The sequence below is a fragment of the Anastrepha ludens genome, chromosome 5 (assembly GCF_028408465.1).
Source record: "Anastrepha ludens isolate Willacy chromosome 5, idAnaLude1.1, whole genome shotgun sequence".
NCBI classification, from domain to species: domain Eukaryota; kingdom Metazoa; phylum Arthropoda; class Insecta; order Diptera; family Tephritidae; genus Anastrepha; species Anastrepha ludens.
In genome coordinates this window covers 127064293-127180517 of record NC_071501.1, presented here as the reverse complement: position 1 = coordinate 127180517, position 116225 = coordinate 127064293, and the positions used below count along the sequence as shown (strand labels likewise).

The 116225-nt window shown below is 36.1% G+C and overlaps 6 protein-coding genes across 8 annotated transcripts; 2 read left to right on the top strand and 4 right to left on the bottom strand.

The window, feature by feature from the left end:
- Positions 1 to 6582: 6582 nt before the first annotated feature.
- Positions 6583 to 27152, bottom strand: LOC128865341 (uncharacterized). Its single transcript, XM_054105562.1, has 5 exons — positions 25744 to 27152; positions 16434 to 17096; positions 15611 to 15815; positions 9136 to 9491; positions 6583 to 9066 (listed from the first exon to the last, which is right to left on the bottom strand). Exons 1-5 carry the CDS (start codon positions 25904 to 25906, stop codon positions 8948 to 8950), a joined length of 1506 nt encoding a protein of 501 aa, XP_053961537.1. The 5' UTR covers positions 25907 to 27152; the 3' UTR covers positions 6583 to 8947.
- A 99-nt stretch (positions 27153 to 27251) lies between these two features.
- LOC128865340 (TBC1 domain family member 23) lies at positions 27252 to 31046 on the bottom strand. Its single transcript, XM_054105561.1, has 5 exons — positions 30961 to 31046; positions 30734 to 30875; positions 29527 to 30418; positions 28844 to 29344; positions 27252 to 28763 (listed from the first exon to the last, which is right to left on the bottom strand). The coding sequence occupies exons 2-5, from the start codon at positions 30748 to 30750 to the stop codon at positions 28056 to 28058; spliced, it is 2118 nt and encodes a 705-aa protein (XP_053961536.1). The 5' UTR covers positions 30751 to 30875; positions 30961 to 31046; the 3' UTR covers positions 27252 to 28055.
- Positions 31047 to 34633: 3587 nt separating this feature from the next.
- Positions 34634 to 96035, top strand: LOC128864577 (protein pinocchio). 2 transcript variants are annotated; one of them, XM_054104319.1, is made up of 6 exons: positions 34634 to 34712; positions 34823 to 35032; positions 36516 to 36738; positions 94246 to 94303; positions 94818 to 95067; positions 95229 to 96035. In XM_054104319.1, exons 3-6 carry the CDS (start codon positions 36516 to 36518, stop codon positions 95430 to 95432), a joined length of 735 nt encoding a protein of 244 aa, XP_053960294.1. In that variant the 5' UTR covers positions 34634 to 34712; positions 34823 to 35032; the 3' UTR covers positions 95433 to 96035. The 2 variants fall into 2 exon arrangements, with proteins under 2 accessions (XP_053960294.1, XP_053960295.1); XM_054104320.1 differs by lacking the exons at positions 34634 to 34712; positions 34823 to 35032; positions 36516 to 36738 and adding an exon at positions 90204 to 90666.
- Positions 72231 to 89104, bottom strand: LOC128864579 (uncharacterized). Of its 2 annotated transcripts, none has more exons than XM_054104322.1 (2): positions 88206 to 89104; positions 72231 to 72443 (listed from the first exon to the last, which is right to left on the bottom strand). In XM_054104322.1, exons 1-2 carry the CDS (start codon positions 88441 to 88443, stop codon positions 72361 to 72363), a joined length of 321 nt encoding a protein of 106 aa, XP_053960297.1. In that variant the 5' UTR covers positions 88444 to 89104; the 3' UTR covers positions 72231 to 72360. The 2 variants fall into 2 exon arrangements, 1 of the variants encoding a protein (XP_053960297.1); XR_008454714.1 differs by lacking the exon at positions 72231 to 72443 and adding an exon at positions 87195 to 87475.
- A 3299-nt stretch (positions 96036 to 99334) lies between the features above and the next one.
- On the top strand, positions 99335 to 101203 carry LOC128864578 (antigen 5 like allergen Cul n 1-like). The gene is made up of 3 exons (XM_054104321.1): positions 99335 to 99879; positions 100050 to 100456; positions 100521 to 101203. The coding sequence occupies exons 1-3, from the start codon at positions 99721 to 99723 to the stop codon at positions 100687 to 100689; spliced, it is 735 nt and encodes a 244-aa protein (XP_053960296.1). The 5' UTR covers positions 99335 to 99720; the 3' UTR covers positions 100690 to 101203.
- LOC128864576 (uncharacterized) lies at positions 100971 to 115824 on the bottom strand. The gene is made up of 6 exons (XM_054104318.1): positions 115574 to 115824; positions 113297 to 113463; positions 112109 to 112245; positions 111530 to 111706; positions 101138 to 101300; positions 100971 to 101058 (listed from the first exon to the last, which is right to left on the bottom strand). Exons 1-5 carry the CDS (start codon positions 115721 to 115723, stop codon positions 101188 to 101190), a joined length of 744 nt encoding a protein of 247 aa, XP_053960293.1. The 5' UTR covers positions 115724 to 115824; the 3' UTR covers positions 100971 to 101058; positions 101138 to 101187.
- Positions 115825 to 116225: the final 401 nt, after the last annotated feature.

Genomic DNA, 116225 nt, shown 5'->3' with positions numbered 1-116225 from the left:
AAATGCATTCGTGAACAAATATTTTTAACAAAAATAGTTTACCAAATAACTAAATAAATAAACATTTACAATAATAATAAATATTAATTGAATTATTAATTCAAAAAGAGTATATCACTTAAACATTGCATTACAATACTTTGTTCAACAGAATTTTTCATATTCAATGTAAACAAATAGTGACATTTGATATGGGGGCTTCTGCTGACTATTCGGAAATTTACATATTTTTAATACAATTTGTTAATAAACAATGACCGTAAATTTCACCAACCCAATCGGCTATGGCGGCCGCCGTTGTTAATGTTTAATGATGTTAATTATTGTTGCAACGACAAACAAAAAATTATAAAGCAAACACGAAGGCGTCAGTCACCAGGATTAACGAGATTGTCGTCCTTAATACTTAAGGGCATTACTATATTATTTAAATATTTTCTGATTGATTTGGTTATATGACATGATGTCCACAACTTAACCGCTAACGAGATATATTCGATTTTAAGGATTATTTAAAAAAAAAATTTGGTTTGCTTGTACGTTCACTACTTTATAAATGCAGGCTCAAGTGTCTGATTTTTTTCTGATTTTACTTAAAGGGTGTATACCATACACATATACAACTGATTGGACCTTATCAGTGTGGCTTCAGACCTGGAAAGTCTACCATAGACCAAATATTCACAATACGCCAAATCTTGGAAAAGACCCATGAAAGGAGAATCGACACACACCATCTTTTCGTCGACTTCAAAGCTGCATTCGACAGTACGGAAAGGAGTTACCTGTATGCCGCGATGTCTGAATTTGGTATCCCCGCAAAACTAATACGGCTATGTAAGATGACGTTGCTCAACACCAGCAGCGCCGTCAGAATTGGGAAGAACCTCTCCGAGCCGTTTGATACCAAACGAGGTTTCAGACAGGGTGACTCGCTGTCGTGTGACTTCTTTAACCTGATGTTGGAGAGCATCGTACGAGCCGCAGAACTTAATCGCTCAGGCACAATTTTTTATAAGAGCGTACAATTGCTGGCGTACGCCGATGATATTGACATCATCGGCCTTAACAACCGCGCTGTTAGTTCTGCCTTCTCCAAACTGGATAAAGAGGCAAAGCGAATGGGTTTGGTGGTGAACGAGGACAAAACGAAGTACCTCCTGTCTTCAAACAAACAGTCGGCGCACTCGCGTATCGGCACCCACGTCACTGTTGACAGTTATAATTTTGAGGTTGTAAAAGACTTCGTGTATTTAGGAACCAGCATTAACACCGATAACAATGTCAGCCTTGAAATCCAACGTAGAATCTCTCTTGCCAACAAGTGCTACTTTGGACTAAGTAGGCAATTGAGCAGTAAAGTCCTCTCTCGTCGAACAAAACTAACACTCTACAAGACTCTCATCATGCCCGTCCTAACGTATGGCGCAGAAGCTTGGACGATGACAACATCCGATGAAGCGACGCTTGGAGTATTCGAGAGAAAGATTCTGCGTAAGATTTTTGGATCTTTGCACGTTGGCAACGGCGAATATCGTAGACGATGGAACGATGAGCTGTATGAGCTTTACGACGACATAGGCATAGCGCAGCGAATAAAGATCCAGCGGCTTCGTTGGCTGGGTCATGTCGTCCGAATGGATACAAACGCTCCGGCTTTGAAAGTATTCGATGCGGTACCAGCTGGTGGTAGCAGAGGAAGAGGAAGGCCTCCTCTGCGTTGGAAAGATCAGGTGGAGAAGGACTTGGCTTCACTTGGTGTGTCCAATTGGCGCCGGTTAGCACGAGAGAGAAACGACTGGCGCGCTTTGTTAATCTCGGCCAAAATCGCGTAAGGGGTTATCGCGCCAATTAAGAAGAAGAAGAAGCTAAGAAAACATACATAAAAATATTAGCACAAATATTTTCAAACAAACGGATTGGGTTAACACAGTTTTAAAGCGTTAACTTAGACAGCTCAGAAATCACTTCTCTTCCACCGCGATGCGGTGACTTGCTTTTGACCCACAATTGGAGGAAGATTAAACCTCGACCTGGTCGACGAATCCATATAACAGTCAATGGAGTCATTGAAAAATTGTGATAACCGTAAAACAATATTTGAAAATGAGTTGAGTCCAAAAGAAAATTCGATGTGTATGTGCCACGCCATTCAGCAATTTATTATTATTTATTAATTAAGTGGGCCGAATCAAAAAAAGTATGAAACCAGGAATCTACAGTCGCTGTGCGTTTGGCTGGAAACAAATAATTATTTGACTCACAAACATATTTAGTACATATATCTACATATTATATACGAAAATGGTAGAAAATCCAGGATTGAAGCCGAGAAGTGTAATGCTTTGAATGGCAATTTAATTGAACCGATCAAAATAGATCAACAGAAAGGGTGTCGATGTATTTGGGGCTTTCGCGTTTGCTTCGTTTTGGCGCAAGGTAAATGCTTGCTTGACTGAACGCTTTGGCAGTGAACGTTTTAAACTGAGAAATGGGTCAATCGAAATTTATTAAATTTACGCTTGCGTTCACAATTTTTGTGTCTGCTAATTGTCAACGGACACAAAAAGAAAAAGATTGCCCAAATTTACGCTTTGTTTTAGCTTTGGCGCTCCTCAGCTTTAACTGCATATGCGAGCGTCTTAATACGTGTACATGCATAACATATAGTTCAATGTCAGATGCCAAAGCGAAATCAACGCGAAAGTTACGCACATATAGACAAGCCTTTAATAGAGTAGATGTATCACTTAATTATTAAAAACGCACTTAGACACAACTTATCCCCCTACACTTTTCAAAATACACATTTGTAATGAAGCTTTCTTACCACAAGGGTCAGTCATTGCATAAAAAAGTGGTACAGAAGATGTAAAAATTAACTTCAGTTGATAAGGAAGAAATAAGCTTCTAATTCGCCTTTTGCGCTCCTTAAAAGTAAAACAATAAAAATAAATTCATAATTTATTTCTCGGCTAAAATTTTGGAAAAAAATTTAATCATTTGATTACCAGCGTTAAAGGCTTTAACAACATTTCCTCGAACACTGTTACATCGTTCATCCTCCTTACAATTTTTTATAGCTTCGCAAATAAATCCTGAAATGATATTTTCCCCAAATAATTGTATTATGATGTTATATTAAAATAACATAAATAAATAAAAGGCGCGTACACTTTTTAAGGTGTTGGCCGAGCTCCTGCTCCTATTTGGGGCGTTTTAAGCCGAATAGCCGGACGATTATTCAGAAATACACTCGCAGGTTTTTCGTTGCCTTCCGAAGGGCCGCTAGGACACTTTATCTTTAATTTTGCTTCTTCATGCACGGAGATTCAAACCTCCGCACCCCCGAATGGTAGTCACGCAATAACCCATTCAGCTACAGCTGTTATATTATATATAAGTATATATAATTTGCCCTTACATTCTTTGTCGGCTGTTTGGCCGAGCTCCTCCTCTCACTTTTGGTGCGCATCTTTATGTTTTTCTTTAGTTTTAAACCGCCTCAACAGCAGATGGAGCTTTTTCATGGTAGAAGCTTACTCGAAATTTTGCCATTGCCAGCCGGAGTGGTAGTCAAGCGCATCAACCCATTCGCCTCTGATGGCCGCCGAATTTTTATATCTCAATTTCAAAACTTTTAATTCCAATTAAGGCTTGCTTACTGGCTTTGCGCGCTTTACTTAACTTTTTACGTTCTACATATGTCAACACGTAACACTAACACTAATCTTGAAGCTGCCGAAGTAATAGGAAAAAACGGAGCGATGCTTGAAATGGAAATGACAAAGGCGAGTGGTGTAGCAAGAGGAGCTTTTTCCTTTACTTTGGTTTTAAAAATGAAACAATGCAATTTATATTTTATATTAGCTTTATTTATATATATATGCATAGTTAAGTGCGGAAGGTAACTCAAATAAAAAAAAAATACAAAGCGACGGATATGCTACGTACAGATGTCTTAGATCGACTGACTGTGTTTTTCTTAAATTGCTCCCATTGCAGCGACGATGACTAAAACGGTGCAGGTGGTGTCGTTGGTGAGTTGAGCTTTTCTAGTGTGAGCGTAGAATGTAATGCGTAAAGGCCTTTGTTTTTGCTTCGATAGTGAAATGACTAGTGGCGAAGACAACGGCTAATGGGGGAGATGTTGTTAAGAGATGGGTTGGTAGACAGTTGCTTTTCGAAAAGAGCTCCAAGCGCGTGAAGCAAAGCTGCCAGCTTTCATACCGGGTGTTTTTTTAACTGCATGAGAACTATCGATATCGGTAACTTTGGTTTGGCAGCTGAGAATGGCAAACTATGTTGGCATTTCTGTTCAGTAAGCTTTGGCAAGGCGTCATGAATCGTTTAACGCCAGAACAATGTTTCAAAATTGCAGAAATTTACATTGAAAAGAATAAATCTATTCGCGAGGTTCATAGAGCGAAGTGTTGAAGACGACGCTGAAATATCGATTCGTCCTCATTCTCAACTTTTTGGTCTTTGCCTTTCGACTACCTGGAAAATTTTACGCACCATCGTTTGCGTCACATTTTTGCTGATCGGGCTCATTTATATTTAGTATTCAGATTTATTAGAAATGGTAGTCAATAATTGGACTGATCGAATGGACCATGTAACTCGTAGCCATTGTGGACATGTTCCATCACGTTTCATTATTTAAAAAATTAATGTCATTAAATTATCTACCAGATTTTAATGCAAACAAAATTCATTCCAACAATATATTTGTTTTGTATTATAATTTTCAGTCCTTAGAAAAATACCCTTTACAACACCAGTACACATCTATTATTTTTTGACAGTTATCGAAGCAAGCATGCATGGGCCAGCACCTTAAGATGTGAATACTTTTTAAGGGCAACTTAACTTGTATGGAATCATGTTGTGACTTTGGCTTTCAAAGCACAATAATAAGTAAAATATCAACAAATTTTAAGATCATGTCGTACTTTATAAAACTAAACCAAAAAAACGCACAAATTGAATACTTTTTAATACTTTTAAATAATGGGTGATTCTTTAGCTATTATCTTTTTAAACAGTTGGTTTAAACAGCTGACGCACGTTTCTTGTTTTTTTTTCACTGTCAAACATCTTCAGTTTGGTCTATAATTCAACCATGAATCGTCTTATATACGAACAACGCTTGCAAATCTTTGAATTTTATTATAAAAATCCGTGCTCTGTTAAGAAAGTTTATCGCGCGCTTCTTCCATTTTATGGCCAGTTTAATCGACCAACTGAAGCGGCTATTCGAGCTTTGTGACTAAATTTAGAACCAAATTTACATTATTGGACATCAAACCACAAACACGCTTACGTAGAGTGCGAACTGAAGAAATTATTGCAGCTGTATCGGCCAGTGTTAATGATGACCATCAATTATCGATTCGTCGCCGTTCGCAGCAATTGGGCCTCTGTTACTCAACGACGTGGAAAATTTTGCGAAAGGATTTAGGAGTGAAGCCTTTCAAAATACAGCTGGTGCAAGAATTGAAGCCGAACGACCTACCGCAACGCAGAATTTTTGGTGAATTTGCTCTTGGAAAGTTGGCCGAAGATCCACTTTTTTATCGAAAAATTGTGTTCAGCGACGAAGCTCATTTTTGGATCAATGGGTACGTAAATAAGCAGAATTGTCGATTTTGGAGTGAAGATCAGCCAGAAGAATTGCAAGAGCTACCAATATATCCAGAAAAGGTCACGGTTTGGTGCGGCTTATGGGATAGAGGTATCATTGGACCGTACTTCTTCGAAGATGCTGCGAATCGTAACGTAACTGTGAATGTTGAGCGCTACCGTGAAATGATATCCAACTTTTTTTGCCCAAAATGCAATAGCTTGACTTGCATGACATGTGGTTTCAGCAAGACGGTGCCATATGCCACGCAACACGCGTAACAATGGACTTGTTAAGAGGTGGGTTGGTGAACATTTTATCTCACGTTCAGGACTTGTCAATTGGCCACCCACAACGTGCGATATAACGCGCATATATAAATGCTTTAATGTTGTCTTCCAATGCGTTAATTGAAGCAGGCTTGTTTGAATAGGCATGAGCTTGTGAGGCTATGTTAAAGCTCACAGCCTGCTCCAATTAACGCATTGGAAGACAACATTAAAGCATTTATATGTGAGATACCGGCCGAAACATTTGAAAGAGTATGCCAAAATTGGACTAAGCGGATGGACCATTTGAAGCGCAAACGCGGTCAACATTTGCATGAAATAATCTTCAAACATTAAATTATATGGGCTGTACTATCGATTTAAATAAAAATGTCATGCATGTTTCTGAATTTACCGTGTGCTTTTTAAAAAGTTTGCTATATCTCTTTAAAAATCACCCTTTACTTGGCCGTAACAGATCTGCCCAAAAAATGAGATTAACTTACTGGCATCACCCTATCATTACACCGCTCTAATAACTAACTACATAAATAGATAAAAACAGAGCGAGAGAACGCTCGGAGCGGAATACCGGAGAAGATGATACGGTAAATGCGCTGGCTCTTCAGTGAAATGAACGAGAAAAACAGTTTTAATAGACATTTGAACTTAAGATAGTTTATTTAAAAAAAAATTTGAAGTAAAGCTTAAAAGTCGCTATAGTTTGGATACATATTTTACAAAAGTACAAATAGTCAAGATATGGAAGTACAGTATATCTTTACCAAACAATACTTTTTAAAACAGCCATACAACAAATAATTTTTTTGTAATTAATGGATTGGAAAAGACTTAAGGAATTTTGTTCTTAAATTATGTATATATGTACATATAATAATATTATTAAAGAGTGTACTTAAGTATTGTTAGACAAAATTTCAATTGATTGCACTGATGCCATATTTTTATACAGAATATTATTACATTCATAGTAAGGGAATTTTACATAAATTGGTCAATTATATACGCTTTCTTTTAAGCACCATATGCAAACACTTTCCTTTGCATATATTTTCTCTAGATTTATGCTACTAGTATGTTTATTTACTTTTTTATTTAATTTTAAATTCATTTATGTTTCAAATGTGCTCTGAGCCATTTACTGCCTGCTGATTATTTAATGTCTACAAATTTAATGATTTTACATATATTTTCATATGCATACATATACATATATATAATTTTTATATATTTACATTAACACAATTAGGTTTTTAAACAAATATATTACGTTTAATATTTGGGATAATGTAAATACCGTCCATGATTTCGGTACATAGGTATGTTAGTAAATTCGTACTTGTATTTTGTATGTACATGCATATGCAAGTACATGTACACCAACACGCATGTGCATGAAGGAATTGAATTATCATTGAAGTAAAATAACTTGGCGGCGTGGGCTTTCATCTGTTATTTGTATTTATATTTGCAAATGTGCGCTTGTATTTATTTGCAGCATTTTTAATAACAATTGGACCGAATTTCATGGATTAAAGATTTAGAGAAGTTGCAGTTTTACCAAGTGGTTTAAAAGGGAAACCATGTAACTCGGACAAATGCACCCCGCAAATGATTCCTTATTTTACCCGAAGGTAAACATCTGGAATATTTCCCATGTGTATGTAATTATTTATGTATACGTACCTCATTTCAAATAACTACAATATTATTTTTCAACATTAAATTATTTATGTATAAGTATGTGTGTAGTTCATAATTGATAATTTTGTGGTTTCTAAAATAGATCCTGCTTTGAGAGTAGTAGTTAAATGCTTATAAAACATATGTATACACTCGTATGTGCACGCACCGCATTCTGTCTCAAAGTTTATTGGATTAAACAAAACTTCTCATTTAGAAATTAGAATCCGTATTAAATACTTCAGATTAGTTTTGCTCAATATTTATAGGGTTCAATATTTCTGTAATGAAAAGGAAAAAGTGCTCGTATCTGAATTTATAGAAAAATATTTTCAAGTTTAAAATATATTTTTATAAATTAGAAACGAAAAATATTGACTTCCATAAAATCTTCGTGTAATAAAAAATAGTATTTCATAATTCAAATTTCATGAGCTATAGCCGAAAATAAAACTCTAACCGATTCCCCTAACAGGAGAGAAAATCTTCCTTGAAAATATTTTTAGATTTTTCATATCTAGCAGCTTGTTGCTCCAGACTACTGTATGACCTAGAAGAAGTGATTATATCGACATATTAATTTGTTTCCATTTAGAAAGCAGTTAATGCAATCATGCTAAGTTATTACTCCAACTGAGATTCATGTTTTGCTTCGGTACACTTTTCAATAAGCAGATCATCGTAGCGTTCTTATACCAATTTAAGCTAATGTTACGATTTAAGCACTTTTTCATTTTCATTATAAGTTTATCGTACGCGTATTAAACAAAGTGAAGTAAGTATATGCCATTTAATTTGGCTTAACGTTTTTTTACTTCTCTCAATCAAAAAATGCAATCTTCATTGAAACATAGTTAAATTTGAAAACGAAAAATGCAATTATTTGAAATAACTATAACTTTGAGTGTCAATGGATTGTTCGACTCTATTTTACAGCACTAATACATACACACGTATGTAAAGCAAGTGGGTTTTGATATGAACGTCTTTAACAGAAAAAACAAACTTGTTAATTTACATAAAAAAATTAAGTTTCATGTTGTCAAATAAGCGTACGCCAAATACTTATTCCACTTTGCTTAAAACATTGTGATGTCAAGTATAAATTAATTTTTTTGTTGGAAGTGATTTTGATAAATTTAAAAACCATTTTGATTTCAGCAGTTTTTCATTATTTACTTATTTCGTATTTAATGTGATATTTGTTGGTTTTCTTGTACATATGTAAATATTATATTTTTCGCTCCAGTAACCTCTTCATAATTTGACATATTTTTGAGCTTTAATTAGTCTATTTCATAATGATGAGCTCTGCCAACGAGGGAAAAGCAAGAGTTGCACAAACATTTTAATAGAACTTTTCGCCATTGACCTTGTAGCTGATGCTTGGCTTGAAAACCGGTTCATTAAGGAAGGTGCCCATCGAACGCTTCTTCTTGGCCACCATAAAACGTTTGAGGTCATAACCTGCGTCACAAAAGCAAATAATTTGGGGTCAAATTTATAAGAGATATTCTTGCGTGTCGATAAACTTACGATTTCCATTGCCACCACCAATGCGTTCTGGTGGGAGCTCATATTTGGGTATTGTTGCCATATTCATTGGTACACCGTAGTAGTCCACCATGTTTGGTTCTATCCACGTACCGGCATTGTCGTCCAATTCGTCCACATTTCCGGGATAGTCGTACATATTTGCCGCAGTTGGATAGTAGGTTTTTATGCCGTTGTAGTTGCTATAGGTTTCCGGAGCATCCCCCATTCCAGGCGACGGGTACATGTAACTGTTACTGGTCTCGGTGTCGGTGTCTTTCCGTGAACGTTCCCCTGCCTCTACCAGCGCAACCAGAGCTAGCATATCAGCTGGAGTTAGTTTAGTATCGCGTTTCAGTCTAAAACCAAAGAGGATGTATTTATATTATTATTGGTAAGGTGTATTGTTTATTCTTGTGTCAAACAAGAAAAAAATCATTTGTCCGAAGTGTAAAAATACTGCGCTAGCAATCAATTCCTAGGCTTTCAAATCGATTGTGACGCCAAATTAGGCGCATAAAAACTTATTTGTACTAGTCTACTAACAGCATTCGAAAAAAAGGATATTTGCTTTTCCTTATGTGTACATATGTATGTATGTATGTATTTTCGTAACAACCTGTCAGCTCGTATGCATATTTACATATAAAATTATTATATATTCGCTTATTTGTATGCACGTGAGTGAGATGAATATAGAGCATAGACCAGCAGCAGACTTTACATTGTAAACAAAAGTGTTTCATTTCAGTCTATTAAGTGTTTGATTATTTAATTTTTTTAAATCAGCGTAAAATTTCCGGTCATATGGCAAACACTAGAATCAAAATAATCAGCATAGTTAAGCTAGATGGCCAAGGCTATCGAAATGAAACTGATACAATATTTTTTTGCACTTGTAGCAAAGATCGCACAGGTATAGAAATTGGCAGCTAGGTTTTAAATGAATCAAACGCTAGCTCTCAAACGCCGAGTATGTATATAAATGTGAAAGTTTGCTTTGTTTGATGACCATGTAAAGCAATGCTTAAGAGTTTGGTTGCATCTGTTAAGTGGCGCAGGGATGGTGTGTCTGGTCTGACTTAGTTCATACTCGGAATAACATAAATACATACATATAGAGACTACCGTAAAAAATGGGTCCACTAGATGTCCCTGTGGCAGAAATATTCCGGAAAATAGTATTTTTCGTCCCGTTATCTATTTGAAAAGAAATGCTTGGAAAATAGATCCGCTAGATGGTGCTTGGGTATGATTGTAAAAAAGAAAAATGTTTAAGTATTTATCGCCCATATTTAGGAAAATAAATATTTTAGCTGGTTTTTAGCTGAAAGTGGGACCCCAATTTAGTCTTAGATACCGATCGATATGTTTCAAAAAGTCGCATTTATGGCTCGATTGGGTGTATATTTATTAGGAAGTGATGACTTCAGTCATATTCGAGATTTATATTAATTACGTACGAATACATATTTTTGCTTAACTGGCTCTGTGTTTGAGATATTACATAGAAATCCTAAAATATGGATTGATTTCAAGTATTGAGGCATAGGGTATCGGCTTGTAAAGTCCCCACAGACTTGAAAGAAATAATGATAGTTGGACACGACATATGATTTAAGAAGAGAGAGGGCATGAAATCTCCTATAATAGGGCGTTATAAGTTCATAAAATTACTCTTGGAACTATTTCATCACGCTTAGAGACGTAAAATTACGAATCTTTGATCCACAAGTTAAAGTGATAATTCGATATTACCCCAAGAGAAATTTTAATAAACTAAATTTCAAAGCGTATTTCAAGAGGATTGCGGGGGTCATTGTTATTGAAACTGTTCAGTCTACATAGTTTCAAGACAAACAAATTTTCAAAGGTTTTACGCCTTATATAAGTATGTAAGATCTATAAAACAAGAGAAATCCAAACGCGTTGGCAGAGAATAACAATTCTAAAATCTTATTTTGTTCATAAGTTCGACCCCAACATTACTAAAACTTTATTTATTTACAAGGAAATTATACAAGGTCAAGTCCAAAATAAACAAGACTGGAACAATAAAAATGTTTTGGATGGCGCCATTTTTTTAATGAGTTAGTGCGTTGGAATTTCCATATCTAGCTGACTTCCAGTGAAGCTTGGTGACATTCGGTTTAGTGAAAGCGAAGTTATTGCGTCTAAAGTATCAGTCATCGGTACAAAAATGAGTTTCGAAAAAATACCTAATGTCAAATTTTGGTTTAAAACCGGTAAAACGTTTACCGAAACATTTGAATTGATGAAAAAAGCTTATGGCGATGATTGTCTCCCTCGTGCCAGAGTTCATGAGTGGTTTACTCGTTTCAGAGATGGTTGTGAGGACATAAATGACAATGAACATTCGGGCCGCCCAAAATCAGTAATCACCGAAAGCTCCATCGAAATTGTTGGTAAATTTATCAAAAATGAACCAAAATCATCTTTGAAATTCATAGAATCGGAGTTGCATATCCTCAGAACATCGATTTATCGCATTTTAACTCATCACTTGATCTTACGAAAGGTCTGTGCACGCGTCAACCCGCACAAGTTAACTGAGAACCAAAAATTGCGCAGAATTCAACATTCGAAAGACCTCATTAAAGGGGCGAGAAAAGACGAAAACTTCCTTTACAACATTGTAACTGGTGATGAAACGTTGGAAACACCACGTGAATGAATCTAAGCGTCAAAGTGCCGAAACTAAGCGTCAAAGTGCCGAATAGAAGGCCCCAGACGAACCACCATCCAAAAAATCGCGTTTGGAGAAGTCAAAATCAAGTCGATGCTCATTTGTTTTTACGATTCCTAGAGAATTATCCACAAGGAGTTTGTGCGAACGAACCAAACCGTCAATGCAATTTTCTATCTTGGCGTTTTTGAAGCGTTTGTTGCATCGCATTCGTCGAATTCGCCCTGAATACCGCGAAGGAGGAAACTGGCGCTTATTACATGATAATGCACCATCTCATCGACCCACTCTTGTGACTGATTTTTTGACTAGAAATCGCATTTTAATCATCAATCACTCACCGCATTCGCCTGATAAGGCTCCCTGTGACTTCTACCTATTCGGAAAATTGCATTTGGCCATGAAAGGAAAACGTTTGCGTCCGAAAAGATCATCCAAAAGGCTTGTACCGACATCCTGAAGGACATTCCGGTCAATGACCTGAAACACTCTTTCGAAAGCTTTTAAATCGTGCAAAATAGTATATCGAGGCCAGAACTCGAAGTTAATAGAACAAGGCTCCTGTCGTTTTTGTTTTAGCTCAGTCTTGTTTATTTGGACTTCATCTTGTATTTAAACCATATACATATATTATGCGTAAATATAATATTAATAATATAAAAAAGGATTGAATTCGTGTTGTTTAGGAGGTAAGGAACATTTTTCTTAGGTAAAATTTTTTTTAACTTGCGTTGCGTATTGCTATATCTACATATGTATATCTCATATATCTTTTTGCAAGATGTGCAGACACACGCGTATTTACGTTTATTCGTTCGAAAATATTATTTCTAGCATACAAAAGCCATTGGCTTTGGTCGTTACAAAATATTTCAACATAAGAACAAAAATTTAGTTCATTATTAATTACTTAGCAGCACCCTTCAAAATTGACTTTTCTGAATGTGTGTACGAATGTATTACAAAGATCTCGAAAATAAGTTGTGTGCCAACATTTTTATTAACATTAATTTCGTATCCTTTGCGTGCTCCAAATAGTTCAATAAGCTAATTTGACCTTCCATTTAATAAGCGCCTTCATGAGAATATAACAGTTTTATTGCAGGATAAATGACCATCCTTTACTCTGTTTTTGTAAGTATACATTTATTTTGGCATGGGATATAGCTCATGGAATTAAGCACTTGAGCTCTGAAACAGCCATCCCATTTTGGCCAATGAAGTATATATACTACAGAATGATAAAAAAAATGTCATTTCGTATACATATATAAAAACAGCGGTTATAAATGATTCCACCCTCCAAGTTTGGGCTCAACCGGCGCACTGTGATACCATTTTGAGATTCACATTAGTTTAATAAAGCCATTGGTGCGTGACTACCATTCGGAATTCACAGAGAGAACGTAGGTTCGAGTCTCGGTGAAAGACCAAAATAAAGAAAAAGGTTTTTCTAATATCGGTCGGCCCTCGGCAGGCAATGGCAAACCTCCGAGTGTATTTCTGCCATGAAAATGCTCCTCATAAAAAATGTCTGCCGTTCGGAGTCGGCTTGAAACTGAAGGTCCCTCCATTTGTGGAACAACATCAAGACGCACGCCACAAATAAGTGTACGCGCCAATTGTATATATTTATATATATATAAATTTATGGACATCTATTGAATTAGGATCCAAAGAAATGTTGTGAAAGATCCTTATGCTAAAATAAATAAAATACTGTTTCAAACCGCTTCTTATGAAAAGAACTGATCACGATCTGGAGGTGCATTTGAAGAGGGACTTGTTTAAAGGTTTGCAATACCGCATGATTTCCTTGTGGTTATCAAAGCCCAAACTGTCATACCAAAATACTATTGGTGGATACACTGATTCTGTAGCAGATCTGTATTTCGTAGACCGCAAAAACTTCATCTTTTCGCTTTTGTATTTCGGCGTGCGATTTGCTGTTAAATCATTTCGCCTCTATGATGCGCCCCTCATATTCCACTACAATTCGTGAGAGCGATATATGTATGTATGCAGCTCTATTCATTTAATGAATCGTATTTTATTTATCTTCATTTCCACGTTTGTAGTAATTTTTTACTTATTTTTCATTTTCGTTGACATTTTTGAAATTTACTTTCTGCATCTGCCAAATGTACTGCAATTGGAATTTCATTGTCAGCAGCCCTACAAGTAGTTTTGCAAGTTCGAAAGTATGAGTGTTGGTAGGGAGATATGTGTGGCTAGGGAGATAGACAAAAGTGGTGCGTATGGATAGGCAGCTCCGCCTACGCTGTGCATCACGTTTGTAATCAAGGATACTCCGCCCTTTTCGCTATGAAATCATGTTTAGCTTTATGTATGTAAATGAAAACTGCAATACGAAGAAGTAAACACATACAAACGTACAAATCATTTTATTGACGACATTATCACATCAAAGGCGAAGAATAAATTAAACGGTCCGCTCGGTATTCATAGAGAGGACAAAATGTCTCAATGGGAAATTTTCGGCGCTCATGCCACCAGGCGAATACGTTGGTAGTAATACAACAAATGCCTTTTGCGTAGCAGGTTCCTTTTAATGGTGTAGTTCTTTCCCTCTATTTTGTATTGGTGCAATTTTTTGCTTGTCATGTTCGAATTTATTTTTACGTTGGCGTTACATCCATTAGCCTGCGAAGTTGCACGTGTGTGTGTCCAGTTCGGGTCGAGCACCTACACAATGTAAAAGAAGAGAGAAGAAATGCGCGACTCCATAACGCGTATGTACCTAGACTATAATTTTTTCTGTTCTGCTAGTGTCTTCTGTTCACGTTCAGATAAGTCGATGACAGTCTAAAGCCATCTGGAAACTATGGTTCTACTTAAGCAGTACTAAAGTATAGGAAAACATGTTTGTTTTGGCAGGCAATATCGTGAAGCTTCGTTAATAAAGGTTATAAAGAACAAAGCGTCGATAGAGCAAAAGCATCGATTTTAAAACGTTTTGTTTTCATCGCTTTGCTCGAACTTCTGTCTCACTTGTTAATGTCATTTTGAAGTGTAAATGGTGTATAATAAATGCATAGTTGTTCAAATTGGCCCATTTTTTATGGCTTTGTGTTTGATTTTTCTAAAATATAATAAAAAGTTAAAATTTTCATTGGAAAATAATTTTGGAATGGTTGCGGTGTTTGTAAAGTTTTCCGTTTAAAATTTGTTTAAAGAATAAATTCGATTGATATCAAATCCATTTTTAACAAAACAAAATACAGCAGCACTCGGCAATCGCAAAATCTTTAATTAAATTATGCTCGCTTGATGCTATACTCGATGCCTTACTATGTTTCGAGTGAATCGCTGCTTTTCTAGACGTAACTCGATGCTTTGCCTGTCGCTTCACTATTTGCCTTGTTTTGTATATTGCAAGTATTTTTCTACATATGAGAGATATATGTATGTATGTACGTACATTAGGAAACAAAAGGGGCGAATCAAAGTTGGTGTTGGTAGAAAATGTAACTCCATTGAAACGTTTCTGATCAAAAAGCTTAACTTCTAAGTGTATTTGTAGAAAAAGCTCTTAACCGTATCACAATTTTTCTATTAGAGTTTTCATTCCAATATAACGTTGCCACTAGAGTTCAAAAATAATTGGAGCCCTCAGTTAATGAAAACTTTCAATGTTTTTCTTTATATGCACATATATTTGCATACATATGTTTGTAATTTACATCTTTAATCTTTCAGGGATGTTAGCTGAAAAATATTTACCTAGACGACATTCACACAATCACTTACCGCATATCGGCGAAACGGCTGCTGCCGCTACTGCCACCATAATTGTTGTTGTCGTATCTGTTCGAACGCTTATTACCATTGAAGGCGCCATAATAGTGGCTCGTGTGTTGAGTTTGCGGCAGTGGCAATGCCATTGATTCTGGATACGCCTCAGCATTGAGAATGTTTTGTAAATTATCGTAAGCCTTGCTGCGATAGGAAGATACTGCGCTCGGTGAACGATTTTCGAGGAAGGGAGCGATGAATATTGCATAATAATAAAGAAATTAGTGTGGGCAAAAAGAAATAATGGAAGGAGAATAATTTTATTTATTGTATAATTTATTCAAATACTGGTTCAGAAGAAGGAGCAAAAATGATGGTGTGTGGCACAAACTGACTCAAGCCAAACAAAATAGTATAAAATTCTTATGAATTGAACAGCTGTGAAAAAGTGATTATGTATGTGCATACATATGTATGTATGTGTGTATATGAATATATAACAAGTAATTGTCGGGAATATGTTTTTTTATGCCTTCGGACATCCTTCTTTTCCGATTTGTTGTTCGTCTGTTGTTATTACACAAATAGAGATGCCTATCGTTTTATGCCGCCTTTGAACGACAGATGGTTTTTTCATGTCAAATCGCCTTTCATCGCCATTTGAAAAAAACGTTTGGTGTTTAATGTCCTAGTGGGTTTCGAACCCTGGATCTACCTCACTAACCCATTCGAATAACATGATACTGTAAAGGATTTCGTTATGTATACATCTGTGTACATGTACGCACACGCATATATAAAATACATAAATTTGTACAAGTATGCATTTATGTCTCACCTCGTGGTGCGGGCAAGAAGTCGTCATCCTTAATATCGGTGTAGACAACTGATGGATCCGTTTCATCGGTCCAAACGCTAGCTGGCACCGCAGCCAAGTGCTCACCACCAACTGCCAACGGATTACTCAGGTATGGATTATTGTAGTATTCACCACCGCCATAGATACTGTTACCATTACCGCTTCCGGTGCCATAACTATTGTCATTCACATTGCCATATCCATAAGCCCCTCCCACACCCATTCCACCGTAGAGGTACTGCGGAGTCGAAATTCCGCGCTTATGCAAGAGTGTGGGTGCTTCTTCATCAGCCTGTGGATTTAAATGCTGTTGAGGTTCCGACTCGCGTTGGCTTGCCGTAGCGGCCGCTTCTACTGCCGCAGCGGTAAGACCAGCAGCAATAGCCGAATTAATAATGTCTTCGTTCGATGGCATAGACAGAACACCAGTTGCCTGAGCATCCGAAATGTAGTTAGAGTTGCTATCGCCACTCACTTTGTTACCATTTGCCAAATTATTGCCGGCTGATTGCTGTGTGGCAGGCATATTAAAGGCTGGCGGAAGAACTTCAGGGCTGGATTTTTTATTGCCAGATGTAGCAGATGCCTCGATCGAAGCTTTTTTGGGCATCATTTCATTTGCGTTATTAGAAGAACGTTTCACTGGTAAATTGAATAAGAAACTCTCTAATTAGAAAATATTGAACTGTTAAAGCTGTTAATTAGGGCAAATATATTTATTCTTTATTATATAAATTCTTTATTACACAAACACAAAAAACTAAGATCAGAGTTGAAGTGCTTGACTCAAACAACATTAAATTTATTGCGTCAAAGTTCATGTGTTAGGTCCTTCAAAAGGAAAGGTACTTGAAAAAGGATACTTTACAGCGAATAATTGGCGAATTCACTTAAACAAAACGATAATCTTATTAACTTCATTGTGGTTTAGCTTGTCTCCTGCGAAAGTGCTATAAATCACTCCCGCAGTTTTTGACTGCGCATTCCATAAATGGCGAAAAGTTTATGACCGCAAGACGCTGCGTGTAGCATTCTAGAACAGGCCACTTTGTGACTACTTATTTTCTATTAATTATGCATATATATATGTAAGTGTATCCGTTTGTATCATATAAGGCCAAGGCCAAACGACCGTTCGAAGTTGTCCATGCGTTTCAATAAAGCAACAACTACACGAATTGGCACCATTCAACAAACCGAACAATGGACACCCATTGAAATCATCAGCACATCAGCATTAATGGCATCTCCACTCTCTTGCAATATTGATGGCCACACGCGGAAAGCGAAAAATAAAAGGAAATTACTTAAAATAGGTACAAACAATATGGAAGCATATGCTCAGTAAATACAAGTTTATATACAAAACAAGTTGTCTGGCAGGAAATAGTGTTCAAAGCATGCGGAAATTGACTTCCTGCCACGGAAGCTGGCTGCTATCTGCTTGTAGATGCTAGTGCTTCATAGAGTTGGAGGCTTTAGACAGCGAAAGGCAAGCTTTGTAAATACAACTGCATTGAATTTAAAAAATTAAAAAGTCTCTTTAGAAGATAGCATATGGATTGAGGTTATCTTACCCAATTTGTGGAAAAAATCGAAATAACTTTAGTGAAAAATTCGTTTAAAATGAAATAAATTTAGCTGTCTGGAACTAAAATTGCAAAAGGGTTTTGGCTTACACAGACTTGTTCTTCACTTGATCTTCGAAACAGATAAAATGTAGGGAAGAATTGTCTAATTTTTCTATCGAATTTCGAGTCACGCATCTTGAATATACAAACTTCTTTAAATGAGTGAAAATTCAGATTATAAAGATATGGTAATCAGGTAATGTAACGTCGGTAATGGGAAGTGGTCACTTCGCAACATATTCGTAAACGAGTTGTTCTTATGTCCTTTATTTTATTTTTATATATATAATGAGCACTTATAACTAGTAGACCGTACGACTATGACATTGATATGCTGTCAGTAGGAATAATTCAAAATAAGTATATGATGTCACATTTTTCTTCATTTTTAATTCAAAGGATTCAGGCTCAAAAGTTTTATTATAAAATGCAGAAATAACTAAAACTTCAGTACGCATAAAATATAATTATTTAAACTCACTTAATATCATTTCCCTATATTTGAGACAACAGGATAACTGTTTATACAAAGCTCTACAATCACAGCCATTTATTCACAGATATTTATAATATTACATAAATCTATAGCCAGTTCGCCAAAGTGCTTTAAACGCAAATTTTCATAAATTGGGCAGATGTGTATGACGTGTTGATGCTGTAATACTCGTAGATGCAGCGTAAACAAGTATTTAAGCAACAGTTAAGATATTCTTGGATTAGGCTTAGGAATAATGTTCACCGCTCCCTTGTCCTCCCTCGTGCAGTCTTCTTCCCACTATAAATCTAACGGCAATTTCAGCTCTTTCAAAGAACGGTTGCACAAGGGCACTTTTTTAAAAAAATTCAGAACGCCCACAAACGTATTTTAACAAGTTATAATTCTTCCTTTTTTTATATTTTGTTTTTAAACAAGTTATAATTTTTGGTAAAATATGAGGATTTAAGTTATACATCAGAAATCAACAACGATACTTTAATGTAACAATTCAGTATAACCATATTCACCTATGAATTTGTTTTTCTTTTCCAGGTTTCTTTAATTGACATATGAAGAAATAATTTCTTTGTTTTCCTCATTACGCCCACGCTTATCTATCAACTGCCAATTAACGGGAAGACGGTTGCAAATTTTACGCATTAGTGGCTTTACCAGTTATTAATTAGAGGAGAATGCTTTATAGATTTTTTTATTTGCACTTATTTTTCCTAAGTTTAAGTTATAGCCATACCTTGCAGGAATAATCTGAAAAGCTGACGAGTTTGGTGACGACTACATCTTCACTAATTGAGAGTGAAGAAAATTGAATTTCACTAAATGGAATAGTTTGTGTATTTGGCAGTTGTATATTTTCTGACAGATAATGGAATACCCTTTAACGAAACAATTTTCAACCGTTCGAATAGAGCTGGATACAAATATAAGCTCGATGATTGGGTGCCCATTGAAATATTCCTGAAAAATGTGCATCTATAAAACTCTGTTGAAGCAGAACGAAATCGAACCACTTTTGAAGCGATTGAAAACAGAGCACATGCGACTTTAATGTAAAAAAAATGCATAAACCAAGCGGGCTGGAGCCCCTCAGGTATTACCAATGATCCATTGAATCTGACTGCATACACTTTTTGGCCACTCTAGGACTTTATTGATGGAATAAAGTCGAGTTCATAAGAATTGTGCAAAATGCGCTTGAACCAGTTTTTCACTTAGAAAATTTAAAGGTTCGGTACACTGATGGAAAGGTTGTTCTGCCTGAATAATGACAAAAGCTCTACAATATAAAGCGAATATGTGCATGTATTTGGCTTGATACTAATTAATGGACATAAACTGTGCTGTTTTTAAGCTTAAGGAAAATCACAGACAGCCAATAAACGAGATTATTGGCTCATTCTGTGATAATCTTTGTGCAAGTCTGATACCTAGGCAACCGAACTTATGCATTTTTACGCATGTGTGTACGTTTGTATATACTTATATTATAAATACATATTTGAACGTGTATGTAGAAACAGGTATGCAGGTAGACAATTGGTGGTAGTACCAGAACTTCTAAGGTCGACAAAAATTGTTCTTCTATGGAAAAATATGAATGAATACGCCACCTATTAAATATACTTATACGCTGTTGAAAATGGCTTAAGTATGAGTGATATGAAATTTGTTCAAAATAATAAATTTTTTTCTAATAATACAATACCTTTGAAGTGCATTTACCACTTTACGAATGAAAGGAATTCAAATTATTGGAGTTTACCATATTCGTCCACCTGGCAATTGGTGTTTCCCTGCTTAATGATTAGTGTAGCAATTCTCTAGGTGATGTAGCTGTGGTTTTTAATCTAAATAATATAACATACATACACAGAAAGGCTCTAAAAGTACGTTCACATATGGCAGATTAGCAGAAAAATTGATCAGCTGTCAAGACTGCTTTGAAAGGTAGAATTCGGTTTGGTGGAATATTTTATTATTTTTGGTTTGTTCAATTATTATTAACGGTACGAAGAAAAGGCAAATAGAAGCAATCGTTAATTTAATTGCGCAATTTGCTGCTAGTGCAAGAAAGTTGGAGGAAATCCGTAAACGATGACTACTGAGGTTGCAAAAAATTATGGCTTCAAACGCATGCGAAATGCGATATAGTATTTCAAAATAAGCACTAACAAGCCGAAGCGTCCATGTAAACACGCTTTTTTGTAGTATGAATGCATAATTAATAAAATAAAATCTAACAAAAAATTTACTAGAATTATGTCTAATACATCTTTTCTTTTCTGGGGTCCATTTAATTTAGTTCTTACTTTGACGTTTCTCCTCACGTTCATAATAATAATTATCGATAACACAGAAAATACGGGGTTGTACAGCAAAAAGTTTATTTATAATCTGAGATTATTTTGTAATTTCGAATTTCGGTTGACAAACTTTGTATGGGAAATCTGGCCTTTTAATTACGTATTGGAAGTTAATCTAGAAAAAGTAGATAATCTACTTATGTATCTGTGAACTTATTATAAGTCATATTTTAACAAAATCGAGTTTTTAGCAGATTTTGCTGCATAATGGAAACTAACAGTAATCAAAAAATGAGAGAAAGTTAAAAAGAGAAAACTTATCTACGTATTTTTATTTTGCAGTTTTTTATACTTTCTATGTAGGTGGGTTACTCGAGTATACGCATGTTTTCTTTAGATACATCTGGCACTGGTAACAATGTCTATCTAATTTAGTTTAACAATTAACGCCGTTGTTAATGTTTTGATGGTTTGCCTCACGTAACTTGTCGCACCTCCGCAGGCAGCAGCGGTATTAAGTGCGTGCGCGCATCCTTGTGGCGGCATCAGTAGGCAGCGCTTAGACGTAATACTGAAGGAAATGCATATGTGTGTATGTACATATACATACACACAAATATAGCTAAATATGATTTTCTTTGCCGCTTCCTACGAATTACGCGTTATGCAAAATTTATTAGATTAGTTTTCCATCCGGCCATTTTAAGAGGGAATTGTTTTTATTTCCTTATTGACGCACTGTATTTTTTCATACTGCCTGGGGTATTAGTGCGCGAAGGTCTGGCATTTCCAATCTCAGTAACTCAATTAGATCATTTAGCGCGTTATGTCTATAACTCACTTAACGCCTGTTGATATTATGTTCCAGCAGCTTCTGTCGCTTTAATGTGCATATGTATGTATGTGTGTATCAGTAAGAATACACAGCGACGAACACGGCAGTCGAGCGGCGTCAATATACAGTAATGCTTATCATTCTGAATAGCGGCAAACTTTCAATCTATGCACATCTCTTTCATACAAACCGTTTTCCAGAGTTAGCACATTCTTCTCTTGAAAAACAATTTGAAAAAGGCTTTACGATAAACTATTTATAATCTCTAACCTCTGGGGCCATTAAAATTAATTCTTTGAAACACATACATACAAACACATACATATCATACAAACACATACATACATCGAAGAAATTATTCCATAGGAGAATTTATTGTAGTTGGGGAGTTAGAACATAGTCGTGTAGTAATTTTTATATTTTCTTCAGCATGGAGCGAAAGAACTTCATACATAAACGTTTTTTTTTGTTTTGTATTATTTTATCAGTGACACAAAACCATGTACATATAGATACACATTTTGCACATACGAGCATTGCACCCAAAAAAGTCATACAATAGATTGCTATTGATTATCTCTATTTGTGACCCTTTTTCATTTCATAGGTAATAAAGCAATGGTTATAAAACAGTAATCACACGCTTTGTTGAAATTCATGTATGTATGTAATTTGGAAAATCAGCACTAGTTCGAATAGGTCATTCGGAGAGCTGGACGATAAGATATTAACTTCATAATTTAATATTTTTTGTTTGACGGATTGTTGAGAAAACGTAAAGAGTCAAAAGGCACTCTAAAGTGAGGAACAATTCGTCGTCTCGGTTAGTAAATCCTACTCTATTGGTAAGATGAGAAAATGGTCACGGTGGACACCGAACTGTATTTATGAAAAATTAAAAAAACGGAATGTGAATATAAAAGATTATTATGTTTTTGTTTTTATTAACCCAATTGAAGATAGAAGAAGTCTAACTTGTTGGCCTCGCTACTCCTTCGAGCAATTTTTATACATAGCTGGTTGAGCCAGCAACCAAAAACTACGCCTAACGAAACTATAATTTCGCCAAAGTAATAACTACAGAGTGAAAATAACAGTTATTATGATAATTCAGACAGCAACAGCCATGAGCCATAAAACGCCATATGTTGTTGATTTCGCAAAACATTTTGACACATTTCCACGTACTTGCATGGGTTTTTACATACGTACTTATCAATAATGCGTATACACAATTAGACATCTCAAAGGATTACTTTGTGGCTTTAGCGTAATATTGTCACGACAATGCGAAAATTCTGAAATGTAATTTATGCGTGTGTGTGTTTGTGTGTAGGAGATATATGTACATACATATGTATGAAGAATTAAATGTGTTACTGGTCTATCATACAACACAAAAAAGCGGTGCAGATAAGGCAAATATGCTTAAACACGTTCATACATGTATGCGTGTGTGCAGTTCAAGTGGGAATATTCTATGCGAGCATGCAAGTCTTTTCCATTGAAACTTGACGTGTTTACTTGTGAAAATAAAATTATTTCGTAAAAAAAGTCCAGCTTTCGTTTAAGAGTTCAACGCATGTTTGAAAACTTTTTATTCACATACATACATATGCGTATACAAGTAGAGCGGATGCCGAGATGCTTAAGCTCTTGCACGCGTTCGATGCCTACCCTGAACATGAGACATCAAAGATTGAAAAATGATTTTCGAATAGCGATCGCTCCTCTGCTGGCTATGGCAGCACCGATTGTATTTCCGGCGGCATAACGCTGTACGTCCTCTGTTTGTATGCAATCCCAAGATTCACCCACAAGCTGGGCCAAGTACCTGAAAAAGGATAATATAATATATACGTATGTGTGTATGCGAATAGAGCGGCTGAGTCTTGAAGGGTGCGTACTTTGCGATGTTCTTGCGCATATTCCCTTATTAGCTCGCCCACGCAGATACTCTGTGGTAACTTTAATGCGACTTTAATGCGACTAGCTGGGAGAATTGTGATATATTTAGGCGTATAATATGTGGAGTGAGCGCAGTTGTCAGAAAAAATTCAAAGATGCAAAGTTATTCACTCGTCCAACCCAAAGCGTGAAAAACAAAATTGCTCGGAATTACATAAGCAGCAACAGGTTCTCCTTTTCTTTGCAAGCCATTTAGACAACAACACTCAGCAAATAGGTCAGGTCGAAAACACCAACACTAATACGTGCTTGCTTGTGTGCTTATGAAATATTATTTCCGGAAAGTTATGTGCATGTCCAATACTGAATGAGTAAATACCTACTTATTTTATGCGCAACTAGGATTTTAAGATAAAATGTTTATATCGCATAAAAGCAAACATACCCACATTTGAGTTGTTCTAAAAATATAATTCCTTTCAATACATATGCAACAGTTCGAAATTGGAAATCCTTTCGTTTTTAATTATGCGTCGTTGCCATTTAAATAGCTTTAAAAATATGTACACTTCTACCTACATAGCCATACAGACAAGGGCAATTAAGCCATGCAAGCGATATGCAACGAATGGGTCAACAGTGCGTATGAGCAACACAAATATTGCATCCATCTATCCACAATCATACATACATACATCTCATTGGAAAAAGAGCAACCATTGAGACCGCGAAGCTTACTTTTGTGTCTATTTTGGGAAATGCCACTCTGGCTAGAAGAAAACGATATAAATGGATATAAAGATGCATAGTCACACAGGCACAGACATATGCACATATGTATGTGTATTTAATCATGTGCACATGTTTAAAACTTGAGGAGTAGGTAAATAATGAGTTTGTAGAAAGAAAAATCAACGAATAAACGAGCAAAGTTGGCTGCCACTGCTCGTTTTCTAATTTGCAAGAGTGCTGTTGTTGTTTTGTTGTTTACTCGCTTCAGAATTTGTAAATAAAGAAAATCTGCAGGAATTGTGTACTGTTCTAAAAATAGAAACTCTCACACACACATACTCGGCAATCTAAGCCGGAATAGGAGTATGAAAAGTAAGAGGAGAATCAGTAAGAGTGTCAACGTCATCACCACCGCCAACGCCAACGCAAAAACTGCTTCCACTATCAACATCAACAACAAAAATCCATAAACGGCAGCCATTAACCAACAGAAGCAATATTGAATGACCTTACCATTATCCGCTTCCACGGCATATATATATATTTATTCCAACAAAGGATAATCATATTTAAATAATGCAGTTATGAAGAAGAAAACCTTTTTTGCAATTTAAAAGCACCTTGGTGTTCAACTAAAGCATTAACTGGGCGAGAAGAATTCTTGTTAAGTCTTTGTTAAGCCCAAAACCCATGAATATTTTTTTCATATGTATTACAAAAACAAAAAAAACTACCCTGATTGCACTGAGATTTTAACCCGTAAAGATTTTATTTTTCTAACAACCCTAACTGGATTTCTGGGTTTTTAGCACTGAGATTCGTATAAACCTTTTTAATGTAAGCAGCATTATTTTTGACCTAAAATGTTTTTCCAATAAAACCAAAACCTTTGAAGCCAATTTCTATTGCCTTTTTTTCATAGACTTTATTTCATTATTTTTGTTGGGTTTGATTTGAGTATACATTTTATTATAATATAACAATTCCCTTAGCACCGAAGGTCCTGGTAGCCAATGCAAATAATAATCTAACGATTTCCCAAAAAATTGTGTTCGATTCTTTCAACTCTATTTCGGATTTCTTTAGTGCACGAACCATTTAAAGTCTTGTTTGTTATGTTTTATGATTATGTAGAAAATTTCCATTGTATTGCTAAATTACCGCATAATGCACAGAAATAAATGTTAGAAATTGAAATAAAGGCATTTTTGAAATATTAGGCATTTTCCTATAAGCACTTCTCTCGAACTCTCCCGTTAGGTATTGAATTTGTTTATTAATTATTTTTATGTCATAAAAAACACCTGTTGTCCGCCGTACGATGGGACTATTGTCTAACATGCAAACTCAGTGTAAGCTGTTAACAAAATTTATTTCGACATACCTTTCGTCATCAGATTGTGATTATTATTGGCTGCATTGATATTGGATGTAACTTCGGAGTTCTGGACCAGCACAGATGTTGGCACAGCCGCAGCGGTGGTCACCAAAACTCCAAGTACGCATACCAAAACTAAATAACGGTTCGAACACTTAGCGCAGCTCATGTTAATTTGCTTGCTAATCGTTCTTTTATTGTTGTTGCGCAAAACCACTATTTTTTAATAAAATAATAGCAAACTTATATTGGCTTCGAGTGTAACAATCACAAGTTTATCAAATTTTGCACTTGTTTTTGATGTGATTATATGAAGGCGTTTGCTGTAGCGGTTTCGATCACTGGTCTCCTTGAATAGGCGTTGTTGACTGCTCTAGAGCTCTCAATGAACTGCTGCCGTTGCTGATGGCGCAACAATTTTTATTGAATTGGCCTCGTTTTGTGCCAATGCGGGCGTAAAAATCCTTTTCGTCGTTGTGCGTTTGTGCATATGCTCGCATTTATCTTTTCGGCGTAGCCAACGAAGGCGTTCAGAACGCTTGCAATGGTGTGCGAGCTTAGCTTTTTCCAAATATCCCTCCACCAGCTGTTTGTTCACCCAAAACTTGGCTACGTACGTCATTGATAAGAATTAATTCATAACATGTCGCAAGTAAATTCATGCAAGTCCCACCTTGCACTTGCTCTAGTGCCCAACCGCACAGTGGTTCACAGTTCTTGCAATTCGCTTTTTTCATACGCTTTTACGTACACAGAAACTAAAAACATATTCCATATTTAGTATTTAATAAATGAAAAAAAAACAGCCTACAAAACAGTTTGTCATATCATAACAGAATCAGCCAGAACTTATTTGTAAAAGCAAAACTTGGTTTCTATGAAATTAAAATTATTTTAGGAAAAAGTATTTATTTTCTAAGGTTTTGAAAATTTATTCGGGTTTAATTTGATTTATGAACCACCGTGACTATGTAGCTATGCAGGCTTATTGATGTGCATATGTTGTTGTTTCATATGCTGGCATTTTCGGGTCAATGCGCATGCACTTAACTTAAGCCCTCTCAGAGCTTTCAACTTCTTCGTGCTTCGTGCCATTAACATTGTCTGGTGCTAGGGTGCCTCCAAGCTTTTTTGCTTATTCGATTTCAGAACCACGCAGCAGAGTGGCGATTGCTTTTTGTTAGCATCCGTATTTCTGTGCGACTTTTTACTGTGGTGAATTTTAAAGTAAGTGTGAGATTGGACACTTAAATCAGAATCATCGATTAAGATTCTCTGCTTAAATTTTTGTTCATTTGGCAAGCAGAGTCAAATTTGCACTGAGACGTCCAGCTTCATCTATCTCCTGGAGTAGTCCTTTCGTTAAAAATTCATAAAATCTGTTACGAGAGCATTGCCTTATGTTCCTTTGTGCGCGAAACAGGCCCTGGTCCTAGAGTTTTGTTCTCGTTACTTGTGAAAAAAAGTACACAACTAAATAACTGACCAAATCTTAGCAAATAACGAACATGCAATAAAAATCTAACATAGTTTTCTTTATTTGGCTACATCTTTTCTACTGTTGTTTGTGAAGCATATTTTAGCTTTCATGTATACATACATAATATTTTTTATCTCACTGGGAATTGGTTAGCTGTTACGTATGGGATTTTTTTATAAAAAGTGTGTATTCAATAGTTTTACCACTTTATTCCATCATCGTGAAGAAACTCAATTGAAAAATATACCTCGTCGAATATCTATTTTTCATTAACGTATTTTTGCATGACAAACTGAAGGCTTGAATTCGTGTGACTCTTTAAGAGATTCGGTTACAGCGTAAAAGAAAATTTAGTTAACGTACATTTCAAACATTAAACACATACAAACGTAAGACATACTTTTAGACAATGCACATTTGAGACGTTTATAACATAATTCTTAAAGAGACAAGTGACGGTCACTTGATGTGTTCCTCTTACTAGAAGAGCATAATAATTCCACAAAAGTTGTATATGTACATATATTAGGAAATGCTGTTAAACAACAACAAGACAGGAAGGATAAGAGAAATTGTCTCTAATATATCAAAAAAGTGGCTTTCTCCCTAGTTCTAAAAAACATAGAACACCCAATTATTCGTCAAATTTTCCGTTTTCCACAAAATATTTTTGCACAAACCATACACATATTGACTTGAATTTCGAATTTAAAATGTACATAAGTAGGTATATCGATTATTATTAAAATCTTTTTTTATCAAATAAAGTTACCAACCCACGCCTCACCGCTCAATACAATTAGTTTTTAACGGTAAAATCAAAGTCACAAGAATTACATTACGTTAATTTAGAGCCGTCTAACGTTTGGACGATGTGCTTCGACACGATTGCAGTCGCTTCACTGGCATTTGGAATAAGGAATCGATCCATGTCAGTAATAAGAAGACCATCTCCATTCGGAAATCCGTACTTGAATGTAATTAAATCGCGGTGTCGTTTTTTAGCAGTTATTTTTACTATACTAGAGAGGGGGCGTCGAACAATTATCTGAGCTTGCCCACGTCCAAGTTCGCGCAACACAATCAAGTGTGTCGCTGTAATAATCAAATGACTGTCGTACATGTACCCATTCATATGCACTTCCTGGCAGCGGAATGCATTTATGATATCCGGCGACTTTAAGTACTGAGTCAAAATGACAATCTCTTTGGCGTCACCGGGCAACTTGGAACCAGCCATATCAGGAGAATCATTTACTTCATGATCGTTGTAATGGTCATCGTTTTCATCGTCAATGCTAAAAACAGGCGCTACATTTCGATATCGCTTTCCATTGCGTTCAGTAGCCGAAACATGGTGATCCTGAACGGCCGATTGGCCACTTGCACTAGCAGCGTGATGATTGCCACCGGTGGTACCAGCACCATTTGATGGGTTCGTAATAATGTCGAAGAGTTTGTCCTTCACTTCGACTGATTTCATTTTCATTGCTGCAGAAAATCTACTAAATATATCGGAGGTTGGTCGATGGGAGTCTCGTCGCGACTGAAAATTTCAGTATAACCCATATCATTTGTTTAATAATATGAAATAATAATTTGCAAATATATATCTAAGGAGGTTACCTGTTGGGTTTGTCCCGCATGCCTTGGATTCCTTAGTTCAACGTTATTTTTCGAACAAACAATGCACTTTTTGACGTCGTGGTCTTCTAGACAATCGGCCATATGGTCTCCAAAATAATCATGTATGGCCATATAGCCTCCAGTTAGCAATGACACATATTGTGTGTTCTTTTGTAAAAATGAAGCCACTACCATATGCGTATACTGATCCTCCTCCATTCGGCCACTTCCCATAAAACAAAGATGTTCGCCACCGGCATTCGAGTTTGCTTCAATAGCCTGACGTTGCGCATTCAGCAAGCCTTGCACAGCTGTAGAGAAAGCAATTGGCTCTAGAAGCATTAAATTGCAATCAAGATGAAATGCTGTCGACAGATGGCCGGCATTGTATTGATCTGCAGGACGACAATCAACCAAAAAGAATCGAACGGCATCGGGGGTTGTTAATTCTATTGATGAATTATCTACTAATTCATAGACCGATACTGGAAGACACAACGCCTATAAAAGTTATGGTTTTACATATGTAAGTACTCATAATTAGTGTGAAATTAAAATATTTAAATATTGTAATAATTAAATATTTATGTATTTGGATTTATAGAAAGTGTTAATGTTTACGAAGATCTGTTTTTCTTATTTTTTTATTTGTATGCATGTTTTAATAAACTATTTCTACTAACCTGCGATACGGTACAGGGTTCATTACTGCGATCTTTCTCACTTTGAGAACCGTAAAGAGCTTTTAAGAAGTCTGTTTTGAACGAGCTTGGTGTCTTCAGCGCGTAATACTGAGCAAGTGAGCAAAAATCGACTACATCATCCGGCTCAAGAGCACAAGGCATATTCGAGAGGAATTTAACCAATTCTTCCTTCGGCGAATCCTTCATTGCTAATATTTTTTCGCGCCCATTAATAAGTATAATTAAGGCCAAGAAAAACACCATAAAAGGGTCTGCATGCTGAAAGTACAAGTCCCACATCGAAAGAATAACCGATAGACCACAGCTCGAAGCGAATAAGCACTGGAACCATTGCATAGAGTACAAGTCTGGTATAACTTTCTTCGTATCCAGCATAGTACACAATTCTGGATCATGATACAGTATAAGTAGACGAAACACGTGAAAAACATTGCCTTTGGGTTTGCAGCCCTTGGGGATGTATGCATCTCGTATGGCTTCAAACAGGTTGTATGTGTCCGATCTATTTAATTTCAATGCCAACAATGGCAATAACAACTCAATCCAGCCATTGTTCCTTTCATACTGAAGATTTCGATTCTTACAATAGAATGTGAGAATCGACTCCAAATCAGAAATCACTGAAACCTTGTCTTCGTCATCGTTGCCAATGCGATCTACTACCACTTGACAGTCCTCACGTAATGTGTTTTGAAAAGGTAGATCGAAAATTTCATTGAAGAGTGACATTTGATCGCTTTTGTGACGCACATCGAGACACACTTGCCAAACATCGGGGCGCAGAGCCTCCGGAATGGATTTACCACGGCAAATTGCATAAATGTCGTTAACATTGCAGTCATCTAAGAGCGCTGACTCTAATTCAATAAGCCTAAAATTGTAATCTTTAATAAGACATTTAAAATATACATACTTATATATTTGTAAGTACAGAGATAAAATTTAGAACAAATAAATAATGATACGATTTTGGATACCTGAATCAACATTTGAGATAAGACAAGGTGATAACGAAATTACATACATATAAAGCGGAAAAACGGTAACTTCTGTGTTTGCTGCAACAATAACAATAAACTACGGAAGCGACACGTAGGTTCATATCGCCATATTGGCTTTGAAACTATTGGTCCGGATTTTCATGACTAACCCATGCAAATTTGAACAAATTTCAGTAAGATCTTACCATAAATTATCATCCATTTCGACAATAATGTTCGCGCAGTGTAAACTGGAAATATTTCTCCTTTGTTTTGTTACTAGTAATAACTTTGTTACAACTGTCTAGTAGCGCATTATAATTCCTTGTGCCACTAACATCGTAAGACCTTTAGAATAAATCTTAACTGTAAATTTTTTTCTTGTATATTTGCTTATGAATTTATATTTTATATTTTTTTTTTCAATGCTTACGAATATGAAAAAGGTTTTATTTATTTTTTCATAACTTGTTTCTTGCCTAGTTTGCCCTTTTTGACGTTTGTTAAGAACGTCAGGTGTTAAACAGGGTTGTAACTGCTAGGTAGTTGGTTGTATTCACTCGTGATGGCACGATTAATCGAACAATTAATATTAATCGGTTATTTCCTTTACTGGTCGCTTTAATTGTATCGTGAAAGCCATTTTGATTAATTGCAATGTTAATCGATTATTTCCAAAATAGTCGAAAGATGTACGCCACTAGAAAATAAAATCATTTCATATCAGCAGCGCTTTTTACAATTTTTTTCAAAAACTTATAACCTACACCAAGAAGCAATCAGCCAAATATAAACACTGTGTTTTTTTTTTTTTTTTGCATCAGGTGGTACGAAGCATCAGAAATTGACACAATCAATAGTGGAAATGGTTGTAATGAACAATTTGCCATTTTCGCATGTGGAAGGTATTCTTTCATATGACACACAGTGTTTATATTTGGCTGGTTGCTTCTTGGTGTAGGTTTTTGGCTCGTGCTTGGCAATTCATTGCTATCTTCTGTGACACAACTGGCTTCATACAATGCTTCATTGTTTCTCTGTAGTACACATTGTACATTAAAGTTGCGATTAATTGATGGTGGAGTTTTTAACTTACTTTTAAAGCTTCAGCCTCCTTTGAGTGTTTCAACTTTAAGTGCTGCATCATATTTGTTGTGGTGTTGGAGCACTTTAAAGTTTTGCAGCACAACTTACACCTTACATCTGTAGAACTCTCCTTTGAAAAATGGTTCCAAACATCACTTCGTATTGGGGGCATTTTCCTTTTTTTTCGCTTGAAAAAAACCTTGGACAATATAAGCTTTTGAAAAAATTGAAAAAAGCGCTGCTGATGTGAAATGATTTTATTTTCTAGTGGCGTACATCTTTCGACTATTTTGGAAATAATCGATTAACATTGCAATTAATCAAAAGGGCTTTCACGATACAATTAAACCGACAAGTAAAGGAAAATAACCGATTAATATTAATTGTTCGATTAATCGTGCCATCACTAAATATGATACATTGATGTACATCAGTGTTTTCTGAATATAGGTATGTATATTAATATGTGATAAATTTTAAACTGCGGCGATTTGTAATATAAAACAATTAATTTAAACATGATTCTTTTTTTTATTTTTGTCAAAAACAAAAATTGCACAATAACACGAAGTTGTGAACAACAAGCAATTAAAAAAATATGTCTTCATGTAATATGTATGTATTTTTATATTTGCAAATCAACCAACGTCTTACGTGAAATTAAAGAGCGGTATATACAGTGGAAAGCAAAACTGTCCGGATGTTTTGCATTAAGAAAGAAAGGTAATGAAAACAATACAAATATAGGTATATTATTAAATGTATGTATTTTTTTCATTTAATTGAATATTATTTTAAATTATAAAGCACAAAAATTCATATATTTGCTTCAAGAAAAATAGAAAAAATTAAAAAAACAACAATTCCATTACTCGGACACTTTTGCACTGATTTGTGTTATATACATTATCACGATATTACTTTGTTAAAATGTAACGGTAGTTGTTCCGTTATTGCTAGCTCGTTGCCAATCTTTTACTCCTGTATTTTTGCATTGTTGTTTGACCTGTGAAGTGATTAACTTGATTTTAAATTCAATAAAACAAAAAATCTTTAAAAAATCTTTTAAATGTGATAAAGTTGTTGAAAAATAATAATTCATGCCGCAAATTGATGAAAAGTTAAATTTAAGTAAATCTACGGTAAATGACATAAAAAAATGATGTAATGAAGCTTGCAATAATAACCAAGGTGGTCGACCAAGACTGCTTTCTGATGGTGATGCCCGGCAGATTGAGCGTTTGCTATATGATAAGGCCATCAAGACACCAAAAAATGCTGCAAAAAGTATTGGCAAGGATGTCAGTTCCTGGACGGCCAGACGCGCATTAAAGAAAATTGGTTTAGTAGCCAGTGTGAAAAAGAAGAAGCCGGCACTTTCCGATAGAAATGTGAAAAGACGCCTTAATTTCTGCAAGGCCCACAAAAATTGGACGGTAGATGACTGGAAACGGGTTATTTGGAGAGACGAAACGAAAGTGAACAGATACCAGTCTGATGGAAAAGAATATTATTGGCATAGGCCGCATGACCGCATCCAAAAGCACCATGTGAAGGAAACGATGAAACATGGTGGTGGCAGTATTATGGTGTGGGGATGTTTTACCTGGTGGAACATTGGACCTTTGGTGAGAATCCAAGGTATAATGAAGAAGGAGGATTATTTGAATATTCTCCACACAAATTTACCGGATTTTGTTGATGAGAGTGCTTATCCGGCCGAAGAAGTTTTTTTTCAACAAGACGGGGATCCGAAGCGCACGGCTAAATTAGTTTCCACCTGACTACAAAACCAAACTTTTAGGACAATGGAATGGCCTGCACAAAGTCCAGACCTGAATCCCATAGAAAACTTATGGGCTATTGTTAAGAGAAAGCTGGGAGCATATGAAAACCCTCCGAAAAATGTTGACGAGCTTTGGGGGAGAATACAGCATGAATGGCGAGCTCTTGACCATGATATCATCCAAAAGTTGGTAGAGAGTATGCCAAAACGTATTGAAAGCGTAATTAAAAATAAAGGCCTTTAGACGAAATATTGAATTGGCAACATTAATTGATTTTAAGCAAATCCCGCAACCTGTGCAAAAGTGTCCGAGTAATGGAATTGCTGTTTCTTAATTTTTTCTATTTTTCTTGAAACAAATATATGAATTTTTGTGCTTTATAATTTAAAATAATATTCAATTAAATGAAAAAAATACATATATTTAATAATATACCTATATTTGTATTGTTTTCATTACCTTTCTTTCTTAATGCAAAACATCCGGGCAGTTTTGCTTTCCACTGTAGTACGTTGTGTAAACGTTTCGAAGTTTGAATTGTTCACCCACAAGTCACTTCTTATATTACTAGCTACTTGACCGATTGATTGTGTGAATTTTTAATCAATTGATACTTTATTGTTTTGAAAAAGAGTTTCTTCGCAACGACGCTAGCATTTACGTGCTCTGAACAATTATCAGTTTTATCAGTTTGCACCTTACCACGAGCACCACAACTTGCGGTTTTGCGGGCTGTGGTTAGTTGCATATTGTTAAATGTTAACTTATGTATTTTTAAAGCAATATTGCTAAGTATATTCTTCTGAAACCTATATCCTTTCGCATGCATGGCCCCAAAAAATACTTTATGATATACTGATCCACTGGGCATACCTATTCAAACCTTTATACGAGTTGTTGTCATAAGCACACTCTGTCCTATTAAGAGACCCGATTTGTCAAGAGGGAAAGAAGGGGTGTTTATTGAGCAATCCTTTTATTAATACACCAAGGGCCATCAGATGTGTGATTAGTTTGAAAGCAAAATCATGAACGTGTAAACTGGACGTTAATGGCTTGAAATTCTCTGCGCGCAAATTGTTGTTGGTGTTTGATTAACACCAAGGCGAATTCGCACAAGGTGACTTTGTTAAAGCAGCTGATTTATTTTTTTCTTGCAATTTCGTTGTGAATTTCAAAGAGGTGTGCTTCTTTGCGCGGGGTACAGGGTATATTCTATCATTCTTGGCTATTTGTTGTAGTCTGTTTGGTGTATGAATTCGCCTTAGCATCATTGATTTGTTGGTTGTTTTTTGGCAGGAGACATTAAGTGGTCTGTCCTTTTCATAAGTTTCTTTCAGTTTTTCAATCAACCGCTGGAAAATTTGCTGCATTCGCTGCATTTTGAAATCGATTATAATATTATTTGTATTTTGTGTGTAGGTTTCTACGGTGCAATCTTCATTGTCATTGGATGTAAAACCTATATTGGCGTATTGGATCCTATCGCGTCGTTTATTACTATTCGAATCCATCGTACCAACCTTCATAAACCCAGGAATTTTTAAAAAAGAAGCTTTCAGGGCAGTTTGGAGTTTAGGGAAACACAATTGGAGATACGTGTGAAGCAAGGAACGCGAAACATTTGGAAAGGTAAAAGATATTTGTTCTCGATGTAATTAAACCAAAAACTTAAAACAAGAGACTTTAAAAAAGTCGCTGTGAAGGTCTCATCGATTTTTATACTTAATATTTGTACATGCATACACATGGTCATATTGTGAACATACAACAACTTTCATATACATGTATGTATGGGATGCTGCAGTTAAGTACATTTAATGCAGTACGATTTATAGAAATTTGAAGCGTGTTTCGAACCTATACGATTTATGCGCATGTGCCTTAGCGGGTACTACTGCGAAATATATTGCCCGTGCTTCTGCCTAAGTTCACAACCATACCCTACGTGGCAATTTATGTCACAAGTGCATGTTTATATATTTATATATACATTACATACATACTTACATTATTAGATGCAGGAATGTGACCATAGATCTATGGTGGGACTGCGTTTTATTTTTGTTGCTATATATCTCTTTATTTCTGTACTTATTTATTTGATTAGTCACTTCATTGATATTTGGTATCGTAGAAGTTTAATTAATCCTCAGAGTTCTGTGTTGTACGGAAAAAAGTCCTTTGACCATTTGGATAAATTTCTGGATAAAAGTGTTTTTCAGAACATTTTATTTGGTAACTATGTGGTAAAATCTTTCCTCATGCATTTTTTTAGTTTTCGTTCATTGGATAGATAACAACCATTCAATAAATTTTATAAAAGGCCACGTGCACTGTATCGAACTTTCGGACAACTGTTTAGTCGGTCTCACTTGAGAGACAAACCGCTGACGTATCCTTTGTTACGTCAGCAAATCATCTTCAATATTAATTAGATTACCGGTTTGATGTTGGGAACACTTTGTATTCTGTACACCGTGTAAAAAACCTGCCTACCGGCCTACTGTTTGATCAGCAAAAAACTCCTCTTGGTGCGCACACTCCTATATCAAATTATAATTTTCAGAAAAAGACAGGGTTGTAAGGTATGTTAAAGCTTGTAACAATTATATTAAATTTTGCTCGAGTTCTTATGTACACTGACGGACGCGTAAATGTGGATAAATCGACTCCTCTCATCATTTTGAGCATTAGGGTACTTCATCCGCTTATAGTGCTCGTTGTAAGCTTACCGAATTGAAATCGCTTGAAAACAGAATAACATCAATCACTATTGTTTGTATATAATTTGATCGATGGTAATATTGATTGCCCCGATCTACTTAAGCAGAAATGTTTCAATCTTGTCAACATAGTCGTGCGGTTTCAACCTCCATTTTATTTCCCTTAATTCAAGCAAACTATTTTGCAACACAAATCTTTAGAATTAATATCTAATATAAAGTTTTCACTGCATCGATCGCTTTTAAATCGAATATTGAATCTTTGCGCTCTTAGTTTGATTTAACTTAGTGTTTAGTGTGCAAGGTTGTTAATGTCTTTCACTGAAATAAAGGAAATGAAAAGATTGCTAAGTAATGAATTTCCAATTGATTTCTTGCTTATTTTTTAGATGAAAAACCGTCACATTTTAAACAGAACCATGGTTACAGAGTGGGAAGATAATATCCTCTTTGATGCCGATGATCCTGATTTCTGTGGTATATCTCCGAGCATTGGAAACGTTTTCAATACAAGTGCTGCGACGGTAACCGCAGCAACTATTGTGGTACCACCGCCTGTGTTTAAGACTGCAGCCACCACAAATGGAAGTTTAAATGCATTGAACGTGAAAGGTAAGTAAATCGTTTATCGCATTAAAAATCGTTATCTAATTCAAAAGAGTTTATGCGATTATATTTGGCTGCTATTGTGTAGCAGCATAAACAATCCCCATACATATACTGGGAATGCTGCTGAAGTGACAGTCCTTGGCCGGATATAAATCCGGGTCGTTCCGGTTACGTAGAAAAAAAAAACAGATTTGATATTATAGTTTACCCATAAATATTATTTACGAAATTTTATTATGTATTCCGGAACTGTGGAAACAATCATGAAGTAGCAACTTAAAGAAGGCACACATAGAAAGATAATTGAAAAAATATGCCGACAATCAGCAGTCAGCGTCTTAAAGACCCCGTAACTTAACAGTAAGCAGAAGAACAGTTGAGAAAAGGATGCGCAGCTATGTTAAAAAGTTATAGGTAGCTAAAAATCCACTAATTTTTGAGAAAAATCGAAGTGCTGCTTTAAAAATTTGCTTAGCTAATCAGTGTAGTAATGAAAAACCTTCATGTTTTCTGATAAATCAAAGGGTGCGCCGACCAGGAAATAAGCGATTTGATCCTACTGATGATCGCTACTATCAAGCAGGAGGCAACATGATGTTTTGGGATGGGGTTGCTTTTCCGGACGCTATTTGACTTCTTCATCGAATCAATAGTTTTATATATAAGCACTTCTTGCAAAACGTGATGCTTCCTTGCGCAGAATGGAGCATGTCCCTTTCGTAGTCAGTCGAACATGGCAATGATCCTGAGCACACACTAAAATAAGTTTTAAACTGAATCAGTATCGAAAATATTAATTGTTAATTATCTATTATAAGTAAGTATATATATATATAAGTTAACACATCCGGTCAGACAAAGTCAACGACTGCAGTTCTGCACGATCAGCAAAGCTGCAACAATGTTTAATGCCAATTATGCCAAACTCCACAATACGTTGCCGTCAACATTCCATGCGCCGTCGCGACGTTGAAACATAATCCATTCAGCATAATCGCTGACAGCGATTATAGGTCAGGGCTAGCTTATGTTAAGAATATTTTGTCATTTATATTGCAGTACGGATTTGACCAATAAAGGAACAAGTAATAATTCTATTTCGCTGATTTAACTTCGTGCTAGAGATCACAAGTGAACAGCCCGAGTATATTAATTATTAACTGGCGCCCAACTGGCAGAACCTGCTCATCAAAGAAATCTCAAGCAAGGAGGCAACATCGTTGGATCGACATCGTTGGACTTGCAGACGGGATAAACAGACGAAAAAGGAGAGCTACAATAACATATAAAAACCATAGTTTTAAAGAAATGTGAGTAGAGTGCTTATTTAAAGTAAATAAATACAAAAATTTAAACAAAAAGTGTTTGTAAAGTGTCTTTGCGACGGAAAATTTTTGAATTAAATTGAAAATCTTATGAGTAAAGAAGAGGTATATGACTTAGAACTAGAGGAACTAATAAAAGATTTAAAAAACAAACTAGTGCCGGAACAAACAAAAAATAAAATGGCAGTGAGTGAAGAAAATCTGAAAGCGCTGCTCGAGTATGCAGTAAACAGTGCATTAGAAAATCAAGCGCAATTATTTGAAAGAAAAATGGAGGAAATGAGAAACGAGTTTAGAAACGCAGAAATTATTGTAGGTATTAAATGTGACGAAACACTGGACATAATAAAATCAGTACCAGACTTTGAGGGAAAAATCGAGACTTATGTTTCGTGGCGGAAAGCCGCACACACTGCATATAAAATCTTTGAAAATTACGTAGGAAGCTCAAAGCATTATCAGGCGCTGGGTATAATTAGGAATAAAATCAAAGGCCCTGCTGATATGGTATTGTCGTCATACGACACTCCACTAAATTTTAAAGCAATTATCAATAGACTTGACTTTACATACGCCGATAAACGCCCCATCTATATAATCGAGCAAGAGTTGTCCGTTCTACGTCAGGGAACCCTGACAATAACCCAATATTATGAGGAAATTGAAAAGAAATCAACATTACTCATAAACAAAACAATTAAGACTTACGATTCTACTTTGGCTGCTTCTCTAAACGAAAAATACAGAGCAGATGCATTGAGAGTCTTCATTTCAGGCACAAAGAAATCTCTCAGTGACATTCTATTTTCAGCAAGGCCAAAAGATTTGCCATCAGCACTGGCACTTGCACAGGAAGTTGAATCTAATCATGAACGCTTCCAATTCGCTAGTAGTTTTGCTAGGAATAATGAAGAAAGAGCTCAGCGTGAGGAACAGAGACAGCAAAGGCAGCCCACTGTAGAAAGTACCCCAAACCAAGTAAAAACTCCATTTTACAAACAAAAAACCCAAAACAATAGCCCGAATATAAAACAAGAACCACCACAACCTATGGACGTTGACACTTCATCTCGGTTTAGGCAAACAACTCAATACCCAAACCAAGGTGGTTCCTACCAAAATCAGGTGCCAAAAAGAGCAAGTAGTGGAACAGCTAGAACTACCGGTCCCAAACAACAGAGAATTAATCATCTCTCACAAGATGAAAATTCTGAAGGTCAATCGGAACAAGAGTACCAAGCAGTAGCGGAGGCTGAGGTATCAGATTTGGAAGATGAGGATCAGATTCAAGAGGTCAATTTTTTAGAAATTGCTCCCTGTTACCGTTTGTAGAGCGAACGATAACAGGTAGACAGATTAAATTAGTTATAGACACAGGCGCTTCAAAAAACTATATAAAACCAATCCCGGAACTTAAAAATGTAACTAAAGTTAAAGAAAAATTTTTAGTTAAGTCACTTCATGGCTTTAACGCCGTTCAAGAGAAATGTCTTATGCACCTTTTTAATACAACAACCACATTTTTTTTACTTCCCAGCTTATCAAGCTTTGATGGAATAATAGGACTTGATTTTTTAAAAAAAATTAACGCAAATCTAGATTTGAAAAATAACGTCTTAAAAACAAAAAATGGATCTGAAATAATTCAATATAAAAAAAGCCCAAATGTTAAATTTACCGAAGTAGAAAATATAAAAGTTCCGCAAGAAATTGAAAAAGAATTTAAGAAAATGTTACAAGAAAAAATAAATGTTTTCGCTGACCTTAACGAATCTCTTCCTTACAACACAAATATTATCGCTACAATTCGAACAGAAGACGAAAAAGCAGTGTTCTCTAGACTTTACCCATACCCATTTGGAGTATCAGAGTTTGTCAATAACGAAACTAATGACATGCTGAGAAACAATATTATCAGACCATCTAATTCACCGTATAATAATCCGGTGTGGGTAGTAGATAAAAAGGGTCTAGACGAACAAGGAAATAGGAAAAAACGCCTTGTAATTGACTTTAGGAAACTTAATTCAAAAACTGTTGATGACAAATACCCTATACCGAACATTGTAGCTATTCTCTCAAACCTTTGTAAAGCCAAATATTTCACGACACTCGATCTGAAATCAGGATTTCATCAAATACTTCTTGCAGAAAAAGATAGAGAAAAAACTGCATTTTCTGTAGGAAATAGGAAGTATCAATTTTGCAGACTTCCCTTTGGTTTGAAGAATGCCCCCGGAATTTTCCAACGAGCAATTGACGACGTACTTAGAGAACAGATTGGGAAGTCATGCTACGTCTACGTGGATGACGTGATCATATTCTCTGAAAATATGCAAAATCATGTTCACCACATCGCCTGGGTACTAGATAAATTGTATAACGCTAACATGTGGGTATCACGGGAAAAATCTCACTTTTTTAAAGAAAAGGTCGAGTATCTTGGATTTGTGGTCTCCCGTGGCGGTATAACAACTAATCCCAGCAAAGTTGAAGCACTTAGCAAATGAAAATATGACCGACACCCACAAAAACAGTACATTGGCCAAACGCCAGTCCCTAATCAAGTAGGAGAAATTCTCCATATTGACATTTTTTCTACAGATAAAAAGTATTTTCTAACCTGTATTGATAAATTTTCTAAATTTGCCATTGTTCAGCCCATAGCTTCCAGAACGATAATAGATATTGAGTCCCCCATCTTACAGCTCATGAATTTCTACCCTAATACTAAAATTATCTACTGCGATAACGAACCATCACTGAATTCAGGAACAATAAGGTCTCTTTTAAAAAACCGGTTTAATGTTGATATTGTAAATTCGCCACCACTACATAGTACTTCAAATGGACAGGTAGAAAGATTTCACAGTACTCTTGCAGAAATTGCCAGATGCTTGAAATTAGAAAAACAATTAAATGACACTACTGATATTATACTTCAGGCAACAATAGAATACAATAAATCAATTCACTCAGTCGTTAATTCATGCATCCCCACCAGAATTCGAAGCAGAAATAAAAGAAAAAATATCTAAAGCGCAAGATCTGCTACCGAAAAGACAAAACGCGGACAGAAGAAATAGAACTTTTCAAATAGGCGACAAGGTACTTATGAAATTAAATAAAAGACTTGGTAACAAGCTAACTCCTTTGTTTGAGGAAGTCATTGTGAAAGCCGATTTGGGGTCAACGGTTCTTATAAAGGGGAGGGAGGTACACAAGGATAACATAAGATAAAAAAAATAATTATCCTTCCAGTACTTATTCTGCTCTGTATCCTATCTTTACTAGGGTTTGGATTCTTCGCCTTCTACTTCTAGTAGCAGCAGCAGCTGGAAAGATTATCAATTACTCGAACTCGGACTATATTCCCATCATGGACGGAAACGTAGTTATTTGGGAAAATTTTAAAATTTTAAGACATTCTTCTAATCTCACAATGTACTCGGAAATTGCCGAGGAAACTAATTCACTTATGAAACATTTCCCACAGTCTCATATGAGACAAATTCTTGAATCAGATTTAGGTCATATTAGGACACTGCTAGAAACGGTTAATATTCACCATAGGCAAGCTAGGAGTATAAATATTTTAGGAACAGCTTTAAAGATAGTAGCGGGAACTCCTGACTTTGATGACTTCGAAAATCTGAAATTTCACCAGCAAAAACTAACTGACTCAATTGAACAACAGGCAGTTATAAATACAAAAGTACAAGAAAAAATTAATAACTTAACAGAATCCGTAAATAAAATAATTAGATTTGCAAAAGAGAAACAGATCGATACAGGAAACCTCTATCAAGCATTACTCACAAGAAATAGAATTATAATCTCTGAACTCGAAACATTAATGTTGTCTATTACACTCGCAAAGATTCAAATTATAAACCCAACAATTCTTGACTCTAATGACCTAAGTCAAATTTTAAATGAGCACTCTACAAATTTAACTATAACAGATTTAATTGAAATAGCTTATGTAAAAGTCTTTTTAGATCATAATTTTGTACACTTTCTTATCAAGTACCCAAATCCTAGCGTAATATGTAAGAAAATAACCATATTCTCCGTTCAACATAATGGAACGATACTTGACCTCGAAGAAAATAACAACGTCGCAGATTGTAGTAACAATATCTTAGCAATTGGAAACTGCACCGCTACTCTCACCTCTACATTCTGCAAACAGCTGAAATCAACAACTTGTGCGCAGCAACTACATTCTGGAGGTATAGCACACTGTAAGACTCGTCCCAGCCACCTGCAGCCGCTGATGGTAATTGACGATGGTATCATCGTTATCAACGAAGCTACAGCTACAATACAGATGAATAACAACACGGATAGAGTCATCCACGGCACACACTTGCTGACGTTTGATGAGGAAATCTACGTGAATGGGTCTCTTTGAAAATACCAAAAACATACTCAGGCGTCATCCAGGCCCAGCAATATCGGCAACCCTAAACATAACTGGCCACCGAGAGATTTTAAGCATGCCCTATTTTCAGAGGCTGAACTTTGAGAATCTTCAATATATTGGAAACATCGAAAAAAAACTGTCAATATGGCCTATGATGTTTGCAGCATCTCTTGTCACTCTGATCATCGGTCTCGTCGTCTTCAAGGTTCATCAAAAATGCAAAGAGAATAAACAACAAATCTCGATACGAGCTGTCATCGACACTTTGAGGAAAACCGAGGACGGCCTTCAAACTAGTGAGGGAGGAGTTAACACATCCGGTCAGACAAAGTCAACGACTGCAGTTCTGCACGATCAGCAAAGCTGCAACAATGTTTAATGCCAATTATGCCAAACTCCACAATACGTTGCCGTCAACATTCCATGCGCCGTCGCGACGTTGAAACATAATCCATTCAGCATAATCGCTGACACAGCGATTATAGGTCAGGGCTAGCTTATGTTAAGAATATTTTGTCATTTATATTGCATTACGGATTTGACCAATAAAGGAACAAGTAATAATTCTATTTCGCTGATTTAACTTCGTGCTAGAGATCACAAGTGAACAGCCCGAGTATATTAATTATTAACTTATATATATATAATACGTGCCCTTTTTTGGGTGTTTGGCCGAGCTCCTCCTCCTATTTGTGACCTACAGTTTCAAGCCGATTCCGAACGGCAGATATTTTTTATGAAGAGCTTTTTCATGGCAGAAATACACTTTACCATTGCCTGGCGAGGGGCGACCGCTATTAGAAAAAACGTTTTCTTCATTTTTTCGTTTCACCGAGATTCGAACCTACGTTCTCTCTGAATTCCGAATGGTAATATAGTATAGCGGGCGCCGTAGCCGAATGGGTTGGTGCGTGATTACCATTCGGAATTCACAGAGAGGTCGTTGGTTCGAATCTCGGTGAAAGCAAAATTAATAAAAACATTTTTCTAATAGCGGTCGCCCTTCGGCAGGCAATGGCAAACCTGCGAGTGTATTTCTGCCATGAAAAAGCTTCTCATAAAAATATCTGCCGTTCGGAGTCGGCTTGAAACTGTAGGTCCCTCCATTTGTGGAACAACATCAAGATGCACACCACAAATAGGAGGAGGAGCTCGGCCAAACACCTAACAGAAGTGTACGCGCCAATTATATATATTTTTTTCTTAATATAGTATAGAAAACTGTTAAAAGCGGAAAAGTTATTATTCGACGAGAAAGATGAGTACATCGCTAAAAGTTCTTACGTTTTACTCTGTTAGTTTTTTTTAAAACGAATCACTTGCACTTCAATTCTGCTTTTTGACTCAATTGCACAAAAGTGAGGTTATTTCGAAATGTCATAAAGTCATGGACCATTTTTTTGCGTTTTTTTTATTGCTATATAGAGTATACATATATTTGATGATGTATATTTGAAGTTTTTGTTGTTGTTGCTGATTTTGTAGCAGTTTAATAAAGCTGTATTTGTGTTATAATGCCTATGAATAAGATTTAGTAAGGGTTTGAGTGAAAAGTAATGAGCCTTCCCGTTGGCCTTCCCCTTCCACTAGAAACCGGTCCCAGTTCGCTGGCAACAGCGGTGCAGTCAACATCACTCCACGCGTGAAAGCTGTTTTAAAAGTGTGTTAGGATTTTGCAGTGGCGAAAATGCAGCGATCGTTGGAGTAACGTTACTCGATCAAATTTTGCGTAAAGCTAAACAAAACGAGTACCGAAGCCATTGGGCTACTCAAGGAGGCTTACGGGGACCAATCTCTGTCCAGTGCCCAGGTAAAGCGGTGGCACAAGTCGTTCAAGGAAGTCCGGGAGGACGTCGAAGACGAACAGCGATCTGGAAGGCCTTCGACGACGCAAACAGACGAAGATGTGAACCGGGTTCGTGAATTTTTGAACATTGACCGTCGTGCTAGTCTACGTGAGATTAGTGAAGAGTTAAATTTAACTTATTACAATGTGCGGAAAATCGTGACCGGAAAACTTGAAATGCGCAAAGTGTATGCCAAATTGGTTCCAAAAAACTGTGACAGCCTAATTGAACTCGATTCCGGCGGATGAGTATAAAAAATGTTTCCTGCAGTGGAAGGACCGCTACCAGCGGTGTATTGACGCTCAAGGATCCTATTTTGAAGAGTATTAGTTGTATAAGCCAAAAGGTTTAATAAAACTGCTTAAAAAAAATAAGGCTCATTACTTTTCAATCAAACCCTGTATGTTCATAAAGATATAGACTGATGAATTATGACTACGTATCACTTCAGTATGTTTTGTTCGATACTGCATGTATGTATGTATGTATGTACGCAAATAGTGTAAAAATAACTACACTGTGCACTGAGTGTAAAAACAACCGTCACCCTTGAACGAGTTGTCGGTGTCTGCTAGAAAGACTTTATTACCTTTTGAGTCAAAATTTACAATTTTAATGATTTTCAACTTGTCAGTCTTCACTTACTTTACTGTTATTGCAGATTAGAATTTATATATTATATGTATTTTTACAATACCGTAGCAACAATCTGGCCTACTGTTCCCTCAGTTTTTCTTGGTTGTAGGTCGTTGCTTCTGGTCAACATCCTTAGACAAAAAAATTTAATATTCTTAGCAAAATTGGGTAAACACAAAAACCTCATTTGTTTCATAGCTGTTAAGATATCACATTCCAATTTTTCGCTTTTACAGTGTTTCTTATCATCTAACAGACAAGTCTCGGTTGCATCGATCGAGTAGCTTTTGGCTTATTAATTAACAATGAACTGTTATTATTTTATATACTTACTTATATCTGACCATTTTGTGATATTGAACTCACTCTTTCATTAACTTAGCTTTTATTTTACTATAGAATTTTAAGAATTTATTACCTATTCAGTATCACTCCCTATCAGACATACGTCAATGAAAATTGGATTACTATGAATAATGTTTATCTCTCTTCCCTCTCCAGTTCTGTAGTATTAATTCAGTAACGCTGTTCTATTATAATTTATTGCCTCATAAATCCACAAATTACTAGTAATATACACATGCTAGAAAAAGTCTGCGTTCACCCACTGTTATAAAGTATTAAAATAATTTAACGTGTTTATCTTAAAACTCTCAGTTATTTCTTTTCACTTATTTCAAAGAAAATTATTCGTAGAGGGTATGAACAAAATTTTTTGGAGTTTGAGCTGCGTCGTGTTCAGATAACGGGATTGTAGTACAGTTTCTTAAATAGGCTGAGCAGAAAAAGTGTGCGTTCATTTCGAATAGTGACGATTATTTGCATGGCAATTACGTTAAATTTAATTTTAAATCATTCATGTAGTTGACGCGGTTAAGAACAAATCTAAAGAGGGAAAAATTGATATTAGAAATACATTTTTTGCTACTGTGGACCAAAGGCGAAAAGAAATAGATATTGGTGAAAGGAAAATCATTGTAAGTTTGTGGCAAAATAGTAAGAGCTATCGGGAAATCGCGAAAATTGTTGGGAGGCAATACTCCTCGGTCCAAAGAGTGATAAACAACTTCAAGCAAACGAATTGTTTGGAGTCTAAGCCTCGTTCTGGGCGTCCAAAAAAACTGACGGAAAGAGAAGAACGCAACATAACTATTCTTGTGAAGTCCAATCCACGACTAACAGCAAGCCAAATTTCAAAAGACATAGAAGTAAAATACCAAAAGAAAGTACATCCAGATACAGTAAGAAAAATTCTAAAAAGAATCGGATTTCACGGCAGAGTGGCCCGAAAAAAACCCTTCATATCGCGAGTAAATCGACTTAAGCGGATGGCTTTCGCCAAGGAATACGTAAACAAGCCACCAGAGTGTTGGAATAGTGTGATTTTTTCAGATGAGAGCAAGTTTTGCATTTTCGGGATAAAAGGTCGTAAAATTATTTGGAGGAAAAACGGAACGGTTTATTGAGTCGATAATGAACAGATATGATTATCTCGATATTTTAAAAACGAATTTGAAAGAAAGTGCAATCAAACTGGGGCTCGGTGAAAGATTTGTTTTCCAACAGGACAACGACCCGAAACACACAGCAGAGATTGTTAGGTTGTGGTTGTTGTATAATGTTCCAAAACAACTTCGCACACCCCCACAATCACCTGACCTTAACCCCATTGAGCACTTATGGGACGTTCTAGAAAAAAAAAAAACGAGAGCGTATAATAACTAGCAAGGAAATGCTTAAGAACGCGCTTAAAGAGGAATGGGAAGCCATAAGTCCAGAAATAACAGCCAAACTAGTTGGCTCAATGAAAAGACGCCTTCTAGAAGTCATAAAAAGGCGTGGATATCCAACTAGCTATTAATTTTAAAACATTCCTATGATCTTAAGCCTTTTATTTTATTATTATTGAAGTGAACGCAAACTTTTTCCGTTTAGTTTGAATGGCCTTTTTAATTTTATGTGATCTCATTTTGAATTTGATTTTGTTATTGGTAGCGAAATATGTGTGATAGTTACGTTTAAGTGAACTAAATAAAACTCATTAAAAAAAATGTCTGAAATATTTATTGCTTTGAACTTTTTCTAATGCAAAGAATATTTGCATAGGTGAACGCAGACTTTTTCTACTATGTGTATGTACAAATTATAGGTCTTTTTAAATATGCCCACACATGTATGCATTTCATAATAATAACACTATGTAACAACTTTAGAAAAGCTCGTTTCGAACGGCCTGGACTATATAGACGGATAGATCGTTCTTGTCCAGGCAAATTTTTATTTACTCTCATAAATTTTTTCGTCCGGTAGAGTGCTAAAGTAGGGTTCACCGTCCAGTTTGCATTGTAACTAGTTAACAATAAATAAACTAACGAACAATCTTCTTTTGGTTTTTGAATAATACAATTAATACTATGATGCTTTGCACGAGACTTGCAAAGGAGTTGACTAATGCATGAGGTAGTTTTAACCTTTCAAACCGTTTGCGTTGGTCGGTGATGATGAGATCACCTATCCATATGAGATAGGACATTTTTTTTTTCTAATAACAACTGCAACTGGTTCTATGCTGAGATCGCGTTCAAGGTCGCTGATGCGTACATCCAGGGCGCGTTAGTAGCGCAGCGCAAGGCTTTATTCTGTAACTTTTGGATTTGAAGTATGTTGCTGGAGCTTGAGCAACCATAGCTGGATCCCGTACGTCTAAATAGGTTTTAGCATTTGCTTGCAGAGTAGTATTTACTATTCTAGTAGTGTTCAAGGGTATTTGAATTTTGTTCACATAACGGTTGTATGTGACAGCATAAAGCAATGGAGATAGATATAGATATATATGGATGTATATCCCAAAACGCCCAGAATGAGTAGAGGAGTCGATTTAGTCATGCCTGTTTGTCCGTTCGTTCGTGTGCACGATATATATATATATAATTGGCGCGTATACCCTTTTTGGGTGTTTTTCCGAGCTCCTCCTCCTATTTATGGTGTGCGTCTTGATGTTGTTCCACAAATGGAGGGACCTATTCCCATGGCAGCCGGTTCTACGTTACCGGAATGACTCGGGTTTTTCCCGACCAAGGGCTGCCGCCCAAGTAAACTAGCCCTATCTAGAGTACCGTATCCCACCCCCAATCTTTCGTCACAGGAGCAAATCATTGCAGCACGTTTGCTCCAAATACTTCTCTTCCGGGCTGGCGTCGAACCCAACCCCGGACCAGAAGTATTTTACTGCTGCATTTGCCACAAACGGCTCCACCCGAACTCCACCTCGGTTAGGTGCAATAGGTGCAACAGGTGCAACGGGTGGTGCCATCTTTAGACCTGCTCAGGCCTTAACACTCACAGTGAGTGGTTCACAAGGTATGTGGCCACGTGTTGCTCCCGCCCACAGGCGGTCCCTGCCTCAACGGCGATACTGCCCTCAGTGCCGGCGCGTCAAACTGCCGCCACCAACAACACCTCAACGGTAAGGAGCAACACAACTCCCTCTCTGACCCACAACCCTCCTCCTGCTCCCCCAGGGCGGGGACAAACCAGCAGCTCTTGGTCCCCCCCACACTCTGCTCTGTGTGTCAGACCGTAGTTCCTCGGAACTTGAAAACTGTCCAATGCAATTCTTGCAGTGGCTGGTGCCATTTTCGGAGGTGCTCCGGCCTGCACACCACCCGTGAGTGGACACGCGACTTCGTTGCCCCCTGCTGCAGAGCTCTGCACCCGCAACCGACCCCAGTGGCGCGGCCGCCAGTCAACATCAGGCCACTACCAATTTTGCGGAACGCACAGCAGGACCAACTTAAACAACATCACGCATCCTTCACCCCCCGAGTTACGACCAAGCTTCAAGCTATTGCAACTGAACTGCGACGGACTCACCTTAGAATGTCAAGGTATAGCTGTCCGGTCAGACGAAGCCGAGCTCGAAATTTATAATATCTATATACCCCCTGTCACCTGCTGCCTGGCAGGATATCTCCCTGATATTGGTGCGATCATCAGGGGAGAAAACCGATTGGTAGTAGGCGACTTTAACGCGCATCACGATCTTTGGCATTCAAGCGTGCCAAATAATCGTAGGGGACAGCTATTGGCAGATCAGATAGGCGATTCGACATTCAGCACTGTAAACGACGACGCCCCCACGTTAGTGGGCAATTGCAGCAGCTCGCCTGACATCACAATTGCTAGCGCAGGTCTGATAAATAGCATAACCTGGCGACCTATGCTATCTCTTGCATCAGACCACTTGCCCATTATCATCTCGATCGAGAAACCTGCCGACTTTGTTTCCGCCGATCACCGGTCATATATCAACTTTAACAAAGCTGATTGGACCAGATTCGCGGAATTTACTGAGGACCTCTTCGCAGCCCTACCCATGCCCACCGATTTGCGCGCAGGCGAACGCGCATTCCGCAAGGTGATCACAGCCGCCGCGGCTCGCTTCATACCCGCTGGAAGGATCCGGGACATACATCCCAATTTCCCAACCGAAGCAGCTGTTCTGGCGAATGAGCGTGATCGCCTACGCCAGGCCGATCTCGGGGATCCTCGAATAAAGGATCTCAATTCGGAGATCCGGCAACTGGTAACCCGACATAAGCAGACCAAATGGATAGAGCATCTGAAGTCCTGCAACTTCGCCTCTGATGTGAGCAAGCTCTGGTCCACCGCAAGGTCCCTGTCGAACCCGACGAAGCACAACGACAAGGTGGATATCACCTTCAACGGTCGTACTTCGTCGGATCCGAAGAGATGCGCGAGCTACTTTAGCCGGCAATTTATACTGCATCCTCCGGTCGACAGATCCAAACGTTGTGCCACCAGACGGTTGCACAAACTGACATACACCAGTGCACCGCTTGCTTTCTTCAGCGACGAGGTTCAGGGGGCCATCAAACATATGAAACCATCTAAAGCCATTGGCCCTGACGGACTTAACATGCTGATGCTGAAAAAGCTGGGTCCATTGGGAGTAGAATTGCTCACCAAGGTCTTCAACCTGTCTATGGTAACTCTCATCATTCCTGATAAGTGGAAATTAGGGAGAGTGGTCCCACTACTGAAGCCAGGGAAACCCGCCAACCAAGGGGAGTCCTATCGTCCGATAACTCTCTTTCCCCAGCAGTGAAGACTCTTGAAGCCCTTCTACTCCCACTCCTCACAGAACACCTGACTCCAGCCTCACACCAGCATGGTTTCCGAAGAGTGCACAGCACCACCACAGCACTCACCGTCATAAACACCCAGGTAAACCGCGGACTAAACCAAAACCGCCCCTGTGAGAGGACTGTCCTAGTAGCGTTGGACTTACAAAAGGCTTTCGATACAGTCAGCCACGCCACGCTACTAGATGACATTTTACAGTCGACACTCCCGCCAGGGCTGAAGAGGTGGACCGCGACCTACCTGAGTGGTCGTCACTCGTCGGTGATATTTCGAGACCAAACTTCAAAACAGAAAAATAAAGCAAGGAGTACCGCAGGGTGGTGTCCTTTCACCCTTGCTTTTTAATTTCTACATTTCGAAACTCCCCCAACCACCAGAGGGAGTCTCACTGGTCTCATACGCTGACGACTGCACGATAATGGCGTCGGGCAATGACATTGATGGCCTATGCACAAAAGTAAACGACTACCTCGCCCGCCTTTCTCGCTTCTTCACTGCGAGAAACCTACAACTTTCTCCCACTAAATCCACGGCGACCCTTTTTACCACCTGGACAAAGGAGGTCAAGCTGCAACTTCAGGTTCACGTCGATGATACCCCAATACTGACGGTCAACAACTTCAGAATATTGGGAGTAACCTTTGACAGCTTGCTCTCCTTCTCAGCGCACACAACCGCTATTGCAACGAGAGTACAGAATCGCAACAAGGTCCTCAAGTCGCTTGCCGGCTGCACTTGGGGCAACGACAAAGAAATGTTGCTGTCGACTTTCAAAGCAATAGCCCGACCGGTTCTTAACTATGCTGCGCCTGTCTGGTCGCCTGGAAGCAGTGATACGCGGTGGACGAAGCTCCAGACCTGCCAAAATACTGCAATAAGGACCGCGACAGGATGTCTCCCGATGTCCCCTATCCAACACCTGCATGACGAGGCTCACATGCTTCCTGTAAAGGAGCATAACAAACTGCTCAGCAAGCAGTTTCTGCTAGGGTGTCACCGTAGGCCTCACCCATGCAGACACCTGCTTGAGCCTGAGCCACCTCCTAGGCACGTCAGGAGGCACTTCCTCAACTACGTGGACGAGATCCTGGACGAAACAGACATACCACTCCAGGATCCCACAGTGTACAGACAGGCCATAAACGACATTCATCGGGATACCCTTACCACCTTCCTAGGCTCCCGACTCCCGAATGCCGTTATCGGAGTCCAACCACCACCAATTGCAGACGAAGAGCTTCAGCTTCTCCGAGAGTCCCGCGTAACCTTGGCACAATTACGTTCTGGATACTGTAGCAGGTTAAACTCCTACTCATCCAGAATCGACCCCGACATACTAAACATATGTCCGGCATGTGAAGGCACCCCGCACGATACTAACCACCTTTTCACATGCCCCATCAAACCCACTCATCTAACACCTCTCTCCCTCTGGACCCAACCCGTCAAAACAGCTAGTTTCCTGGGCCTACCGTTCGATGAGCTAGACGAAGACGACCGGTGATTACACTACACTGACAGGGCAAAGATACTGCTACAACAACAACAACAACCTACAGTTTTAAGCCTACTCCGAACGGCAAATATTTTTATGAGGAGCTTTTTCATGGCAGAAATACACTCGGAGGTTGGCCATTGCCTGCCGAGGGGCAACCGCTATTAGAAAAATGTTTTTCTTAATTTTGGTGTTTTCACCGAGATTCGAACCGACGTTCTCTCTGTGATTTGCGAATGGTAGTTACGCACCAACCCATTCGGCTACGGCGGTGGCCGTGTGCACGATAACTCGAGCAAAAAAAAAAATATTTCAATGAAACTTGAAACACTTACTCCTTATCACGATTCATGCCAAAAATTAACAGCCAGCCTAAACAAAGTTTTACTAAAAGAACCAATCAAATGATCATAGATCAGGGCAAGTATTTGACATCTTTTCTCTTTTTGATAAAAAAAAAAATTGATTTATAAATGTACACGCTAAAGATGACTTGTAAAAAACAAATCTTTAAATTAGATTCATACAGTTTCCGAAAATATAATTCGATTTTTTTGCTCGAGGTTTTTTAGGTAATTTTGAGAAAGTATTTTTCGAGCAAGATAAAAATTGAGAAGGTAGGTTAGTAGGTTAGATGACAAGACTACCCCATGCACTACAAGTAGGACTTACGTGAGTTTTTAATATCATAAAATGGACCACAATCTGCGAACAATTTTAGGGAAGAGAAAACCGTCTACAGCTATCCAGTGCTGTTGATGTAGTGGAGCCCTTATATAGGCTGGAGAATTTCTTCAAGCCATCCCCAAAGGGCACGCTAAGTAATCTCAAGCGCCTAGCCGTCAGAGCCTAAAGCTTCTGCAATAGAGGTTGTACGGAGTTTCAGACTTCTCCGCATGAGTACCGATCACCCAGTGGCCAGTGAACACCGCAGTGAGTTGGGAAATTGAATGGTGGGGGGTCTCCCATCACCTTAAGCTTTCTGTTTATATCGTATTGAGGCATAGTGAGGCAGATTCCATCTTTGATCCGTCAGTGAAAACTGAGGTACCTATATCCGTGCCGACTCTCCCCTATTGCTAATCTTGCCTGTTCAGAAAGATGGCCCTAGCACAACCCTGCTAAGTACAGAGAAAGAAGGGGAGATTTGCTTCAAGGTGCTACTATGTCCTACAGGAAGTTGCCTCCAAAGGCCAATCTCCTTCAACCTAACATGCGCTCTGAGTAGCAATGGATTTAACTTGAAGATCCACGGGAAGTAAGTGCGGAATGACGTTGAGAGTAGCAGCGGGACATGTTCTACAAGCACCAGTGATGCCCACACATGCAGTTCTCTGCACTCTCTCTAGTTTAGTGATGTTGTAGCCCTTCTGAAGAGCTTCTCACCAAACTAGGCAAGCATATGTCAAAATTGGCAGAACCACTAAGTTGTACATCCAAAGTACGACACGTGGTTTGAGACCGCATTTTTGCCGAACATAGATTTACAGGCGTAGAAGGCTATACTGGCCTTCCGATTTTCTATGTGCAGCTTCTAGTGGAGGTTGGGGTCAAGTATTACTCCCAGATACTTGACTTCCGATGAGAATGTAAGACTTTGGTTATTTAGTTTTGGAAGCTTAAAAGGTGGAGGCTTGTATTTCCTGGTGAATAGCATCAACTCCGTTTTGTCAGAGTTGACTCTGAGACCGCAACTGGCAGCACAACTACTGAGTGTAGCCATTGCACCTTCAAAAAATTGAGAAAAGCAATATTACATTTTACAGCACGTTTCGAAACCTTTTCCCAACTCAATTTTAACACCAGATGATTTTTTTATGAATAGTTTTTCTTGGCGGAGGTTTGCTATTGCTTGCCAAGGGACGGCCGCTATCAGAAAAAACTTGTTCTTCATTTTGGTATTTCATGTACGGAGATTCGAAGCTACATACTCCGAATGGTAGTCGCGCACCAACCCATTTGGCCGCGGCGGCCGCCGTACCTGCGTTTTAATTTAAGATTACGATCAAAACAGAACTGTCGTACAAAATTCGTTTGTAACTTCCGGAAAATGGGTGATTCCTTGCAACGGAGACTTTTCGTAATATTTCCGAGTTATATTTTTAAAAGAAGCCAAATTTTTTATTCGCAAATTAATACGAATGCAGTTGCATATTTATTCTAGATAATTTACTAACCTATACATGAGAACTCGTAAAAATATTTCACACGTTTTTCCAGAAATTTTCGATATTTCAATAGAAGCTCCGATGTTCACAATGCAAGTACTTCATATATGCATAGTTGTTGCATTACTTACATGCATTCACACGAATCACGCTTTATGCAAGCACTATCTGTAAACGCATACATATTTACATATGTATATTACGTTGAGTCTTGACCCTTTGTTCATCGCTCAAAGTCACATTTGCATTTAGTAAATGCGTCGAACTTCCTCCGCCGTTAATACTACGTCTAAAGCGAATATTGCCGATAGCGCGCAATGTTGAAATATTTTGATTCATATAGTGTCATGGATTTGATATTGCAATTAAAAGCATTTTCACTTTTTTCCGAAACAACCTAACTCCTTTTGCGCCTTCTTGCAGTTTTTTTTTTCAAAATTCGTTATTGACCTTTGCCTAAGGTCGCTGATTAAGGCCAACAAAGAGAAAATTCGGTATATTTTACAGTTTTTTGTGATAAAGGCGAAAATATATTGATGAAGGCCCAAAACTAACGACAAACTAAAAAAAAAACTCTTCACATTTCACTCAGGAGTAACAACATCTTCGGTAGCGTAGCACAGAAAAAACCAGCTAAGTATATAAAAATAAATAAAGAAAAGCGGCTTTTATTTGCCAGCACTCATAAAAAAACGCTTTGGGTTTTGGAAGACCGTAATCCTAAGTGTCGAAGGCAGGTGTAACATTTTGGGATTGGAAGATCGTCGATGGTTGGCGGAAGCCAAATTAAATTAATTTCTAAATAAATACATTTTTAAGAACGGACCGAGTTTTGTTATAGTTTGAAAATTGGAAAACTGTTTCTATAGGTGGCTTGAATAGATAAACATCTTTTATTTATCCAGTCTCAAGGAAAGTCCGCATACCAGTGTAGAAAAAATGGGAACGAATGGGGCACCTCCTCAAAGTCCTGACATACATATGTAAATACTATAGCGGGCCTGGCTCGCGCATATAGTGCGGGAACACAAAATTCCATCAAAAAGTGAACTTAAAGCTGAAATATTTCATAGCTGGTATTGTTCAGTTTATATGATAAATAACAATTACTTTTAAGTTTTGCTGAATCATTTATTAGTATTAACCTTTATTTTTAATATATTAACTTGTGAAATAATTTGTAAACAAATAAAAAGAATCACAAATATTTAAAAATTTCCCTAATCATCTTCACTGCAAAATATTTACTACTACAAATATGGGGAGCAGATCGGCCCAACACCCAATAAAGGGTGTAAGCGACAACTACTATATATACGAGTATGTACACTTATAATTATATATATGTAGCATTTGTAAATATTTACGTATGTAAAGGAAGTATAATAAACATCTTGTTTTTGTCGTTGATGCTTCCATTAATGCCAACCAGATAATTTTTAAAATGCATCCTTGATTATATTTGTTTATATATTTAGAATAGTTGAAAATAACTAATTGCAATATTTTCTCTGAATATAATTTTTATTTTAAATCTGAATAATAATAATTAAAAAAAACATTATTTACTTGGAAATGTTTTAAAATTTCAACGATTCAAATCAATATTTACGTATTAGCTGTTTTTACGCGCTGGCGAATTCCACTAGCGTAAGTGTCAAGTCAAGTAACGATTTTTTGAATTATTGTGTATTTCTTACATATGTGTACGTGTATGTATGTGTGGCTTATGTATGTGATTAGGACATACGTATCAACTGCACAAATTTGCAAGTCAATGTTTAGTCACACATTCTTAATGATCATTGATCAATAAAGTGTCTGACCCAAAGTGTTGCAAGTATTTACTTTTGTAATGGAAACAATTTAAAATAAACAGCTCGTATCGTCCCCTTAGTATTAAAATAGCCTATACATTTTTTGATGTTTTGAGAAAATGAATTTCAAACTTTTTGTCGAAAGTAGCTCTCACTCAAATCTCGTTATGTCTGTAAAAATTTATTATTTTCGACGTTTTTTTTTAAGACTGTATAAAAATGAGTCTATTTTGTTAACTGACCAATTTTTATTATTATAATCATCCTTTTAGTGAACAAAAAAGAGGTGTAAACTACAAATACATCAGATAAGCTATTTTATTTTTTAATGTTTTCTATTAAATTTCTGATACGTTATTTTATTTTGTATGGTATACACTATTTTATTCAAGAAATACACCAGAATAATAAGTAAATTTAATATGAATTTTTATTACTATAAAATTATGTTTTAATTACAGTAAGATCGTAAATTATTAGCATGGTCTTTATTTATTGTCGTCTTCGTCCTCTTCTTCGAATCTGTCTGGTTCATCTAAACAATCGCATTATTCCCTCCTTGTAAATTAAAAGAAAAATGTCTGTGAGCCGGGGGGAATTACATTTTTTTTGCATAAATCTTTGAGATCCTTCAATTTTGTGTCAGAAATTGGTAGTTCTTTTTTATAATTGTGAGTTAATGTAAAATTTATGACTCCTTTCTTTTTCATTCTCGAGCCATCTATATCAATCACTTTGAAGTCTTCGTTCCATTGCTCCTTGTATAACAACTGTCTCTTTTCACTTTTTATTACTTGGAGAACCTTAATTTTAAGCCAATTTACCGATTCATTGTTGACATTTTTCTTCAAGTTATGGTTCAATTTTGAGAACGCCGTTTTGAGATCAATAATATCACTGTAGTTAAGCTTTTCTACAGCGTACGGATTTTTTCGTCTTGCCAGTCTTAGTATAGTTGGCCATTCTTCTGGTGAATATACACAAATGTTTCTCTTAGCTCGTTCTATAGCCGAATGCATGGAATCTGCTTCCATTTGTGTGTATCCACTTTGAAGATATTTAATCGTTATTGAATTAAAATGCAATGAATGATTCATATGAAGCAATAATGTGGCAATTAATCTGTTTCTATTCTGTCCTCCACAGCAGTCTGAACACAGAATAACATCCGTTACTGATTCGGGTAAATCGTTCAGCATTTTTAATGTTTAAGTGGTTTAAAATTTAAGTGGTTCCAATTTCTTCTGACCCACGGTGACCATGGTTTTCATCCCACAGGAAACAATATCCAGCTCCACTAGCTAAATCGTAAAATGTGTTGTTGTATGTGGCGAACTTTCGACTGTAATACAAGGTGCTTACATTGCTACATGGTGTCAATAGCACTGATTGTAAGTCAAAAGTAAATACTTTTATTTATTTACAAATATAAGAAAAAAGTACGGCAAGCCGAACTTGAATCCTATAGAAATTTCTGCAGTAACGTCGAAGAAATGAGGGAAACAGCGAGACTTTGTAAGGTCCTTCATTTAGACCGCTCAGTAAGGCTGGATTCCATTCGAAAACCTGATGGTTCATACACCATTTCCAAATCGGAAACGTTTAATGCTCTACTCGAAACCCATTTTCCGGGTAGTAGAACTCTCTCTGAAGCTGAGAGTGGCATGAACAATGACGGTGGCAACGGTGGAACCTCTAGGTACAGCTGGTATATTGCTAGTCGGATAGTGACAAGGGAATCGATAAGGTTTTCCTTATCTTCCTTTGACAACTTTAAGTCCCCTGGACCTGACGGAATATATCCAGTAATGCTTAAAAAAGGAGGAGACAGGCTGATTGAGGCCCTGAAAAGGATCTTCACAGCCTGTCTTGCATTTGGTTATATACCATCCCAATGGCGACGCGTAAGAGTAGTATTTATTCCAAAACCAGGAAAAGATGACTATTCCCTAGCAAAAAGTTTCAGACCAATCAGTTTGACATCGTTCATGTTGAAAAGTCTGGAACGAGTGGTGGAGAAACATATTCGAGTGGGGGTATTGCCGAGAAGTCCACTTAGTAGAAATCAACACGCTTACCAGAGTGGAAAATCATGTGAATCAGCCTTACACGATCTTGTTAGCAAGATTGAAGCTGGGCTGGAAGCTGACGAATACACAATGGGCGTGTTCGTGGACATTGAGGGGGCTTTTGATAATGCCACTTTCGGCTCGATATGTTCTTCTGCCGAACGACACGGAGTTAATCAAGCCATTATAAAATGGATATACTCCATGCTCTCTGAGAGGCTGTTAACCGCTGGTGGGAGCGACGACGAGCAAATCACAGTCAGGGCCAAGCAAGGATGTCCCCAAGGGGGTGTTCTTTCTCCGCTGCTGTGGTGCTTCGTCGTAGACTCCCTATTAGCGGAGATGCGGCTTTCACGTCCAAGCATATGCGGACGACGTCTGTGCGCTAACATCGGATAAATCCTTAAGGAGGCTTTGCACGAAAGTGCAGAGTATCCTTGACAAAATCGATGATTGGTGCATGAGACAAGGTCTTTCCGTTAATCCGAACAAAACAACCATAGTCTTGTTTACGAGAAAACGGAAATTGGATGGACTCAGTCTTCCAACACTGAAAGGTGTGACACTTGGTCTTTCCAACGAAGTTAAATATCTAGGAGTAATCTTGGATAAGAAGCTGACCTGGGAGACACACGTTTCACTGAAGGTGAATCGTGCATTGAAGATTTTTCAGCAATGCCGTAGAGCCTTTGGCAAAACTTGGGGTCTGAAACCTGCTGTGGTCCTATGGATATACACGGCACTTATCAGACCAATCATCACTTACGCTTCTGTGGTCTGGTGGCGACGGAGCATGGTTAAGTCCACAATCCGGGAACTATACAGGCTGCAAAGAAGTGTATGTTTATGCATCACGGGTGCCATGAGTACAACCTCTGGTGATGCCCTAAATGCTATGCTTAATCTGCTCCCCCTGGATCTTAAGATACAACAGGAAGCAATAAAAGCAATGTGTAGACTCCATAAATATGGTTTCTGGCACGAAGATGGAACTTCGGGACACAGAGAAATCTTTAAGTTGCTGTCGGAGCAGAATCCACTGTTTTTGGCACCTAAAGATGACCTGATACCCACAGTTTCGTTCGGAAGGAAATTTGATGTCAGATTTCCATTGCGTGAGCAATGGAGCAATCCAGAATGCATGCAGGGAGGTTTGACGGATATTTTCTTTACCGATGGGTCCAAGACTGAAATAGGGTCTGGAGCCGGATGGTACTTAAACGATAGTAATAAGTATCACTATGCTATGGGGGGAATGGCAACTGTTTTTCAAACAGAAGTTTTTGCCATCCTAAAAGTAGCCGAATGGATAATCGAGAGGAGATGGAGCGGGAAACAGATTGGAGTCTTCAGTGACAGTCAGGCTGCATTGAAGGCCCTGGAGAACGCGAAGCAAACCTCGAAGATTGTTCAAGAATGTAAGAAGAAGCTTAATTCTGTCGCAAGACAAAACAGGCTTGTACTTATATGGGTTCCGGGACACTCCGGTGTTCAAGGAAACGAAATTGCCGACGAATTGGCCAACCGTGGATCGGCGGTGCCCCCACAGGGGCCAGAGCCAATAATCGGAATCAGTCCCGCAGGAATCAAGAACTGGATCAACGATTATGTAGGCAATCTACATAAAGAGCGATGGTCCGGTCTAGAACGCTGCAGAACTGCAAAGTGTTTTGTGACAAGTCCGAACAGAAAACTGTCAAACTTTCTACTAAAACTTAGAAGGAAAGACATTCGGTTGATGGTCGGCATCATTACAGGACACAACCCATGGGGTCAGCATATGACCACCATTGGAATCATCGAGGACCCGGTATGCCTGTCCTGCTTGGAGGAGACGGATAGCACTGAGCACTTTCTCTGTGAGTGTCCTGCCTTTGCTAGAGCGCGACTACGGGTATTGGGTTCCGATGTCATGGGAATGAGTAATATTCGTTCTCTAAAACTGGAGGATATTTACAGATTCGCCAAAGAATCTGGAAAATTCTCACAGGACTAACTATCTCTATCTCTGTCTCTATTCTTTCCTATCTCTTTCTCTGATACTTTTCTCCCTCCCTCCTTAACTATCTACCCCCTTTCTAGAGCTTTAAATACAATGGGCTTTTTAGCCTGAGTGTTTTAGGAGCCACCAAATCTCCTGGTGCTCCTTGGCTCGACCTCTTCAAATTCAAATTCAAATTCAAATACTTTTATATTGCTGTTATTTTTAGATAACTCCTTGTCAGCATCTTTGTGGAGTCTTGCTTGGGCTTTATTTGCTAAGTGTTCATCATATGATTTCTGTATTGAAGCCTTGTCCTCTGTATTTTTGAACATTTCGCATGTTTGGATGATAGAATGAATAATTGTAATTATTACAAAATATGTGGCGATACATATGTTCTTTAACTGAGAGGTCTGGGCGACGTTCTTTAAATAAGTTATACATTTTTGTAATTGTTAGGTCTGAGCTCAGATAAAGGCGTTGGCTTTCTACTGCTGGAAATGACTCTATGTGCTCTTTAATAAGAGTTGCTATCTCCGCGTCTACTTTTCTTTGCATACCGTGTTTACCCCTCATGTCAACAAATTTTCTTTGATTCTTTTTTTTGGCTAATACAGATGTCGCGCAGTCTGGCACGTGTAAAGTATTTAAAAAGAACTTTTTACAGACCTGTTTGTCATTTAGAAAGTATTTTAGAGTGTTCGACCGCCGTGATTCTCTCGTTAATGTCCTCTTGCACTTTTCCACTTTTATGTTATTACTAACGAATAGTCGTTGCTTGCAGTAATCGCCCAAACTCCAATTGATTTTCTTACGATCTTCTTCAGAGAAGTGTTCTGGGCATTTGTGATGACAGCTGCAATCAGCGGGCTTCGGTAAACGTTCCTTAATTACTTTACCACTCTTTGTAACATAAGCCTTTCTTTGACTCCTGTCACTCTTTCTTTTGCTTTGCATCCAAAGCTGCGTCTTACGCTATTGAATTCTACAAATCTATAATTGTAGGAGACATCTTCTTAAATTACCTTTTAATTAACTCACCTTTCTTTTTCGTGTTACTGTCAATTCTACATTTTCATCATTGCTTTCTTCCGCGATTTCGCAGAGCACTTCATGTTGCTTTACCGACGATTTTCAATTTTCCCCTCGAGATTATCCTCCTCTTCATCCGTTTCTGGAATATAATAATCTGACGATTCTACTGAAAACTCTTCTCCATCCTCTTCGTCATTTTCCGATATATTTGAATCCACTGGTTCTACAGATAACCCAACAGAGTTTGGAGCAAGTTTCACACATAGGGCTCCTGTTGATTCCGTCGCAAATTCTGTTGACAATTAATATACCTAAATATTCTTTCCTACAATTTAAGATAGCAGATACTCACCAGAGCTTGACAAATCCATGATTAAATGAATGATTGGGAACGAATGAACGACTAAATGATTGTGAACGAGCGAATTTCAACTACGAACTGAAATCCTAAATTGCACAAATTATTTCTATTGCATTTACATACATGATAAAACAACGTAAGCATTGCATAGGCTACTTTTGTTTTTTGTAATTTTAAAACACATGTTAATTGTTCTGAGAATATAACGGCCTATAAGATTCATACAAATGAACAAATTGAAAATATTTGTTGAACAACAACGTACTATATCATTATACGTCATTTTAGGTGTTTGTGTCATGACAAAATTGATTTTTTTCCTAAAAGTTAAAATAGAGTATGTGAGTGTACATTACTATTCTATTGAATAAACAGAAAATTTAGTTTATGTAAAAATAGGGTAGATGCGTTTACATAATTCTTGAGGAAAATAATTTAATACATATTTATACTATATTTTTTTGACTGAAGTTTTGACCGACTTTGTGGAACTGGAATTTGACAAAATTTTGACCATACATATGTATGTATATAAAATCGACGATGGAGAATCGGACAATTCAATAAAAAAATAATAGCCTATGAGCACATAGGCTATTGTTATACTAAGGGGACGGTATGTTTGTTGTGTTTGTATGTACGTACATATGTATATGGTTTCAGCAGAATGTGATTTTTTTTCACACTGCTATGGAAAGCTATCTACATACATCTGTACATATTTTTTTCTAATAAAAATTGGAAAACGTTTGCAGATTTGTATTAATCACTCGCCAGTGTCGTGCGACCTATAAAAATCGTTTGGATATACTTATGTACATATGTACTTTGTTCATCACAAAAACTACAATCTTGTTTCATGAGTAGCCGTCACCAATCTTTATCGGAAGCTGCTAAATATACATGAGTTTGTACACACATACACATTTTCCACAAAAACTATATGTACTGTATGTAAGTGTATAGTGATTGGGGCTTTTCTCATTAGAGTGACAGAATAATTCTTCTCATTGTTTCACACTAGACGAAAACCAATAGAACGAAATTTGTGTACGCATACTTGTATATATATATGTGCGTCTAATATATGAGTGTATTTAACCAGTAAATGCGCTACCAAGGCGAATTTATTAAGGTGACAGCATTCACCCAGCTGAATTTTTCACCGTAGGTATGGCTTATGTCAAAATGATATGCTTTGTTTGTATGTATTGGTATGTTTACATTCGTATGTTTACATTTGCTTGCTGATTTTGACGTGATGGTTGCACCAAACGCAACAACAAATACATGTAGGGTTTTACTTATATGTGTTTGCTGTCACCTGTAATAAATTCGCCTTGTGCGCTACGTAAAGCCCAAAGTAGAGGTGCCATAACCATACCGCTATAAATTTTGCTAATCGAACCAACATATGGGCAACACTGTAATCGATTAGAGGTGCCATGCCATGATTCCGTAGTCATAACCAATCAAGGCGAATTTATTACAGGTGACAGCAAACACATATAAGTAAAACCCTACATGTATTTGTTGTTGCGTTTGGTGCAAGCATCATGTCAAAATCAGCAAGCAAATGTAAACATACGAATGTAAACATACCAATACATACAAACAAAGCATATCATTTTGACGTAAGCCATACCTACGGCGAAAAATTCAGCTGGGTGAATGCTGTCACCTTATTAAATCCTCCTTGTAACCAATTGAATTTTTGGTTTTTCGCCGTAACCATAACCATGGTGTGGCGTTGTGTTGCATTGCGGGATACAAGTGAGCTTATCTTTTCTTTAGTTTCTGCACTTCGAACTGCACAAATGTGATAGCACATATACCTATGTGTGTAAATATCAACTGATTATGGATATGCCACCAATAATTGATAACATAAATGTCGTTACGGTTAATAATACGATTAGGGTTATGGTATGGCACCTCTACTTTGAGCTTAAAACGCCATTTTTATTATTACGAGTATACAGGCGTTAGCGCTCTGCGGTAGAATTGACACTTTAATTAGGGGTAGATATTGGGACAACTTTTTGAGAAAAGAATCCTCACCCCATCGTCTCTCTTGCCAACAAACTGATGTTCTGGTGGCAGACATGTTTTACTGTGAAACTGAAAGGAACTGGTATTTAAGCGCGAGTAAAATTCTGCAAATCTGTTAATTTTAATTTTGCACGAATGGTGGCTTGAATAATAAACAATGAATTAATAAATCTTCATACATACATGCATACATATGTACATGTGCTTGTAGATGCGGTACTTCAGAGGAACAGCGGAAAGCTGCTCTCTAATTGGTAGGCTACGGCGCTGGTATTTGATTTAGTATGAACTTTTGGTACTTTTTGATTATTTTTAGGTTAATAACTTACGCAAAATCCTTGACCACTTTAAAAAAGCAACTTAACCCAAATAAATCAAAGTAAAGTATTAAAATACATATATTATTTACTAATTTGGTAAGAGTAACCAAAACTAGCTTTTGTATTAAAATCTTGAATAGTAAGGTAAACGTCTAGACTTTTTTCATATGTAAAGTTATTATGCGTTAAACTGCCTGAAAAAATCATCCATTTTGTAACGTAATCGTCATATATTTCTACGTGTTTTTCTTGTGAAATGTGTAAAGGATAGCTGGAAAGCCACAGCAACTACCAAACCAATTATTTCAATATTTTACTCTTGGTTGACGCTTTCCAGTCACAGATGCCAGAAAAAAATGGGTCATGCGTCGGAGCTAAACTTCAACTGCGAAATAATCAAATATTGTCGCTGCATTCAATACCGGGTATTTTTGTTTTCATTGATCTCTTACGCGGTCTTGGTCTTTTATGGCTATATGCATATACGTACGTACGTTAGTATAAATTCTTAAATGTATGTGCATATAAATTTGAATACTTAAATGTACAAAATGAGATGCATACGTAAATAAACTGGCGTAGCTAACCTGTGTTCTGACGTTAATTTTCGTGAAATGTGAAGGCAGTACCCTTGCAATGAGAGAATAATTTTATATTTTTTATTATTGCAGGGTGTCTTATGCACGGTTGAGTGCCGTACCGTTGGCCCATTTTCCAACCTGAATAAAGTCGGAAAGCACTAAGGAAGATCCTATTTTTGCCTGCTGGGGCATGGCCATTAACAGCATAACGTTTCCGTGTTTCATACCAGATCCGTTCTTCTTTCTTTTTAAAAGTACTTGAATATATTTACACCCCAGGCTACCTTGAAATAACGGGATTGCCATTATAGGTCAATTTCCATCCATTGCACATCACAGTTTTAAAGGAAAATTTCAGAAGAATTTGCTTCAAAAGTTTTAGAGATAATTTCAAATCACACTTGTTTGAATGGGTTTCTTGCTGTAAAATAATACTTTTTCCCAGGTTATTTAAAGATTTATGGCCAAGAGTTGCGAGTTGCTTGCAGAGGTGCCAAGGTTGTATGGGTCACACTATCTATTATCGTTACGAATTCAATGTTTAAATATACAGTTATACATGCGCGTATAAATTATGTCGTGCTTATCAGCTTTTTTTATCAGGGTAGTAAAAATGTGAAAGTTTCCCGCCAGGTGTACTTATTCATTCATATACATTCCTCACTTTATTTATATTTGTATTCTGGAACCAATTTACACTAATGACTATCTGTTTCGTACGTTATCTGTCTCATACCTTGTCTGTCTCACATTGAGACATACAAATTTGCAAGGCTTGATTTGTATTTCTTCTTTCCTTTTCTCCTAATTGCGGTTTTTGCGCAATTGGATTAATTTAAAACCAAAGGTGAGTTCATGCGTAAATGAAATCGCATATAAAAGTTTTAATTCTTCAAATTCTTTTGGTTTTATCGGAAGGGATGAATTTGCCGTTACCTACAAGGAGTAGGTTATCGCCACTTGATTCCAAAACCAGCTTGGCGACCAGATCGTGAATATACTATAAGCATACACCAAACACTACTAATTCTTGACTCTGATCCAATAAAATTGATTACCCTTGCAAATATCCGAAAGCGATTAAATTCTTTTTAATGCATCATTCAATATTTTCTGTTGTGTGAAAAATCAATATTTTAATTATTTAAACTCTACTCACCATCGCTTTTTAGTATATAAAGTACAGCGCTGGATTTACATACATTATGGGTACTTAGGCCTTGCGCCATGGGCGGCAAATTTTCGGGGCTGGCGTTTTTAGTCACTGCTGTTTTTGATAATTATCATGTTTTTTCTCAATGTCAGGGCTGATACAAGTGGGAGAAGTTCAACTGTTGGAGATGCTTAGCGTACGAAAAGATTCACGAAAAAAGTTCAGCTATCACTGAATTTGGCCAGCTGAATCACGTAGAGATTGGAAATGCTTAACTGGGAATCTCGACGTGTTTTCAATTTTTTACAGTTTTAAAAACGGATTTGAACTTGTAACAGCGACTTTGTATTAAATTTTGCATTAAAATTGGATTCAATGGTGTGAAAACCTTAGAAATGTTGGGGAAACTACTTTATAAATGATATTTTAAAGGAAACAGCCGTTTACGAGTGGCATGAACGCTTCAGAAGAGATCGTGAGTCCCACAGTGCTTGAATTTCTTGCAAAATAGGGACCGCGTTGATAACGCCAAAGGCATGATTTCCAAGGCTGAATTCGAAGCAACATTCATGAAACGCATCGTTAAAGGAGACGAGAGCTGGGTTCATGAGTACGGCACAAAAAGGCGATGCTCACTGTTTTTGTGGGTTACAACGTCATTGTAAATCACGGATTTTTACCAAAAGTTCAAACAGTTTATAAGTACCAATATTTGGGCGTTATGAGAAGTTTGCATGAAGCAATTCGCAAAAAAAAATGGATTTGTTGAAAAACAGCTCATGGATTTCGCACCATGATAACGTACCGCCGCACAGTGCCATCACTACCCGTGCATTTTTGACCAAGATCGAACCGAATACCACCTAACCGCCATCGAATTCACCTGATCTCCCTGCAATTTTTAATGTTTGATCGAGTGAAAAAAACACTACGAAAAACGTGCTTTGACAGCCGAAAGGAAGTTATGAAAAAATCGAAGACGGCTCCTGATGGCTATACCGAAAATAGAGTTCTAGAAATGTTTCGAGAGCTGAATCAAAGGCTGGCATAAATGTGTAGCAGTTTATGCGGAGTACTTTGAAGGTGATAATATTACTTAAATTGGTATTTTGAATTTTCTTAATATTTTTCGGGAATTTTTTTTTTTTTCAGAATTATAATATAGTTTTTCTTTCGTGTAAATGAATTTTTATTACATACAATTCGAAGTCACCGTTGCTCCAGCGCCTTTTTTAAAATTAATAAAGTGATCTATAGTAATATATTATTTTAAAACATGGCGCTTATTATGACTAAACTACAACACGTACAGATATGAAATATGTATATATCAAAAGAAAGGTTTTGATGAGCATATTTCCGGAAAATTATAAAAATTAAAATTGGTTAATTTGTTCATGAAATATTTGCGTGTAAAGTTATCAAAATTTTCATATTGATAACAGCGATGTCTATGCAAAGCGAGTTGACACACAAATATACGCATATATGTATATGAGTACGTTTGCTTTGTTTAGCTCCCTTTCTAATGAGCACAGCATTGTATACATTTGGATTCTCAATAATTGTTTTGTTTTGTTATCCTTACTAATAAATACATATATGTATTCATGAACATAGTCCCAACGGGTGCAGCGAATTTTTTTCAAAATTTTTTTGTGATGGCAATAATTGGTATGAATTGACAATTGACTTGAAATTTGTCAATTCACTTAAAACAACGGTAACAGTGTAAATTAGAAAGAGTTTTGGACAGACGCAAAATAGAATTTATTTTAAGAAAAAAGTACATCCATATTTAATTTTAAAATATGCCTAGAGGACGACCAAGAAGAGTTCGTAGAAGAGTTCCTACTTTAAGTGAAGGAATAGAGCAGGTAAGTAAGTGATAAATGTTTGAAACGTCACGTATTGGATATGATTGGTAGAAGCATCCACTTTTGTTTTCGTTCATATATGGTACAATTGAACTATAATATATAAACGTATGTATGTATTTAAAAATTGTGTGTGCGTTTGATCCTTTTTGCAAAACTCAAAATTTTAAATAGTTTTAAAAAATGAGGACAGAGAGACAAATTAGTTATTTATTTGATACTATTTCAAAGGTAAACTGTATTTGGGCTATTCTCAGAAAAATTTTATAGTAATAGACGATGCCCAACGCCATTTAAAAGAACACTATTACCCATCAAATCAACGAATTTTCTGACACAGATATACATTTTTAAGTGTTTTTTTTTCTTTGTATTGTATTCTATGTGTGTACATGTATATTTTTATGTATGCAGCCATTATCAAATCATATATGAATATGAACTTTGAAAAATTTTTTTACCATCCTTCTTAAAATTTTTTAAAACGTAAAGATCTGTGAAAAAAAAGTGTCACATATGCTGTTTACTTTCCGTGGGAAAAAAGCCCACCCGATTTTCGGGGGTTACATACTAGTATTTTTATATTACAATACTTTACAACTATCTACATATTGTAAATGAACATACACGCATATTTGAGTGCATATACAAACCTATGTACATATGGAGATATACAAGTATAAATACATTGAATGTTTGCCTGTATGTTAATAGCTGTGTGTTTTTTGTTACGAATGAACGTCTGTGGCGACAAATGACCTTAATGATAATAGAATCAACGGAATAGTATCCGAAACGTAGAAAATGTTTAAATTTACTTCTTTGCTCCATCAATATCCAGTTTTAACTGCTTTGAGTCGTGCATTCGAAGCAAGTAACAAATCATAAGCAATAAAGACACTTCTGTACGAAGATATACATACGAATGCGTACATATGTATGCATGTACATACGAGTATACGTAAGCACATATGAAAGTCATACATTGCGCAGCATGACCGCAGATGCTCTTTCTCGTGAAATCGACTAGATTCGAATTGCTGCAGGTTCAAAGGATTTGGAACAATGATTACTTTTCATATTTTCTCTCTCACTACTATTGAGGCAAGTAGTCCATTCTAGATATGTACATAGTTGCTTTTTGCATTTAGAATCTTGTACCGGCTTTTTCACACTTGACTGTATTACCATTGAAAACTGAGATCAAATTTAGCTATTTCACTTGTACTGTAAGACATTCCAGTAATTTTTAGTTCTATATGAATTTGCGTAATAGTGCTTGTGGTCCAAAACTTTTTATGGTAAGTCGTTCAAAATCTTTACGCAACTTTACAAATGGAACAAGGTGTAACAACTATTCCTCAGAAATTTTGTTGTAGCTCACGAGTTGGCAACACTGCGTCATTCGTAATTATACTCGTACATGAAATCTGAAAAGTGGTGTCTTTCTTTCATTCATCCTGAATATGCTTCAGCTGGACAGGCAGTGACTGATGTTCCGAAGCGCTCGTGATTCCGCGCCCGATTTGAAAGAAATAACTTCTTTCAGTGCATACATGTTATATATATATATGTATATATAATTGGCGCGTACACCCTTTTTAGGTGTTTGGCCGAGCTCCTCCTCCTATTTGTGGTGTGCGTGTTGATGTTGTTTCACAAATGGAGGGACCTACAGTTTTAAGCCGACTCCGAACGGCAGATATTTTTATGAGGAGCTTTTTCATGGCAGAAATACACTTGGAGGTTTGCCATTGCCTGCCGAGTGCATAAATGTTAACCCCGCTATATATGGGGGGTGTGGCATCTGACATATAGACCAAAATATGAAAAGCAATTAAGCGAGGGAACTGAAAGTTGGCGCGAACGCATAAATTGTAAGCACCGTACTAATGGTGCAAAGTGGTAGGTATTGGAAAATGGGGCCTGGTACTTTCCACATAAACTGAAATTTCTAAATCGCTTTTCTTCGGAACCACCAAAGCTAAGATAATGAAATTTGATACAGCTGCACAAATTGCTAATACCTGTCTTATGGAGAAAAATGGTAGGTGTCGGAAAAGTGGGTGTAGCACCTCGCTTACAAACTAATCTTCATAAAGCTTTCCTCTGGAACCGCCTTTGCTGAGGTACTAAAATTTCGTATACATAGTTACATAAATTACGAGTGCCGTACCTAAGGTGAGAAGCATTAGGTAGTGGAAAAGAGGGTGTGGCACCTCCTATTTTATAATATATTGGGTATGGGAATAAGTTTCCGCCCTTAGCCAAAGTTCGAATTATTTAAACAATTAAATAATATATGATATTATTTGAGTAGGTGCCATTGGAAGCTACAACTTTACTCCATCTTTCAAATCATTTTTCAATATTTTTCCACAAAATTTAGTTCAATGCTAATAATGTTTGGTTGCATAAATTTCAAGATATGTCGTAATTATGGATGTATGAATATTTTACCCTTGGCCAGTTCAATAATTCCGAGGAATGTGAGCTGAGTGCTTGTATTTATATAACTTCATACTATGTATTTTTAGATTCCTAAATGGATTTTTAGTGTATCTATTTTTTATATTCATTTCTACTTGCGGCAGTTAGCGCATGAGTTGTATTTGTTTATTCTTTAAATTTAAGTGTAGACTGAGTAGCTCCTCGACTACACTTGTCTTCTACATGCACATTTATTCATACACCTTTGGCTATAAATAGCTTTTCAAATTTCAACTTATCTTGTATATATTTTAGTTCAATAAACGCTTCAGTATTTCTTTTTCAATGCCCTCAATTTTTTAAGAGTGCATGTAAAACAAACTTTTTACACATCATCCAATTTGGGAAAGTATCCCTTCTGTAAACCGCAATTATAAAACTGGGTTTCTGCCACGTTTTTAAACACGAAATAAGATTTGACTCATTGAACTATTGAGCCGACCCAAATTGGGGGACATCAGAATTCGTTTAAGAGGTATGGTTCCTTCGGCAAAGTTTCTTATTTTGATCCCTAGAATATGATTTTCACAGAGCAATGGGCGATTTTTTTGCCTCCCCACAAATCGACCCGGCCTAATGTACGTGTATTCAGTCGTGCAGGCAGAATCGTGCATACCTATGAAAATGTCTCTTCCTTAACTTGAAGTTGGTGTCAATGGAAATTATTGACTTAGTGGCTTTTCACAAATTTGTTGTCACTGATTCTTCTTTTATACCTATTGGATGAAAATAAAATAAAGTGTTTGTCTCGGGAAAATAAGTTTTTGTTTCGCTTAGAATAAAGCACACATGCGCCAAAAATAAATGGATAGTATTAAAAAAGCAAATAATACTTAAATAAATTAATTTTTGTTGACTAGAATATATGTATAAGTATGTAGGCATATTAGGTAGGTAGATTTTTTTATATTTTAAGATTTCTGCCAAAATATTTCAGAAAAATATTAAGATTTACTTGAGCTGGACCCATTTGAAAATACCTCTAGAAATCGAGTTTATTTTTTTATAAATAAAATGCATGTATTATTAAAAATATTTTCTCCTCAAATTTACAGCAGATGACAGATGACGCAGAGACAAGACTTTAAGCTTAAAAGGTCTGCATACGAATGTTTAAAAATGCTATCAAAAATTCGGAAGGAAAAAGAGTACCGATTTTTTTTTTTTGTATTGAGAATGTGAAGTTTTTTTATTTTCAGCACTAATTTTAAAATATACTTAATTATCTTAATTGAATTACTAAAGGTTTGCTTACTTGAGACATTAGAGTTTGACACTCCCTTACAAAAGGATTCATTTAAAAAGGGTGTGGAAAAATCAAATCCCTCTTTCTTAAAATGGTAATATAAAAAAAGTTTTTTTTTAATTAAAAACAAACAAACTGCGAATGGTTAAAAAAATAATTATTAATTAAAATTAAAATCGTAAAAACTTTTTTTTTTAATTAAATGGAAACAAACTGCGAATGGTTTAAAAAATAAATTTAAATTTATATTTGGATGTAATTAAATAAACGATTGCCGTTCAGAGTCGGCTTAAAACTGTATGTCCCTCCATTTGTGGAACAACATCAAGACGCACGCCACAAATTGGGGGAAAAACTCGGCCAAACAGCCGAAAATATGTTTTTATTTTATATTTATTTGAATATTTTATTGACAATGTAAATGTATTTCATATACCTATGTCCATATTTATGTGCATAAATAAATATATGGTACAAATAGAAGTTGTTAGCGGAAATCGCCAAAAAATGGTTTAACTTAATCCAAGAACTATATTGGGTGTATTAAATTTTAAGTTCCGCTAATATGCAGCTATTATGTTATCTATGCAAAATCTTATTCTTTATTAAGTTCACTTTTTCTAAGTTGACTAAACAAAACTTTCAACGTCCTTACACCTTATTTTACTACGCTTTGCCCACAAATTCGGAGTTTTGACCCCCAAGTCATGATAACTATAAATTATTTTTTATATTTAGAGCGTCTCTGTAATATTTTTTATTTTTTGAATTTATTTGTGTAAATTTTTAATTAATGGATACATTCTTGTTTTCTCAAAAAGCCAAACTTTCGCACGCATAGCCCAAAAAAATGCTCTTATCATTATAACGGGATGCCAGGATGCATTTCATGTCATTCTGGTGCTAGACATACAGATAAAAACCCCTGATCGAATTACTGCTCATAAGCGCACACCCTTTGAAAAGGAAATGTTTTTTCTACAAATTTTATTTTTCCTCCCTGGCTAAGGGAACTTGCCAAGAGGTAACGAGAAACTGCTTACTGAGCAAACCTTTTATTATTGAATCACGCTTAATTATTAAAAATGAACAAATTCTGAATCGAAAAAATTCTAATGAAACTCACTGCAAAAAAATTAAAAGAAAATTGTCACAATTTATAACATAAATACTTAAAACTAAATAATATTTTACTAGAACCCTGCGCACCCTAATGTACATCCTTCTTAGTTTGGGAAATCTTAACTGAGCCAACGTCACTTAATTTTATGTAGATTCACATGTATATATATATATATTATATACATACATACACATAGCCCATAAAGTATGCGTACACCTTACAAATATTATATTTTCAAATTTATTAAGAACACAATACAAATTACAGTTGAAAAATATTTTATTAATTTTTTCTTTCATTACATTCTTAAGTTACAAAATATAAATAAGCCTCAAGAGTTTTGGAAACAAGTCATTTTTTCAGACGAAAGTAAAGTTTTTATTTTTGGGAGGTCGTCAAATTGTTTGCGGCAAATCAGGCACTGCTCTTGAAAAACAAAATTTTGTCTCAGTCAAACACGGCAGTGGCGAAGTAATGGTGTGGGAGTGCCTGACGGCAAGTGGCGATCTGGATCCGATTGAGCTGCTGTGGGATCTATTAGGAAAAAGAGTTCGAGATCATGTTAGCAAGTAAACTGGCTTTGCGAAGTGTTATGAAGTTAGTAAACTCAATGTCAAATAGACTGAGTAAAGCCCTAAAACTTCGTGGCTATCCAACAAAATATTAATTTTCATTTTTGTATATTATTTATAAATCTTTTTCCATGTGTTTTAAAACTGTACGCAGACTTTCTGATTGCATTTTTTACATACTGAGGCAATTACTTACCGTTATGTAGGCGATAAAGTGAGGAATCTTGTTATTTTCCTTTGCTTTTGTAACTTAAGAATGTAATCAAAGATAAATAAAGAAAATATGTTTTCAGCTACAAATTTATATTGTGTTTTTAATAAATTTAAAAACATTTGTAAGGTGTACACATACTTTTTCGGGCTATGTGTAAATATACTCTTCCCCACCTTGGGCTGTAGGCATGTATGCATATGCAAGAGTGTGAAACATAAGAATTTATAAACATGTTTGTACATACAATATATAAATTCAAGAAAGCCAGCCAGACAACCGCCAAAGCGTACTAATCACGTGAAATTCCACAGTTTATTTTTAACTTGTATGTGCTTAAAATAATTACCTATGGTCCCAAATAAAACGTAAATCATAAACAAATCTCTTCGAGAACTCTATTTTGAAATTGTTCTGTATCTTCTCATAGCGACGGCTTTCTATTTATATAAACGTAAATGTGTATGTACTCGTACGTAAAGCAAATCCAAGAAGGCTAAACAGTAGTTGAGCTACTCACACCATGGCAACGAATATATCTTCAATAATAAAAACTGAAATCTTTACACCTTAACTACACCTTCTACTAAGTGAGTTTTAATATCTGTAAACTTTCTGCCTTACATATCTGTGAACCTTTGAGAAAACAACTTATCTGATTTAAGCAGGTTTGGCATTTAGAGTAATTAGTACAGATCTTATTAAAATAAACTAATATGTTGCTGGGTATTGATAGGCAGAAATTGGTAATTAGCAATTGCAGTAGCAGTTGCAAGGCAGTAGTAGAGTTTAAGCATGGCAAAAGGAGTTTCGAATGCACCCTTGATTTTTCGACAACACTGCAAGCAATTTTAATTATGCAATTTCACATTTCAAGCGTAAAAACACTTTTAATTTTAAAGTTCCTAAATTTGTCTCATGATTAAAAACGAATCAAATAAGCTCATTTGCCATTATTGTTTTTCGTAATTAGTGATGCTCGATATGTCACAATCGAATGCAGTGATGGTGATGATTAACAGTTTAACAGTCTTCTTCTAAAATCGTTCATGCAACTATTTGGGTTCTGGACGTCGGGCCCTACGTTCCACATATCCAAGTAAATTAATTTTTGTTTTGTCGCTTCACTCCATATTTTTCTAATTCTGATTCCATCTTCTTTTTATTTTGTTATAGCAGAGGAGTCTTTGTAGATTAATTGGTTTGTTGTGGTCTTCATCAAATTGTTCATGAAGATCGACTTTGAAATGTTGGCTGAAAAATGGAAACTCGATGTCTTCACGAGGATCACTGAACCTTTTTTTTCAAGAAATATTCTCCTTTTTACTCTACTTGTATATGTTCCTTTTTATCACATTTTTGACGTACATTAACTTGAACTGCAATTGCATAAACCATTTTTAACAAAGCACAAAATTATGATTTAAAAAGGCGTAAAGTTATTACATATCTTGCACATCTTGCGCACTTCGCTTAAATAAGTAAAATTACGCAATTATGTCACTTGTGCTTAAAAAAAGTTTGACATACTATGTACATATCTACATATGTGCAGTTATTAACACACTTTTATTAGCTCGGGTTGTATGTATGTATGTATGTAGGTATGTATGTATGTATGTAACGGAATCTTTGAGCTTAATTTTCACTGGCTTCTAAAAATCGGATCGACTTGGAATTTTGCACACCTATCAAGGACCGATGACAATGCAATAATTTGATAAAAGTTTTCCATTATCCTTATTAGGATTGCCAGGATTAATATTTTCTTTTTTTACCTGTGGGCAAAAAATGAGGTGAATTTGGTTGTAAAGTGAAAAATCTTTATTTTAACACACTTTTATTATCTCGGGTTGTATGTATGTATGAATGAATGTAACGGAATCTTTGAGCTTAATTTTCACTGGCTTCTAAAAATCTGATCGGCATGGAATTTTGCACATTTATCAAGGACCGATGACAATGCAATAATTTGATACAAGTTTTCCATTATCCTTATTAGGATTGCCAGGATTAATATTTTCTTTTTTTAGGTCTTCTGTAGAAGAGTAAGAAAGACAGAGCTAACGCGCGGTCTGCGCATGCCTGCACTCTCCGAGTTACTCTTACTGCTTTCGGGAGTCTACGACTTACCCTTTCGAATTCGAACTAGCTCGGGCACGCGGCACTGCAGTACGAATAGAAGGCTAAAACGTTTTCAGGGTAGTTGCATTCTCACTTTGTATAGTCTTTACACATGCGTAGATACTACAAGTCTCATACATGCAAATTTACTCTATTCAATGTTCATATAAGATGAAATAATTTTCATATAAGATGTAATTTTGTTAATTACAATAAAATAATGAAAACATAAGTTTTGAAATTATTTTACGGAACAAAATTGTGGCAAGTAAAGAAGGAATTTATCATGACCATAATTTCATTTATAAAATTTTATCGATTAAAGTACAATTCACAACAAAAATTAACTAAAAAAACCAAACTGGAACTTTACATCTCGTTTTGATTGTGTCAATATAATCCACGGGCTCCTTTTTCTGTGCTGAGAGTATCTATTCTGTGTCAAGGCCAATGCTGGCCTTTCTTTGGACATATAGTCGGTAAAGAAGGAATTATATATAACACAATTAAATAGGACTATAAATCACTGACTAAATGAAAACAATAATTTTCCCCTCCGTTTCAGGAGTGGGGTAGCCGTTTCTCAGGCTCCCTCCACGAAATAAGTTCTTCATCCCGATTACTTCTTTATCACGACCGATAACTGCATAGCTTTAGACTCACAGTCGATAAGAAAGGAATTAAATATAACACGAATATATCGAATCATTAATTCACTGATTGCAATGATAACAATAATTTTCATTCATAAAAAAAAATATTGTAGTTTAAAAAAAAAACTAAATAGCTCGCTTTTTTGCTAATTGAACTAAAAAGTAGAAAATAAAAAATAGTTTAAAAAAACTAAAAAACACGCTTTTATTGCGAATGTATAATGAAGTAATAGCAAATCGAACGATCAGTCATAGTCAACTACCTCAGAACAGAATTATAACAAAAATTAAGATACAAATAGAATAATTCAAATTAGAGTTAAAAGCGTGGGATGCTTGATATAGTAAATATTGCAATCATTCTATTGGCAACTACCTATGTACAGAAGGTTATGAAAGTGAAGCAAAATGCATCCCACGCTTTTAACTCTAATTTGAATTATTCTATTTGTATCTTAATTTTTGTTATAATTCTGTTCTGAGGTAGTTGACTATGACTGATCGTTCGACAAACACCGACAAACACGACGCGAAGTCGCGTCTCCGTTCTAGGATCGGCTGGAACCGATTAGCGTGTTCGAGAATTTTTTGGCTTTATATATACGCAATGCACGTCGAAATTGCGCTCAGTTTAATACTGAACGGCATTATCAACGTTCTGCGTGTAGCGGTTCGAAACATTATGGCAAGCAGTAGTAAGAAGGCGAAAACATACCATTTCCGTTCGGAATGGGAAGAACAATACTTCTTCACAGAAGTTAAAGGCAAAAGTGTTTGTTTGTTATGTAATACATCTGTGTCAGTTCCTAAAAAAGGAAATATTGAGAGGCATCATAAAACTGTACATTCGAATTTTGAGAGGGCATTCCCGTTAAATTCTGCCACCAGAAAAGAAAAACTGAAACATTTAAAAATCCAGTTAATTGGACAACAGTCAATATTTTTGAAAACAATCGACAAAAATAAGGCTGTAACTGAAGCATCTTATCGTGTTTCCCAGATAATTGCACAAAAGAAAAAACCTTATGAAGACGGGGAAATCATAACACAAGCATTTTTGGAAGCTGCAGATTCTTTATTTAGAAACTTTAGAAATAAAGACGAAATAGTGTCTGCTATAAAATCTATGCAACTTTCTGCTAATACAGTGATGAGGCGAGTAGAATAATGAGCAATGATATTTTTTTACAGTTAAGAAGTGACTTAGATAACTGTATTTATTTTTCACTGCAACTGGATGAATCAACAGATGTAGTTGACACCTCTCAGATGGCCATATTTGTCAGGATGGCTTTTAGTGATTTTACAATTAAAGAAGATCTTTTGAAGTTTATTCCACTCAAAGGACATACTACTGGGCTAGAGCTGTTTTCTCATTTAAAAAATCTCATCTCTTCTGAGAAACTTGCAATATCAAAAATGGTAGGCCTGACAACTGAGGGTGCTCCAGCTATGGTGGGTTGTGATAAGGGGCTCGTGGCGCTATGTCATAAGGATGAAAGTTTTCCAAAATTTCTTAATTACCACTGTATTATACATTAGCAAGCATTATGTGGAAATTTTCTAAACTTGAACAACGTTATGAAACTGGTGGTGAAAATTGTGAACAAGATTAGAGCTCAAGCGTTACAAAGAAGATTATTTAAAACCTTGGCTGATGAAATTGACTGTCAATACGGAGAGCTACTTCTTCACTCTGAAGTGCGATGGTTAAGCAGAGGACGAGTGCTCAAACGTTTCAATGATGTCCTGCCTGCTATACTCCAATTTTTCAAAGAACGCGATGAACCGATTCCTGAACTGGAAAATTCGACTTGGCTCAGAGATTTTGGTTTTCTTGTGGACATTACAGAGAAATTAAATGAGCTTAACTTGCAGCTTCAAGGCAGGGATAAAGAATTAGCGGAAATGGTTTCTGATATAAATGCATTTATTACAAAACTTGAATTTTGGGAACAAAACCTAAAAAACCGCGATACTAAGCATTTTCCTATTCTCTCCGAAAAGATATCCAAAAATCTATTAGAGCCCTATGACAGTAAATATCATATGGAAATAGTTTCTAACTTGAAGGAAAACTTCAAAAATCGTTTCAAGGATTTCAGCAAAATTGCTTTAGTGGCGCAATTTGTTGTTTCACCCTTCATGGACATTGATATACAACAGTTTGCAACTTGTGTTATGAACAACTTTGGGGAAGACATTGCTGTGACAGAAATGGAACTGATTGCTTTTCAAAGTGACTTGACTTTAAAATCTTTAGGTTCAAATACAAAATGTATATGGACTTTAGTAAGTAAAGATAAGTATTCAGTTTTATGTGGTTTTGCGTTGAAAGTGAAAGCGTTATTCAGTTCAACTTATTTGTGTGAATCTTCTTTTTCCAATATGAAATTTATTAAAAATAAATACCGCAATCGGCTTACAGATATAGGTACATTTGGATAATTGTATTCGAATGACTGTATCAAATTATACTGCAAATATTAAAAAAATTATCGATGAGTTAGAATGTTAACCTTCTCATTAAATATGCTCTTTTTATCTGCCCATATTTTATTTATATAATAATGTACTATTACTGTTTTGTTGTTTTTTTAAGTCGCTTGTGATTTGCCATTATGACTGCAAAAAATTTTGTTACGATTGATAGGTGTGAACATGGATGTAGTTATGCATTAGTATAAGCACTATAAGTCATAAGTTTATTATATATAGAACGTATATTAGTAAAATAAATACATGTATTGTATGTCGAATATAACTGTGTATTATTTAATTTACGTTGGCTTGTGCAAGTAGCTCGCTGTTTATTTCAAAATCTTGAAAGTAGCTCAACACATTGAAAAGGTTGGCGACCACTGCTATAAAGTAGAAGAAAGTAGAATATCCGCTGAATCTAGTACCTGCTGGGCCTTTCATCCTTTCAAATGCAAGCTGATTTCCTGTCCACATTTTTGAAACAGCACCTGTACATGCATTTACGCATGGAATTTGGCATAATCTAATCGCACCAAATGCAATGCGCCATTGGTTAATAAAGTATAATACGAGTATTAAATGCACACAATCTCAATGTTATATGTAAATATTATCTATGTACGAGTATGGCTATGACATTTCACTGAAATCATTCGCCGGTTATACAAAGCCCGAGTTTTTCCGAATTTACTTTTTTCTATTTTTAATTCTGCTTTTACTGCTTACTATATTTGATAATGCTGCATTAACTAGAGCTGCTTTAGCCCACTGCACAAAGAAAATATTATTTAAATATGAAAAGGGAAGAGCCAGCTATAAACGTATATTATAAGTTTGTTTACATCAACAATATTTCTTTTAATTTGGAACTGTAAGTACAAATTGCACTAAGCTAATGAAGAAATTATTAAATAACGGGCACTCGGCAGCGGAAGCCCTTTCTGAAACATGTTTACTTTGGTATACATATAGATTGTCTTATTCGACATATTATATACATAAATATCGGTGTTGATTGGCAATACTCAGATAACTTCACATATGCTTACATCCATATTTACCGTAGTATAGAGGTACATGGGTATTTAATATTCAATAATTTATTTTGCTTAAATACAAAATTCTAATTAAAATAAAGCCTAGCAAATGAAAGTGGAAAGAGGATAAAAATATTATTATACATGATTTTAGTTTGATTAATGTTAATTTTATGGACTATTTGCAACAAGGTGCGAAATTACTCAACTAATTTGCTTATCATTTTCACACAAGCAAATCTTCCCTTTGTAATTTTAACAGTAAATATTTTAAAATTATTGACATCTCCTTGTTTTCTTGTCATTATTATTATTTTTGATTGTGCGACCTACATAAATATGTACATGGATACCCGCAATTGAAAATGCCTGTCTGATATACTATATATGTATGTACATATGCATGTACATCTTTTAACCGAAACAAAGAAGCAAAATTGAGATGTACGAATTTGCTTAAGCAGTTTTGCTACACGTTTTGAATAGAAAATTTGAACAAACAAAAAAAAAAAAGATATTTTTCCTATAGGATTCAAAACACTAAATTACCTTTACTAGAATTAAATTTATATAAGTGGTGTAGGCATCAAAATCTGCTTATCCTTAGTTATTCCCATTTGTGTTCTTCGAGACTATTTCTTACTAATGCTGTGAGGCTCTAGAATTCCATTTCTGATAATATTAAGGTTAAAACAATTATTTTTAATTATTTACGATGAATGTGATTGCAACTTATTTATTATCTTTTCTTTTCTCGTATACTTCATTAAGTCTTTGAGTTTTTATAAGTATCTAAGGAATGATAATTTCTGCTATTTGATGTTAATTTTTAACTTTAATTTTGGTATAACTTTTTGTATTTGAACTTTGTGTTATCACATATTTCTCCAATGCTAGATTTAGGATGTATCCTAATTGTAGTAATTTATGTGTTATAAAAGGCTGGAAGGTCTTGTGAATACAAAATGCTACCTGTTATGGTTATCCGCTATGTTAAACCTAATCCTGCACTTAGTGGTATTTAAAAACATTTGCTTACTGAAGACGGGCACTTTTATTGTTCAGTGTTTTAGGTACAATAAATTTATAGAAATGCTGCCGAAAAATCAAAATTGTAAAGAAGTTATGGAAAATAAATGGGGAAATAAATGTGCGAACTCCCCGAATAACTTTTGCTACATACATACGTACATATGTTTGTTTACATCAGCCAGCGAACGCAAGGTTATCAATGATAAAATTCATGGGGCTTATCGTCCATATTTATGCTGTATATTGTAGAGGGCAACTCATGGACACCGACTTTGCCCCATGTGCTCTTTACATTTGCTAAATTGGTTGAGAGAACAAGGAGAAGTGTTATTTGCAGAACCAACAATTCGGGGAGAACTGTAAAACATAACACTGAGTGCTATTTTTGGTTGACAAATATCCGTGGAATTATAATGAAAAAATTAAACACTGGGAGAAAAACAGTTTTGCCGTGCTTGCTCCACCCGATGCAGGATATGAACTTCCAATGGAAATCTGTATCAACGTGCCTCCGAACCTGGCGACGACTATAGTTGGTAGATGACTCGATTCGTGTGTTCAACTACTACTACTTACAGGGAAAGGGGACTGAACTACTGCCATTGCGATTGAAAGACTAGAATTGGCTAAAGGAACTGATCGATTGAATGTAAGGTTTGATAAGGATATTTATTATTAAATTATTTTATTATAATCAGCATTTACAACTGGTATTATCTGTATTAATGCTTATATTTTGTTTTTATTTATAGGAGTGCGTATTACCTGTGCTATAGTGCAGTAAATACCTTGCAAAGTGGTTTTGAAAAATACACGATTTGTTTTTGCGCGTTCTTTTGCAAAAACGAATCGTGTATTTTCCAGCAAAAGAATCAAGACGGAAGTAAGAAAGGCTGCACTTTTACATAATGACAATTATACGCCAGTAAAGGAATCATATGACACTATAAAATAAATCTTGATATCAAAACAGTCTTTACACTCGATTTCAAAAATGTGGCTGGCAATAAAGTATTTAATAGCATTTATTATGAGACTTTAAAGTGGATATACGAAGTACTGTTGAAATTGTGCTTGTGAAGCACTTGAGATCGCGCACAGTATTATTCAAGAGATAAATATGTCCAGAACGATTAGAATAAAGACAACGTGAAAGGAACTTTGCCGGTTTCAGCAAATTGCATCATTTTTCCGTCTGGGCCTCTTAAAAAATCCTATGAAATACTGGTAAAGTGTTGCTGGTCGTTACTGAGCGAGTTAAGATCTATTTATAGCAGAGAACTGAATGAGCATGTTGTTGTTTTTCGTTAGATGATTTTGAAATAAATATGCATTTGATCAAATAAAAACCTGGTTTTGTATTTCTTATGTTACGCATCCTGTAAATTTTGTTTTTTATGTATATTTTGGGTCACTGTAGTCACAAAATTTTTGCAGGTTATTTTTTTATTAGCTTACTAAATTGAAAGCTTTGTTATTTATCCCAATTATGAAACAAAAACTAATGAAATATGCTAGTGTATGTAATTCTATGTAACAAAAAAAGTAAATTTTTCAGCCATTCCATCAATAGTAGGAAAACTTTTTTAAAGGTAATAATACCTAGATCTAAAATAAATACATATCTTTCGTTCTGGATTTAAAGGGCTTAGGACTTCAATTTGCATCACTTCCTAGCGAAATAGTTAGACATCTAATATGTAGGAATGAAAAAAACTTTTTAACTTGGTAGTAGTGACAACGCAGAGTTCAGAATTTATTGTAAGAGTAAGGGAAACACTATTCGAATTTATCGCGTCCTCCTGCCTAGACATACATAACAAGGGCTCACAGCCAACGTTTGTAACGGCTGGAAGGCAGGAGGTGATTGATCTAACCCTATCAAACTCAAAACTTGGGTGGTCAATTAAGAACTGGAGAGTCCTTGCCGAAGATTCGTGCTCGGACCACAGGTACATTGAGTTTCAGTGCGGCGAGGAGGCACAAATGCCACTGCCCTCTAGAAACCCAAGAAAAACAGACTGGCAGAAGTTTAGGGAGGCGTTGCGGGATCTTGACGTTGTGCCACCAAGACTTCGAAAAGAACAGGCCATTGAGGCGGCTGTTGAGAAACTCAACGCTGCCCTAACCGAATGTTTTGAGTCAGCCTGTCCAATTCGCCCTCTCCCTAGCCGGACTCCCGTTCCTTGGTGGAATCGAGAGCTCCAGACCTTGAGGCGTGAGTCGAGAAAACTTCTAAACCGGGCCCTCAAGACTAACCTTGCAGAGGACTGGGAGCGATACCGTGATGTTCAGAAGAACTACAAGAGGCTTATTCGGGAATCGAAAAGAGCCTCATTTAGGGAATTCTGCAGCGGTATTGAATCTCTGAGTGACACGGCGAAATTGGTTAGGATCCTGAAAAGGGACCCAACTGCAAAGCTGGGGTCACTTAGGAAATCTGATGGCTCCTTCACGGAGCGGAAAAGTGAGACACTCAGCTTGCTGATGGAATCTCACTTTCCTGGTAATCAGATAAGCATCAGCCGGCAACAGCCCTTATTGATAGAGGCAGTTGTCAGAGCTGTTACACCTTCTCGGCATGACTGGTTCGTTGCCAGATCTATAGTGAATGAGGCCGCCATTCGATTTGCCATCAAATCTTTTGGCGGCTACAAGTCGCCCAGACCAGATGGCATATATCCTGCCATGCTGAAGGAGGGTGCAGAGTTCGTGACAGCAGCCCTGAAGAAAATCTTCTCGGCATGCCTGGCACTGGCTTACATACCACGCTCTTGGAGGATGGTGAGGGTCGCTTTCATCCCAAAGGTTGGAAAAGACGACTACACCAGCCCCAAAAGCTTTAGACCCATCAGCATGACCTCTTTCATGCTGAAAAGTCTCGAACTACTGGTGGAACTGCGCATACGTCAGAAGTCGCTGAAGGCTCACCCTCTGTCTCTATTTCAGCATTCCTATCAGAGTGGAAAATCCTGCGAGTCGGCACTGCAAAACCTTGTTGCTAGGGTAGAGCTGGCCATCGACAGGAGGGCGTTTGATAATGCCACTTTTGTTAGTATGTGTAACTCTGCTAGTAGGCACGCCGTAGACCGGGTGCTAGTAAATTGGATTCGTTCGATGCTGGCCCAAAGAATCGTTTCGGTGCGAGCAGAGGAGGATCTGCTGGTGCCATCTGGGGTTAATAGAGGCTGCCCCCAAGGCGGTGTGCTGTCTCCATTGCTCTGGTGCATGGTAATCGATCCTCTACTCACCACCTTAAACGATTCGGGAGTCTACGCACAAGCATATGCGGACGATGTTGCTTGTTTGGTAACAGGCTCTTCGCTTATGAACATCTGCAGGAAAGTGCAGAAAACTCTGGATCGGATTGACACTTGGTGCTGTGCGAATGGGCTATCGGCAAATCCCGCCAAGACTGGTATTGTCCTCTTTACCAGAAGGAGGAAGCTTGATGGACTCGTTCTGCCAAAGCTAAAAGGAGTCACAATCCAGCTATCCAAGGAAATTAAATATCTTGGAGTAATCCTCGATAGTAAGCTCCTATGGAAATCACACGTTGAAACAAAGGCATCCAAAGCACTGACAGCTTTCTGGCAGTGCAAAGGTGTCTTTGGGAAAACGTAGGGTCTCTCTCCTAGCAAGGTCCTATGAATCTACACGGCTATGATAAGACCCATTATCACCAATGCATCAGTGGTGTGGATGAGTAGACTCTCTGTAGTGGGAGTCAGGAGAACCTTATCCAGACTACAACGCACTGTGGCCATCTGTTGTACCGGAGCTTTTCCGACTAAATCAGGCCCGGCACTAGAGGCTCTGATTGGTTTACCACCATTTGATGCTTTCATCCAAGGAGAGGCCTTGAAGGCCATCTGCAGACTGAAACACAGTGGGAACTTTTACTGCCCTTGTCCGGCATTGGAACACAGAGAAGGCATGGACATCGATCCAACGATTCTCTCCATGCCCCTTGACTGCATGCCAAAATGAGTCGTACTTGAAAAGAGATACAGTGTAGTGCTACCAGAGGCTCAGTTGTGGGGAGACTCAGAAAATGAGCCCGGTAAACACTGTTTTCGCATTTTTACGGATGGCTCCAGGACCGAGCATGGCTCTGGCTCTGGGGTCTACGTGGAATCCAGCGGGACAAAACTGCACTTTGCTCTTGGAATGTATGCATCTGTGTTTCAAGCGGAGGTGTATGCAGTTCAAGAAGCGATGAACTTTGTTGTGGAAAAACGATGGAGGGGCAGATCTATATGTGTCTGCAGCGACAGCCAAGCTGCGCTTATGGCCTTAGACAGCCCTCCAACCACATCAGGGGTAGTCAAATCCTGTAAATCCAGGCTGAACTATGTCGGTAGACATAATATAGCCTGATGCTAACATGGGTCCCGGGGCACGTGGGTATCGCGGGTAACGAGACCTCTGACTCCTTACTTAAGATGAGCTCTGAGGCCAACTTCTTTGGCTCAGAGCCCGCTTTGCCACTCCCCTCTGCGGCCATCACGGCCACGGTTAGCAAATGAGTAACTACCACCCACAAACGAGCTTGGCAGGCTGAGAGAGGCTGCAGATGGACAAAACTGATGTTACCTGTCATGTCCGATCGACTGTCGCAAACCCTTCTGTCATTAGGCAGAGGGGAGTGTAGACGGCTGGTTGGACTGATGACGGGCCACTTTCTGTGGGCAAAGCACATGGAAAGGTTGGGCATCTCAGACAGTGTACTCTGCCCAGCTTGTGAAGAGGAGGATGAGACTGTAAGTGTAATACAATGGACTCAATTAATGTCTGAGTGCTACACTTGCTAGTTGTCCCTACAAAAAAAAAAAAGAAAAGGGAAACACTCAGCACTCACCCTTCTAAATACCCAAATTTAAAAATGTTGAGGTTAATACCCAATTCGACTTAATTTTTTTAGGTTGGGTTAGCCTGGCTGGCAATAAGCCACGCATAGACCTTCTTGTCCCTAGCGATACCAGATGGAGACCTTTATGAATACCGAAAGTAGACATCATGTAGGATGTCAGCGCTTTTGGCGAATCGAAGCAGAGCTGGGAGGTCCGCTTTTGAGACGTCCTCCAAACCCTCAAACAATGGGGCTCTCAGGCATTTTAAACGTGTTTTTAATAATGCCGGACCGACGCACAGAAGGTGTTCTAAAGTTTCCTTAACATCCTCTGCATTTCCTGCATTTGTCCGTGTTAGCAATCCCTATCGTGTATGCATGTGAAACCAATAGGTTATGACCTCTTAGCATACCTATGATAGTTCTGCAGTCCTTTCGCGAGAGCGTAAGTACGAATTGAGTCAGTTTTTTGTCGTTAGCTCTACACATAACTTTTGCTGTTTTGCATGTGGTCAGATTAGTCCACCTAGCGTCCACTAGTTTTTTCATGTAGTCGTCCATTTCGTTGTATATACATAGTATTTAGCGGTTTTGGCATGTCGTTCTCTTGTTCAAATGATAGTCTAATAGCACTTTTTGCTATCTCATCTACTATTTCGTTCCCCATAATGCCTTTGTGACCAGGTATCCAATAGATATGCAGCTTACTGTTTGCGGCCAGCCTTTCTATGTCCTCCCTGCTCCGTTGAGCATTTTTGGACTTAATACAATATGAGCTTATGGCTTTTATTGTCCACGTATATATTAATTGTGGAGTTCTTTCTTGCTCTTGTGTAGGCTAGCTCCGCGGCTTTCCCCACAGCAAAAACTTCCGCTTGGAAAATACTGCTGTGGTCTGGCAGCTTGATAGGCTGCCTTATCCCTAGTTTTGAGCAGTAAATGCCCGCTCCCACTCCGTTTAAAGTTTTAGAGCCGTCTGTATAGATGTGAAAGGTCCTATGGCCAGGATTCATGCCTTTGCGCCATCCCTCCTCTTCAATTGTAGTACGAAACCTTCTCTCTCAATTAAAGTACGGAGTCATGTAGTCTGTGCCACCTGAACTCCACTTTCCTATTGAGCTGTGTCCGAATACACAATTCGACTTAATTTTTTTATATTAAAAGGGTTATAATTTTCTGTTGTTACGCCTAATTTTGTTAGTTAGCTAATCACGAGCCTTTTCGGAGTAATTCTCCGGGTGCATTTACTTGTAAAATTTTCGGGTACATTTTAATTCTTCCCACAATATTATTGAGGTAAGTGAAAGGCTATTGGTTTTAATGAGAACCTTTTCAGAAAATTTACTGTTTCAGTTAATGCTTTCAGTTTTATCGTTTAAAGTTAAGCTTCTAGAAAAGTTTTCGTAACTTCACTTTTACTAAAATACTGCGAATTATGAGGAGACGCTAGCGACAGTGTTGTTATACGATAACTTGAATATAAGAATTTTTTTATTGAGTCTAGTACTTAGGTTGAAAACGGTGCACATACATACATACATATGTATGTTTGGTTATTGTATTACTTAGGAAAATTTCGATTTCGCGCCTCCGACCGGACCACCTTTCTGGAATGTAAATCGAGCACAGGTGTGAAAACGAGCAGTAGGATCACCAAAGCAAAGTAAATCATTCTCGTACACGAGTACTTCTCACCTATGACTATGAACGTGCATGTGTAAATATTTACATTCAGATTGAAAAAAACATATACGAGCACGAGTATATCTATAGTTATATAAAAATCTGGCACATCAGTCTTGTAAATTTTTGTGTAAACAAAAATTTGAATGCCATTTAATTCCATATTAAATTTTGCACTCATGGAAAATTTCCCCTCAAATGATGCAGCACCGTGATAAAGAAAAATACGTGCACATACATACATACATGAACATATGCGTTCCAATAAGCAATAAAATGCAAAATCCCAGCTAAAATAAATAAAATTTCAAGCAATCTCTCAGTTAGCTGCGGCATTCGGCTTTCCCCTTCAAAAATATTTAAATGTACAGGTCAGCACTTACCAATACAGCTGAGTATATGGCGTATAGATGGAGTCGGAGCTTACATTATCCCCAGTTCATTTAGTAACATCTTTTAAAAGACAATCTCTAATTCTCTCCCTAACAATTTCAAATAGGCGCTGATTGGGTGCAGATATTTTGAATACACAAATACATATATAAATGGAGGTATGTACATATGTACAAATAGTATTTATTGGAATATTCTAATATTTATTTGAAATGTTTAACACATGACACTCTAATTGCTGCTTGTTTTGTTGCACACAATTTCGAGATGATTCCTTGAAAAACTACTTGTATTCAATAAACAAACTCGTTAGAAAAATGCAAAAGTCTCTTACTATGTAATTTTTTTGGTGTGGCATGGCGAAAGAGAGCTTGTCCGTAGAATGTAGGCACAGTTTTATGAATTTGCTTAATGTATGTACGCTAGTTCCTCCTCTGTAGACAATGACGAAAATTCGAATTCATTTTTAACGTCTCAAATACCTCAAATGAAGTTCGATCCAAACCAGTCTGGTACTGAGACGCTAAACTGTGATTATGCATTGAGGCAAAATATCAACAAACTTGGCAACAATGTACATACATATGTATAAACGTAATTGGACAGAGCATCAAATTTTGCTATTTATTTATTTTGTTTTCTTTATTTTTATTTTATAAAAAATAATAAGAACAATATACTACAACAAAACTATATAACTCAAAGTTCCAAACATTGTATAAAATTAAAAAGAAATTCAACAAATTTTCATCAAAATCTCAAAATTTTGTTCAGAAGCTTTAGACAAATTCTGAGTTGCAGTTTTTTTTGTAGTCCATTCAATTTTAGCAAATTTAAAGCGACTTAAAATTCTTATTGATTTTTGATATTTTTTTTTTGTTGTGTTTGTAAAAAATAAATAAATGTAAAAAATACCACTAGTAACAGTAATTACCAAAAATTAACGCAATTTTGAGAAACTTCAAACTTGCACTTTATTAATTCAAGGGCGAATTTAATGGCATACTCGAAGTTTTTGTAAATATTCTTATTTTGATGAAAATTTGCTCAAATTTTTTAAACTGCACAAAGTTTGGAACTTGGATTTAAATGGTTTTGTAAGAAAATGAACTATATTTTCGTAAAAAATTAGTCAAATTAAATAAAAAAACAAGTAAATTAGCAAAACTTGTCAATAATATCGTAGCCCAACCCTTAACAGCCTTAATGGGCATTTACTCTGCTGCAAATCTTTGTAATAAATTAAATAAAACCTTACCATAGATATTTCCAACCAATACATAAATAAGCTCGAACCCATGAAAAAGCGTTTTGAGATTTTGGGTATGGGATCCAGCGTTGGCTCTGCAACAGCGACATAAAATCAAAATATATGAGTTATTGCGGCGTAATTGATTACAGAGGCCGTTGTGACTACTTTGTATAATTGTTTTGTGCGCAATTATAGTGTTAACCAAATACAAGTTTTTATAATCATGGCAAATTTCATGGCACATAATTCTTCCGTTCCATTAGGCCGCATTTCCGTAACTTTGTTTCCATTATAACCAGTACTATAGAAAGTAATTCGAGAGCACCAAAAAAAAAATTTGCCCGCGCATCCGATTATGTTAAGATGCCACTGGTACAAACGCTGATATGTATTTAATTGATTGCAAACGATTCGTTCTTACTAGCTCGTTTACTTGACAACAAATCAAGTCCCCGCCTATGTCGTGAGCGTCGTTAAGTATTTTAAACTAGCGCATATTTATTTTTTATCTTAGAAAATGTATTATGTGGTCCCCTCTATATTTTCTTAATTTAATTCGATGAGGCATACCTGTAATTAAATATAATTATCGAACTGCAAATACATTAATTTATTTAGTTGATTAATTGTATCCTTTGGAGTTATCGGACAGCAAATTCTTTTGAGCTTACGACACGTGGCACCAAGGAACACTTGCTGAGTTGAGTAAAACTGTGTCTATAGGCTGAAAAAATTGGCTCTAGAAAAGTGACTATTTTCAACATTTCTTGGAAATTTATACATAACCAAACACCTGATTTAACCCATTTCCTTTGAATTCCCACTGACAAGTTTTAATAAATTAGCTGAAATATTGACGCTTTGGTTATTTTTGCACTAAATTACACACCGAAATTTAGTAAGTATTTAAATGATAGAGAATTCAAATTGAGGGCGGCGTTAAACTCTCGCCTGACTCAGTTCATTCACAATAAAACTATATACAGATACCTACATATATGTATAACCTTACGCGTATATTGTATTGTAAATCAAATAAGATAAAGAATGACTGGGCATATGCCGTAAGTGTTAGAAATCGTATTGACACGATGTTCGGTGTCTGGTGCGGTGTGATTTTAGAAGCTTGTGGCGAGGTTTTGTAGTAGTATACGTTGTTGGTGTAGTTTGATCAGCCTCATCACTCTCCTTTTGCTTTCTGGCTTTGTCTTTAGCCTCTTATCTTATGTATTTAAATATGTACGTACATATGTGCATGTGTGTCTATAGTGTCGGCATTTGTTTATACGTTTTGTTTCTACGTCTCATTTTCGTAATAAAAGCTAAACAAATTATCAACTTAGGCGGATTTCACTACTCAGCGAACAAAATAAAAACCCAACGCAAAAATCACCAGACAATAAAAAAAGTTTCAAAAGTAAAAATGAACTTGTTGTTGGCGCCATCATGTCAGACACGCGTGCCCCACACTCATGATTGCAAATAATTTTGTTGCTACAGTTGCATTTATCACTATCGTTTTGTAATTTCTCGCTCATTCTCTCTCTCTCTCTCTCTCTCTCTCTCTCTCTCTCCCCGATCAGTTTTATGAATTCGCATATTAACGGCTCATAAAAAAATTTGTAGTGGGGAGGGCGGTGAGCTGGCAGACCACTTATACGGCACGTTGGTTGTCAGTGCTTCCTCTATCCCAAAGCTTCTCGCCTCTCCGCCTCTGCGTGCTCTTTCCGTTTCCTTGGTTCAGTGTTCCCATTGAAAATGGCACAGTTGCATACATACATATGTACGAAATAAATACTTACACGAATTTGAAAACTTGTATGCACGCACACGTCACACACATATGGTTATGTATGCAAGTACGTATGTATGTACATATGTATACCATTTAGTCATTTGCTGGGACCCAAAGCGTACCCAATACACTGGATGTCGTCGACTCAGTTTACTGTAAACGGCAGCTGTAGCGGTGGCTGCATTGTGTGCGAAATCTCATAAAAGTCGGACACACACTGCGTATGATTTCAGTCGTTTGAGTTGAGTCGTGCCTTTCACTTCGTAGCTGAAGCAAATAACGTAAATTTGTGATTAGCAAAAGAGTTGAATGCGGACAAATAACGGAAGCAACCAAATTGATATGAATTAAAAAAAATATAGCTTAAATAAGTAAAACCAATTGAGCTGGAAAAGTTGTAAAATTGTTCAGCTGCAGTCTAAATAAAGACAAATGCTCAATATAGTTGAAACATCAACGTTAAAAAAACATTAATCGTGAATCCAAATTGTTAACTGTGTCGCTGATAAAATTGTCGATACAATAATCGAGAACAGTGTGTATGAAACTGTGTCAGCAAAAGTCAAAACGCAAACAGATTGAAACTTTGTGCTACGGTTTTGTCAAGAGGTCGAAGCCTCTCCATAAAGTGCATATTTTTATTTGGATTTCATATCGGTCGAAATATAATATGTAAGTTTTGCTGAATACAAAATTCGTTGGTTGTGAATTTTAAATTATTGTAATGTGAGCGTCAAAGTATAAATAAATGGTCCGTGGGTAGCCAATGCCATAGTAACCTTACTTTACTAGTTGCATTAATAGACTTACTACAGACATATTATACATACATGTATACTATATGAAGAAACATTAAAAGTAAAGGACATAAATATTTCTAAACTGAATGTCTGACCGACAGAATTGACAGCTTTGCAATTTCATATTACAAACGTTTTTCTGTTGGACGCCTATTAAGTATTTGAACCAAAATATATTTACCAAAGCCTCTTCTGCTACTAGTTGCATGCTTTAAAAAAGAAACAAATAAGCACTTTTTATATATTTTATTGTTAATTGCTTAGCGTTAGACGCACACCTCAAATCGAACCTGGCCTTACATTTCGTCTAACTCTCCATGTGGCATGTGTCATGTCTCAAGTCTTGCCAAGAAAGATTGTTCACATATCTCAATATCACAATCTATTGACAGTAAACCCATTCCAGCTGCATTTTGTTGTGCTACAATGCTTGTCTTATAGCAGCGATATGTTAAATGTAACGACCGGGACTTCTGTGAACTTTTGCCAACCCATTTGACTGAAATTTACCCATGAAATTCCATTCGAATCTGTTGCTTTTTTATTTGCCTTGACAGGTCCCCCGTATATTCGTAGCGGATTTTTATTTTTTCATTCCTTATAGAGCTAATTCGAACTCGTTTTAACAAATTGTAGAATTCCGTTTAACAACTGTAGAAAGTTAAGACAAAAACTGTAAATAAAGATACTCAAATTTTAAAGACCCTGTAGTTAGTTAATTTCATAAAAGAATGCTTGCACTGCTTCCTTTGGCTTTGATTGTACTCTGCATTCCTGTTTTCACTTTTAATTCAATTAATTTTCTATGTGTATTTGTATGATGGAATCTTTGATTACACGAGCGTGTGTACGTTTGTTCAATAGCTGCATGCCATCCGTTGTTGCAGAAGCTGCCGTTGGGGCAATTAATGCGATATTGTATTGCACATTGCATGTGTCCAACAGCGTGACCAATAATTCTGCTTAGTCTGCTCTTTCCTATTGTTTTGCTTAGTACTGTTGAATCTTACTATTTTTTATAGCTGTAAATATCGTCGGCTCTAGCATACGATTCCCCAAAGAAGCTCCGGCGAATAAAGACAATGTAGATTTTTTCTAATAAAGCATTCTCCGCAGTTCGTGGCATTGATCACAGTTATGCTAAATAAAAATACTATAACAGTATAAAGCTCAGTTCTATTAGCTTTCTAAGTATATGAGAGAGAATATTTGCAGTCTCTTATTGTAAAATATCTTCCAACACTGAGCATCAATTGTTGCAGTAATGGAACATGTGCCTATGAGTGCTTTATTCTTTGTCGTGTGTGACTTAAAGCTGACGATCAGAGACACTTTTCTGCAATGCGGCGTTGACGTCAACGGGCTTTGCAAACATTAAATAAAAAAACAGGTGGGGGAAAAGAAACAACAAGTGTCAACTTACAGCTGAGCAAATTTTGCGTATCTCCATCAGCATAGTAATGCAAATTGATACATTCAAGAGATCGTGTGCTTCATATGTGTATTAAAGCTGACATTAATTAGCGGGGAACTAATAAACTTTAGGTCCACACTTAGCTCCATATGCACATTTGTGTTCAGCAATGTCACATAACATACAAATGTAGGTTTACACTGATGTATGCGTTGCCAAGTAATTACTGCTATGAGTTAGTCGTAGCAAAGAGGGCAAATAAAATGATAAATACTTTTTAAGTGAAAACCAAAATCTAGTTTTACGAAATCGTTAAGCGCATTTTACCAGTTTTTGGACGTTTACCCGGCTCTCGAAAATAATTACCATGTGTACATACCCATGACTGGCGGTTATTTTGTGGACCTGGTGCATGGCAAATAAAAGTCTACGCCTCGTTTTTCGTCTCACTAATATGGACTATGTTATCCAAAGATCAATGTCCACACGCATGCATACATACATAGTTGTATTTTGAGACTTATTCACACATATGCACATTATTAAATGTCTATATCAAAAGAGAAACGGGAAACGGTTTATAAAGCCATGAACGCTAAAGAATTTCTTTTTATTTTTCACATTTTAAAGTTATTCTGATTTATTTCATGCATTTCGGAGCGTTCGCTGTATCATATTCTGTTTCACTTGTATGCAGTAGTAACTAGTTGGCCATGTATGATAAATATGTATTTAAAACATCAAAATGCACAAAAATAAGTAGGTAGGTAGGAGGTACTGCAAATAATTTTGAAAATAAAGGTCAACGAATTGAGTTCAGTGAATCGTACTCGAACAATATTCTTTGAACCTTCGTATTTATTTTTACATGACTGCATAAATACAAATTGTTCGACGGCCTTTGTGTGTGAGCATTAACATTGCTTAGATTTCAAATTTGGCAGTCGTTGTTTTTAAACCTGTTGTTCGATTAATTATTATTTTTTGAATTTCTTCGAACCAACATACTTTGCATTTTTCCAATGTTTTTAACCGGAATGACACATTCAAGTAATATGAATTATTTTATAACTTCCAGATAATTTTGTGCGGTTATTCCCAATATTTCATACCTCTTGTTAATTATTCACAAATAAAGATACATACATACATACACGCTTATGTACTTACATACACATAGAAAATTGCTTTGTATTGCTGGCCCGACCAACAACTTAGAATAGTGTCTTTGTTTCTCAAGTTTCCACTACATCTCATTCACTGAAAATTTTTGCTTATACATTAATGGGTATCTGTATACATCTACGTACATACTTATATGTGTGACTCATTATAAACGACTGTGCTTGCCGAGTAAATTGATTTGTATATCTATTTCGATGCATTATTCATATTCACACACACAGATGTACTTACTTTTATACAGATGTGCGGCAATTTTTACACCTGCATTTATCCTAGACGCCATGCAAAAGCACCTACTTGCATGGTTGCATTTTTACATAGGCGTGTACATGTGTGTATGTATGTTTGTATGATGTGCTTTTGCGCTGTAAGTACAGTATTCTAGTCATGTGAAAAGCGCAAAAATAACTACAAAACAGTCGCACCCACTCAAATACACTGCTCTGAAATTAAAAATAGACATTTTCTGAAAATAGCACCACGCCAGGTACACAAATAAAATGGGAATCCAAACACATGTACATATGTATGTATGTAAGTATCATATTTGCATAAGTGTGCTTGCTAGCAGTGCAATTGACAGCAGCCGATCTTTCAGTTCATGGACATTTAACTCCATCGGTGGGGGGATGCAGGAAGAGGTTGCGAACTGTTATGTAAAAAACTTCAAAAGTTTTATATAGACTACTTTTTGTGCATCATATACAGCTTCGTATTGAATAGCGTAAATATTTTTTTGAAGAGATTCGTCCATAATACCTCATGATTTATAAGCGCTTAATTATATATGTAATATGTAATTGATTCGTTTATCGATATTTAATGTTTATATATTTTTCTATTTATTTTCAGCAATGTCTTTAGCCAGTGTACATGGTCCACAATTCACGGATATCTGCAGCCCCCTAGGGTAAGTTCAATAAATCAACTTTTATATATACGAGCATGTGCATGCATGTATGTATGTTTGTATGTGTGCAAGTACAAATATGAACTAACTTAAACAATTCTATAGAAATTCTTCCTCTTATTCTTATCGCTTGCATTGCATTGGAAAAATGCCGTCATATTTTACTATTTACTACAAATAAGTAACCATAATAAAGTAATCACATCACGTCAAGGTAGATCTTCGCACAAGCAACTGCCTTTTGCCACGCCGGCATCGTCTTGCTTTTGGTTTTCACGGTCGTGTCCCTTACATGCCTAGAATTCTCGTCATCTGCACTTGTGGAACCCAGCTGAAATCAGTAGTCGGCATAACCGTCGCACCCAACACGCGGCGCCAATGGTCATCCATATTTGCATATGACACGGAGCTAAAGTCCTCAGCTTATTTGAACATCGACAATACATATTAATACAATATTTAAATTTTCAACTCAAATAATTATAATTAATCTATTTATTTATTTTGCTTACAGTCGCAGCAGTATCAGCATGTCTTCTTCGTTATCGGATTTGGTCGGTAGTCCTTTGGAAATTTCCGTAGACAACGTACTCACTATTGAGGAGTTGCGTCAGCAAATGGGGTCCTGTTTCACATGTGGTGTGTCCTGGACGGATGACCATGTTTCCCTTGACTGTAGTGAATGTGGGGGCTATAGCTTAGAGCGTCCCTGCCCGCTATGTGATGGCCAGTGTGACGTCCAATGGAAGCGTGATTTCACCATGGTAGGTATAACATGAATTTAAAATTACTACAAAAAATAAACTGAGAGTGCAGCATGTGCACAGCTTCAGTGGCTTGATAGGATCTTCGCAATCAATCTCTTTCTTAAGTCGCCTGACCATAAGACATTTACTTATACCATTTCCTCTCCTCTTTCTTATAGTCGCATGCGTGTGGCAAAGCTCGCTGGCATGGTGTGTGTCCCAGCTACCAGGAGGTGATGACACATTTAAATCCTCTCGAAGCTGCTGCTACCGCCACTTCCTCCGCTGCTCCATCAACGTGCGCCAATGCCGCTACACATTTGCGATTGGCACAGGAACTATGTCTGCGGTTGGAACAACTTTCGGCAAGTGCTCACACGTGATTGCTTTTCATTTCGACAATTATACGCGAATAAGCGAGTGCAGCAGTGGCCTGAAAGTTCCTCAATTGAATCCATTGAAAACCAATATTAAATTTAAACTGAACCAACTCAACTCAATCTTCTTAAATGCATCAATACTTGCATCCACATCTACGTCGTAGATAATTTACATAATATGTTATCTTAAATTAAAAAAATTTTTTTATAACTATTTTCATTACTCTTAAGCCTCTATAGATAGTTCAGTAGTGGTTCTCTAGACAATTCTAGCTCTGTAATTGCACTTCAGTAATGCTAACTATGAATTAAAGAGATTTTGATTCAATTCCCGCATTATAGAAACTACTCCCTGGTAATCAGCAAAAAAAGGTCTATCTTCAAAAGATGTTGTATTTAAGTTTGCCATATTTGTAATTGTGGCGTTTCTGTTAAGACTTGCATACATAAAAAAGAAGGGAGTTGCTTATTTTGTAATGTTTTGTAAAGTTAAATTAGGATAATTAAGTGCGACGGAGTGATTGTAGCCTTTGACAAATGTATTGTAATTCAGGGCGAAATATTTGTGAATTTGTAACGGAAATAGATTTAGAATAGCAAAACAGAGACTTCGGAATTATCTACAAATAAATAATTAAAAATTAAAAAAATTAAGAAAATAATTTTATAGAAAAGGGAAAGGATTTGACATAAGCCAAATACAAGCCAAATTAACGATAGTTTGAATGAATGAGATGGTTGCATTTTGCATCCTTACAAAATAACGTATGAAAAAAAGTTTTTCGAAACCGAATTTAAGTCAACATTATATATTACATATTATAATATTGGTGAGAACTTTTGCTCCAAATACATTTCGAATGCTCAATTGATAAGCGCTGTGCCGTACTTATTTAGAAAAATTTAAAGTCATCTCTATTTAACTAATACCGTCTAATAAATAATTTCGGATTTAATGCTAAGCCTTAAACAATTTGTAGAAGTAATAACGGAAGTATGCGTTTTTAGATTTTCTGTGAAAATCTTTCTATTTTTATGCTATTATTTAAACAATAAATATAAGTTTTTTGAATGTAATTGCATTCTATTCCGCTATATCGTATTAGTATATTTCATTTGTGTATATAGCATAAAAAATCTACAATAAATTGAACATTTTATTTTAAATGGAACATCGCGACTTCTATTCCTCAAGTGATGATCATAATGTTCATGGGCGTGGTGTCTGCTACTCATATTTTATTAAAACAAAATGTTGGAAATAAGCGATTGTGAGCTCGCAAAAAGGCAAAAGATACTAAAAGGCGCGCATGTCCAAGCAAGCACGCCGTTGTTTTCAAACTGTTTTCTACTTTGCGCGTCACTGCAATTCAGCTTTGCTGCTTATCAGCTGATACAAACTTTGTGATAAAGGTATATAAATAAAATAATAAAGGCATATAATGACTTTTAACCTTCATACGTCCACATTTTTATTAGTATCGTTAGGATAAATTTATTTGTAATGCCCAGAAGAAGAACCTTGGTTGCTTTGATTACAAGCCAACAACGAGAAAATTATTTGGAGCGTGCAAGGCAAGAAGTATTGTAAAATTGACAATTGACAAATAACCATTACCAATAAAAAAATAATTGGATTTACATTATATAAATATAATTGGCGCGTACACCCGTTTTAGGTGTTTGTGACCGAGCTCGTCTTCCTATTTGTGGTGTACGTCTTGATGTTGTTCCACAAATGGAGGGGCCTACAGTTTCAAGCCGACTCCGAACGGCAGATATTTTTTATGAGGAGCTTTTTCATGGAAGAAATACACTCGGAGGTTTGCCATTACCTGCCGAGGGATTGGATTTACATGAAATCCTAATTAAGTCCGTCTAGTTGATTCCAAATTTGATAAATATAAGATTTCTGGCCTAATACAAATTTTGTTTGCACGATTGCAGTGGAAGACGAAATTTTTGCAAAATAGTTTGTGTATTAAAAGATATTACATGTATGTAATTTATGATTAATGTATAATTACACTGTGCGACAGTGATTTTATACTTTTAAGGAGACCTAGTACAACTTGTAGGTATAGTAAAACTAAGAAAAATGGTATAGGAGAAATTTCCAATACACCCCCAAAATCTCGTTTTATGGCCATAAAACCGTTTTTCAGTAGGTTGATGTGAAGAATCACTCCTAACTTCGCCAATTTCCATCCGATTTCCAATTTGTTTTTTTAGTTCGAAAGAACAAAAACAAGTTTTTTTGACAGTGTGTTGACAATTTTTCTGAAATGACAACTGACGAGACTGTGGACGGAAATTTGGAATTTTTTTTATTTTTTCTCTATTTTTTCAACTTTGACATAATTTTTACGATATCATCCGATATTGAGGATTTTTTTTAGTACACTACTGTTATAATAAATTTAATTTTGCGTCGAATTTTGCGTAATTGAATTAAAATTAAAAGAGTTGTGTGAGTTTTAAGATTTTATTTTTTTTTTTACTAATTTGGTATGGAGGTATAACTTACGCTAAATGGGAATAAGGACGTGTTTTGATGCGTTATTATAGATACGTAATATTTATTGGAGTATATATGTATACATAAGAGTACACTGTACTGCATACAACAGAACTGGTTAGAACTTACGAAAATATCTGACATATTATAGCACATTTTTTTCAATAGAAATATGGAAAAGCTCCCAAGTGTACCAAAGTTCACACTGTACATTGATTAACAAAATAAGTTTGTTTAACCTTATTAAAACGTCAAAGTTGTATTGTTTGTTTCATTGAAATTCAAGAGATATAAATCAAAACGTTGCCAGAAAAGTCGAATTTCTCAATATTCTCCGATGATGTGGCATCATCAGCCTTATCATACACCAGATGATTGTTATTTTTATAAAACGGACGTAAACGGTCATCATTATAAAGCTCGAAAGCATATAAAGTATGCTGATGTTGCAACTGTTAAGAACCCCGTAGTCTTGGACGATATGATTGACTCAACTGCAGGAACTGAACTAAGTTCAACTCATTGCTGATGATCAAACTGATAACAATAAACCTGATGATGAAGAGTACTTTCCGTCTGGTTCTAAGTCTTCAGAGCGACACATTGTATCAAATTCAGATTTTCAGGACCTTTCTCGTGATTTACTTCTATCGAGAAGACAATCTGAAACGCTCGCTTCTCGATTTAAACAATGGAATTTAGTTGATGACGACTTCAGATGAATGATGATGATCGAATTTCCTTACAGAGAAGTATTCAAAACTGATGAAGAGAATGACAAATGTACCGTACCATACTAAACTCCAAAGGGCCGTTTCTAATGCATTTTTAAGTTTGGAACCAGTTCCGTTGTGTACTGCACCGTACCACACAACTCTATTAATTTTAATTCAATTACAGTCAAATATAGCTCATTCGACGCAAAATTAAATTTACTATAACAGTAGTGTACTAAAAAAAATCCTCAATATCGGATAATATCGTAAAAATTATGTCAAAGTTGAAAAAATAGAGAAAAAATAAAAAAACTCCAAATACTTCCGTCTACAGTCTCGTCAGTTGTAATTTCAGAAAAATTATCAACACACTGTCAAAAATGCTTGTTTTTGTTCTTTCGAACTAATAAAACAAATTCGAAATCGGATGGAAATTGGCGAAGTTAGGAGTGATTCTTCACATCAACCTACTGAAAAACGGTTTTATGGCCATAAAATGAGATTTTGGGGGTGTATTGGAAATGTCTCCTATACCATTTTGTTTAGTTTTTCTATAGCCATAAGTTGTGCTAGGTCTCCATAAAAGTATATTTAATTTTTTTTTTGTCACACAGTGTTATTTATATTTTTGTTTTATGAGTATTTCAGTGAAAAACTGAGCAGCTCTATAACCAAATTACTTATACGGTATCGACTAGAAATGGAACCAGAAGTTGCTTTCTTTGTCATTTTAGTAGTAAATTGCCGTCAATATCGAAATTATCAAGGAAAATATTTATAAAAAAAAGCCACTATTTATATTTACTTACGCACCTATGCAAACAAACGCCTAGCATCAGAAAAGTATCAGCTGAGCATTTGCAAGTGGTGCGCAATACTGCCGCTTCTATTAAGTGCCCCAAAGAAGCCCCCACTTATCTTTCTATTTTACTGTACTCCTCTTTACAAAAAATACATAGATTGACATACCAAACGAATCTGCCTATGAAATACCTTTACTTCAAAAAATTTAAATAAATCGAACTGGTTGAGCCGTAAATATTCCTTTTTCTCTGCAATGCAGCTACATTTTGCGATGAGCTTTCGGTTTAAGTTAGTAATCTTTTATTTCGGCTTGTTTGATTGTTGTTGGAGCATAGCGGCTTATAATTATTTTTGCAGCAGTGATAATTGGTGTTCGAAAGGAAACCACTTAATGTGTGATACATCTGCAATTGTGAGTACAGGCATACATACATACGTAAATCTTATGCTGTGGGCAGCAGATATTGCAATGAAAATGCAGAAAGCTCTCTTGCACATGCCAAATGCCCACGAATTTGTACTAATGCGATTATATGTACATATTTTAATAGTTAAATGTTTACATTAAAATCCAATATTCAGAAAGAGCAGGGTACGTTCAAACGCCACATGCCATTGACTTTCAAAGTGCGGCGTCTCTTTTTGGAGCACCACAATAAGATACGTGACAAAACGGCTGGCAGTAGCAAGGCGACGCGGATGCGCAATCTTATCTGGGACAATGAGCTGGCGTACTTGGCTCGTATACATACAGGCCTATGCCCCAACAATCCCAGCGAATGCCACAGAACTGCGCGTTTTGAAAAAGTGGGTCTGAACACTGCATTGCAAAACGGCTCAGACTACATACAAATCGATCATCTTATATCCAATTCCTTCAAGGAATGGGAGCTTGATAGTTCCACTGCGCACAAAGTGCTCACGCACGACCAGGCGTCTCGTGTAGGCTGTGCCATCGGCCACTGTGTCGACTGCGCTGATAAAAAGGAGTAAGTAAATGTTTCCTATTCGTATGGGTATTCGTTAACTAAACGCGCGAATGGCTTGTTGTAGCCATTGCTATTTCACATCTTGCTTTTATGACATGGACCATAAGGAAGGCGAGACTACTCAAGAAACGGGCGATAAAGCTGCCTCCAAATGCAACGTATGGGATTCGGTTACGGACGAAAAGTATGCAAATCTTTGCCATAACACAGGCAAAAACTTTCAAAAGAACTAACGAAATCTTTAAAGCAAAACACACGAAATTAAGTCATTGCGTTTATTATACATCTGCAGTTTTATTGGACGCCATTATCCAAAATGAACTTATCTTAACTATCTTTTACTTAAACCATGCATTTGAATACGTTTATTGCTTAATATCTTATTTAGGTATAGTCATTAGTGTTTTCTTACAACAACAATTGATGTTCATTATATTCATAGACGTATAAGCCAGCAAATACATCGCCGTAATAAATTTTAATTAAATGCTAACTTTCAAGTGAGGTGTAAATAATAACACTTTTTTACTTGTTTAAATTAAAAAAAGGGTATTCCACATTATCTAGCTTCAAGAATCCTCGGTGTTATTCTTCCATACGTTCTAAAAATATAATAAATGTTCTCTCCTTTAAACATCTGGCTGATTAGTGACAAACATTTCAAATGGTGAGCTCAATTACATGGGGCACTCCTTATCAAATTAATTCTTCGCTTCTCTCCCTCGTTTCCTTCACAGATAACTCGGTCGTGACACGCAACAGAGCAAGCTAATATTATTGTGGGTATAATTCCGTTCTTGTTTGAAAGGCCGCAATACATCGGAGTCCATGGCTGCATTGCGTTCTGTGAATATAAATCAAGTAAATAAAGGATAAATCTACTCTCTTAGATTTTTCCATCAATGAAACCAAAACAAAGTAATGTACTCATGCTGGAAGTTATTATGCGACACCATTTAGTCAAGTTAAACTCTCCTGAACATAATATTTTTATAATGTTTTCATTAGATTTGTTCCCCTATTCTAAGGAAGTTCTTAAAAATTATGCTATTGGTTTATAATATGCACCACAAATTGATTCAGCTGATACCGAATTCAATGTCCATTGTCGACGAGTGCATTTGTGCCAAATGAAAAATTTCTTCTTGAAGAGTGACCGGCAAAATTCCTTGACAAAATAGAAATGCTGCTAAATAGGCGTATCCTCTTCGCAATTTGTTAGTTTTGTGAAAAATTTAGTTGTTGTACGTACGTTGTTTTTACAAAATGAGTTCCTCGCATGAAAAACGATTTGAAGCAGTGTTCCCATCCGCACACCCTAAAGGCCCAAAAATGTCACGTGCATCTGCAGCAAAACATTTGAAAGAGTGGAAGACGTGCATAAATAAATGGGTGGAAGGGTAAACTGAAGTTGAAAACGTTGAGGACTTACCCGGACGAGGCAAAAAACAAAATACCTCTCCAAAGCAAGATCAGAAGATCATAGATTTGTTTGTCGCAAAGCAAAACTTATCGTTGTATGAAGCTGAACGAGTTTTAAGGAAAAGTTGTGTTAATACAGGGTGGCTGATGAAAGCCGCTACCAAAAAAAAATTGAATAACTTTTTTTCTTTTTAAGTTATCTGTCCCATTTTTGTTTTAATTTGCAGATTGATCTTTAAAATTTATTAAAATGGATAACTGGGACACGCAAACAAGAATTTGGATAGTCCGCCGCTATCACGCACTGGAGTCCGTAGTTTTGGTACAGAGAGAGTACAGGCGGATGTTTGGCGGCGATCCCCCGAGCAGATGGACCATAATGAGACTGGTGAATAATTTTGCTCAGCAAGGAACAGTCGCAAGAAGGCCTTATCATCGAAACCCACCAGTTCGGACGGAGGAAACGATCGCTGCTGTAGATGCAGCTATACAAAGCAATCCAAGGGTTTCAACAAGAAGCTTATCTGCTCAACTTGGTGTCAGCCGACAGTCTTTGCAAACAATAATGCACAAAGATTTAGACTTATTTCCCTACAAAATTCAAATGGTTAACAAACTGAATGCAGCAGACTTGCCGATTCGCTTGGAATTTTGCCAGAAGATCCTGCAAATGGTGGAAGAAGACCAAAACATGTTAAACTGCCTTTTCATGTCTGATGAGGCCCATTTCGATTTAAACGGCAATGTGAACAAACAAAATTGTCGAATATGGAGTACTTCTAACCCACAGATACTCCACGAGACGGAATTGCATCCTCTTCGCGTGACAGTGTGGTGTGCGGTTTCTTTACGCTGTATTGTCGGGCCTTATTTTTTTGAAGAAAATGATCACACCGTTACGGTTACTGGAGACCGTTATTTGAAAATGATGAAAGAATTTTTCTATCCAGAACTACGCCGAAAGAAAATTCCTTTCAACTCTGTGTGGTTTCAACAAGATGGGGCAACGTCTCACATAGCCCAGACTGTTATGACAGAGTTGCGACGAAAATTTCCCAATAAACTGATTTCAAGAAACTCCGAATTTCGTTGGCCCCCCAGGTCGCCTGACCTTACTGCACCTGACTTTTTCTTGTGAGGCTTATGTAAACAAGAAGTTTATAAAACAAAGCCAACAAATTTGGATGAACTAAAACAATCCATTCGGGCAACAATTGCGGCTATTCCTGTCGCAACTCTCAAAGCAGCAATGAACAACTTTTTACTAAGATGCCGCACTTGTGTCAACGAGCATGGGGGGCATTTAAATTCAATTATTTTTAAAACTAGTTAAGCTACATTTAATAAAATTTAATGACCTTCAACTTGAAAAAAAAAAAATAAATGAATTCCATACACTAAAAAAAAGGTTATTTGAGTTTCTTAATGTAGCAAAATTCATCAGCCACCCTGTATATCCAAAAACCTAATTCGAGGACGTTTACGTGTAGAAGACCTAAAAAAATCTGCAGATTGTATGTATTATTTGAAGTATTTTTAGCTGCAGCTGCGAAGATGTTTGGAAGAACAAGCCAACCTTGGATTTTATAAGAAGGCAACGGCCCAAGCATCGAAGCTGAAGGTGTGTAGAGTGGAAACAGCAAAATGGGATTGAAATGTTTGATTGGCCACAGTCGCCTGATGCCAAACATATTGAAAATATTTGGGCAATAGTTTGCCCGAATTGCTCAAATAGTTTCCTAGTTATGGTGGTCACGCTTCTATAAGACAGACTGTAGAATTGTGGGCACGTCCATTTAACATCATAAACTGGAGGACAATTCGATCAAACACTTAACGGATGTGCGCGAAAAATGAGCTCTAGATTTTGTTGGCACATTTTCGAACATCCCGGGCGTATGAGCAACGAGTACCCGCACACCTCTTGGATGTTCATTAATCGAAAATTTTCGAGCATGAACTCGACTTTATCGAGTTTTTTGAGTAATTCCTGCCAACATATAATAGTAAGATAGAACCCTTCTCTCAAGGACCATGATTTTTTTAAGTTTACCGGCACTACAAGGTCTTTTCAATTTCAAATTTTTACGAGATATTGATTTTGAATTTATGTAAGAATAGAAAAATACACTCCACTGCTCGGGTATCTTGAACTCCAATGTAAAGAAATCTCTATACATACATAACACTAGTTTACACCAAAAATGGTCCTCGACCAAAAAGAGTTTTTGACGTGATACCGTCTTATAATTCGATTTAGCCGGCTGCACGCACGAAAAAATGTGTCGTTATCTTGCTCATTTGTCGTTACCTTGCTCATTTGCCGTTACCTTGCTCATTGTCGTTACCTTGAATGAACTGCAAGCGAAAGCGCGGAACGAACGACAGAGCAAACAAAGCAAAAGAACGGCAACGTTCGACATCTTGCTCTCTCCTACTTAAGTGAGCGTATATATGTATGTATATGCGCATATGTACATATATAAATTTACGTATTTGTATTTGCATATGCCTTCTTATTGATTATTATTAATTTGATTTACTTGAAGAATTTAAAATAAAACCAAGTTTGTTAATAATACCTGTTGTTTTAATGTTATTATTATTAATTTTTTTATTATATATGAAGGAAAAAATGTATGGTAATATTTACCATATACCTTATAAGATATATTGTACCTATACTAATATATGTATATAAACATGCATATACATTTACAATTTCGCGCAATTTTCAAAAAGAACAAATCTATATGTAAAGATGCATACAAGTCATATGGACATATCAAATATATATGGACATATCGAATCTATTCCGTACGCAAGCAAATGTAAGCTAATGTGCTTGAACTGCAAGCGAGAGCGCGGAACGAACGACAAAGAGCACAATCGGCCCCCGCGTTCGGCAAAGGTCGACATCTGGCTCTGTCCTACTTGAGTGAGCATATATATGTATGTATATGCGCATTTGTATATAAATTCACATACCTGTATTTGCATATGCCTTCTTCCTGTGTGCATGGTAATGAACCATTTCTCTGTTGAGAATAGGACGATGATAGAAAAAGTAGGAAATGAAAGGGAGTGTTTCGAGTGTAAAGAGTCTTGAAAAAGGCAAATCGATGATGGTGCCTCTTAGTGTTGTTGACTTATTAACGTCTAATGCACAATCGAAATTGAAGATATCATTCATGAATTTGATAAATTTTTCACGTTTGTGTAAATGTAACTTGACCTATTCCATTGCAATTCCATTTACTCTCTATTACCTCCATATCCATACAAAATATCTATCAAACAAATAATTTTAAAATTTTGTTTTGAAAATTGCAACCATTCCATCAATATTTTCTTATGACGTTGTCACGTTAAACTATCGTCAGTAAACCGACTTTACAGACAACCTCTTTTTTTTAAACTAATTTGAGGTCGCTGAAACCACAAATGAATTTTATTTCTTTTTTCAAAGAACGGTTTCCGAGATATTCCCAAAAAATCTGTTTTTTGGGCAATAGTGCAGTTATTACCTACAATCTCGAAAACAGTACGCGCCATTTCTTTGAAGTGCATAAATTTCGAAAGGCACACATATAACCTACTGGCAGTATATGATTCGTGTCAATGGAAGTCGTAGTTTTCGCAAAACAGCTGTTGAAAGTAAAAAAAGGCATTTTTGACGTTTTTTACTAAATTATCAAAGTTTATTAACTTTCTTCTGGAACAAACAATTTTTTTATATCGACATAAGATAGGTTTTCTGAAAGACAATTTTGTCACCTACATTTTAAGCCTAAGTTTGTCAGAATCGACGAAAAATTGTAGAAGCTATGACCCATAAAGTCAACACGTGTGATTTTGCAGCTTTTGACTTGGCTATGTTTGAGGTCGAAAATACGTTTTTACTCTCAAATTTCTTCTTTTATGTTGCACGGAATCTTCACGAAGTTGCATCCAGCAGTAGTCGCTCATCATTCCTTGATCCCAAAAGCCCTCATAACGCTTTTCAATCGTAGCAATATCTTGATGAAATCGCTCGCCTTGTTCATCACTTTCAGCCCCCAAATTCGGAGGAAAAAAATCCAAATGACTGTGAAGTAGGTGCATTTTTAACGACATGCGAGCACCTGTTAACAAAAAGAAAGTTAATTGTAAATTTTCCAAAAATTTTTCAATCAATTTATATGATAAATATATTTTGGAGTATGTACATTTTAAAATACTAACCAATAGTTTTAAAGTATTTCATCATTGTATGAATCAATTGACGGTCGTTGTTGCTCCTGTTGTTTCCCAAGAATCCATGAACAACTTTTTGGAAAGCTTTCCAAGCTTTAGCTTCGGAACTGTCAAGGCATTGTTGAAATTCTGTGTCCGTAAACAATTTCTTTATCTGTGGACCGACGAATATACCCGCTTTGATTTTCTCTGTTGACAATCTTGGGAACTTGGTTTTCAAGTATTTAACGGCTGTGTTTTCCGGGTTTTTTGCCAAAGCTTTCACAAAATTCTTTATTAGCCCTCTGTCGTCGTGCACAAATTTATACTTGCAGAAATATGGCGCCACCGAAAAATATACACAGACGTACAATGGTAATACCTAGCTTGGCTTAGCTGGAATTGGTACAATGGGCAAATAAGCCTATTCTGCGACACATATAGGTATATATATATATATATATATATATATATATATATATTTATATATGATTTACTTTTGTTCGAAACCGTATTGTATACATCAAAAGGATATTGTCATATAGTTACATAGTTACATTTAAGGTTAGTCTAAGGTAATGTTAATAACAAAAGAAACAACAACTGTTAAATATTAAAAATAAAGAGAATAACTGTAATAAGTAAATAGAAAGTAAGAGCATAGTTATAAGTTATTAATGTAACTGGATTGAAATAAAGTTTAGTTCTTGAAGTGACATTGAAGAGGCTTGTCTAACTTGGATACATAACTGGCGACGAGGATAAAGTTTTAAAACCTGCAAAGCTTGACAAGAGTCATTTGTGTTGAAATTTTAAAATTAAGCGAACATATTTTTAAATGTGAATCAAGATGGCGTGTTATTGTTAAAAAAAAAAAATAAAAATAAACTTGGAAGAGATGAAAAAAAATACAATACAAATAAAAGACATTGAGAAAAAATAATAATAGTAATAAGAAATTATATGAACTGAATACAAATATTATCAAAATTTAAATGTGGCAATACATTTCAGTTTTCACCAGATTAAAAGTGAAAGCAAATTAGAAATTAACTATTTATACCAAAATTATAAAAAAGGAAAATATAATTAGAAAATCATAAAAATAAACGTCAACGTTTTGACCTTTATGGAGGACAGAGAAAACAAAATTTCTCATAAAGCGGAATTTATTTTGGAAACCGCAATATTTGTACAGTTCTAGATATCTCCTAGTTAAAATTTTGAGCAATTAAATAAATCAACAGTAACTTCAAAGAGAGTGGAAAAATAAAGCGTTATTAAAAACAATTACTCTTGTAGGGACAAATTGAAAAAGAAATAGAATCAGTCAAAAACACTGCAGCTTCAAAAATAGGAAACTCTAGCGTAAATTTTCCGATTTCCGGCGAACACAATTACCCTATATAGTAATAAAAAATCCTATAAAAAAATTGAAATTTATAATCGATACGGGAGCGGAGTTTAGTTTGATAAACCCTAATATTTGTCATCCTAGATGGAAGACAGAGATTAACATAGTAGCAAAAGCTTTGGGAACAGAGACTTTGATAAAAAAGCTTTGCAGGTTTCCAATATTTAGTGAATTTAAGTTAACTGACTACTTTTGCCAATTTTTAGAATGCAAATTCAATGATAAATTTGATGGCATAATAGGAAATAATATTTTAAGAGATTTGAATTCTGTTATTGACTTACCTAATAGACAGTTCATTACAAAAAATGCGGTTATAACTATATTTAATTCTAAAGAAGAAGAAATGTATAAAGAAATATCTTATAAAGAGAATTTTATAGAAATGTTTAATTATGAAATTGGAAAACACAACATAACTACTTTAATTAAAACTGATCACCTACACTTATACGAAAAAGAAATTGTTAAATAAGTATAAAAATGTATTTTACGATAAAAATGATAATTTGACTTTTACAAATGAAATTAAACACAAAATAAAAACGAAACATGACATACCTGTTTATTCTCGTCTATACAGATATCCGGAAGTACATAAAGAAGAAGTTAATACGCAAATTGCAGACATGCTTAAACAAGGTATAATTAGAAATTCAAGTAGTCCATACAATAGCCCAATATGGGTTGTTCCCAAAAAATTAGACGCTAATAATAGACAAACGTGGCGCATTGTAATTCGATACCGGAAGTTGAATGATATTACCATTGAGGATAGGTTTCCAATTCCAAATATGGAAGACATATTTGACAAATTAGGAAGAAGCAACTATTTTTCAACCCTAGATTTGGCCAAAGGTTTTCATCAAGTTGAGATGCACCCCGATGATATTCCGAAGACAGCATTTTCCACTGCTAATGGCCATTATGAGTTTTTACGTATGCCATTTGGCCTTCGGAATGCACCTGCTACATTTCAACGGTTGATAAATAATGTTTTGAAAGAATATATAGGATTAATTTGTCTAGTTTATTTAGACGATATACTAATTTTTTCGACAAGTATGGAAGAACATTTAGAAGCCATTGATAAAATTTTTAAACGTTTAACTGAAGCAAATTTAAAAATCCAATTAGATAAGTGCCATTTTCTTAAAAGAGAAACCAAAATCTTAGGACATGTTGTCACCCCTTCCGGAATCAAACCGAATCCGGAAAAAGTAAAAGCAATAGATAAAATAGTTTTACCAAAGACACAGAAAGAAATAAAATCATTTTTAGGATTAACGGGATTAAGATAGCATATCATTTAATAAAATATTTAAAGCAAGGCACAAAAATTAAAAGTAATGATAAAGATTTCATAGCTGCTTTCGAAAAGTTGAAAACTTTAATAAAAAATTACCCTATACTGATCCACCCAGATTTTAGTAAACCCTTCGTGTTGGTTACAGATGCAAGCAATTTTGCTTTAGGGGCAGTTTTGATGCAAGGAAATAGAGTAGTTTCTTTTCCAAGTCGTACCTTAAATGGACACGAGAAAAATTATACAATAGTACAATTGAAAAAGAACTACTCGCAATAGTGTGGGCCACAAAATATTTCCGTCCATATCTTTTTGGTCGAAGATTCTTAATCAAAACAGATCACCTTCCATTAGTTTGGCTAAACAATATAAAGGAGCCTAATTCCAAACTGCAGAGGTGGAAGATAAAGCTAAATGAATTTGACTTTGATATTGCTTATATAAAAGGCAAAGAAATTGATATCGCAGATGGCCTAAGCAGGCTGAACATTGAAACTTCAGAAGAAGAAATAGAAATAAATCTGAATGAAATATTTGAAGAAGAATTATACACTGTACATAGCGCCGAAAGCGATGATACGGATTATATCAAAATAACTGAACAGTCTTTTAACATTTTTAAAACGCAAATAATGATCTATCCATCTAATAAAAATTCATGCAAAACTGAAATAGTATTTAAAAATAAAATTCGGCATACTATGAAACTTAAAGATAAAAATAGTATTTTAAACTTTATGAGGGAAAAACTTCCAGATAAAGGATTAGCAGTTATTTATTGTCCACATATTGAATTATTTAAAGAGTTCCAACATAATTATATTGTATAAATTTTTTTGCAAAAAACAAAAACCTAAAGATACTTAAGTCTAACTTACTTCTAGAAGATTTGACTGATAGACAAAAACTTTTGCGAGTAATACAAGAAGAACATTTGAAGAACAATCACAGAGGTATAGGGGAGGTTTTTTTAGAACTAAAAAAGTATTATTACTTTCCCAAATTTCAGAAGGAAATTCAAAAATATGTTAATAATTGCGAAATTTGTAGTTTAGCTAAATATGACAGAGTTCCAAAAAAAACACAGTTTAAATTTAACTTTTACTCCAGAAACACATTGTGAAGTCGTCCATGTTGATATATGGTTTCCCCAACGTGGAGTAATGTATTTAACAAGCATTGATAGACTTACAAAATATGCCACGGCTTCTTATTTAGAGGACAGGACCTGGATTTCTTTAATTAAAGCATTAAAAGAAAGAATACAATATTTAGGAAAGCCAAAACAACTGATAATAGATAACAAGCTCGATACAATTGCAGTCCGAGAGTTTTTGAAAGAGCAAACAATTTATATTCATACTACAACTGTCTACTTGAAGACAGGTAATGCAGATGTAGAAAGACTTCATGGCACTCTTAATGAGCACATTAGATTATTTCATGCTGATCCGGAAAACAAAGATAATATTTCCGAACAGGTTTTTAAAGCAATAGTGTCTATAATAATACAATCCATTCAGCTACCAAAAATCGTCCTATTGATGTTATTAATAACTTAATTTCTAAAGAAGAGCTATCAAAACTTTCAAAACTAATGCATACCGAAAAGAGTAGAGATGTTAAACAAAAAATCGAAAAAAGTATCAACTGAAGATTTTGCTAATGAAATTGTTAAGAACTATCGTGTAAGTAAATCTAAGCCAAAGTACAAAAAAGTTGCAAACTATGTTCAAGAAGGAAACTATTTAATATCCAAAGATGAGAATAATAAAAAAAATATACAAAACACAAGTGAAAAGAAAGCACCTATATTCTCATTAAAAATATGTATTTTTTTTTATTAGGCAGGGACTGCCTAATCTGGTGGTGGAGGTGTCATATAGTTACATAGTTACATTTAAGGTTAGTCTAAGGTAATGTTAATAACAAAAGAAACAACAACTGTTAAATATTAAAAATAAAGAGAATAACTGTAATAAGTAAATAGAAAGTAAGAGCATAGTTATAAGTTATTAATGTAACTGTAATAAGTAAATAGAAAGTAAGAGCATAGTTATAAGTTATTAATGTAACTGGATTGAAATAAAGTTTAGTTCTTGAAGTGACATTGAAGAGGTTTGTCTAACTTGGATACATAACTATATACGACAGACGATGAAATTGTCTTCATTCACATAATACGTTATAACTTCTACAATTTTTCGTCGATTCAGACAAACTTAGGCTTAAAATGTAGGTGACAAAATTGTCTTTCAGAAAACCTATCTTATGTCGATATAAAAAACTTTTTTGTTCAAAAAAAAAGTTAAAAACTTTGATAATTTAGTAAAAAACGTCAAAAATGCCTTTTTTTTACTTTCAACAGGTGTTTTGCGAAAACTACGACTTCCATTGACACGAATTATATATTGCCATGTAGGTTATATGTGAGCCTTTCGAAATTTATGCACTTCAAAGAAATGGCGCGTACTGTTTTCGAGATTGCAGGTAATAACTGCACTATTGCCCAAAAAACAGGTTTTTTGGGAATATCTCGGAAACCGTTCTTTGAAAAAAAAATAAAATTCATTTTTGGTTTTAGCGACCTCGAATTAGTCTAAAAAACTTTTTTGGTCGAGGACCATTTTTGAAAGTGAAAATTCGTAAACTAGTGTAATCAATATAGTATATGCATATATATGCACTTCATCTGCACATACTCGTAAATACTCACCAAGGTAGGATTCGTTCTGTGGCATATATTCTTGCAGTTCTGTGAGTAGCATCCCGATTTCGTGAGAGTCTTTTGCTATACTGCACAGTTCTTCCTGATTGAAATCGGGTGTTATTTGTTTACACAGCAAAATTTGACTCATAACGTTTCCTAGATTTGATGGTCCAGCACGATTTTCTGCAAAACCAATTTTCCTCAATAAATTCTATAACTCGTAATTTAGGGGCACACTTTTTCAGTAAAAATACTTTTTATTCACGTATGCACAAATGTGCAGCTAATTATTCCACATGGCTTGTAGTAGATGTTTAATTGCGTCTGAAATGGTTTTACTGGTACGTAAAAATTAAATTAAATTTTCATAGAATCGCAGCAAATCGCACACATTTAAACTCTTGTGCTCAATAATATGAAATGAGAATTAATTGTATTTAAAAAAATGTTACCAGCTCCGATCATAAATGAGCAAAAGTGCACATAAGTTATAGCTTGCTAATTGATGAATTTTTCTTCTGCTTTAGCATAAAGGCTTAACAAAAAATAATATAATATAGATATACGATATACGAGTACGATTACCGTAATAGCCAGACATATCCATGGGCACCACTTGAACCAGCCGATAACTCTTTAGCAGTTCACGTAAAAATAGCTGTACTAAGTAGAACAATAAAACTAAGTGTGGGTTTTCAGCCAACATACCGTCCTCCATTGCACTAAAGAGAAAGTAGAAAACTATAGCAATTAATAATTTTTATAACACCGAGCGGAAAAAAAAAACTTTTTTACGCAGCAAAAATTTCATATTTCACTTGAAACTATAGATATTATTTATTTGTAGTAATGTTACACACTCACTTTTTTATTTTCTGATCACCTTAATTTTTTAAAGGGCTTTATAGTTGCAAAGAGGAGGTATCCATTGCGTATACTTGATTTTGCAAAGGAAAGTTGATGTATTTTTTTACGCTTCATTAAAAGAAGAAGAAGACCGAGGTTGAAGTCGTTTGCTATTCACATTAACATTATAGAGTAAGTGTAAGTATTTACTGAAAATTTACGCCTTAAAAAATTCAATTAATGAGAAATTGAAAACTGGTATGCTGCATTAATTTATAAAATCTATAGTTTCACATGCATATGCAATTTTCCCTGGATAACTTTTACTGTCGCACATTTTAATAAGTATTGTAATAATTTGCTATTTTCTTAACTTTCAAAATTTTCATATTCTCAATATGTGTAGTATTTACTTGAACGGCATTATGAGCTTTTTTAATGATCGGCTGTCGTAGCCGAATGGTTTGTGCGTGACTACCATTCGGTAGGGAACGTGGTCGAAATCCACTGTGGCCATAAAACACCAAATGATAGAAAACATTTTTTCTAATGTATTTCTGCCATGAAGAATCATCTGCAATTCAGAGGTAGCAAAAAATTGAGAATCCCTGCATTTTGGCGAACAACATTAAGACGTCCACCACAAATATATAACTGACACGCAACAAGCACTTGGGCAGCTATAGCGCCAATCAAGAAGGAATTGATAGAAAAAATATACAAAAGATTAGAGTCAGTAAGCAGTGATATGGCGACAATTGTAACCACAGGACAGCTTGCTTAAAGAGTCAATGTGCATTCGTATGCATTTACCGCTAATCGGCTAACCCCAAAAACATCCATATTCTAAAAACTTATAAAAGCCTAAAATTTGTCTAAGCATGAAAATAATAAAAATAAATAAATTCTCTCGTATTACAAAATTACCTTTTCACTTGTGGTAATATTATTTGTCCTGTGTGCTTACAAGTATCAACGCAAATTCGGCGCAATTTTCGTATTTTTTCTCGCAGCTCAGGGCAATCCCTTGATTGGCCAACCAGTACTAATTTATCACGGAACAAGGCTACATGGCTGTTGATTTCAACGATAAGCTGATTAAAAAGGAAAACCAAAAGATCTTAATCGATTACACTAATTCCTTGCTATTACATTCAAAATATTATATATAAAAATCTGACCCCCTGTGAGACTTAATATGATTTATTTACTTACATACATGGTGTTAACCTTCTTAAAATTAGACTTCTTATTTAAACGGAATCTTGCTATGAACGGGATCTAATTTTATTGAGATAAACATTAATATAAATACACAAGGTGGCGCAATGCTGTACCCATTAAGGGCAATTGTTAATGCTATGTGTAGGCCCTTCTCAAAACTAGCCCAGTCTAAAGCAATGATAAAACGACTACCATCCAAAATCTTAATTTTTGTTGAATAAGAAAAACTGTTAGTAATAGCAAAAAATATAGTTTATAATTTCTCAATTTGGTGGTCTATATTTTTGTCTTTGATTTCGGTTTTATTTGGTGCCAGTATGCACTTATCTGGAATTATTGGGAGGACTGAATATAGAAAGTAATTTTTCTTTGCAGTAGACATCTTTGCCATATATTCAAGATTAGAAAATCATAGTACCTATATTTTCCAAAAGATGATGCTTTCAATAGACAAAATATGTACGTATGTATGTTGCGTATACGCACCGTGTTCAAATAGGTGCAGTTCAATGTGCGTATGGCGTCAAGGGTGACTTGAGTCTTGCAATAAATCAATTGTTAAGTTCGCTGTATGGCAAATTACGCCCTTTTATTGGAACTAAATTTCGTCGAATTTTAGCTGATTAGTTTTTGGAAAAAAAAGCAACAGCTCCTTTCTCATTTCGAAAATTCATAATGGAAAGACTTACGCCTCAACAACGTTTACAAATCGTACAATTGTTTACGTGTTTATTGCGCGCTTAGACCAACTTATGTTGTATAGCTATGAGGCCCGAAGCCATTCAAGAACGGCCATTGCGGCCATTGAAAACACCGTTTGGTGCGGTACATGGGCTGGAGGAATCATCAGCCCATATTTCTTCAAAGACAAGGCTGGCGCCAATGTAACAGCGAATGGCGAACGCTATTTGCAAACAGCCCGTGAAACAATGGATTTACTGCGTCGTCTTTTCGGTGCGCCACCAAAATCGTGTGATATCACCCCTTTGGACTTTTATTTGTGGGGTTATGTAAAGTCTAAATGTTTTGTGGATAAACCAGCTTCGATTGAGGCATTAGAAGAAAATATTACCAAAGTTATTCACGAGATACCGACCGAAGTCCTCCAGCGAGTCATTCAAAATTGGTGTTTATGAATGGCCGAATTACGGCGCAGTTGCGGCCAACTTTGAAATGGTTATTCAAAAAAAAATAATTGTTTTGAATGGTTCTACACAAAAATAATAAAGATTGCCCAATCAATTTAAATTTCCGTCGTATTATTTCAATTTAAAATCCGATATCTCTAAATTGATCTCCTTTTACATACATGTTGAGCACCCTTTACCCCTTTAGATATCGCTCAATTTGTCTTACATTCGTATTTCACACACTCGGTTATACTTTCAATATTTTATGTTATTTCTCTTTTGCTCTATGCATTTGTTCACTCTATCCTAGCAGTAACATGCCTAGTACTTATAGATACGCGTAGATGGTATCCTATTTTCGATTACTATATTTTAATAAACCGTAAGCCTAATATTGAAGCGCTTGAATTTTGTCACGCCACTTGTGTTCAGTTTCTCGCTGTGTAAACTTCGGACCTACTTTAACTCTAAATTTATAATTGAATAAAGTGAAATAATGTCCGAAAAACAATCTTTCAGCCACACAATTAATTTCGAACAACAACAGCTATTTAGCAAGACCGCTAAGCACATACATACATTTGTATGTAAATGATTTAGTGAACTTAATGAGCTGTTCAACCACAAAAAGTGGCATAGGAAAAATAAATATTAAGTAAATATGTACATAATAATAAACAATATATAATGAATTATATATGTGCATTTAGCGTCAGTTGTATTTTGTTTAAAAACTATTCATAGTATATGTAATTTAATGGACCGGTATTAGCTCCGAGCACCTCAATTCGCACGCATGGGAATTACTTTTTGTATTATTTAAATAATTCAACAAATACCGTTTATATACCTTTTTTGGCGAATGAATTGGGGATATTAAATGAGGGATATATACGGAGAGTCGATGCATTATCACGGTAGAACCACGAGCAGGCGAAATGTTGATGGGAACATTCCCTTTTTGATGCTTATCTGAGGCAAATGAAACACGGCGACTCATTTCCTCCTTGCTAGCTTCCTAGCTCTCAACAAAGGTTATTGGAGGTATATAGTAAATTCACAAATTCAACTCTTTAAAATAGACATAAGTGTAAAGCAGCTCACAACTGGCTGCTCTGACAGATTAGTTTATACTGATGACTTCGACTAAGATTTATACTGTACTAAATCTTGTAATGAATTTCTAATGTGGGCATTCGTTGTGACCCTTCTTTACTCTTTTAAAAAAACTAGAATCAACAGACATATTTATGTACAGGTGTACGTATGTATGCATGGTAAATATGCTCATAAACATACCCCATATGAAACTCTTCCCATACGACAAACCAATAATTTTACAATTCAATCTCGTAGAAAGTGTCAGTTATCTTAACAGCATGGGGATAGTGTTTGATTCGGCAGATAAAAGTTCAGTTCGTTCGAACCGCCAGTAGGAAGTAGCATAAGTTTTTAATATTTCCTAACGTTGTGCAAGCGTAGGGCGATTCATTTCGGTTCGC

Excerpts from the sequence above, each read along its gene's own strand:
- LOC128864579 (XM_054104322.1), bottom strand. The coding sequence starts at position 88,443 with ATGTGCCATGAAATTTGCCATGATTATAAAAACTTGTATTTGGTTAAC. Across the intron at positions 72,444-88,205 it reads ATTGGTTGGAAATATCTATG|ATCCCACAGCAGCTCAATCG; the intron begins GTAAGGTTTTAT and ends TTTTCCTAATAG.
- LOC128865341 (XM_054105562.1), bottom strand. The coding sequence starts at position 25,906 with ATGAGCTGCGCTAAGTGTTCGAACCGTTATTTAGTTTTGGTATGCGTA. Across the intron at positions 17,097-25,743 it reads TCACAATCTGATGACGAAAG|TGAAACGTTCTTCTAATAAC; the intron begins GTATGTCGAAAT and ends TCAATTTACCAG. Across the intron at positions 15,816-16,433 it reads CTTCTTGCCCGCACCACGAG|TATCTTCCTATCGCAGCAAG; the intron begins GTGAGACATAAA and ends CACCGAGCGCAG.
- LOC128864577 (XM_054104319.1), top strand. The coding sequence starts at position 36,516 with ATGAAAAACCGTCACATTTTAAACAGAACCATGGTTACAGAGTGGGAA. Across the intron at positions 94,304-94,817 it reads GATATCTGCAGCCCCCTAGG|TCGCAGCAGTATCAGCATGT; the intron begins GTAAGTTCAATA and ends TTTTGCTTACAG. Across the intron at positions 95,068-95,228 it reads GGAAGCGTGATTTCACCATG|TCGCATGCGTGTGGCAAAGC; the intron begins GTAGGTATAACA and ends TCTTTCTTATAG.
- LOC128864578 (XM_054104321.1), top strand. The coding sequence starts at position 99,721 with ATGCAGCTACATTTTGCGATGAGCTTTCGGTTTAAGTTAGTAATCTTT. Across the intron at positions 99,880-100,049 it reads TGTGTGATACATCTGCAATT|AAAGAGCAGGGTACGTTCAA; the intron begins GTGAGTACAGGC and ends TCCAATATTCAG. Across the intron at positions 100,457-100,520 it reads GACTGCGCTGATAAAAAGGA|CCATTGCTATTTCACATCTT; the intron begins GTAAGTAAATGT and ends GGCTTGTTGTAG.
- LOC128864576 (XM_054104318.1), bottom strand. The coding sequence starts at position 115,723 with ATGAGTCGCCGTGTTTCATTTGCCTCAGATAAGCATCAAAAAGGGAAT. Across the intron at positions 111,707-112,108 it reads GGATATGTCTGGCTATTACG|AAAATCGTGCTGGACCATCA; the intron begins GTAATCGTACTC and ends TTGGTTTTGCAG. Across the intron at positions 101,301-111,529 it reads ACAGAACGAATCCTACCTTG|AACGCAATGCAGCCATGGAC; the intron begins GTGAGTATTTAC and ends TTATATTCACAG.
- LOC128865340 (XM_054105561.1), bottom strand. Across the intron at positions 29,345-29,526 it reads AACCCTGTACCGTATCGCAG|GCGTTGTGTCTTCCAGTATC; the intron begins GTTAGTAGAAAT and ends TAACTTTTATAG. Across the intron at positions 28,764-28,843 it reads ATGCGGGACAAACCCAACAG|TCGCGACGAGACTCCCATCG; the intron begins GTAACCTCCTTA and ends TGAAATTTTCAG.